Genomic DNA, 143,744 nt, shown 5'->3' with positions numbered 1-143,744 from the left:
TGTGATGGCGGGCACGAATTATAGGCTGGGCTGTTGGCCCCCCCACACTTCCGCACAGGTTCCAAGGAGAGAGCTCTCAGTGGGTTGTTGCCCATATCCTGGTTGCGGCTGTGTACTGGTCTCGGGTGGCGTGTCCCGCTTAAACGCGGGGGAAAAGTGGTTTGAGTGATGGTGTCCAGAGTAAGGTGCTTTAAGTTGCTGACAGTTGTCTGCTGGTTCTTCTTAGGGTGAGATAGAATGCAGGGTATAACTGGTGTTAATTTGGTGAAGGCTACAGAGTTAGGGGTTGTGTTACCAGTTTTGGTGGTTTAGGAGCTGGTTTCTAGTTACTCTTCCCAGATGGTGAGAGAGAAAGAAGCTAGAGTGATACATTTCAGTCTGACCTCAAGAGTTGGATAAATGCCTTCACAGCAAACTCCTGCAATGTGCTGATGGCTGAAGGCAACTCCCTGAACTGTCAGTGTAAATGTGTCCACGCTCTCAGAATATGCAGGGAAAATGGCTGTCAGCTTTGTAATGCTATAAATAAGTGACAAAACCTGGAACAAATCAATTTAAATTAACTCCTTGTATAAAATTAGGATGTATCAGAATAGAAATACATTGGCGCTGTTCATAGTGGTGGCAGATCCTAGTGAGAGCTGGCAAAATATTAAACTACCACAGGCTTCTCATTTAAACAGAAAGCTTGTGGATGAATAGATAGTATGCCATCTATGCTATTTTATCTCAAAATCCCTTCTTTATAAGTCACTCAATAAAACCTTCCAAGTGTTGTTTTCCTCAAATTGTAAAATTAAACTTTCAGTCATATATAAATGTAACAGAAAAAAAAATCTACTATTGATTAAAATAATTTGATGTTAATAATATCTGATCTAGGTGATACTGTCCTTTATGTTCATTTCCAAGTATGATCTCTGTACAAAGAATGGGGCATTGAAAGGCAAATTGTGGCCTTCTGTACAATAGAAAGATGCTAGTGATGTCTAAAAACTATTCATGTTCAGTGAAAATGTTGTGAAGAGCAAGTTGTGCAATGCAATTAACTAAAACATATAGGAAGTTGCTGCTGTGAGTGTCTTGATTTAGATGTAATGCACAGCAATTAAACATGGCTTTCTGTATTTGCTAAGAAAGTGATACTGTAAGAAGGGGCCATTCATTATTAACATTTTTATTTATGAAGTTGATGGTGCGTATTCTGATTGCCAATAAGTCTAAACATGCAGGGCAAGCAGAGGATTGGAAATAAAAATTATGCCTTGCTGTAACTGGAGTTCCAGGGCCAGTGACCTTGTGGGCCTCCAAACCCAGGTGCATGATGTCCTGCTTAACTTAGTTGGGCAGTGAGATGGCTAAACCAGATTTGAACACAGGTGTATGCACACATAACCCTCTGAACTATAACAACTGAGCGTTGTATTAAGAGCACAAAACTTTCCTAATAATGCCTTTCCAAAATCAGTAGAAGCACAGGAAATACATTTAAGTCAAAGACACTGGTGTTAAATTGTTTTATTTAATGTTAGAGGGAAGCTGTGTCCAAAACTGCTGTATGTAGTGTCACCTACAAACTAGTGGATTTCAAAACTTTTTATTTACTGGTGCAAATAAGTGGAATTAAGATGATAGCGAATTGGATCTTTTTAAAAAAAAAAAAAGTAGTTGTGATTTCTAAGTTACATCAAGTTATCTAAAAAGCATAAGCAGAGGGATTTTTTTTTTTCTCATTTATGTTAATGCTGGTTAAAAGAGCAGAAGTTGATTTAGAAACCTGTAAGCTGGAGGGTGTCTTCCACTAAGTTTGTTTTGCTTTTGTGAAATCTTCAGTATTTTGTTTTCTCACACAGTACTTCTAGCCTGCCAAATCAGTCTCCAAAACATTATGGAATTACATCACCAATTAGCTTGGCTTATCCTAAGAACATTGATTTAATTCAAACTCAGAGGCTGATTGAAGCAATGAAGCCATTTGATGTGTTTGAAGATGATAAAGAACTCAATCACAGGTATAACAAGACTGTAAAACTACTTAACTTCTGGGTTTTTTTCTTTTTTTTAAGGCAAACGTAACATGAATTTTCTTTCTAGGTTCATTGTTCTTGGCAAACTGAACAATTTGGTCAAAGAATGGATTGCTGAACTTGGTGAAAGCAAAGTGAGGATTTTTTTTAATACATTTTTTTAAATATGTTCTTATCGCAACAGCTGAAGCCTTTTTATTATTTATTTATTAAAGGCCATACTACCAGGATTTGTGCTTAAGTTCAACTTTTAACTTTTTTCTTCTGGAGTAGAGTTGTAGTAGCTGTCATTGAAACAAAGTATAAAACCTTCAGGTTAAGGTCTTTGTGGCACTTAGAGCAGCTTTGCAAATGTATTATCAGTTGACTTCAACAGTTGTCAAAGCTGAAACAACATGTTGTGGAGTGAGATAGATGGTAAAGGGACACTAGTCTTGCCCCAACTAGCCTACAGTACTCGGTCTTGTTTGAAATTATTACGCTATTCTAGTCTTTTTTATAGTTCTTAAACTGTGCTAATTTATGTGTGTCTGCTGCAGGGAAGGCTAATAATAGGCCTTAATTTGTGTAAACTAATGAGAAGACTGCTATGTTACTCATCCTGGTTTTGAGCTGCAAAGAACAACAGTGTCAGTCTATTAAATTCAGTACAGGAGTGAGAAGACATTGTTCATGGAGACTGTTGTAGTCTTCCTATGTAACTTGTATCCCAGTTAAACTTGCACATAGGTCAATGTGTATCTTTTATTCTCAGCTAAACTTGTGTGCTTCTGCCCACAGAACCTTCCCCCCTCAGTGCTAGAAAATGTTGGTGGAAAGATCTTTACATTTGGATCTTATAGACTTGGAGTACACACAAAAGGTAGGACTTTTGTTGTTTGATTTTGGTTAGAAGGGACCTGAAGATCATCTAGTTCTAGCTACTCTGTGGAGGACACACCTTCTACTAGACCAATGTTTGAAAGTGACTTCCAACAATAACAGAAGAAATGAAATCTCTTTGCAGGTGCAGACATAGATACTCTTTGTGTTGCCCCCAGGCACATTGAAAGATCAGATTTTTTTCAGTCTTTCTTTGACAAACTTAAACATCAGGAAGAAATAAAGAATCTAAGGGTGAGTAAGCTCTCTTCTTGTTCAACTTCTGCAATAAGAATATTCCTGTTAAAGGCTCATATTGGTAGCAAACATCTTATGAGCAAAAGTCAACAAGAAATTGTTGAGCACCTAAAATACTATTTTATTCACCATGAAAATGCTGAATCACTTTCACTTAGTTTCCCCAATGACTGTACATCATATAAGAATCTTTGTGAAACACTTCTCCCCTATCCATGATTTGGAAATGAGTCAGCTGTATCAGAAAGTAAGGTTGTCCCTGGAAATCTTGCCTTAATCCTAGATGTAGCAAGAGGCTAGGAAATAAGGTAATTGTATTCAGGAAGAAGGGGCCACCTGGAAACAAAGGAAGTTGAATGTGATATGAAAAGGCTTCTGCTGGTACCTTCACCATGGTGTTCTTCTGGGTGTACTGTAGGACCTCTAATTCATTCTCCTCTGGTCATGTTCCTTTCTGGGTCCTCTGAGTCTTGGCAGAAGGAATGCACTGTCAGCTTGACATACAATTAATAGGAGCTGTGCTGTAAACATATGAAACTGCTTTTTAAAATCACGCCCAGAAACTTATATTGTGTACCCTGCTTGCATATATAACTGAACTCCTAAGAAGTGTGTATCTTAGCCTGGTTCTTCCTATTTCCTAATTTATTTTTTTGTTCAGAAGCCACTTCGTCTTTATACTGAGCAATGTAGCACTGTAAATCCTGTGTTTTATTGTTGCTTAGGAAAAGTATTTAAGTAGCAGAGAAATATTTTCTCACACAGTTATCCTTTCCTTTACAGGCTGTTGAGGATGCATATGTGCCGGTTGTCAAGTTTGAGTTTGATGGCATTGAGGTAAGCATTTCATTCTTTTTATTAGGAGACTTTTTTTTTTCCCTTTTTTTTGAAATAGGATAACTTTTCCAGGGACCTGTGGCTGTGCTATTTTTGACCACAACACATCCCAGGAGAAGACATTTCAGTAGAATCAGGGAAACAAGCCACTAGGAAGCCTGGCAGACATGGTGGAATATCAGGGGCACCTCTTTCTAAGCCTGTGCTGTAGACCAGAGTAGCCTGCTTGAATAGCATCTCACTAAGGGTAGTGCAGAGTGAGAGTAGAGGCAGTGTATCCATGATCCTGTATGGATCACATGAGTATACTCAATGTTTTATTGCAAATCAGAAATGAAGTTGAGGGTTGTTTAACTTGGAGAAAAGAAAGCTCAAGGGGAGACCTTTATCGATCTCTACAATTACCTAAAAGGAGGTTGGTAGCAAGGTGGGGATTGGTCTGTCCTCCCAGGTAACAAGCAACAAGAAGAAATGGCCTCATGTTCTGCCAGGGGAGGCTTAGGTTGGATATGAGGAAGTTTTTTTTTTTCCCCAAAAGGGTTGTTAAGTCCTGTAACAGGATGCTTAGAGCAGTGGAATGCTTGACACTGAAAGGATGTAAAATGTTTCTGCTGCTGAGGGGCACGGTTTAGTGGTGACATAACAGTGTTAAAGGTTGGAGTTGGTGATCTTAAAAAGGTCTAATCCAACCAAAGCTGCTCTGTGAGGCAGTTTGGAAAATGAAAAGTAAATGGACTCATTTGACTCCCTAGATTTGTAGGAATCCTTCTATCTTGAATACATCTTATACAGTACATGAAGACCTGCATGCTGTAGCATCTAAGCAAGTTACAGCTTGGTATCACTATCATGAAGACACTCAATGACCTTGTGTGGCCTTTATCTGGTACAGACATTCACAGAATAATTTTCTTCCCTCAGACTGTATTAAAATCCTTAGAATCCAAAAGGCTTACTGCATAAATGCTCTCTCCTTTGCTGAAATATAGTTGAGGTGACTGAACTTAGGCCCTCATTCATTGATTAACGTTAAGCTCCCTTTTAATAGAAATTCTAAGTTTAATCTTTTAAACTTTAACTCCCTCCTTTCTAGTTCTAAAAGAAATGGGTGATGCAATGAAGCTTTTATAAATAAAATATGGAATTTCTAGCAATTTTCCGAAGTTTTCTGCAAATATATCTCTTGGGAGATGTACCTATAGGCACATAATTCTATATATGAAGTTAACCATACATTTTTAGACTTGGATAACTGTCCCCGACTAGCCTGCTGTTTGCAAACTGTGCAGCATTTGAACTCATGGTTTACCTTTTTCTCCTCTTAAGATCGACCTGGTGTTTGCACGGTTATCGATGCCAACTGTTTCTGACAATCTGGATCTTCAAGATGACTCATGCCTGAGTAGCCTGGATATCAGATGCATACGAAGCTTAAATGGTAAGCATATTTACACACCTTTAAAAAGTAAGCGTTACTTAAATTGGTGTAGGATGCACATTACACAACCCAAGTTTGCATACAAGATGCAGAAATACATCTCCTGTATGTTTCACATCTGGGGAGGTGGTGAGTGATCTTAAATTTAGATATTTCAAGGAGTTGTGTGTTTAGGTAGACCAATATGTATGTTTTTTCAATCAGTTTACCACATAAACTATTTCCTAAGTAGGTAGAACACTTGATAAACAATGTGTGATAGTTTGTTTTAAAAAAAAAAAAAAAAATCTGACACCTGAAGCCTTACTTCCTCACTGTTTAACACTGACTGGTTTAATAGCTCCTGGCTGTCAAAGGAAACCTGTTAACTGTAGTATAAACTGTGAAAAAGCTGTTGAGGGCACCAGTTACCTGGAGGGATAATTACTAATGTTATATGTAAGATATAATTTTTAAGGTAATACGAAGCAAGTAATCTGAATTTATTTTCATAAACTTGGATGATAAACTGTAAGCTCTTGATCCAGTATAGCATAGAACTGACTTGTGCCTGTTAATAGGAACTTCAGTACTTCATTTTTTTTCTTACAGGCTGCCGTGTTACTGATGAAATTTTAAATCTTGTGCCAAATAAAGAGAACTTCCGGCTCACGCTCCGTGCAATTAAACTCTGGGCAAAAAGTGAGTGATGTCTAATGTAATCTTTAAACAGCACCTCATGCTAAAAAAATAAAGACCATTAGAAGTACTTCAGCTTTTGAAGGCTGTTTAGATGACAAACTAAAAACTGGGATGTTTGTGTTGTGATTCAAGGTCTGTCCATGTGGTCAAATCTCTGGTTTTTAATAGGGGTAGAACGGGGACAAGAGGGGAATCTGACTAGAAATGATAAAAAGACAAGTATAAAAGCTTGATACATAAGGAGTAAGAAAACACTGTTTGTGGATGTGGATTGAGCAAGTGCTAGGAGAATGGCAGAACTTTTTTCCTAAAGGAAGCTGACGTGAAGCTCTAACAGTGTAGGCTGTTTTGGGAAGTAGTGTGGTAATGATTTTTCTCATCACTGTAAAAACCAACATTTTGGGTTTCACTGCACTGTGAAAATAAATGACTTTGAGGCTGAAGCATACTAAGCGTTCTATAGATTGTGCAGTCAATGCTGTCAATCTGAAGGAACATAATTGGAATTTGAAATACTACAGACTAACTATAATGTGTCCGTTGCAGGACGTGGCATTTATTCCAACATTCTGGGATTTCTTGGTGGTGTTTCCTGGGCAATGCTTGTGGCCAGAACATGTCAGCTCTACCCCAATGCTTCAGCTTCAACTCTTATCAATAAGTTCTTCTTGATTTTTTCAAAATGGTAAGATCTATTTTTTGACTATTTTAATTTGCATACAGAAGTAACTTTCAGAGGTAGCTCTTTATATTTACACCACCAACATTCAATCCTTCCCTGAATTACATAGCAGTTTTGAATGTACAATTAATTACTGACCTCTCCTCTGTAGGGAGTGGCCAAATCCTGTCTTGCTCAAACAACCAGAAGACAACAACCTTAATTTGCCAGTGTGGGACCCTAGGGTATGTAGACATTGAATTCAGAAGCCTTAAACTTTCTTGTAATCTGAACTGATGCTAAGCAAAATTGTTTTAACATCACAGGTGAATCTATCAGATAGATACCATGTAATGCCTATCATCACACCTGCCTATCCACAGCAGAACTCCTCTTACAATGTATCTACATCAACACGAGCGGTAATGGTAGAGGAGTTTAAACATGGTAAAGTTCTTTCCATGCTTATTAATCAACTAAAAAGTATAATTCTTTCTCTATGCAACTGCATTACCTGCATTGGTTATATTCTGCAACATGTTCCACCCTTTTGGGTAGAACAGGTCTCTAGGAAGTATGCTTATTGCAGTTAATAAGGTGCCACTGAACTGGTGTAATAGACCTGCATTGTGTCGAGGGAATTCCTGCTTTTGTCTGTCAGTTAACGCCCATAATCTTTATCTTGTAAAGTTTATATCATGCTCTGCTAGTCTCAAAAACAAAATAGTAATAGGGTTTTCAACATTAATTCTAGGACTTGCAGTCACCAATGAAATTCTTCAAGGAAAATCCGGGTGGTCCAAGCTATTTGAACCACTGAACTTCTTTCAAAAGTACAAGTACGTATGAAATTTGTTGTCTGGACTTGAAGTGATTTACCTACAGCTTAGAGTAGAGAGTTTTAACTTGTCATCTAAATAGAAAATGTCACTAGAATCTGTTTTTCACAAACAAGGCAGTCATATGAATTTTGGTAAGGATAAGTATAGGGAAGATAAAACTGTATATGTTATGACACCTTATTTTTATTAGAAATATCAACTGATAATTAGAATGCATCATAATGGAATTCTAAAAGATGTAATCAGATTTCCTTCAGCTATTACTGTGATGAATACCATCTCTGAATATCATCTGTCTTGTCTGGATGTCGTTTTAAGGCAGTTTTGGTTTCTCTTGAAGGAATGTATTGTCCTGAACTACTATATTAATTTTCATTTTCTTCTAGGCACTACATTGTGCTGACTGCTAGTGCCTCCACTAAAAAACATCACTTGGAGTGGTAAGTCATGGTTGAAATGTGGGTTCAATGCATAATTGAAACTCAAATTGTTGCACTTTCTTTTTGTTAACTTTATTAATGAATGAAGTATTAAACTGTGCAACTAGGCAGGGAATATGGTATCAAGTTAAGCAGATGGTTCATCAGCCAAATTAAAAGCTTTCTTGTGAAGGGAAATTAACATAAATCTTGCTGTTTAAGAAGTTAACCTACAGATCTGAGTAATAAGAAGAAACAAAGAGGGCTAGCGTGCATGTGCCTAAGGGTCAGATGCTCCACATCCAAGAGAAGCAAATGCTAGGAGTCAACGAAAACTAGTTACCAAGCACTGCTCAATTAGGAAAATGTTCCTTGTTGCAGAGACTGAAGCAAACAGGAATTGCTCGATGTAACCAGATATGTAATGGACACTGGAGAACTAGATGTTTTACTGATTTAGAGCAGTGGTCCAAATGTTTTTGATCATTCACTCAGCTCAGCAAAAATTTTTAAACACATACTTGAAATAGATATCTTGTTATTTAAACATAACTACTGTGTCATGGACACTGTTAAAAACAAGTAAATATCTCTTGTTCTTATTAGGATTGGCCTGGTTGAATCAAAAATTCGTGTGCTGGTTGCCAATTTAGAAAGGAATGAATTTATCACCATTGCACATGTGAAGCCACAGGCTTTCCCTGGCAAGCAAGAAATCCATAAACAGTGAGTTTCATTACTTCTCTAAAATAGTTTGGCAAAATTAGTGTTGTTTGTTTATATTTGTTCACTACGGGCAAAGTTCTGAGCATGTCAGATCTTTTTAGAGAAGGGAGAACTTGGCATACTTCTCTCTGAAGAACTTAAGAATGGGCTGACTCTATTCTTTAACTGCTGTGTACAACTAAACCATTTGTTTTAGTCCTTTCTTGAGAAGTAAGTATCAGTATCCAAATAACTGGCATCTGTGCCTAAATGATTTGTGAACCTTTCTTTTTAGGAATGAATGTGTGTCAATGTGGTTCCTTGGAATAGTATTTAAGAAAGTGGAAAACGCAGAAAGGGTTAACATTGATTTAACATCCGTTATACAGTCATTCACAGATACAGGTAAGCAGCTTATATTTTGCTCTAGTCTTGTGGAGTTTCTTTTTGTGTTGTAGTGGAAGTTACTTTGCAAAGTGACTTGTACTCTCTTCTGGTATTAGGTATTTCTATAGAAAGCAACGTATAAATTAGCTTTAAAAATGTATTATTTTGATAAGTCCATCTTGAAACAAAAGTACATACTACTGTCATATAGCGTATGTGAAATAACAGTTCTGCAGATCATAGTAAAAACACTCCCAAGGGAAATGGATTTTATGTAGGGAAGCCAGGAAATGTCCATTTATTTGGTATAGTAGCAGCACTTGTCAAATACAGTTTTTAGTTGCTGAACTTTGAAAGTGGCAATTAGCTGTATCAGGCTCTAAAAAGAGTTATTAGTGCCTGTTGACAGTATTTTTCCAAAGTAACAGTTTGTGTATGACATGATCTCAGAACTTTGAAAGTCAGTGACTTGTCATGTTGCAATTACATGCAGTCTTGTGTCTAAACCTTCATGATCATCTTCTGTTATTACTTTTGATAGATATAGGAATCAAGTAGTAGTGCAAATGTTGTTAGATGATTCTAGAATAAAGAGGTTTTTGGGGTGAGTAGTCAATTGAAAATACAGATCTTTTCCATGAGCTGTTTACTACTTCTGAAGTTGATTGCTCTTGTGCCTTTCAGCAGTGGATGTGTTTTGTCAGGTTCATGCCTAGGTATCAGAAGTGAGTTACATGATTAGCAAACCACAGCTGTGACTGAGCACATAAATGCATATTTGAACTTACAGCTCTTATGTATCTGGTCTGTACTAGATGTGAACTGGGCATCTTAAGTCACATTCATCCTCTTGAGGCTGTATGTGGAGTGCTTGAGTAGCATTTCACACTCAATTAGGCTAGAAACGTCTTGCTTTTTGTTTGGACTGGACACAAAGGCTTGCTGTTTCTGAAGAAACTATATGTAGCTCTGACAAGCACTTAATGCAAACGTCCCCACTAAACTACAACATTACATTTCCTCTTAGTTTATAGGCAAGCCAACAACCTCAACATGTTAAAGGAAGACATGAAGATTGAGGCAGCTCATGTGAAGAGAAAGCATCTCCACTATCTTTTGCCTGCAGAAACCTTACAGAAAAGAAAGAAGGTATAATAAAAATTTTACTCCTATGGCAATTTTTTTTCTTCAATAATTTCTTGAACACTTTGTTATTTTTGTTTCAGCAAAGCATGCCAGATACTAGTCAAAATGTTAGTGGGCATTACTGCAAAAGAACGTCTTCAGATAAAAGCCATTTGGACAGTTCTAGAGGCATGGACTCCAGAACATCAAATAATTCCTCTCCATTAAATAAGATACCTAAACTGGACAACTCTACAGCAGAGATGGAAAGGTTAGCGCTCTAACTGCTAAGAAGTTGCTGCTTTTAAGTGACTTGCAATGCGACTGCAATCTAGAATTTCTTTTTTGAATCTGTGTATCATAAGCATGTGGAAGAGCTCTAATCGCTTCAGCAACAAAGCTGGTGTCTCCTTTGGGCATACAGGGAGAGATGGGTTAAAGAAATCCTTGAAAAGCATAATTTAGTGTTCATGAACATATAGGAATGAAGAATTATATAGTGAAGTCCAAATAACTTCTCTAGTATATCTTAAGTTAGTGTGTAAATTGAAGATGGAGTGTTTTATGTGTAGATAACTGTTCTTCCTAACAAAAAGCATGGCTAATGCCAGGCAGTACTCCATTCCAGTGGAGTGCTAATCTTGATCACAGAAACACTAGAACTGGTGCTGACTTAGTGGAGCTGTATGTCGACTCAAGCAGTTAAAGCGTCTGTCACTTCCTAGGATTTCTGTCCATCAGCTACTACAGCATGAGAGGAATATATAATCTAGAGAGTAATAGCTCAATACTACCAAATGTGTAATGCCTGCTGTGTTCAGACCCCTTGGTCCTGTAGGAATAGAATGAAGAAAATGTTTTAAAATGTGAAAAAATCATATGCACATATGGATAAAGCACATGCATTCATTATAAGCAGCATAGAATGCTGGATATACTAAGCTGGAAAACAGTACCAGAACATAGAGGCTACCTAAAAAAAATGCTCAAGTTTAAATTTGTGGTCTGAAGTTAAACAAAATTAAGATCTCATGCTAGATTGCTTGTGAGTGTGTTTAGTAGAACTGTGACAATGAGCTAAGATGATAGATGTCTTGCATGAACTTTCTGGAAATGAAATGTAGAATGTTACAAACAGTCTAACTCAAGCATCTAATGTTTACAGAAGTGCTCTATATCAGAGATCCAACAGTGCTAACCACAGAGAGAAGATGCCTCCTATTGCTATGCCATCAGTGTCTATGGGACTGTCCTTTCCTGCTACTGATACAAGTACGTATTGAAGCAGTGGGTGGAATACAGCCTTCAATTTCATGGATGATCTCTAAAAGCTCCATGTCTCCTACAGAAATGGAGGCTACAGTTGCAGTACGAACATTGGGACCTCCAGTTGTGTTTGCCATTCCAGGGCATAATGTAGCTTCTCAATTCAGAGCGCATTCTGTCCAAGGACAGCATGAATTAAGTGGGACTTCAAGTACAGACCCTAGGAAGTCTGCACCTAAACGACCTTATTCACCAACCTCTGAAGGATGTTATTTACCGACATTGGAAGAATGCCCCAAAAAAACAGTAGACAGAGAAAAGGTAAGGAAGGGCAGCTAGGCCCATGAGGGTTTGAAGTAGTATTGATTATGGATTAATTATTTACAGAACATTGCACTGAATCACAGAATGCTAGGGAAGGACCTTGAAAAATCATCTAGTCCAATCTCACTGATGTAGAATGAATGAACTAACTGAGAAGAAACATACATAAACAACCCAAATGGATTCAGGAATCTAAATTTCATCATGATGGTATTTTTGCTAGGATGTAGTTATGAGAAATTGTCTTGAATATAGTGTATAGCTGGTTTTTGTGGGTTTGATTCCCCACCCCCCCCCCCCCCCAAAATAGTGACTGTTTCTGATCTGGTGGCAGTAAAACACTGCAGTACTTGCCTACTACTGCACTGAGTAATTGCTGAGTGAACTGACTCATTTGGAAGTAGTTTCTAAAAAAAAATTCAGAAAAAAATGTCTCAAAATGAAGAGAATATGAATCTTATAACTGTAAAAGTATGACTTCATCTTGTTCCAGCAGATAATTTTTGAATGCCTATTTGATAGTTCTGCTGCTTTAAAATCAGCAGCCTGTTTAGTAGGTCATCCACTGCAGAAATGACAGTGTGGAGCTGCTTGTGAAATTTTGGTTTTGTGAAAGCTTTAGAATAATGCTGATTTGAGGCAGAGGCCAAGAACAGCTAGAAAAAAACTCAATTTTGATGCCTGTAAAGAGTCAACTTACAGAGGTGTTAAAATATTTCAAGTAAAAATATCAAGGTTTGGGTAGTAAGACTGAGAAGCTTGAGATTCCTATGTGGAAATCATAGACTTCTCTAAATGTTGTGTTAAGAACGGCCACTAATATGTGTAATGTGTTGACTGGAAGCTGTACTCAAATATTTGGTAGTTTTAGTAGAGCACTTATCCTGTGTATTCTGTTCTAGTTAACTGGACAGGATTCAGCATTTGGAGTTGGTGGACGTCCAGAAGATGTTGGGTGCACATCTACAGAAAATGTAATTTTGACATGCTTTTCCTTGCTGGACTAGTTGAAAAGCTGAATGGATTGTTCTAGTGCCTAGGCTACCTCACAAACACTCAACACATTTGTTGACATAAATGGCTAAGAGCATATTTTTGTTTATTTCAGTTGTCATTTCCTAAATACTACACCTGTACAACCTTTCTGTTAAATGTTACTCTAAGGTGATTTGATAGTACCTAGCTTTTTGCCATGCTTGAAATTGGATTTTATCTTTGTTTTCATCCACTTGATTCATTTCTGTGAACTAAACTACTATAAAGACTAAAGCATTTGGCCTTTCAAAGGGAGGATAGAGTTTTATATTGAGTGCAACTTCCTACTGAAGCAAACTCTTGAGGGCACATCCTCAAATCAAGATGTGATCTTGTTAGAGTGAAGGCTGAAATACCTGAAGTGCTGTATGTGTACATAAAGGGCTTCTAAAAAGGCAACAAGTTGGAGGTTGTTCAGTGCTTACATGTTCCTAAGTATCCTAACTGCCAGACCTGGCTGTCTCAAGTTGTGATTTTGAAAATGCTGCCTAATAAATCCCTCCTGGCTTTTTTAGGATGTCTGTGGAGAAACCTTTATGCAGATTCCAGTTATCGACTCATCAAGATCACAGGTATTATTTATTGGGACTTTATTCATAGGTAAAGCCAAGGCTAGATTTTTTTATGTACAAAATCTTACATGCCATTAATCCTTGGACGCTTGTATCTAAGTAGTTGCTAAGCTTTTGCCTATCATGCAACTCTTTTGTGTCACGTAAACTGTTCTGAAATGGAGGATTAGAAGACTAAGTTATCTGGACAGTATTGATGTTCTTGTTTTCCCAAACCATAGATCTAAGCACAATGTTAGCTTTCTCTATTAGGCTGTTGAGCAGCTTGGGAACTAATCTCTTTACCCCTTGGGAATATAATTATCTCAACTGATACTGGGAAACAAGTGTGCAGTGGAGAAAATGCTCTTCCTCTGTAAACTGGTGAGAACTGAAGTGATGTGGTAAAAAAATCGTCCTCTAACTATTTGGACTTGGGCCATATTGTTTAGTACATAATGTTGTTAATATTCAGTTAGGAAAGGGTTTATCTACTGCTACTTCTGAATTAATTAATATAAAACTTCCTTTTTTCCCCTGTGGCATCTTTTTGTGTGTTTTAGAGGCTCTCCAGTAAAGAACTCCCAGATTCATCATCTCCTGTTCCAACAAATAGTATTCGTATTATTAAAAGATCCATCAAACTTACCCTTAATGGGTAACCAGTATCTCTTCTGGGTAAAGGTGATGAAAACTGCATGTTTAGTGATCCATATTATCAGTGTGTACTGTAGTTACTAACAAACTGTGGGAGGTTAGTGTTGCCCTACTGCAACTGGCCAGTTAAAATCATGTTTTATTGTGTTGTTAGATGCTTGCTTGTTTTTGACCTACTCTTGTAACAGTTATCTTTGTTAGTCTTAAAAGCCTTATCTGTCACTAGCTAAAACAGCTTCTCTAAAAGCCACAAAAAAAGCATCTGTCCTGTGACTTGAATTTCTGTAAACAGGGTTAACTAGTCACTGCAACCACATACTGGTTTCAAGTGAACGTGCTTGTATTGATTTGTTTTCCTTGCTCATGTACATATATTGTTCTTTAATTTTCCATTTGGCACATACACTCTGGTGCATTTGACACTGGGGCACAGCCTCCTCAGCTGGTAGCTTTCCACTGCCTATCACAGCCATGTACCACACAAGTTCTGCCTCCCATGGAGGCCTGTAAATAATTAAAATATTGAAGAAAATGCAGCAGAAGATTCTACCAAGGTATGGAGATGATGCCATGCTATCTGGTTTTTGTCCTTAAGACTGATCCACCATGAAAACTGAGGGATTTGGTGCTGTTATCATTGGGTACTAAACTAAATTCAGAACATGTAGGTGAAGATGTATTTAAACATTGCAGCAGCTGGGTCTATTGGGATGATACTACCCGCATGCAAGCTGCAGCTATGAAAGCAACAGGCATGCAGAAAGTGGTTCCAGAGAAACCCTGAAAGCTGTTCTAAATGGTTACAGGAAAATTTGTAGTATTCTTAAGTCCAGGTCTATAAACTGATAACCCTGCTTACCCAGTTACGTGCATTAAGATTTTTTTTTTTGAGGGGTGGGAACAAATTCCCATTGTATGAAACAAATATTGTTACCTCTCTATTGTAATTTCTTTACAATTTGGTGGGTTTGTAAATGAAATTGTATGTTTTTTTCCAGAGTATTTTTGTATGTACCAAAAAAGACTATCTTCCAAAGAGAAATCTTCACTTTTTTTTTTAATGCAAATGGGATCTGCTTAAAATACCAAACAACTAATCAATTGTAAGTCAAGGGGCCAGTGTTATACACACAAAAAGTGTTCTACAAAATGGTACTGTCATGCTAGAGTAAATCTGAAGAGACTGGGAGTACTTCTTGCTTGCTTCTAGAATTTCCAGGTTTTGAATTAATACCATCTGAATAGCGTAGTTTGCGAACTGCATTGATAGCTGAACTCCAAGTGTGCACAACAGATACCCCTGAATCCTTTTAAAATTAATTGCTTGGCTTAAACAGCAGTTCTGAGTTCTGATTGCTTTAAGCGTCCACCTAAACCTTAGTGATAAGACCAACAGAATATAAAGGAGTAAGAAGAGCCATGTATATTGGAAGGTCTCCATACTCTTGCATTCTACCTTCTCCTAGTACTCCACACTTGTGGAGAAAGCATGACTCTACTTATCACAATATACTTATTTTTTTTTCCTTATCACCTCTGGTTTCCACCTTGCTTCAAGTGCAGTTTATCTCTTAGAAAATTTATCGTAGTGGGTTTGAGAGGTCCTATTCTTCCCCCTCCCCTCCAAAAAACCCAAAACTTATACTGGAAGGCTTAGGTTTAGTCACAGGTTAAAATAAAGAAACGGTACCCATGTTACTTAAGTGGCTTTTAGTAGAACTACACCTTGAGTTTATGAAGTTGTTACCTTGGTTTTGTGACCTGTGTTAAAACCGTGGTATTTAAATATTGTCAAGTCAGTGCACTAGTTACAGTAGCTATACAACTTCAGCACCTGTGTAAATAAAAATACATTGTGGATTTGAAGGAATTAAAAGTGAAGTAGGTAATAAGAAAAACAGTGAAGCAAACACAAAATGTTTTGTAGCACTCTAGAGCCCTATAATATTACCATGCTTTAAACAAATTCTTCCACTTCAGTGTTTCAGCACATGTGTTTATGCAACTAGTCTCTAACCTGGCTAATGGACATTGAAGTATATATATCTTTACACAGACTGATTTTTCTTCTAATGCACTTTTTAGTGATCTTCTAATTGCTTTTGTTTTGTTTTGGTTTTTTTTTTTTTCCTTCCCTCACTCTCAGGGCTTTAAGAAGTGGTGTAGGAAGAAATTTAGATTAATAGTTTCTTGGACTTGATCCAGCATAGGTGAGATTATACACTTTATCTTAATATACCTGCCTCAATGCTTGGCCCAATGCTAAGTGACATCAATGTTCTGGGGTTTCCCTGGATGTTACAGAAGTTCGATATTACCCTGGGACTAGTCAAATTAGACATCAATTTTTAACTGCAACAATTCAATCTTTTCCTTTTTTTTCCTAGAGCAGGTCAAGTTCCTCATGAATAAAGACTCAGTGGCAGAGGCTTTCTTCCTGCAAACTTTGCTCTTTTCTTATCTGCTTGCTTTGCTGATGGCTGTATGTGTGGCTTGGAGATCCAGATGAAATGGGTGAGGGATGCATGATACATCTGCAGAAAGGGGAGCAGCTCTGTGTTGAAATTCTGTGGTCAGTAACTTTGTGCAAGACATTCCATTGCAGGAATTAACATCTCTTAGCTTTGCTTATTAGATACAAGCAAAGAAACCCTTAATGTGCAATAGCAGAAGTGGAGATGATTTTAATGGATATGCTTGTGAAGAACTAAGCAAGCAATAGAATATTTGGGTTTTGCCTTAACCAGTAAAAGGCAAATTGAAATTAGAAGCAAGGGCTTAACTTATTGCTGCCTTTATGTAATACTTGATGACATAAGCTGTTTGGCCTAAAACCCAAGCAAAAACTCCTAGATGAGTTTTTGCAGTTACCTCATTGTGCTTCTTATAAAGAGCCCTGTTTTCTGTATTACTCCAGTAAATGAGAAACTGTGGTTGTAGTGTGCTTGCATACCTCTGTGCAGCTGAAAGGGTCTGGAGGTGCTCTGTGCCTTGTCGCCTGAGGAAACAAATGGCTGTAAGGGATGCCTTGGTCTGAGTTAGTAACCTGCTCCTGTGAGAAGAGATATCTTCTCACCCAGGACCATGCCGGTCGAATGCAGCCTTGTTCTTCCATCCACCCCCTGCAGCGTAGCCGTGGGGGCTGTGTGCCGTTTTCCCACTAGGGAGAGCTGTTAGGATGCCGCGGAGCCTGGCCAAGGCTGCTTCCCACGCTGGGGCTGGTTTCCTGCTGTAGGGCCGTGGTGGGGGTGGGCTGGGGGCTGAGAGCTCCGTGTGCTGTGACGGTGCTGGCATGCGACTGCTCCATTGCAGTGCTTGGAGGGCGGGCAATGGGAAATACTATCTGTCACCCCTGACCCACTAGCCTGGAGGTGTTGTGGGGACCAGTCACAGCCCCCTGCTTCCTGGCAAGCTCTGCTGGTGCTCTGCCTTTCCTCCAATCTTGCTGGGCCAGGCTGGACTATGCAGAGTACAGTAGTGTGTTGATCAGCCCAGAGCTGAGAAAAAGGGGAGTGGTGGGCTGGTGAGCACTCCTTGCTGCTTCCATGACTGGGGGGATGGAACGCCTCTGCTATAAGGACAGGCTGAGAGAGTTGGGGTTGCTTAGCTTGGGAAAGAGAAAGTTCTGGGAAGACCTTATTACAGTCTTTCAGTGCATTGGTCCTATAAGAAAATGGGGACAACTCTTTAGCAGAGCTTGTTGCAACAGGACAGGGGACAAGGGTTTTAAACTAAAAGAGGGCGGATTTAGATTACATATAAGGAAGAAATGTTTTACATTGGCACTGGTGAAACACTGACAGATCATGTCCAGAGAGGTGGTAGAAGCCCCATCCCTGGAAACATTCCAGGTCAGGTTGGATGGGGCTCTGAGCAAACTGATCTAGTTGAAGATGTCCCTTCTCAATGCAGAGAGATTGGACTAGAAGACCTTTAGAGGTCCTTTTCCCTCCAAACCATTGTGTGATTCTGAGGTCACAAGCTCTGAGCATGGCCTAAGGGCTCAGGGCTCCAGACTGTTGGACCTTATGTATTTTTTCTGGGGGCATCTTAACAGATGTTGGCTTCCTCTGTATTTGAGCAGAGTAGCACTTTATACTGGGATTGTCACCTCATCCATACAGGAGTCCTGAAACCAGCAAAGAAATAATTCACCTGGTATCGGTTTTATTGTGTGGCAGTTTGGCAATCAGATGCCTGCTGCAGGGACCCATCCAACTCACTCCCTGCATTGTGCAGTGGAGAAGCTGATGATGTTGCCTACCAAGCAAGTGTGGCCAGCATGTGTAAACTCCAACTTTTCAGAGATTCAGCACATCCCCTGATATGTGTGTTTTCCAAAGGAATACTGGAAGGGCTGGCTGACATAACAGAAGACTGTGCTGCCATCCAGTGAGAGCTGGACAGGCTGGACAGCTGGGCAGGGAGAAACTTAATTAAATAGAACAAGGGCAAGTGCAGAGTGTTGCATCTGGGAAAGAACAACCCAATGTACCAGTACAGGCTGGGGACTGACCTGTTGGAGAACAGTGAAGGGGAAAGGGACCTGGGGCTCCTGGTGGACAGAAAGACAACCATGAGCTGACAATATGTCCTTTTGGCCAAGAAGGCCAATGGCATCCTGGGGAGTATTAGAAGGGGTGTGCTTGGTAGGGCAAGAGAGGTTCCTTTTCTGTTCTGCCCTGGTGAGGCTGCATCTGGAATATTGTGTCCAGTTCTGGGACCCTCAGTTCTAGAAGGACAGGGAACTTCTTGAAAGAGTCTAGCGTAGAGCCACAATGATGACTGAGTAGAACATCTCCCTTATGAGGAAAGGCTCAGGGAGCTGGGTCTCTTTAGCTCAGAGAAGAGGAGACTGAGGAGAGACCTCATTAATGTTTATAAATATGTAAAGGGCAAGTGTTAGGAGGATGTAACCAGGCTCTTCTCAGTGATGTCTGAGGCTAGGGTAAGGGGTGCAAGCTGGAGCATAGGATGTTCCGTGTGAACGTAAGGAAAAACTTTTTCAATGCGAAGGTCACATAACACTGGAGCAGACTGCCCAGAGAGGAGGTGGAGTCGTCTTCTCTGGAGACATTCAAAACCTGGCTGGATGCGTTCCTGTGTGACCTACTCTAGGTGATCCTGCTCTGGCAGGAGGGTTGGGCTAGACAATCTCTCAAGGTCTCCTCCAACCCCTAACATTCTGTGCTTCTGTGTGATCCCATGATACCAACATAGCTGCTGTACTTAATTTCACATCCCTATTTCTGAATATGAAGAATTTCTTAATAACAAAATTTTTAGAATTCTTTGAATATTATTAAAGCAGTATGTTTCCCCATGATTATTCTTAGAAATGATTGAGTCATTTGTGTTTTGTTTTTCCTAAAAATCAGATGGCAATGTAGTATATGTAATCATCCTCCAAAAAAAAATATTTTGGCGAATTTGGAGTAACTACAACTGTGGCCTTAAAATAGGAAGTGTTGACTAACCATAGCCTGCGAAGTAATATGACAAAAATAAAATACAGCACTGACTTCCTACAGCTTTAGCTAAAGCTAGAAAATGCCAGATTTTTTTGTCCATGCAGTTTTAATTCTGCTCCATTTTTCTTGTCTGGTCACTTGGCAAGAGCAGAAGGGTCTCATAAACCCTATATTAGAGTGCATCCACGCAAAAAGCGAAGCAAAATCTTTGTGAGTCACTTGACGTTAGAATCACTTACTTGGCCATAGGCTTTCAGAATTGCTTTGGTATCTTTGATGTAATTTTTATTAGATTGTTTTTCCCTGCATTCCTTTGGTACTAAATTTGCATTTTTTTAAGTACAACTTTTACTACTTGAGCAAAAAGGCATAAACTTGTCACTGTGAGCAATACAACAGATTTCTAATAACTGAGCAGAAGAAGTAGCTATTTTAAGTTATATGTTTTCTGCAGGCGTTAATCCATCAGGAACTGGAAAGTTAGTCCTGCTTCTGAATTGAGCCCATGTATTTCTTGCAAGACTTGTAGCTGGTCACTACATTCACTCTGGTTTTGTCTAGCTGGTGTAGTGTATGTTAGTTTTCCCAGCTCATTTTGAGTGCTTATTTGCAGGTCTTTACCCATACTGTACCTTTTCTGCTCTGTAGGATAACAGCTCTTGGTAGAGTCTATAAAGCAGCAGAGTATAGGTTTTACTCAACACAGTTACAAAAAAAAAATATCCAATCTGCCAAATCATAAACAACACCTATTAAATCACTGAGTTACACCAGGTGCTAAGTTGTACAAGTACAGAGATGTTTACTGGAACTCAGGGTAAATGTTGGGCCTGTAAGATTGTAAACCTGCTTACTAAATTATCTTCCTGTTACAGAAATAAGTAATCAACAGTGTTAATTTTTCTCTTCCTTTATTAACATGTTGTGACTTCAAGTGAGGAAAACTCACTAAAGGTAATTATCTCAATTTTCTTCAGACTGTGCTTATTTAAAGTTGTTTTCAGTTCACCTTTCATCTGAGATGGAATAGCTGGAAGCCCAACTAGGGAGCTCAAATAGAGGTTTTTATGTTCAGACTCAAAAGCTGTGTGTGTTCAGCCTTAAAGGTCATCCCTGATTTTAGTGGCTGTGATGTCAGTGGGGAAACTCTGCTGCACTTTTGTTTGTCCTTATGTGAAGGTCAAATAAAAGCAAAGTGACTACTTAGAAAAACTTAAGGCTTCAGCATAGAAACTAACCACAGCTTCTTAGTGACTCTTGAGCAAGATTTCATTATTTCATCAGCTTCTGCTTGTATGTGAACTTGGGTTTCTTCTTGGCTACTGTTCCTTTAGCTTAGATTGCTTTTGTTTTCAGCTACTTAAGGAGAGCTTTGGTTAAGACCCATGGGTTGGTTTTGTATTTAAATAATGGATGACACTAACACCAGTGTTTAATATGACTTCTTACCTGAAATTGTTGGATAGAAAATGAACCAGGGTGTCCACCAAAAGTTTCTTATTAGGATCTGGGGCATTTTTTCAAGACTTTCTCTGACACCACATCAAATACTTTTTTAATGCTTAAGAATTCTTTGCAATATTTTTAAATGTTTGCTTTACAGATGATAAATCTAAGCCCTAGAGTTTAACAATTTATGAAGAGTCAGATGGAAATTTTGTTCCTATTACCAGAAACCAAATTCCTGGACTGTGGTGTTTGACCCTTTGGTGTCATTGTGTTCATGCGTGCAATAGGAGCCCACAGTGCATAAATGTTACTGAATCCAGCTAAATTCTGTTGTAACTGTCTCTGCATCCAGCTAAAGACTGTTATAATTGTCTCTGGACTACAGCTAAAGACTGTTATAATTGTCTCTGGACTACAAATGATGCCAACTGCTTATTTTTAAGCCACTGCATAAGTGATAGCCCACTACTCTTTCCTGTTGTTTTGTTGTTTTTTTTAAAAATAAGTTTGCAAATTAAACAATTTTCAGGTCTTGATTACCTCTAGAAGAAAAAATTAATCACAGATTTGCTTCTTGCTTATTTTTTTGGTTCTCCATAAGAAAAAAAAAAAAGTCTTGATGAGAACTTTAGCACAATGTGTAATGCCATAGAACTGTTAGATCCCAGTTAACACCCTGGTAAATGCTGAAGGAAAGTTCTTCTATCTTACTAATTGTGGGGGTGAGTGAGGCAATTAGGGGTAGGCGGGGAGGAGTGACACATTTTCTAAGGAGTTGGCATTAGTTTCTACAGAAAATGAATGGATAATAAGTGTGAGTTCTTAAAAAGGAAAAAGGCAAAATACTAGAGTTCTAAATGTCAAAAATGTAGTCTTCATTGAGGCTCTTGGTCTCTAGAGAGTCTGCTAGAGATGCCTTTTTCTGCTGCCGAACAGTTGTTGCAGCATCTAACTGGACTTTGCGTGAAAGATTAATGTAGGTGAACTCTTAATCAATGGAGTAAATCCTTGCAGAAGTGTCATTCTAGCTGTTAGGAAAAATTCAATGTCCCATGATACCTCTTTAGCATAGGAGGCTCCATGCTTAAGATCATGTGTTAAAGCCATAAAGGCCTTGGGTATCACAAAATACTGTTGAACTGCATGAACTGGAGGGGTTCTGTTGCTTGGTGAAACTTGAATCCCTAAGATGTGTTACAGACTGCAGGACAAAGCAGCATACGACATGGGTTTGCTTCCAACTCACAGCTGTGTTTTACCATATTTTAGTCCCAAACTTATCCCCATTTAGATCCACTGCTAGAAACTACTCTTGCCTTCAGTAGAAGCCAAATTGTTTTATTTAGTGAAGAGTTGTAGGTATTGAGTCAAATCAATTGAATTATGAATATTACATATGTGAACTGGTATCTCTGAATGAATGACAGTTTACAGCAAGTTGCTGGGAGCCATCTCCCTTACGATACTTAAATGAATGTTGTGTTTGCAGGGCTGAGTGTTTAATATCACCCAGCCAAAATTCTAGTCAACCCAAGTGGAAGCTTTGCCAAAAGAAAGATGCCTGATTAGGTTTGTGACAGTTCATTGCTATGAATATTAAAATTTGGGCCATTCAATAAGATGAACTTACTCCTGTAATCAAAGATTGTGCTTCTTCACTGCACTGAACAATGAGCCTCCAGGGCCTAAGGGCTATTGCTTAATGAGTTGCTTAAAGCCCCTCAAAAGTGAAAGAGGACCTCAGTTGAGGGAAGGTGATGTACCCCTTCTCTCTGGCTTCAGGAGTGTGAATCTTCCTAGATTTCTTGAATAAAGCTGTTGATCAGTCTTTGCTGCTTGAGCATCTCCCTCTCTACTCAACCCTAGTTAGGCCACATCTGGGATATTGTGTACAGTTCTAGGCTCCCCAGTTCAAGAGACAGGGAACTACTGAAGAGAGTTCAACAGAATGCGCTAAGGATGATTAAGGACCTGGAGCATCTCTCTTACAAGGAAAGACTGAAAGACCTGGGGCTGCTGAGTCTGGAAAAGGCAAGGCTGAGAGGGGAACTTATGAATGTCTACAAATATCTCAAGGCTGGCTGTCAGGAGGATGGAGTCAGTCTCTTTTCAGTGATACCCAGTGATAGGACGAGGGGCATTGGATGTGAAGTCAATCACAGGAAATTCCATCTCAACATGAGAAAGATTTTTTTTTTTTTTTTTTTACTGTGAGGGTGATGGAGCACTGGAACAGCCTGCCCAGAGAGGTTGTGGAGTCTCCTTCTCTAGAGATCTTCAAAACCTGTCTGGCTCCTGTGTAACCTGCCCTAAGTGGCCCTGCTTTGCAAAGGGGTTGGACTCAATCTCTGGAGGTCCCTTCCAACCCCTAGCATTCTATGATTCAATGTTATGTGCAAAGATGGAGACACTTGTAATGGGCACAATAGAATTATGGCTCCTTTCCGTGTTACAGAGCCAGAACAGGAATTTATGAAGGTACCAAACTCCTGTTTGCAAGGCACTGCTATGCACACTGCATTAGAAAACTCTGGGCTGGAAGACAGGCAGATTTTTTTTGGCAAAACTTGAAAGAATTGCAGATTAGATTCCGTATTAAGGGGAGGATATTACAGAGGGGAGAGAACTGGGCAGGACTGATAATAACGGCCGTAGTCACTCTAAGGGGAAGGATAAAATTAAGTTCAGTTGTTAAGCAGGAGCTAATTTTCTGTTTATATTTTAATAAACAATATTCTGTTTGGGGTTTTTATCATTTGAGAATGTTCATCCCCAGCATTCTTTAGTCCTCTTCTTTCCTGGATTGAGACTTCTGCTTCATCAGTTGTGGTGAATCAACTGTCTGTATACAGGTAAGGAGCCAAACACTGTTAAACGGAGCAAAAACAACACTACGTTTATTTACCCCTGGTTTTTGTTATTTCAAATTAATTACAGAGATGTTTATGAGGCAGGGTTGTTGACCACACAAATATGGGTTGTTCATAATACATATAGTCTGGGAGAAACTAATTGCTATGCTAATTATAATTTATTCTGTGGTTCTATTCAGCTATATATTTAATTTTATTTTTCTGTTCTTCTTCTAGGGGCACTAGTAAATATTCTTCGAAGCAGGGATAGTAATGATGAGACAGTAATTGAGTAAATTATCCAGGTGGTCTAATTTCTGTTGTTTTTGCTTTCTGCATTTCTAGTGTCCTCTGGCATCAGAACAGAAGTATATGCTAGTCCTGGGCTACGTGAATAAAAGGTTCTGTCTACATTACAATTGGAAACATCAGGTGACATGTTTTCAGCTTGACCAGTTACAGCAAGTGCTGTTTTGTAAATGAGGTTTTAACTGTGTTGCAAGTGTGAAGTCCTGAACTGACCAAGTTCTGTAGTAACTGGGTCACCTGCCACAGATGTTTTTTTTGTGTGTGCATGTGATGTAGATCACAGGAATGTTTGCAAAAGCAAAAGTGCTACAACTGCATAGTACCATTTTTTTCTGTTGACACTGAAGCTTAAAGATGCATATTCAGGAGGCAAAAACACAGTACTATGTGTAACTAAGATATATAAAATGATTATAAATTATAATTTTTAAAAAACAGTCACAAAATGACTGTTACAATGTTGAAGAAACATTGTAATTCTTTCAGGTTTACTTCTTATTGATAGGCTTTTTGTACCCTGAGAGGTGCCTACTGTTGAACAGAGAGGGGAGTAGTAGTAGCATTAACAGCTCAGAGACACCAAAAATAAATCTGTGTACCACTGCATGAATCGCTGTGAAACAGTAGAACAATTCCTGTCCTGTAGAGCAAAGGATGTGATGAAGTAAAGAGTTGTTATGAATTAGAGAGGCTCTATAACCACATGTAGTTATTATCACGCGTAGTTGCTTCATCATGTAAGAGATCAGTCTGGCCATGAGGTTGCCATGCAGCCAAGGTGCTGTAGTCTTAGACCACCCTCTTTTGCTGGGAAGGCAGGACGATAAACCCCCCAAAATTGCCCTAAAGCACTAGTAGTCTAAAAATACAGTAATAGGACAGGTGAAGGTGGTGAAATAGGGTAGCACCAGCAATTAAAAAAAACCCAACACCTGTCATCAAGCTGATAACTGTCTGTAAAGAAAGCTGGAATTAATACTCTTCTTGCAGCAAAGCCTTCCTCCTGGGTCTTCATTTGAAGACTTGCAGCAGTAAAAGTATCCAGAAGTGAATCAGGTCTTAGTTCCAATTTCTGTCTTCAGACTGTTTATAGGCGAGTGTGGACCATAATGAATATTAAGTACGCATAGTACGTAGTTAGAGTTTATGGAAGTCTCTCTGCTGTTGCCATGTTTGAGTATACCAGAATTAGCCAGCTACAAAATTCAGTTCTTACTGGAATATGCAGCATCCATGCTATTTGGAACAGGGTTGGTGGCTCACTTTTATTGAACTATGAGTCTCTAGTATCTTAACAACTTTGAATTCTTATTAAATCTGAATTGATTCACTCATTGTGTTTTGATTTTACAGGGTAAGAGAAGGTAACAAACTGAAACAGCTGTTTTTGTTTTTGTTTTTTTTTTAAGTAACAAACTTCTTTAAGTAGATCTAAAGATTTGGCTGCTTTGATTTCTTTTTAAAGTGAATGAGTACATATATTTACAGAAATGCTTTGTAGGAACTTTTGGTCTCAGTTAATTTTCTGTTATGCAGATCGTTATTTGTGCAGGTTTCTTTATGAGGGAAACTCCTGGAGAAAGCACAACTATCCTTGGCTGCTTTTCTTGGACATAAGAGCTTAAGAGAGCTCATGCTATCTGCTTTATGCATGAAAATCTTTACCCTCTTGCACCGGAAGAAGCATGAAACCACACAAGTATGGCAAACAGGTAGAAGCAGATGCTGTGAGATTTACTGGGAAGGCAACACCTCACGTGCCCTTTGAGGAAATTGTTGCAGTGACCACGAGAGGGCATTTTGAGACACCGCAAACCCAACCTTATTGCTCATAATCACTGGGGGAGAGGCATCAAGGCCCTAAAGGGCAAGCTGTTGTGACAGCCAGGAGTAAGGCCAGTGCAGCAATAATCAGTCCCTTTGTTCCAAATCTGACCCCTTCTTAGTTCCTACACTTCTGATATTGGAGCTTATCTTCTAAATGATGGGGCTGGTGCAATGGAAAACTTGAGCGAGCATCAGCCTTTGTGAAACAGATGATTCATCAGATTGATTTTCAACACTGCTGACTTGGCTTGCACTCCAGGGTCTCCCTGGAGACTAATCAGAAATGGAGCTAGGATACAGGTTGCTTTATTATGTATAATTTATCTTTTCTATGTCCGCATGTTAAGGAACCTTTTCATTAAGCAGTTCTTTTTTGTCTTTATAGTCAACTTACGTATGACATTGCCCTTCTAGCTAACTCTAGGCCTGGTTCTAATCAATCCTTGCCCCTGGCTCATTTCTGTCAACTCTTTCTGGGGTTAGACCTTTTCCTTCCTTTAGTTCCTGAATTTATTTGCCAGAATAACCTTGTGGTGGCAATTCTCCCTTCTTGCCTGTTTTTTGTTGTTTTTTTTTTTTTTTTTTTCAACAGACTGTGTCTGGATCTTTTTCCTGCTGCATGGGGCAAAGAATCTCTTCAGTTCTTTTTTCTCAATGCATATTGTGCACCAAATGTCTCAAAGAATTATTATTCTTCCACCTTACTGTTTCTTTTAATGAAAAATAAAAATAAGATTGATACATATATTCTTCACTTAGAGGAAAGTATTTTGTCCAGGCACCTGAAAATGTTTTGAGCCTCATGGTGATCGACATGTTGTCTGTACCTAAAGCACAATATTTCAGACTGAAAACCTGGAGGATGTTTTGGATTTTATTTATTTTCAGCAATATTAAGGTTTATAGCGTGGAATTGGCATGCCAATTAAGGAGTATTTATCAAATGTATTGTTATGTAACAGGGATTACAAAAAGGATGTTGAATTTCCCACAAGCGCTCTAAAAGCAAAATTCACAAGTCATGCAGCAACTGCCAAATGACCAAGGCTATGAAATAAGCAAAACCCATCTCTGTTCTGTAAGAGAAAGTAAGCAGTTTCAACCTTGTAATTAAGAAAGCTCAGATTCATAATTGTAGCCTTACTAGAATGTTGATCTCTTTAGTAAATCTAAATACTTTTGTTGCAGCTTACTAGTAAATTGGATGTATATGCCACACAGTTTGAACTGCATCATGGAGATAACTATCAAAGTGAGGTAAGGCAGGGGTGCTGATTGTGTCTTGTAATTCTTGACAGTAAGACTTAGCACAGTGAGGTGGCACTGTGACACACAGCCCCAGGCAGTTTATACAAAGGACTAATGCAGGTCCAGATAAGATGAGTAGCTGGCCAGTTAACAAATCATAGATATGCTTTGCATATGTAGGAGGACTTTATGCCTAAACTGGTCCCAGTAGGTGTTCTGTATTTATGTTCAGTGGTGTCACTTTCTGTGATTCCTGGGTGTAATCCTTTAACTGTACTAGTCAGAACTACCTGAGTCACTGGGGTAGAGATTTAAAAAGAAAGTGTAAGTCTTCAAATTAAAAAGAGTTATATCTGATAGAGCTGTTCTGAAACAATACTGCCTTTTCATTTCTTTATTATCGGCTGTAGATATGGTCTTCTGAGACTCTTGAAACTCAAGGTGATGTTAAGCAGCCTGAACTCCTTGCAAGCCCTGAGGAAAAATGGAAGCCTCGTAATAAAAACCTGCATGAGTGGTTGTTATCCTCTGCTGGTGGATCCAATGCATAATGGCTGCATGGTATGTGCTGGGGGTTTGGGGAGCAGAAGAATTAATAAGAGCATATGTTGCCTGGTTGTTGTGGGTTTTGTTTTTCTTTTTTTTTTTTTCTTAAGTATGTATTTTTCATGTTACAACTGAAGTACTCTAATAACTTGCTGTTGCCAAAGGGATGATTTTAATCCTTCCTTCTCCATCCTGGCTCTGGTGTTTTTTTTGGTTTTTCTTTTCTTTTTTTGGAGGGGGTGTTGTTTTTGTGTGTTTGTTTTGTGGCAACTAGAACATTTCTGTTCCTTCCCTTTGTATAAGTAATAGCGATCTAGCTTGTAGAGATTTATAGGTTGGACTTGATGATCTCTGAGGTCTTTTCCAACCTGGATGATTCTGTGATTTTGAAAATCAGCAGAAAAAGGTTGGTTTCTGCTGATTTAGCACCTTATGCTTATAGCCCAATCTCTTCCTTAAGTCCTCTCACTACAGCACTACTGCATCAGATTAATCTTGATTGTGGCATAAGTTTGCAGTTTGTCCATTTCAGAGGTCACTAGATTGGCTTTACTGTAATATGAGGCTTTTGTGGAGCACAGTGGAAAAAGAAAACACTCCTCAATTTCTTTTTCTTTGCCTGCCAAAAAACATGAAAGATTTTTCTTTAATAAAATGATGCAGTAACTCCTAAACTCTGTTTGTAGCACTGGGAAGAGAAGAAAGGAATAGGAACCACTTGAAAGGGCTGGGACAGAAGGTGCCTGAGAACTTCTGCCCTGAAAACTAACTCTGGGAAGGAAGGACTGTAAATTGGAAATTCCAGAGAGATTTATCAGTTTCTCAAGCTAAAAAAGACAATGTTATGCTACAGTTCCATGAAGCTAGCACTCTATCAGGAAGCTGGCACCTCTGCCCAAATCTGTCTTCCAGAAACTTGTTCTAGCCTTGGTGCCACTACATTCCTTGCTGCTGGCATAGCTGTTCCTGTGATTGTACATGGAACTGGCTCAGCAAAACCTGAGCCAGCAGGAAACCAATCCTTTTGCTTCCCCCAGTTTACTTCTAAGCAAGCTCCCATATGGCCAAAGGAGTGCTTGCAGCACCATAAGAGTGAGTTGCCTGAAGGTAAAGAAAGAGGGGAGACTGCCACATTCTGATACTACCACCATCTAAAGTATTAAAGGACCTCTCATTTTATTGTGCTGGGTGCTTTCATGTGAGTGGTTTATCTCCTGAAGCAGCTGCATCTTGAGTGAGTAACGTGGAAGTATGTGAGTAGGAAGTGTCTTTTCTGGTTTCTATTGGGGAAATTAAGGCTCAGAGAATTAAACAACTTGCTTAAGAGAGGCTGACTTGCCAAGAATTAAATTCCAGTCTCCTGAATCATAGCCTTGTGCCTTATCCACAAGACCAGCCTTTCTGTATTAGCATTTCCTTTCCCTCCACCCTGTTTTGAGAGGCAGCATGGTAGCATTGTTCTGTGTCAAGCAGGAACATTTCCAGCAGAATGGCTTGAACAACTTCGGAGTTTATCATTAATCTGGAAGCTGTGACTTGGAACAACTTCTGCATTAGAACCTTCCTCAGGACCAATAACCACAAAAGCTTTAACCATCCAAAGGCCTGACAGTGCAAATAAGAGGCCTTCGAGATTAAAAAACATACTTCAAATAGCAACAGGTTTCTTAAAGCATAGATGATTGGTAATTACTGATCAGGGGAGTGTGTGAGGCTGGAGATAGTGGACAGGAAAACAGGACTTAACTTTATTCTGTAAGGAGAGAAGTAAATTATTTTTTTTTATTCCTAGTACAAAATACCTTATTAGGAGAGCCATACTCTGAGTACCTTAGTGCCTGCTTGGCTGCTTAACCAGGCCAGTGACAAGCGGCTCATCTTTGATCTAAGTCAGATAGCCAGGAACAGGAAATAAAGACTTACGTTTGCTTGTGCTGCTTTTGTATCACAGCAGGCTTCAGCAAGCTTCACTGGGCAATGCCTGCATGAAATACCATTAAAGAGCCATCATCCTCAGCTTGACAAATAGCTATGTCAAACACTCAGTCCTTTGGTGGTGGTGTTTTTTTTAACCTCTACCCTTTACTCCTGTTGCTTGCCCCATGACATGAACTGCCAGAACAGGATGCTTCATTTCTTACAGCAATCTAGGTGCTAACTGGCTAGTATAGCAGCCAGTGAAGAGCAGGAGGGAGGACTTGTCTTTGGACTTGATAAGTGGAGAAAAATGGGATCTTAAAACACTTGCTTTAACTGGAAGACAGGAAGTGAAGTACTGGATCAAACTGGTCTTAGGAATTCTGGTATATTGCCTCTGGCTATAGCCAGTCAGCTGACAAAAATAATAGGGATGCACCTGGCTTTCATTATGCAATGATACAGGAGGGGAATTCCGTCCTGCTTTTTGCAAAGATCTGCACAGGCCCAAAGTTATGACATGTTCTTACACTTCATGTCAGCTGCTGACCAGGTTTCCATAGTTTGCAGTGCTATATGCTAATTCTCTACTTCACTCTCGTGGGATAATCCTTGTGCCATAGATTGAGATACAGGGTAGTCACAAGAATAGAGGGATTTATCTGTCTGCTTGCATGATTTTGAGTAAGGCTTCTTTAATTTTCTTAGGTTTTTGCCTTTTACTTGAGAAGGCTTCTGTAGAACTTTTGCCTAGTTTAGGAACATGAACATATTCTTAAACAGCCATGCTGGGTTTAGACTAAAAGATCGCTTTGTCCTTCTGTTGTGCTTTTCCTTGAGGATTGGCTCATGGCTATCGCTGAAGAGAGAAAAACTGTGTCTCCACTCACATTGTCCTTCATCCAGCAATTTTATTCAAGAACTTTCTGAGCCAGATCTTGTCTCTATGTATTCAGATGATAGATCAGTGTATAGATCTTAGGCAGCTGGTTTTCCTCTTATTTCCTTTTTATTATAGATTGTTCTCACTTTATGGAAGGGGTAGGGATATAGTTAAAGTTTTTTGAGATGCTGGAAGTTCAACCCACTGATCTTTTTCTTAAAAACACTATCAAGCAGCAGTTTGTACTATAGACACTGATGTGTATGTGAGATACTGCCTCCACTTCTAACACATAGTCTTAAGAATTATCTTTGTGTAGCCTGTTTCTGCAAGTCTTAAGAGTTAGAGTTCAAAAGAGGTGGGGGAAAATAGAGAATGTTTATTGATGTTTTAGTCATAACATTGTATTTGTATTGCCTGGCATATTTCCCTTAATTTCACATCATGTACCCTCACAATAACATTTGCCTTCTGAAGGACTGAGTAGGCACTTCTGCTTTGGGCCACAGAGTTCCCCAGGTGCCTTGGTCTGTGTCTATTCAGGAGCATTACAGGCTATAGAAGTAGGTGGGAACCAGGGATATAAACTGTTTTTAGGGAAGTAGCTACGTTCATTATTCCTGAAAGACCACAATTTGGTGCCTGCAGATAAAAAAGGAAAAGTGTTTATTTACTTCATATGCCTATACTAACAGCTTGTTTTATCTCCTATGCTATTCCAATTTCAGATAGCTGAGGGAAGTAGCACCTCTTTCCCTTCTAAAATCTTATCTAGATCACCTCTATTACATGCAGGGATGCCCTCAAATTTGGAACATTTCTCCAGCTGTTCTAACTTGTGAATGAAGGCTGTCCAAAACTGTTGTGCCACAGATGAATTTTAAAAAGCTTCTCATAATATTAGATGTTCATGAGCAAAATGGGTTTGGATATGGAGAGAAATCCAGGTTGCGTTGTTTTCCTTTTTACTTTTACATCATTGTTCATAGGCAATCCAAGAAATCCCTGAAGACCTAAAATTCTGGTTCTAATTTCTCACAGTTTAGGGCACTGCTGGTTTGAACCTTTCTTGGGTGTTTTTCATTTGTTTGTGGGAAGAAAAATGACCAATCATGCTCTTCGGTAAAGAAACTAACCCACAATCATAGAATTATTTCAGCATAATATCTACATGTAATAATGTAGCTCTCATTTCCTTTAATCTTCTAAAGGTAATGTCACAGACACTTTGATTATGCTGTGTGTCCCCTAAGATTCTTCTGCCCTGATTTCAGTTATAAATTTGACAGGGCTGTAACAATCTTACCATATGACACACTGTGAATCTTAGGAAAGTTTTGCTTGTGAGGTGGAGAAAGATAATTTCAATTTACAGGAAACACAATGATAGTTGGGCAAAATTGAGGTTATAACAAAAAATCCTGTGAAGTTGAGGTGGACCACAGAGCCCGAGGACAAGAATTGGCAGTGTCTTCTGCTTAACTGAGTTAAGCATATGGACTTGCAGATTATAGAACAGCATCTTCTGCTGTGGTTTGTTTCTGTACATCCCAACAACCTTTGCTTTGAAAAAGGATAGTGAGAAAGAATAGTTAAAATAATACCAGTTATGCATGTTGATTGAATGTTCTTTGAGGGTTTTCTTTGTCTTATTTCCTTTTCAAATATACTTATTCATTTAACTGCATTTACACATGACAATATGTTTCATTCCTAAAGAGTTAAGGAAAAAAAAAAATCCCGTTGCTAACCAAATGCAGCTTCATACCCCAGCTAGGTGTGCACTTAGAGTTCCTTTGTGTTGCTTTCTTTCCAGGTGATTTTAGTCCCCCTAGATTTGCTTGTTACTGACCCCTCCACCTGATCCACATTTTTGAGCTGTACAGTTGCTCCCATGGTGGTCATCTCCTTCATCAAGTGATCTAGCTATGTGAGGGCCAAGTTGTGAGATGTATTTCAGATACGGACCTAGATGGTCTTTAAAGGCCCTTTCAGACCAAAACCAGTTTGGATGTGAAATGCTCTGAAGGTCAGGTAGGGTTTAGGTTGACCTTGATGACTTGATTTACTTGTTGCTGAATAGTTTCTCCTTACCTCAAATATCAGTCTATCCCTACTATACTTAGTTTTCTGTTATTGTAGGCTGTGTAACCACCAGGCTGCATGTAACTGAGAAAAACATGAGTAGCAAGAAAGCGTGGTCTCTTCCAAAGAGCGAAAGTGATGTAAGGATGCCTCACAGGCAGGTGCTGAAAAAGGGTGAAGGTTATAGAAGAAACATGCTCTAAACACCTCTGCTGTGTTCTGAAATTAGAGGATTCTAGCAAAAGGAATTTTAGCTTTTTCACTTCTGGCTACCACAAGGAAATGGAGCTGGGAAGGATGCAGACCATTCAGGGAAGAAAACCTGCTACCAAGACTATCAACCACGGAACAAAAAAGTACTTCTCATCAGTTCAGCATTCTTTTTAGCCTTTTCTGGAAAGAAACAGAAAACAAGGATTCAATTGAGACAGGAAGTAGAGGATCTATCAGAATTTAGGTGAGTTTGTTCCTGGAAATATTGAAAAACAGAATACCTTACGAAGACTTCTGTCTGGACACTGAAAATAGAGTTGACAGCTCTGAAGCTGGTGAAAGGTAGTCCTCAGAGCAGGATGATCAGCTGTACAGAATTCACAAAGGCAATGGGAGAACAGAACTCATAACTCGCAATGAGATGTATTTCCTTGCCCATAGAGGGATGAGAGTGAGCTCTTAAAAAAGATAAACCTTCAAGATAACATTGCACAGTAAGTAAATTCACAAAAATAAGAATTATAAAATGTAACAAATTAAAGGGCTATAATTAATTGTTCAGATTGTCAGCCACCCATGAATTACATTTCTTCACAGTGGGGCAGGGGCCGGGGTAGCTTCTCTCTGCAAGGGAATGGTGTCCTCTGCTGTTTCATTCGCTGTCCCTGGAGTAGGGGAGGGGGCCTTAGATTTTCTTAATGACAACAAACGCATACAGACCAGAGTAAGTGCATTGAGACATTGTATCATGACAAAAGTAATTGCTTAAACTGCAAAATAAAGACCTGGATTACCAAAATATGCTCCTTCCTTAAACTTCAGAAGTAAGATTTATGTTTAGCACCTTATGGCAAAATTGATGCATGCCAGATCCTGACTGCAGTTTAATGTTTTCCTCTCCTACCCTTCCATAAATTACTTAAGATTTTATTAGATGTTCAGGTCTTTCAAAAGACACTGATGTAAGGTCTATAGAAACCTGGGCTGATTTTCTTGTGTTAGCAGTGGGGAGATGAAAGATCGATTACTTAGAAGGATGAAGGACCATCCTTCCCTCCAGGACAGGCTGGATAAACTGCATGGGTGTTTTCAGTCCCCTGCTACTGCAGCATGCACTTACAAATACATGCACATTGTATAGCCTAAAACATTTCATTTCATTTGAGCCCACTTAGCTCAATTCAAGGCAATTCCAGTATCTGTATGAGGTGGCCTTACAGCACACCAAAATAAGATGACATATTTGAGTAAAAGGCCTACTGTTTTTATTTGCAGGATTTTGTCTCACTCTAAGGTGCTTAACACTGACACTGTTCCTTGGCTTGCTGGGCTCTTAGGTCTGGCATACCTGGCATTTCCATGGACCTGACTACTTGGAATAGGATTTCACAACTGGAAACAGTAAATGAAATTCGTGTCAGAATCGAAATCATGTACTGCTCCTTTTAGCAACACAGAAGGTGAAAGCCCGCGGAAACAGCTACTTTTTTTGCCTTTGTCGCATTAGTATCAGCCTTTTCCTCGGAGCTCTCCTAAATGCCCCGGCACCTCAAGCGACGACTTCTCCAAAGCACGCCGCCGTTACACTTTCTGAAATTTAATAGCCGGCTATATCTTATTTGGAGAGCAACCCCCGGGCCTCCCCTGACCCGCACCGGGGAGGAGGAGTGAAACAGTCGGTGCCGGGCGGGGCGGGGCGGGGGCGGGAAGCGGAGCTGGGGCAGGGGGCGGTGGCAACGGCTACGCTCTCGTCAGCCGGTCTGACCGCCCGCCTGTCGGGAAATTCCCTCTGAAAAGGGCGGAGGGAAGGAGGGGAGTCGGGCCCAGCCGTCTGTCCGAGGGGGCATTCGTCTGTCTGTCCGGCCGTCCCTTCGGACGTGTGCGGGCCTGGACGCGGCGGCAGCGGGGCTGTGGAGCTGTCAGCATGGCCGGTGAGTGGCAGGACGGGCCTGATGGTGGTGGGGTTTGGGTGAGGTACAGGGGAGCTGCCACTGTTGCGCCGGTGCCAGCTGCCGGTATCGCTGTGGTACGAGCGGCAGAGAGCTGAGCCCCCCCCTCCCCCTCCGCCCTTCCTCCCTGCTTCGGGCGGTTTCGTTATTTTAACTGCGTTGCTGAAGGAGGGTGTTGCTGGTTTAGGGGAAATGAGAAGTGTCGGCTGGCTCTTGCTTTTAGGCTGTGAGGGGTGGTTTGCTTTTCCTTTTCCACCGTTTCTTCATTGCTTGGAGTTCGTAGGCAGAGATGGGTGAGTAACAGTACTGTTACCCATCACCCCAGCATCTGTTTTTGATATTAAATCCGCGTCCCTGTAGCTTGTTAAAGCCGGCTTATAGAAAAAGTTCATAATACTTTTGTTCAGAATGCTGTGTTCAGTTTGGGCTCCTCACTACAAGGAGTTGCAACAAGATCTTATAGTGCTCTTATGCTTTGGAATGGATCTTTTAAATCTTAAAATTGTTTCATTAAAATACCTAAGCATTAAATAGAAGCACATGAGTCTGGTATCTAAGCAGTGATAGGCTAAAGACACTGATCCTCAGCAGAGTCCTGTTCACATAAGAACTTACCTTCAAAAATGCAAATTAATAACAAATAGAGACAGTATAAATGCAAAGTAATGTAGATAAGGGATCATGCTTTGAGTCGTTACAATAAAAAGCACAATTAAGTTTCTTTAGGCTAAATTAAACTGATATTGTCATCCTTTCAGAAGATGTCTCTCTGGGACCTTTCTTAGGGTTTAACCCCCCCCCCCCCCAAAACCGAGGACTTGGCAGTGTTAATTAGAATGGCATTTCTAGGGAAAGATGCTTTTCAGCCTTAAAACTTGGAGGGAGTGGGGGTTGTTCTGACTGGTTAACAAGGTATGAGTTTTCATTCCTGCTAATTATATAGGTCTGCCAGTTATCAACAGAGAAAACACAACTGGATTTGTATGGAGGTGTCTTTTAAATGTTAAGTTGTATTTTAGGGTGACAAAACTGAAGCAGGTAATAGCACTTTGGGGTGTTTGGTGGTGTAGGGTCTTTTCTGGTGTGGGTGGGTTTTTTTGTGTGTGTGTGTGTTAATATATTTTCATTGTAATTAGGAACTAGATAAGGAATTTTTTCAGTAGGGGAAGTTCATAACTTCCTGGTACCAGTTAGATTTTGTAGTTGTTTTTTTCTTTCGGTTGCTGTTTGTAACATAACATGATAGGGCAGAGGAAGTTCATGAGCAGTTTTGTCTTTCTGTTAGAATCCATATGGTTTATGGAGTCCTAGCTAGATTACTGTTTTCTAAAATAAGATTGACTTTAAGCTTTTTGTTATTTTAGATTGAGTAAGAACGGGCTATAACAAATCTTTCACCATTATCTCTTTTTGCCCGAGGTGTTGCAGACTGTCTTAAGCATATAGGTGGTCAGCTCTTGCTTCTCAGAAATGGCTATTGTTGTGGAGGACCTAGGGTCGTCAATGACATGTGCAGAGCAGTGACATCAAAGTTGAAGGGCGACACTTCCCCAGTCTGTCTCATTGCAGTCACCTCGGTTCACAGGATTTCTCATCGGTACTTTCACATCTTCCACAAAGACCCACAGCTACTTTGCTTTCACATGCAGATGTTGCTGGAGAGTGTTCACTAGTTGTGCTAGAAAATAACAAATTGTGTAGTCCCTCCCGAGCATGCTTTCTTCGAGCAAAGGAACAAGCCAAAATGTCCTAACCCTTGATCCTGTTGTCACTTTGCTTGATGATAGCATGTTATGCTTCCTCCTTAATGGCTCAGGCTGTGCTAAACTTTAAACCAGCCCAGGTTTCTCATCATGGAGAGGTCCAACGGAACTATTTAGTTTTTGAGATTGTCCTGTTGTTCTTTTTTGTATTGCTCAAAACAGACGAGAATAAAGCAATTGTCAGTTGTTGAAAGAATACGAGCTGGCTGATCTTCTGGAGCTGTTACAGTTTTTACCTGTTTTCCTTGCATGTGTAATTGGGACGTTTGATTTCCTGTGTTCTCTTTTAAATTATTTGTTTGATTTTAAATTATTTGGTTCTCTTTTGAATTACTTATTAAGTTATTCAGGATATGGAGGGAATTTTATAACAAAAAGAACAAGAGGCAGGTTTTAATATGGAGCATCATGTTTCTATTGCTAGCATGTGTATAGGCAATTATAATTAATTACAAAATGCAAATTAAATTCTCAGCAGTTAGATGAAGGATTGGCTAGATTCTTGCGTTTCTTCCACGTCAAATGTTTTTCCAAGCAGTTGCGGACAGGTGGGTAATGTGAGTGGCTGTGTATTTCCTTTCCAGAATTGGTGAGCAAGGGGTTGTTTTTTGACATAGCTGGTATTTGTTTGACAAACACAACAAGACCTGAAGAGAATAGGTCTTTAGCAACGGTGTGGAAACTAACAGACCTGTCTGTATGAGAGTAGATTGTGAAATAGTTAAGCCTTGCTACTTCACAAGCACTATTGCTGATTTACACAAAGAGGCAACACTGATGGGCAGACCTCCACGTAATTGCAGAGTGCTGGTAGTACCTTTAGGTCCCACAAACGTTTCTGTGTTTCTTCTCCACACAAAACGTGATGATACTGATAATCACAGTAGAGATGATAACATGATTCTTAAATGGAGTGAGAGAGAATCAAGAGAAAATGAAATTTAATGTTAAATCTCTAGAGGCCACCGCATCATTGAGCTTTACTTTCCCACAGACACACCTGCTGGTAAGCAGTAGGTTTGCCCTCAGTGACATTTGCTTCAACCACAGCCCTGTAAAGATCACTGAGCCCAGAGTTTTAAAATAAAAGTGCTCTAATGGGTGAGAAAAAAGCCCTCTTACGCAAGCATTAGTAGAGCATGAGAGAAAGTTACAGTTAAAGCAGATATTGTGTTCTTGTAGTAGTTTTGAACAGCAAGGCTCTAGCTAGTTTTGACAACTAAGTGGGACAGCTAAGTTTGTGGGTGAACTGTGCCTCTGGTTAACATGTGCACCTCCAAAGTAAGATGATTACTAGGCACTTTGCTGCAATTTTGTCATTATAACTTCTAAAATAGATTTTTAATTTAGTCAATGGATACATGTCTCTATTTGTGGTACACTGTGTTACATAGGAATGGAAAGGTGAGATTGTGTTCTTTCCTGAACTGTATGGTGGAAATGGGAGGCTGGCTGATAGGCAGCAGCCACTCCTTACTGCTGGCAGGAGTCCTCTGGTCTGCTGGACTGTGCTGATAAATACAATAGTGTGAGTAAATTTAAGTGTGAAAGTTAAGTAGCCATATGGTGGTGTGTGAGCTTGGTTTTATGAGAAGCTCAGACTTATGCTCTCTCTGAAACCAGCTTTACAGCATTTCTAGGATTTTTGTTATCAATGCCTGTCACCCTTTCCCCTTTGCTGGACTTATTTTCCAAAAAGAAAAAATATGTAAAGCATATCTAAGAGGATAAAGTCTGAGAAGAAAAGGGAACATTCTTGTATGTGACCGAAGCTAGAGTGGTAGCTGATACGTATTTAATGTGACAGCTCATTATTTAATTTCAGAAAATTATTTAAATTCTGTTTGATGGATGGTGATTGGTTTAGATTCAGAAAGGAATATAGAGACTCCTAAACCATAATTCTAGAATGTTTGGCACCAAACATAGCCTGGAGTTGAAATGCACTGTGCCTTTTTAGAAGGCATTCAGGTTTTAAGAAGGCGTATGTTGAAGACAGTTTCAGTAGAATAGCTGCTTTTGCACACTGCTGTTCCACAGCTGTCTCTGTGTGTTACAGTTGAAATGTGCATTCAGGTCAGACCAAGGTGGCATCTCAGGCATCTCAGAGATATAGTTCTTTCCGTTCCTTCTATACTCCTCTTAATTACTTATCTTTTAGGTTGTAATGTTTTCCTACTTTGAGTATGAGCTACTGCAACACTGGAAATGTCTTGCAATCAGCAAATCTCAGGTGTAAAACTCGAGCTCTGTGCTGGCAGGTACACCTAAATCATTGTATGTGCAACAAAATAAAAGTTTTTATTACAAAGATAAGATTTCAATCCAATATTTTTCCAAAAATCATATGTAGTGGATTCAGGTTGTACACGCCTTGGGCAAAAGGAAGTAGGGGATCTTTTACCCTTTTAGCACTTTCAGTGTATTTAATAACTATTTTGCTTATTATGTTATGGTACAAGCACTTTTTTCAGTGCTGTGCCACAGGATATTGGCTGTCATGTTTGTTTATGATGCTCAACCTTGCTTGAGTAGGCTGCTATTATATGAAGATGACAGAGAGCTCAGTAGACATTTCCATAAGCTACGTTCTTCTGATCGTGCAGCACCATGATGATTCAACTTCTGCAATATTTACTTAGCTTCTTGTTTGTTTTTCACATGCCATCCCACTGTTGTCATTGTTTGATTGACTCTCCTGTTTGAAGTTCTCGGTGAGATATATTAAATATTTTGTTACTACCTGGCAATAAAACATCACTTGGAAAGTACTTACACTTTTGCTAAGTTAATGTTCTTCTAATCCCCCTATGTAGGAGTTTTGCTGTCTCTTATGCTTCTCTGTCACTAGTGTTTCCTGAAAACTTCTTTTTGACAAGTGCCAGATAGCTTTTACTGAGGTTTCCTATCCTGAGAAAATGGTGCAACTAGAAGCTGGCCCTGTGGGAGGTGGGCAATTCAAGATGTAGACTTCAATACCAGCAATCATGTATTTTCTGAGCCTACAGTGATGATATTTAACCTAGCAGGAGTTTTGGTTTGTTGTTGTTTTTTTTTTTCCACATAATTTGCATAGTTTCTGCTTTGCTATAATAGGCTCTAAATCAGTCAGTTCTGAGGAAGCATCTTCACTTTCAGAGGGCATCTAAGAGAACAGAGTACTTCACACTACCTGTACTTGGAGAGGACAACCATTCCTAAAAGTGTACTATGGTTAAAAATAGTAAATATTCTTGTGAAATAATGATTTGTTTTCTGTTGTGTAAAATCTTTCAGCAGACCCATTTTCTAATAACTAAAAGAAGCTAAGTTCTAGGTGAGATGGAGGGGAGAGTGTTCTTTACTATTTACTTAGATGGCATTGATACCTGAGGCTTTATTTAGATCTGTTCTCTCCCCTTACACCCCACCTTCGATGTGTGCATGTACATAAATATCACATTGTTTGAGGAGGCAGACCAGGTGGAAAGATGGTAATGTCAATCAAAGAATCTAGGTTTTCAATTCTTGCATCTTCTGCTGCTTTTTCAGCTCTGCTGTGTACTAACATTGAAAATGTTTTGTTTCAAAGGTGGCCCTGAGCCCTACATTGAAATTTTTGAACAACCCAGGCAAAGAGGCATGCGTTTCAGATACAAATGTGAGGGAAGGTCAGCAGGCAGCATTCCAGGAGAACACAGTACTGAAAACAATAAGACGTTCCCTTCCATACAGGTAAATACTGCTTTTATCCTTGTATCATCATTAGCATTGTGCTGTAGCTATGCGTTGGACTTGGTGTGGTAAATAAAGTACTTTTCGTTTCATCTTCTGTTATTCTTTCCTTGACATGCAAATGTCATTGCAACAGAGTGGAAAAAAAGAGTTCTTTGCTCCGAGTCATTAAAGATTTTGTTTCAAATTTATAAGAGGAGATGGTGTAGAGGTAGTTAATAAACTGCTGGTAGAGAGGGAGTTCAGTGAAGTTACTAATTGTCTGGGAATCATACATGACTAGCATTTTCTGTATGCATATTGTTCTGGTTTCTCAGTTATGTGCCTTGGGTTTATTTTTAGTGTTTGGACTGCAATATGAATTTTGGGAGAGCTTATGTGCAAAATTTGAAAAGGCATTGAAAAGCTGCTGGGTGCAGCATGAAAGAGGGTGCTTTGTACAAGTGACTTGAAGCCAGTGATTACGTGATTAAGCTCTACAAAAGAAACTACCGTGAAGTATGTGAAATCAGAAGGGGATACAGAATTTAACGTGAGCTGAGAAAGGGGAATTATGTGGTCAGAGCACCTGCAATGAAGATGAGCTGGGTGGTTGCATTATGGATAGCTTGGGAAATCCAGAATGAAGGTATTCAAAGTAGCCCTAGCAGCTGTGATCCAAGCAGGAACAAAGTTACAGACAGAGGTGGAAATGGAAGCACTTTGGCAGTAGCCTTGATAGGTGGGACGAAGGAATGTGTTAGAGGCCTTAGATGGGTAGGGTAAGAGAGAAGACTTTCTGGTCTCCTCTTGGAAGTTTAAGTTGCTAGTGTTTATCATCTTTCAGTTCAGAGAAAAATCTATCATTGATGAAATTACAAGAGAAAGCTCAAGTATAAATGAGAAGTTGAGAGTGATGACCATCCTCAAGTACGTTACAGTCCCCAGGAACAGAAGCTGTGTATCTGTGATTGCAGTGCATGCAATTATGGAAAAAAAAAAGCGAAGCTGAAAATGGAGTCATTGGAATCACAGCAGAAAAAGAAAAGATACCGAGGACATGAAATCTGAATATTATGAAACGTTTTAGGCTGAGGCATAAAAGTTCTTGAAGAGGGAGAGTTTGAGAAAGCTAGGTGTTGGCATTCGTGTTTTGAGCAGCAGAGCAAGTCCACACTACATAAAGCAGCTGCAGGGGCTCATGTAGCCCTGAAGCCAAAATTACTAAGGGAAGAAGCAATCAAAAAGGTCCTCCCCTTGACTATCGCTGTGCCAGGTTTGATTTAAGGAATGCAGGAAATAGAGATCTTGCCAGGCTTTTTTCAGCACTCTGCAGCTGAGCAAGGAACTACGCAGGCTTCTGGCAAGAGTAAATATTTTCACAGACTCTCAGCCTAAGGCTGTGTCAAGGCACAAGTTGAATGGGCAGTATGAACCCTTGATTCCTCTTGGATTGATGGGACATGGTAGCTGACCATGGAATCCTGGCAAAGCTTGTACTTTAAAGGTGACTGTTGATGATAGCTGATTGTTACCCATGGCAGGTGATTTCTAGGTGAATTCCTGTCTCCCTGGAGCCTGTAGGAGGCTTTAGTGCTGATTAGCTGCTAGGGGAGTCCCCTTTAAAGATGGAAACATCAATGAGAATGAGAACAGAGGCCAGGAGGAGATTAAATTTTTTGGTTCAGAACATCAAGGAGGAACTGGAGAATCAGAAGTGGCTAGATGAGGCTTCAGGTTCAAGCAACTGGGTGTGAAACAAGAGGGGAATGATGTAATAGTTGAAGAAGGTGAAGGAGTGGTGGAAGTTTTATTTTAAGGGTGAAAAGTAACAGCAACTTGTATAAAGGCCAAGGAAGGAGCCATGTTGGCGACAGGAAGCTAACGAATGGAAACTAGAAGAGTACAGGTCAGGTTTGAGGTGTCAGCTGAAAAGGATCTATCAGGGATCCTTGGAGTCTCAGGAAGAGGGGAAAAAAGGGCTGTAAGAAGAGAGGAACAGTTAGTTATAGGGCAGGAGAAGTGGAGGCGGAGAGCTTGCCACTGCACAAATGTGTGCCTGAGCAAATCTTCTCTTTGCTTTCAAGTTCTTATGCTTCAAATAATTTAGGCCAATTTTTTATTTTTTTTTTTTGCGTTTGCCCACACAATCCTTGGTGACTTCACTGGTAGCCACGAGCATCAAGGAAGACTTTTATCCACCTCAGAAATACATTCTGAGTTTGCTGACTGCTGTGAAGGCTCTAGTAGGAGCTTGAGAATTCCATGTCCTCCTTCACGAATATGATTGAATTTTTCATCTGATAATTAAAAAGATAATTCATAGGTGATTATGCCATCCTGTATCTGTTAAGATCCTCTTTCACCACTTAGTCTTGCATGCACAGGTGATATTCTTGTCCCTGAGGCTTTAGGAATTTTTTTCCCAAGATCTTTGGTAGAGTAATTAAAGAGAGTGGAATGGATTGAATGCTGAATACTGGCACTAGCAGAATTTTATTATGCCAGAGAAACAACTTCTTTGGCAAAACTAGCAGCTGCAATATGTTGGGTTACTTTCGGAAAGAGAAGAGGTAGTCGTTTTGAAAACAATTACTGCTTTTCAAATATTTTGCTAAAGAATTTGGGGGGTTTAGTGTAAAATGAACTGAAATGGCATAAACACAATTGTTCTATGATCTTGGTCTCTACGAAGCAATAATGCCGTTTTCATAGCTGTAGTGTTACTTCCATAGATTTTATAGGATAAAATATATTTTCTATTGCAGGTGGGTACCGTACTAGCCCTGATATCTAAAAATCTAGAAAATATCTCACATTTTTTGTAGATTCTGAACTATTTTGGAAAAATCAAAATAAGAACCACACTGGTAACAAAGAATGAACCCTACAAGCCTCACCCTCATGATCTGGTTGGAAAAGACTGCAGAGATGGCTACTACGAAGCAGAGTTTGGGCCAGAACGCCGAGTCCTGTCGTGAGTAATGGTGTTGCTTGGGAGTTTGATTAATTATGCAAGTGATTTGCTAGTCTTATGTTTTAGAGCTCTGACTAGTGATTAAAAGAGCAAATAATAGGCTGCCTTTACTGAAGTTTACTAAATCATCTCAGAGAAACAGCAGCTTCTCCTTGAAGTATTTCCTTCTGTTTCAATGCTTCCCACACTCATCTTTGGTCCTATTCTTTTCCTGTTACCCTTTTTTCTTTTGTTAATTCTCCCAATGTTTGTTTCCTTTTTGTTTCTTCCACTTGTTTTTTTCAACTGTTTTCAGTAACACTTTTGAGTGTATCTCTCTCCTATATATGCAAATGCTGAGTAATAGCATGGGTAAAAACATCATTTGAATTAATATTTCATGGTGATTTAAGGAAGTTCGCCTTTCCAATGGGAATCATATGTGGACCTTCTGGAGACTGGTGGAGAAAGTTCATACTGGCCAAATATCACATCATTTAGAAGATAATAGTTGTGGCACATGTAGAGATACGTTAGTAACTGTCACTGTTGTTTCTTTGGGTTTAAGGATTTTATTAAATAAATACACAGATTCTGCTTAGCTGCAGCTCTGTAGAGCAAACATCCGAGGAAGGATCTATCTGTGGAAAACAGAGGCTGTAAATGAGGTGTGTTTCTCAGTGCTCTTCAGAGGAATATTAACAATATCTAAAATACATCTGTATTTGATGGCATTTCCTGTAGGTTTACCAAGTCTTATGTGATGAGGTAAAATCAGAGTATTGCCAGAGAGAGGAATTTAGAATTGACAAACTATTTGTGTGTGGGTCACCGTTTGTGATGTAGTAAATTTGGAAATAGTCTGTTGCTTTGAGGTTAAACATAACTGAGCCAGGAAGAAAATAAGCTAAATACTTCAGTGTACAAGTAGCTCTTACGCACTGCTCTCAGGCTGATCTGATTCTATTAATGTTAGTGAAACTACTTCATGTTTATGTGGAGAACACTGTTTAAGGGAAGAATGGAAGACACAGTCTGTTTGAAGATGATGATTGCCTGGTGGTAAAATAAACAGTTTGTAATAGTGGAGATCTTCAATATGTAGCCCTAGCTGTAGGGATTGTCAGTGTACTGCAGTGGATTCAGATGGCATGCCGCATGTTGACTGTACTCTCTTTTGCTGTTGCAATGCTAACAATTTTATTAGTGTATTGGTTTTAGCTCTGCTTACAAGCTGTCCTAATTGGCGAATGGTGGAAAAGAATTAGTGAATGTAATTCCCGTAACTTTCCCCCCCAGTGTCATACCATTCTTGAAAGGGAGGGCTGTCCCTTTGGGCACTTATCTTCCCATCTTGCTTCTTGTAACCTCATCCTCACTGACTTTCCTGCAAACAGAATTCGCCTTCACCTTGTCTAAAAGGCAGTTGCAAATACATTCAACTGTTAAGGAACTTTGTGCTTTTCTCTGACCATTCATTCACCAGCTTCTCCTTGGTCTTCTCAAATTTGGCTTCCTCACCCAGGGTCAAAAGATGTCTGCTGCTCTAGCCCATCCCACTTCCTACTCTCAGCTCTGTGCCTTTGGATCAGAAGCAAAAAAAACTTGATTGCTTAACACCATTTCTGGTTCATGTTTCATTCACCAGGTGCAGGAAGACACTGATTGTTTTTCCTCTTGGCATTTTATTGCACAAGATTAAGTGTGTAAGCACAAGGCAGGCCTGTAGTGAGGCCATTTCAGGATGCAATGACAAAACCATTGGGATGTTCTGCAAATATTTATTTGCATATTTTTATTTCATCTCATAATATTATATGTGTGCACCAAATCCTGTCTCCCTTTCACTTGAAGTACTTGTGATTGTTTGTTGCATCCATCAGTTCTTCTGTCTTGTTAGGTTGTAAGCCTCTCAGTTTCTTACAAAATAGTAAGTGGACAACTTTCACTCTACTGATAATAAGAAACTGTAAGCTTCAGTTGAGCTTGACATTGGAGATCCTGATGGGAGGAGGCTTAAAACATTCTCTTTGAAATGTTTCCAGATGAAAGAACAGTATGGTCCATAATTGGATCAGGGTGTTTAAAGTAGTCTTCCTTTTTGTGGCTGGTGACTCAGTCTTCACATTCTTTTCTTCGAGTCCACATTAGAGAAAAGCCTTATATAATACTAGTGAGCCAGGAGATGGCTTCTCTTGGTGGTGTTTCTGGCTCTTTACTCTTGCTGAGCATCCCAAGTGGAGCAAAAGTTCAGTTTATTAAGTAGGACTTTTGTTCTGCAGGTGTAGAATTACTGATTCCAGATTTGGGGCTGGTCAGCCTTCTGCTTGTTTAAAGTTTCACGTAGTTCCATTTGAACAAAGTGAGGTTTTTTTCTGCCTGATCTTTGTACTGCTGCCTAAACTTGATCAGTGCCCTCCCTGGCCAAAACATTAAGGTGAAAGTGTAAATGTTGGAGCTTGTGGGACTACCTATGTGCTTATATTTTTACTTCCTCATTCGAAGTCTCTATACATGGATGATATCATAGTTTTTAAAATGTCTTGCTTGGTTTTTTCTCTCTTCCTACTTCTCCCTCTTTCTTCTCGTTACTTTGCTTGCTTCACAGTGTCACAGTATATCAGAGGTTGGAAGGGAACTCAGGTACAACCTCCCTGCCAGAGCAGGATCACTTAGGGTAGTCTGCACAGGAATGCATCCAGGTGGGTTTTAAAAGTCTCCAGAGAAGGAGACTCCACAACCCCCCTGGGCAGCCTGTTCCAGTGCTCTGTCACCCTCACTGTAAAGAAGTTTCTCCTTGTTTTGAGGTGAAGTCTTCTATGTTCAAGTTTGAACCCATTGTTCCTTGTCTTATCACTGTGAACCACCGAAAAGAGCCTGGCCCCTCCACTTGACACCCACCCCTCAAATATTTATAGACATTGATGAGATCCCCTCTCAGTCTTCTCTTCTCCAGACTAAACAGCCCCAGGGCTCTCAGTCTCTCTTCATAGGGGAGATGCTCAAGTCCCCTGATCATCCTCGTGGCTCTCCGTTGGATTCTCTCCAGCAGTTCTCTGTCTCTCTTGAACTGGGGAGCCCAAAACTGGACACAGTATTCCAGAGTAGAGAGGCAGAAGAACTTAACTAGGCCTGCTGGACAAACCTTTCTTGATGCATCCCAGGATCTCATTGGCTCTCTTGGCCACAAGAGCTGTCAGCTAGTGTCAATGTGAAATCCCTTGGCCTTCCTGAGATTGCTAACAGTTTCTCCTCTCATTTGTGCCTCTGTTCAGTGGTAGTTAAATACACACTTTCACTGTGATGGCATGTTTGTAAGAAAATATTTATATTCTGATAATTACGGCCTAGTTTCTCTCCATGAGAGGCTTTGGTCATAGTGGTTGAGAGTAATGACTGTCAGTCTTTGCATATCTGGGTGGAAATTTATTCAACGCTGGTTCCACACATGTACCTGCTTGATAACTTGTGGTGGAGAGCCTGGAACTGGTAGGTGCCAATTTGGGGATATAATATGGAGCTAGGCCTGTTAATGGACTTCGTGTTCAGTCTGTGGAATACAGTGGGTATTCTGGGGGAAAAAAAAAAGTAGTATGTGCTGTGACTGAGCCCTAAATCAAGTGCTACCCCCAAGAGAAGAAACAGGATTGCTTATCAAGGTACAGTACAAACATGGAATGTCAGTAGCCACAATAAGAAGCAAAAATATTTTAGTGAATTATGAGATTCTGCTGCATTTTATTTTCTTCCATGTCACCATATCAAGTTCAAGTTCAAAAAGAAGCTTATGCATTCCTCTAGTGAATAAAGGGTCTGAAAGCAGAGCTTGATTGCAGAAGAATTATGAACCTCTGCGCGGAGTGTATTTGGCACAGACAAAGGAGTTTAAGGAAATTAAACGTAACATCGTGCTGGGGTAGTCTTGTTCAGAGCAGGGAAATGTGCAACTATTCTTGAGAGTGTTGGCAGGGCAGAGAGTATCTTTTAAGTGCATTAATGATTTTTAAGTATAGCCAAAGTAAAGAACTTTTGTTGGGCTTCAAAAGAAGGGAAATTGCTTGTGCTTCTGGAGAAAAATGCCTGCTGGCACAGCCTATTTTCTGAGCTTATTGTACATCATGAAACACGGTTTTTTGTTTTTTTTTTATTTTTACTTCCTGCTTTTCATCCATTCATCTTTGATGATGTCATGGTATTTCCATGTGGGAAAGAGTCAGCTTGCCTGGGACTCCCCCCACCTTCTGCATCAGGGTGACCTACACTATTATGCAAATGAGGAAGAGCATAGCTCTTCAGAACTTTTCTATAACTATGTGAGATTTAAAAACCTGTGTTGACTTGTTTCAAACCCCCTTTAAAATAGTATTTAAAATTTAATTTCCTTGATTGATGCAGGAGAGCACATCCTAAACTACTGCAAATCAGCAAGTTTATTGATAACAAAAAAAATGAATGTAATTGAAATCAACTTTGAATCACTGCAGGTTTATTTCAGAGTAATTTGTAATATGGAAATATGTTCTTAATAAAGCTATAAATCCTTTAGAATTTTACATCTGTTTCTGCTCTTATTTTTGAAAACCAGCATCCCTGCTTTTCAGATCTTTTACACCCTTCTCTAAATAAGCTTAATAAGCTTTTTTCTTAATTTTTTACACTGTATGTTACCACACTAGTCAACAGCAAATAATTTATTTTTATATTCTACACTGAATATTAGTTGCTGAAATCCTGCCACATATGCTTTAGTTTTCAGAATTTGGGCATTCAGTGTGTGAAGAAGAAAGACCTGAAGGAATCGATTTCTTTACGAATCTCGAAGAAGATTAACCCCTTCAATGGTGAGTATAGCTTGGCTGGTTCACTCTACAAGATGGTGCTTTTGTGGTGGGGCTTTTTTGAGAAATGTTCTTTCTCTTCTGTGTCCCTCCTACTGTTTCCTCGCTGTTATCACATGATAAATCTGTTTGGATAGTTGCCCCTTTTCCTTTTTTTTTTTTTTTTTTTTTCCCCCACTTAATCTCCAGAAGCAATATATGAGTTGCTGCTTGGGCAGAAGCAATGGGATAGCAGTAGAACCTTCCCTGGAGACTTCTACAATTATTTCAGGAATCAGATTTTCCCAGTTTTGGCAGCTATGAAAGGACTTGAATTAGTATAACTCTGCAACAACATAAACCAATATAAATCTAGTTTGCCATCATCCCATCCCTTCTTTCGTTGTGACACTGGTGTTTGTGACCCCTCATCCAGACCGTTCAGGGAGCTGATGGACTCCTTGAATCTCTCTTTTACTTGATTTTTGCATCATGGGAGCTGGTACAGGCACTCAAAAGTCCACAGCAGTGTTGGTCTCGAGTGATTCCAAGCCAAGGTGTGCTGCTACAGAGTCACACCTATAAGGGTCTACATGAGAGCTGTAGTTTTATATGACAGCTGATCCGTGGGCTCCTCTCAAAAGGAGTCATCCTGCTCTTCCCTCTATCCCTGGTCAAACACTCGTACTTTCCTCACACCAGACAGAGCATAGCTGCTCAGGGAATGGACTCAGCAAGGTGCTCCAATGGAAAACCACCTTGAAAAAAAAACCACCCCAAATCCAAAGAGTGGTGTTCCCTCAGATCAGCTTGCTAAACTAATTCATCTCACAGCTACTTAACCGTGAAGTTCAATGCACAGAGGGGATGGGGCGAACACAGCAAATTGGGACCAACACTTTCAGGCATAATTGGGGGAAATTAAATGAAAAGCTTAAATACCCCCAAACTGTTAGTTAAGCATTATGAACAAAGTCGTGTATTTGCTTAAGTGTGGCAAGAATTGGAGATTTTTCCAAATACTTTTGTTTTTTTTTAATACCTAGAGTAGTCTTCCTAAATTCAGGTAAGACACTGTGTAGAAAGTTGAGAGATGGATTTCTGACTTAAAAATAGATGTCCCTGAACTGGGACAAAAAGAAGCATGTTGAGCTTACCTCAGAAAAAGAAATGGTTTAGGTAGCTTTCCTAAGATTAGAACAGGTTTTTGAAATAAGGGTAATGGTCCTAATGGTTTGTCTAACCAATTATCCTGGTTCTGATAATATATGCACCCAATAGAATCAGTTTTTACATGTGTTTAGTCCATCAGCACAATTTAAACAGTTTAAGTGTTTTACTTATGTTACCTTGGCTCAGCCATCTCTATCATGATTTCTGTTGATCCCTCTTGGCTTTGTTTTACTCCATAAATAAAAAAGAGTTGGCATTTTCTCTTGATGTCATGCTGAAAAGGACATGATAAAATCCCTTTCTGTATGTGTATTTCACCGAAGAAACTTGAGCAGCCAAACAATTAGCTCTGTTCCTAGTACTGCCAAGTGTAGCAGTGAAGACATGTTTAACTCATCATGTGAAAGTAGATTTTTACAGCACTTGGTACCAACAGGGCAGATCCTGGACTTCTTTCTACCATTCCAGCAGCAGAGAAGACCACAGCCCTGCCCTGGCAGCAAGGAAGAACCTCACTTGGCTGACACACAGAGCAGCACCCTGCTCTGGGCAGGGGTTGTGCTGAGAGGGGGCCCATGGCAATCCCCAGCCTGTGTAATTGCCTTTTGGCACCTGTTAACGTGTCAGCGCAAAGCAGGGCTGCCCGACAATGGCCCCCAGCCACTCCAGGGCAGTCCCACGCTAAGTAGAGCCCAGAAAGACGTAGGACCAAGGCCTAATAAAACAGGATGAGTGACAGAAATATTTTTGTATGTGTACTCAGTTGGTCAAAACAGTTTAATTAGCAGCAGTCACCATAACGTTTGCTGCTTGCTAATACTGAAAGCTTTATGTATGGATTTAGTTTGTTTTTCAAGGTCAGAAAAGTATCACTGTGTTCTCTAGGACTGCACAGGCTGTATTATGTCTATCCTGTGTTGTGCTTTATGTGTCTTCAGAAACGCAACTGACTTGTATTTAGAGGCATTTCAGAGTTAGGTGCATCTTCTAAGCAGGTCACAAGTTTCTTGGATAAATGAGCATGGAAGAAATATCATAGAGCTGAAAACTAGCCTTCAGGATGTTTGTGTGTTGGTTGTTTTTTCTCTTTTTTTTCCTCCACCTTCTTCTGAAAGTCAAAACAGTCTTTGTCTTGAGTCTCCTTTCGGGGAAGAGGTTCAATAATTACCGTATTAGCAGATGCAAAATGCTTCTAGCCTGCCAGCATAGATATGTATTATTTCTCCTGTCAGTAAAGGGATGAAGTAATAGCAAGTCGTAAGCCAACAAAGTTGCTTCTGAATTTCCTTGTGTAAAGGTAAAGGAGCCAGTATCTTCCAGGGAGGCTCTGGTGCCACAGAAAATGGGGATGACAAAGGGAGAGTAAGCCCTAATACGTATTCTCTGGTGTTGTCACCCCTCTTCCATGCCTTCCAGCATACAGTGAAGATGCATAATGAGTAAGGGTTACAATCAGAAATAGCAGGAAGTTTCTTGACCAAGACTTATGGGATTTTAAGATCACTTTCTCCAGCACTCTTGCCTATACTGTTGAAGCAACTGATGTCTGTCTCGGAACTCCTGAATGATTAGAAGTCAGTGTTTGCAAATCATGCCGTGTGCTTTGTGGGAGCTGTCTGCATCTGAGTCATTCTGCAAGTGTACCTGAAAAACTGTTTCACAATTAATTCCTCTCTCTTAGCTGGCAGCATTTATCCCTTGATAAGTTCAGTGGAGGCTGTACAAACTGTGTTCACTAGGCCGCCAGCTGCGTGTTCACTAGGGCCGCCAGCTGCGTGTTCGCTAGGCGCGCCAGCTGCGTGTTCACTAGGGCACCAGCTGCGTGTTCGCTAGGGCCGCCAGCTGCGTGTGCGCTAGGGCCGCCAGCTGCGTGTGCGCTAGGGCCGCCAGCTGCGTGTGCGCTAGGCGCGCCAGCTGCGTGTGCGCTAGGCGCGCCAGCTGCGTGTTCACTAGGGCACCAGCTGCGTGTGCGCTAGGCCCGCCAGCTGCGTGTGCGCTAGGGCCGCCAGCTGCGTGTGCGCTAGGGCCGCCAGCTGCGTGTGCGCTAGGGCCGCCAGCTGCGTGTGCGCTAGGCGCGCCAGCTGCGTGTGCGCTAGGGCCGCCAGCTGCGTGTGCGCTAGGGCCGCCAGCTGCGTGTGCGCTAGGGCCGCCAGCTGCGTGTTCACTAGGGCGCAAGTTGGATGACTTGCACTTGGGTTGCTCCTCTCACATTTGCCATGTTTGAGAGAGAATTGCAGTTTCCACAGCATCACTAGATGTGTTCATGATCCATTGTCTTCACAAAGAACATCCCGTATACTTTTTTCCTTTAACAATTCTAGAAATTTGTTTTGTCTCTCATCCCTGGGCACACCAGGGAAATGGTGTTCAGTGGAGCCCTGCGTGTAACTAGGACTCCTTGGTGTGATGATATAAATAGCAGAGCGCTGAATGATCAGAGTTACTCCTCCAGTGGAGCTGGTCCATGTCTGCTTTCTAGGGTGTTTGTTTTCTTTTAGTAGCTGTTGAGTTGTGCTATATCCTTGTCTTCCCATGTACTGTCTGATGTACAGCCAACTCAAATTAAAAGAAGAGCCAGTCTTCAGTTAAGAGCTTTTGTGGGTGGGTGTGACTTGACATAGAGACAACAATTGAGTTAATAACAACTCAGGTTAATTATTGATGAGGAAGAGCCCTAAGTGTGTTCTTTAAATTTAGGGGGAAAGTCTATTTAGCACAGTAGACAGAGGACTGGCCTTTTTCTAGCCAAACAAATGACAGCATGAAAACCCTGGACTTGTCTTAAACCCAGACATATTTCAGGCAGTTGATCAAGAGAGTATGAATAGGTTTTCCCTGGAGTTTGACACATGCTTGAGGTTCATGTTCTTTGGTAATTGCTTCTGCTGCTAAGCATTTAATTCATTTTCAGGCTCTCCCCTCTACCCCACAACTACTTCAGCTCCATTTGCCTCCACAGTCTTTCCTTTGCTATTTCCCTTTTCCACCCACGAGCAGCTGACCCTGCATTGGCTTTGTGCTCGTCACAGTCTCCACAACACCCTGAGCACCCCTCCACGCTGCGCCTGGGTTCGTCCCCACGCCTGTCACCCTCACTTCCTGCCCACGCACCCCCTCACCCTCTCTTCAGCTTCCCTCACTGGCCCGGCATGGCTGTGCTTATGGGACACCTCCCCTCTGCCCCTCTCTTCCCCCCCCCAACCCTGCTGACTCAGTTTGCCAGGATCCACCCTATTCCAGCCCACTTGCTGCTGGGGAGTCCCTGGTTTATTGTAGGAGGGGATTATTTGGCCACAGATTACGTGAGGGTAAAAAAAAAAAAAAAAAAAAAGAACCAAAAGAAGAATGAAGTGGTTTGAAAATGGAAAGCTCCCTAATGACTGCCTCAGCTGTGACAAGAGACTTTAAACTTCTGTCCTTATGTTAAAACAAACATGTAACTCCCCTGACTGAATTCTCAAGGTGAAAATCTCGGTAAGTGAGAGTTGTCAGCTTTTAAAGAGGCACAGAGGAAATGAATTTGAGGAAAGCTAGATGTCATGTTCCTAACATGACTTTAGCTTTTACCTTTGGAAAGCCCTTTGTTCTTTTGATCCTCATGCAAATGCTTCTTGCTGTTTATGCTGAAATGTGTTTATAAACCTAAAAGACCGTCCATTTTGTTTAAAAAGAAAAATTGCCAAGTAGAGAGACAAAAATTGCTGACTTTTTTTTGTGTTATCAACAGAAATGTCTGAAAAATGTGTCAGAAATGTACTGAGGCTGATGGATATATTTGCTTAAATCTGTTCCAATTTTACCTTTTTCAGATTGTACTTTCACCAGGGAAGGAACACAGCTTGAGTAAATGTTGTCTAGACAAAACCGAGACTGAGTTTCAAAATTTTAATTTTTATTCCCAGTTCTTCCCTTGGCTTGGTATGAGGCCAGGCCATTCCCTTTCCCTGCCTTCCTTCCTTCTGTAAAGCAGGGAAATGTAACCACAGTAGTTTGGGCATTTATTGACTGTAATTTATCTGAGTTTTACAGTCATTTGCACAACCCCCTTTTTGCTTTTTAAAAATTGTGTTGTTGAGGCATGTTCTGCTTATAGGTACATGCAAAGGCTTCTTTTTTCTGCAGAATTGATTGAAACTTACTTCTTAGTGGATCACAGAGGTATAAACCAGGCATGGGTATATCAAGAGAAGAAACATAGAGCTGCCATGTTCCTTCCATCCCCTTGTTCACAGCTTCCATCTCTCAGCACATGCTAGTAGATGGGATTTATGTGTCTGGACATGTAGCCAAGCAGCCTAGTCCATCATCTAGTATTGTGTGTGCACTTGCTGAAGAGAGCACAGTATTCTGCTTTTGACAGCAAGGGACAAATAGCACACCAGGAAATCTACTCTTTCCTTTGTAGTTCACTTAGAAAGAGCAAATGTAGCACTAAACAAGCTGGTGTGCAGAGCTCAGCTAATAAGAGACATCAGTAAAATACTTGGGCCGTTCAGTGTGTGCTGTGTTACACGTTTGCTGTAGCCCTTCCTAAGGCTAGCTGCCATAGAACTATACAGCCACGACTGTGGCTGCAACATGGACATAGGCTGAGGGGAGCAGATCAAACCTGAAATGCACCTCCCAGGCACTGAAAGCTGTGACTTGCTCCCCGTTTTTCTGACTCATTGAGCCTGGCATAAACCAACACCAGCACTAGAGCAGCTTCCCTCTGCCTCCACCATTTCCCTTGTGTGAGGGCTAGCAGTTGTGGAACCTGCTGGCTGAAAAAACTTTTCCTCTTCTGGCAAGTTAGTTTTGAGCCAGACCAGTTCCTTGATCCGGTTCACCACATGAGAGCTAGGCCCAGCATAAGAGTGGCACTGGAAAAGAAGGTTGGGCAGAGCTTGCCCTTGCTTAGAGTGAGTTAAACTGATCAGTAGGTATCAGGGGTGCTCCAGGAGCAAAACTTGAGGCAAACCACCTCTGTGTCATCACTTAAATGAAACTGAGCTCCCAGCATATCCCTAAATTAAAAATAATAATCTGCGTAAGTGAGAAGGCAGAACACAGCTCATCACGATGATTAATAATGCGCGTTCCTGAGCGGTCTCCTTGGTGAAATGATTTTGTTGGCTGGAGGTCATTCTCTTGGTTAGAGATCTAGTGTAGCTCATGCCCCCACAGCCCCTTGTGGAGCAGGGAAGGTCACAAGATACTCCTTTGTAGGGTGAACTGGTGTTCTCAGAGTAGCCCTCTCTGAATGTGTCACACCACATTATTTGCTCTGGAAGTTTCCGTGCAGGTTAAGTTTAGATGCTAAAGTACCTCCAACTCCACCCACTCCAGAAGTTTCTGACGTCATTAGTCTAGAAGTTGGGTGGAAGGCTGTATGTGAGGCATCTGCTGTTTAATCAGGTATCACATCAGTCAAAAACCCAAATGCTTCATCATTTCTTTCCTATGCTCAAATAAGCTTTCACTTTCCCTGTAGCGTCATGTTTTGAGTAAACATCAGGGCCTTTAATCTCCCAGTAACTTAATCAGATGAATGGTATTTTATTGGCCTTTCCCAATGCTGAAAACTGTTAAAATAGTAAAAGCCACTGGAAATGAATAAACAAGAACAAACCGGAGGCCTGATATTGTTAGCCTCTTAATTTCTGTGCCTGAACTTGAAATTACATGTTGGTGGGTTGGACCCAGAAAATCCAATTTTGTATTACAGAGGGAAATCAGGAAGTTTTCACATTCCATAGAAATCCAGTGGGGCATCTCTGGACTTCAGGAACATAAAGCTCTGAGACAGGGACTACCCAAACCTAGTGCCTGTTTTTAGCCAGCTCAGGTTGGAAGGAGTTCATGGTTTAGCTTGCGTGGGGGTGTTTTTCTGCCCACACCAGGACTGCATCAGTCTCTTCCTGTGTTAGTGGGTAATGGTTTAGAGACTTAGTGGAGAATGGATTAAAGACTTAGTGGATAATGGATTAAAGAATTACTTTAAAGGTAATTATTTTTTTTAATTGGGTAATCAGTATTTCTTTCAGAAGAGTTGTCCACAGATTTATAAAGAAATTATTTGCTAGCTGTAGCCCCTTTCAGGTTGAACAGTTTATACTCCCTGGCTTTGACTGTAACTCCAGATACTGATTTTGAAGTCCTATTGCCAAAATCTTAGCGAGTGGGGCTAGCTTTCTTTTGCTGATATGCTGGTGGCATTTTTCGTTGTGGGTTTTTGTTTGGTTCGTTGCATTGTTTTGCTGGGTTTTGTTTGTTTTTTTGGCATCATGCTCTATATTTATCTTAGAAGTTTAATTATTTTAAGTATTGTTTTAATTTCTTTGTGTTTGAGCAGCAGTCAGAGGAGGAAGTAGAGCTCTTGCCAAAACCAGAGTACTTCTCCCTTTTATTCATGTCACATGTTTGGGTCTTTTTTACCCTCTTTGCTCCCAGCACACCATGTTGTGTGGCGTTTTTACGTCATGTGTGTAATGTCACTGGTTTCACTAGAGTTGTTTGTGTGGAGCTGGCACAGGTTGATGAAGTGGCTACTCTTCTTATCCAGTCCCTTCTGCTCCCCAAGTCTTCTGAGGCGTTTCTGGACTTTAGTAACATCAGGTTTGTCAGGTTTAACACTGTTGTTCTTCTGTGCAGAAGTCAGTGAAATAACAGTGACTGACACGACCATCCTCTGTAAGGTCGTGCTCCAGCCATTAGTCAGTGTGTTTGTCTGCCTCGTTTCTGTTTGTGTTTAATATTCTCAAGGTGCAATCCAGGTCCAAGTTAGTGGCTACTCTAAAATGCACTTCAGAGGGAGCAGAATTAGATGTTTGTTAAAAATAACAACATTTTAATTTGTTTGGATGATTTAGGTGGAATGAAATATGTTTTGAAACAGATGGAAGATGTGTGCTTCTTTATGCAAGCATGGAATCTAGCCTCTCTGTATTTTTTTAAGCATTTCATCACAAGATGAAGTGTTGCAGCTGTCTTGTTCTCCATTTGTGCTGTTAAGTTCTTCTCTTCTGGTTAAAAATAGCCTGAGAAGACTCAGTCTTGACTGAGAAGTTCCTCTTTCAAACTACAGATTTTTTTAAAAACTGTATTAAATCATCTGTAAGAAAATGCAAATTAGGAGCAGCATTTTTTTTTTTTTGCTGCAGTACAATGAGCTGCGTACAGCAGCTCTGTTCCTTGATGTTATTGGCACACCACGCCTTTCCTGTATCAAGTGGCTAAACTGGTTTATTGGGAATTTGTGGAAGTTCATAGTATAGGAAATATTGTCATTTGAACAATAGCATTACTGATTTCCTTCATATCTAATGTATTTTTGCGCTTACAGAGTTTTCTTAAGCTTAAGTGCTATTATTTTTCTGAAGAAGAGGCTGCTACACCTGTGGAAAACATGACACAGGACTGGTACTGCTTTACATGAGAGAGAGAGAGAGACAGACAGACTTGACTGCACAACCCCAAAGTCCTTAGTTTTGATTCAGAATCCAAAACCAGATCCAGATTTCATGCTTGGCTTCTATCTACAGGGAGCTGACTTAGACAAAAGTGCTCAATTTGATTTTTAAGAGGTTTGAAATTTGGCTACCACTTGGGCTCCAGATGATCGCTGGTGGCTAACAGAACACAGGAAGGTAAACTTTGATGCTGGAGTGTCTTTGGGAGCTAATTGCTTGCTGGCCATATCACAGCTGGGATTAAAATCACCTGAGCTGCTGGGAGCAAAGCACCACACTCCAGAAGCTCCCTTTTGTGAGGTGCAGTCTAGAGAAGGTGCTCCCTTTTGCAAGGTGTAGTCTAGATTTATTCTCTAAATCAGGGTGGATCTAGAGGCAGTTGGGCTGTGGCATCTGCCAAAGTCGAGTTAGGCACAGGCAATTCTCTGATCCAAACCTGTTTTTCACTGTGCCAGTGATTCACCACCCTTACTGTAAAAAAAATTCTGTCTTCCCTCTAGTTTAAATCTCCTCTTTTAATTTTAAAACATCATTACTTGTCTTGTGCAACCAGCCTTGCTAAAATGCATGTCCCCATCTTTCTTACAGGCCCTTGAAAAGCTGTAATAAGGTCTTCCCAGAGCCTTCTCTTTTCCAGGCTGAACAACCCCAACTCTCTCATCCTGTCCTCATAGCAGAGGTGTTCCAGCCCCCTAATAATTTTTGAGACTTCCTTGGGACCCGCTCCAACCAGTTAATGTCCTTCTTGTGATGAGGGCCCCAGAGCTGGACACAGTACTCCAGGTGAGGTCTCACCAGAGCAGAGTATAGTGGCAGAATTACCTCTCTCCACCTGCTGGCCACACTTCTTTTGATGCAGCCCAGGATGTGATTTGATTTCTGGGCTGTGGCGCACATTGTTTTTTGCCCACCTGCCCTCAGGCCCTTCCCTGTAGAGCTGCTCTCCATCCCATCATCCCCAGCCCATGTTGCTACTGAATGAACTTTGCCCTGCCTAGCTGGTAACAGTCAACCACCAACCTGCAATGCGCGTGCTGGCTCTGCGTGCTCCGCTGGGCCCTACCATGTGTAGTTACTGCTCAGTTTTTTTACTTGCTGGTGTATTTATCTTGAAATATGGGGCTTGTAAAAGGGAAAGGTGACTTGATTTCTTTTCACAGTGGAGTCCTGGAGAAACTGAGATATTCAGAGCACAAGAAAGACTAAAGCTACCAGTGGAAAGTATTCTGAACTCAGTGCATTTATTATTTCACACTAGCAGAAGGTGAAAGGAAGAAATCATTCAAGTGGGCATTGTGGAATCCCACTCATGGCAGGGTGGAGACTGACCCAGTGATAAATGTTAAAGGTCAGAGCATTGCAATCTAATCAGTGCAGTGTGATCCCCAGACTTCTTATCGTGGGCATATTTAATCTTTTATTCTTGCAAGAGGCCTTTGAAAGGGCGGGGGAAGGAGTGAACTTGAGAGGTTTATGATCTGTCAACTTGGCACATGTTAACTTTGGGTAATTGTGAGGAGAATCTGACTATACTGAACTGCTGCTTGGAACTGTTCTAGAAAAGAGAGCCACTTTATTCTAATTATCAGTACTTCTGCTTAAATGAAATTAAATCAGTTTCTTGTTTTGCTAGCATCAAATGTCAACACAGTAGTTTAATTTCAGACCTTGAAGGAAAGCATGGAATTCAGAGAGGGGTGATTTTTTTTCCCAGCATTTTCCTTTAAGCCAGGTGTACATGAAGTGTTCAGTAACGATATCCCACGTCCTATGTCTTGAAATTGAAGTGAAAGAGTGAACAAAACTGAAATGCTGAGCTTGGGTCATGCATTACTGTGTTTTACACTGGGAGGAATATAAGGAAACAGATCCTTTCTAGCAAGGCTTTGCTTGTGCTTGTTGCGTTATGAATTCATACCCTAATGACACCACTAATCCCAATTCTTACAGGTAAAGGAGTGATGCAGGTATTGATGAGAGTGGGGAGGTGGTTTGTGTTGTTTCAGCTTCATTCTTGCCCCAAGAACTGCCTTCTGAGTATTTTGCTGTCTCCGTTTCTAGAGGAGAATAATGATATCATGGAGCTGAAGTCTCCCACTATTGCAGAAAATGTTCAGCTAAGTCTTAGGATTTCTTCATACTGAAATAGTAATTTTTAAAATATAATCATGCACAAACAAGAGAAACATCTAGGGAATGGCTTGTAAAGTGTATCTGTATGAAACTGGTTTGGCAGACAAGGTGAGGAATTCAGATGCAAGAAACAGATGGAGATCATGGATAGTTTGGCTTTGTTAGATGAAGAGAAAGCATTAAAAGCTTCCGTACTGTTTACTGCACACAAGGAATTTATTTATGCAGCCCTGGTAAAGCTAGCAGGAGCTATGGGCACATTTTGTCTGCTTTGGCAACACCATGTCTTTTTACCAGTGGGGATTCATCTCCAGACTGTTAAAGAATTACTGCTGGGTTTGATGAGTAATCCTCAGTCTTGTCTATCCTTCTGCTGTTCAGTGCCTGAAGAACAGCTGCACAACATCGATGAGTATGATCTCAATGTCGTCCGCCTCTGCTTCCAAGCATTTCTCCCTGACGAACACGGCAACTACACGTTAGCTCTTCCTCCTTTGATTTCCAACCCCATCTATGACAACAGTAAGTGCCAACTTGTTTGTTTCTTTGTTTCTTTTTGTTTCTCTGTTTTGCTTGGGATGAAAAATGCCAGGCCATTTTCTGAGGTCTGTGCCAGGCTTCTGGGTCCCTTGTGTGACTTGGGACTGATAGAAGCATGTCTAACATACGGCAGATCAGTGAGCACATAGTCAAAAGAGATTCCAGGGTGAAGTGTTAGCCAACCAGCATAAGAATTGTCTGTCAGATCCATAGACTTGCACACAGGTGCTTTCTCAGCCTTTGTTTGTGCATTGAAGTCGTGATTTCAAGGAAAGGCTATCAGTTAAAATAAACAGCAATGAGATGGATGGCTGCCCTAAGACTGATCTAAGGATGTCCTCTGAGTCCTCTTGGTACCCATGAGGAGTCTTGCCTTTGTCTTGTGAGCGCTCTGCAACATGACTTGAGAGAGAGATTTATCCCAGTGGGAAACAGTTACATATCCCTTTCCTACCCTAGTTGGGTGTTGTTTTCAGTGTATAGGTAGGTAACAAGGGAATGTTTGATCATGCTTTGGAGGGTGCAGAAATAGGTGAAACACCCCTCCTTGGCACTATATTCCACATTCCATATGGCTTTGGTAGGTCATTGCAGTTGAGGATTTCAGCCCTTGATGTGTGCGGGACTTCTCTCCTGGAGAACAGCAGAAGAGCTTTTAACAATTAGAAACTTTTTGGCAGTGTTTCTTTTGTGCAGTGCAAGTATTTCCATGCTAAATACTTAAGTCTGTTACTGTAGCAGAAACTACAGAATAAAATGAGGCCTGCATTTAAAAAGTCGATGTCAGGATTGTGTTGATGTGGGCATAACCAATATGAAAAGGTTGCATATGAACTCAAGGTGGTTTTGGTATTTTTAGTCTCTTCTAGAAGCTGGGTCTTTGTGCATTGTGTTATTGAAAACCCTTTTGGTGCTCGAGTAATTAGGATTGAGATGAAATTGATTACAAGATTTGCAGCTATGCCTCAGATGTCATTTAGAAATATGCCAATTCATGATTACTTGTCTGTGTTGATTGACGTCACTCTTTGCTAAGCTGCTGAAATGACAGATAGCTGTGGGACGGGGGGGAAGCTTGTGTTTCTAGTGTGGGTGTATATGGGCAGCTTCTGATACACTATAGGTATCTAAAATCCTCCATGTAACATAGCAGCAATATAAATAAAACAGTGAACAACTACAACTCATAAAAATGATGCCATTCTGATCTGGAGCAGCAGTTTCAGATCTGATTTTCTTTTTAAAACATGAGCCTTTTTACACCTCTGCTAGACAAAACTGGGGAAGGTCAGGTTATAACGTTAGGTAACAATCACACGTACAGTGGGCCTGAAAATCTTATGTTGTTACATTTTGAACTTTTGCAGATCTCTTCAGATCAGGAGCAAAAAAAGTATTCAGAGCTTTTCTGAAAATCAGTTTGCACATTTTAAATCGCCTTCACCTGCTAGTAAAGATACAAAAGAACAACACAAGCATTATACAGAGACAATCACGTTATCAGAGGCTGTTAGTGTATAAAATTTGGTATTACAGGCAGCTTCTGTTTTCAGTTGCTTATAACTGGTTTTGGACCAAAATTTCCCAAGTTGCCTCTCTTGCCATGATGAAAGCTCTTGGGAAAAGTAAGCTGAAGCAGCTCACCATTTCTGAGGAATGAGATTTGGGAGAACAAGTCATCCTGCCCATGTTGAAACTGACGTGATTTTTGGTGAGAAACTAGTTTTTCTAGGGATTTGTTACCAGGGATGGCTTTTGGGGCGCAAGGAATGCGAATTGGGCAGATTGCCCAAGGCAAGGGTGTGCACAGGGGAAGAGAGATGAGAAGCAACATGGTTGGACAGAGGACACAGGGAATGTCTTCCGCTGAGGCTGCTGCTGAGCTCAGCATTCCTGCCTGGCATCAGGACTGATGGCAGAGAGTGCATCCATGTCTACTGGCATTTGGACTTCTTTCCTTTATTTTCCCTTTTAAATTTAAACAAAGCAACAAATTCCATCCTTGGAGACCTTCCCAAAAACCTGTTGAAAGGACACTGAGTGCTATTCAAGCATAGAGAAGAGAAACAAAGGTAAAATAAGGCTTCTCCTTGCAAGTCTTAATTTACCCTTCCTGTGAAAAACGTACAATGACAGTGTTAAGTCATATGATCCTGTGCTGTTCCTGGGTTTGTTTTGTTTCCCCTCCCTTCAAAGTTTCTCATACATTCAGCAAATGAAGTGGCATGCATCATGTAGTAAATGAGGCTGCAGCATCCACTTCTAATAGTAATAGATACAGATATTAGTGATGTAACTGGGGTCTAGCCTGAGGTTACCACTCTAAGCAGAGTTGATGGTGTGCTCCAATGTACCTGTACAGTACTGTGAATGATTGGGCAGAAATTGACTCAAGCTGAGAGTCCAAAGCCTGTGGTCATGGAGCCTAGAGTTGCTATGGCAGTAGGAAGGTTGGTTTCTGGATCACAAAGCAGCACCAGCCAGATACTCCCAAGTGTTTTTAATACACATGGAGTCAATGTCTTGATGTAACAAGACAAGAATATTGTGGCACAGAATAGTTTTATTCTGTTGATTGGAGGAGTGGAAAAGGGTGCAGGGAGCTATGAATATGGTCAGACAGTAGCAGGAAAAGGAGCTTCAGTTACTCTGTATGCTAAATGAATATGGGGTCCTAAAATCAGTATGTGCTCATGTCCTTACAAGTATCAAGAAAGCATAGGCACAAGGGCTGAACTTGAAATTCTAGAGAGTTCTTCCATTTTGGCTTTTGTTTGTCCTGTGTTACCTCTGAATCACTATACTGTGACACTAGTGCCCTTTTAATAAATTGGAACATGGCTCACAAAGCTCCAAGGGGGCTGTTCTTTCTTGCAGTAGTCTCTTGTCCATGTTTACCCTGCAGGAAAGCAGCTGAGCAGACTGGGACCAGACACTGTAAGGCAGTGCTGGTCTCCATCCTGCATGAGTGCCCTGTACCCATCAGATTGTTTGGGTGTAGTGTGCAAACTTCCAGAGGTGGTTAATTTGTTGTGACACAGAATGCTACCACAGACTGTGCACAGGGCGCTTCTCCATCTGCAACTATCATGAGGTTTTTGCGTGTACAGACAGATTCTGGACGTTGAATTTTGAGCATTTTTGGGTGAAACTTGCTACTCTTGAGTAGAGGCATGAAAGTCAGGGCTCCTAAACCTAGAGAGGGTAACAGAAGAGAGGTTTGATGGACAAGTGTGTCTGATATAGAGGGAGGGAAATATTCTTGACTTGCCTGGCTTTTTACAGAGCATTGACTGTAACTGGTAGTCAGTCCCTCAAAGAACTGCTTTGAATTGCAGCTCAAAGAGCAGCAGTGCCAAGCACAATCATGACATTTGGGAAAATATTTTGAGACCATTCTAGGATAGGGTGTGAGTGGCACAGCTGTGCTGGTATCTTGTTTGGAGATGAATGGATGAGAGGTGTAGGATCATGGAATATGAGGCACCGCTTCTATATTTTCTATATGGAGGAACTTGTTTTGTATGGATTTTGAAGTGTCACATTTCTCCAACTGTTGCCTTCCCTTCATGTGTCTCAACTCCCAGCACCTCATCTTCAAGAGCTGACAAAGTTAGAGTAATTCTCTACCATCAAATGTGTGTTTGTTTCCAGGAGCTCCCAACACCGCAGAATTGAGAATTTGTCGTGTGAACAAGAACTGTGGAAGCGTAAAAGGAGGTGACGAGATATTTCTACTGTGTGACAAAGTTCAGAAAGGTAATCTTGATCTGTTTTTTTCTTCCCTGGTTGACACCACCACTTTCTAGCAGGGGAACTGAAGCCCTTCACCACACTCCTGTGCAAGGAGTTTGGTTTTATAGCTGGGCAGAATAGCTTTCAGCTTCAAGGGCTCTCAGCACTCCTGGAAGACACTCAGTGCTCCTGAGTTAGGCTCCTTTCTTTGTTCCCTTTCTCCCTTTTATTCTGCTGCAAGTTTTCAGTCCTTTAGCTTAACAAGCATCTTCCCTTTCTAATGTCTTAGATGACATAGAAGTCAGATTTGTCTTGGACAACTGGGAGGCCAAAGGTTCCTTCTCACAAGCTGATGTTCACCGTCAAGTTGCAATTGTGTTCAGAACACCGCCGTTTCTCAAAGATATCACCGAGCCTGTCACGGTGAAGATGCAGCTGCGAAGACCTTCAGACCAGGAAGTCAGTGAGCCTATGGATTTCAGATACCTACCAGATGAAAAGGGTATGGTTCTAATTAGCTGAGTTTATGACAAGCTATTTTCAGTGCAGAACCCATGCTGGGAATAAACAGTAGTTTCATTAGTAAAAATCCTACAACACTGCTTCTACAAAGTAGAGTTTTGGTTTTTAGAAGTAACAATAGTACGTTTGTTCCCTCTTTCAATGAAGATACCCAGAGTCATGGTTGATAACACTGTCTTGCTTTGTTAGTGCTGAAATACTTTTCTTTAAATTCTGTGTACTGCCACTGGTATAAGTTTTAAGAAGTTTCTTTACTAATTATAGCCAATAGAAACTAACACTTTTCCCTTCTGCTCTGTTTTTTCTGTAGATCCATATGGCAACAAAGCAAAAAGACAAAGATCAACACTGGCTTGGCAAAAGCTCATACAGGACTGTGGTAAAGAAAATACTTTAATTTTTTTCTTGTTGGAGTGAACTTAGACAAAGATGCAGTTATTTTATGTAAAAGCATACACTCAGTGTAGACTCATCCTTCCTTCCATCGCAGGATCAAATGTGACCGAGAAGCCCAAAGTGACTTCGTTCCCCACTATCACTTCTGAACGGAAGCTGATTAAGAAAGGTACGTTTCTGCTTGTAATCCAGTTGTGGTTTGAAACAGTGTCCAGTTGCTTTGGGGAAGGGATGGAGCTTTTTAAGGGGGACACTGAAGTTTGCAAGTAGCACCAGCCTCTTACTATCCCTCCTCCAGATTCTTCCCAAAGCCTCAGTGATGCTGCAGCTTCCCCTTAGCACAAAAGGGGATCACACCTTATCTTTAAACATTGCAAGTTTTTGGCCTTAATTTAGATACTACTTACTTTTCTGTGTTCACTTGCCCAGCACTTCAGACATACACTCAGTCTTTGGCCTTCCCTATTCTTTGCTTAAATGGTAATATTCTGTTGAGGGTTTCTTCCTTTAAGTTATTGGTACTTTTGACTATATGAACTAAACCCATCAGTTCTTTACTTAAAAGTACCTTCAGCATTTGCCATAGTGGGATGAGGTCGATAAGCTGGCTTGCCTTTGTCCAGAAGTCTGTGGTCTACCCTGGAGAGCAATTCAACAAGTACGGAAGTGCAAACGCACATCTGATCTTACTAAAATGGCATGGGTTTTGCTTTGCTTTTTACCATTTGTAATCTTAGAAAAGACAAAAAATCATATTAAAATACAGTCCTCTCTTTCCATAGAACCAAACCTGTGTCCATCCACACTGATGATGCCAGGGCTAGGAACCCTGGACAGCCCCAGTCAGATGTACTCTGTGGGCAGCCAGCTCGCGCATCCGCCTGTGCCAGTGGGGCCAGGGAAGCAGGACACGCTCTCCTCGTGCCAGCAGCTCTACAGCAACTCTTCTTCAGCCGGCAGCCTGCTCAACGCACACCCACAGCACAGCCTGCTGCCTCAAGGCTCACTCCCAGCTTACCAGGAGAACCCTCTGAACTGGCCTGATGAGAAGGATTTGGGTTTCGACTGGAATTTAGGTGGCATAAGTGGGATGGGAGTGGGGCTGTCAACTCCAGACCTGCAGAGCATTTCTAGTAACAGCATCACGCACCAGGCCCATCTCACCAGCACTTCCACAGCCAGCACCGTGAGCATGGAGACTGATGACATGAACTGCACTAGTATGTACTTAGAAAAGTATAACCCAGTGTTAAACACAAGCAATCACAGGCAGCAGCTTCATCAGGCACCTCCAGCTTGCCCATCTGTAGCAGCCCCAGGCAGTGCACCTTTTAATTCACACTCTAACTTAGATGATCCATCAGTTTATGGCTTTTTAGACCAAGTGTTAAACCAATCAAGACCATTCACCAACCCAATCCCAAACCATCAGAATAACATTGTAGATATCCAGTATTATGACACTGTTGGTGTCTCCACTGAAGAGCTCTATCAGTCTTTACAACTTGAAACCATGTTGCAAAGCAATAACCATTGAGCCAGCAGTGTTGGGATGGAAGTGGGTATGTAAGGCTTTTCTGATGGCTAGCTGTCTGAAGAGGAGTCACTTACCCCTCTGCAGTCCCTGCTTTCTCTTTCAGAATGTTACTATGCAAGTTTCATGCTATAACTTTAAGGTTACGTGTTACAGCCCATAAAGAGGTGGGAGTAGGGCTTGGGGTTCTCTACCTTAAAAGTACTTTGTATACATATTTTTACACTGTTGGAACTGTTAACACTTCAATCTTCCTTACCTTTGGGGACTCAAAAGCTGGTATCTTCAGAAGGGTTTAAATAGTTTGAAAAAAATAACTATTTTTGCTATGGAAATCAGATTTGAATTTTAGTAGGACAGAAGTTAGGAAGAAAACCTGCACATGGGCACTCTAGTTCAGAGTCACCTAATGGTGTTAAAGTTTTACTCCACTTACTTGAAAGATTTAGGTTACTTACCCTCTTCCGTATAAAATCTTCCTCTCCTAAAACAAGATCGCACATTGATTTTCCACATTTTCACCACACTCCGTTTGCTTTTGAAAGCAAATTTACTCTAAAACTTTTTTAATGACTATGTCATTGTTAGATGTATTTTAAAAGACCGGAAGGTTTGATTTTTAGAATAGTCCAGCTCTGTTGTAAATGAATCACTGCACGAAAGTACGAACAGAAAGTGAGGACTTCTCTGCACTTCATCCAAAGTGCAGTTTTAAATGACAAACCCCTGTTGCTTTAGGAATGGAGCACCCTGTTATTTCTCTGGAATTTTTTTTGTGTGTGTGTGTAGCTGTGATGTGTATGTTAATTTTTAAGTCAGAAATACACTGAGCCAAAGCATCTACCTACTTTTTCCTCAGGTATCCCAGCAGTTTCCTGCTATGCAAGTGACTGCTTAGAAGGCTCAGAATCCTAACCCTCACAAGAAAGCTTTGGGGCCAAGCCCAGAGGTAGTCTTAGTGCAGCCTCGTCTTGATGCACTCTATTAACAACTTAAGGCCATTTCAGTCAGTACTAATTAAAAACACTTCTCTGTGCTCTGTATCAGAAACCAGAACTTCCTCCCTTCCAGTTGATTCCCAGTCTTCATTCATAGCCTGAGTTGCAAGTTGTTAGGGACAGCATGTACAAATGTAACTGGCTAGGTAAGACATTCTACTCTGCATTATAGGGCTTTGCTATTTTATCATCATTATTTTTTTTAAGAAGCAACACAGCAAGATCTAGATGAGTTATTTCTTAAGTTGTACAGCTGTTTTATATGACAGATAAGGCTTAAGAATCCATTTGTTAGTTTGGCAGCATAAAGAAGCAATTAAAAAAAAAACCAACAAAACACAGCCCCAAATCAAAAAGTCACTTGAGCTATGTAGTTGCCTGCACAAGGCAGAGAGGAGCTCCAGAATACTGTGGTTTACAGGAAAGCAATGACTCCCAACTACAATCATTCAAAGCAATGACACTGCTGCTGTAACGCATTACACCAGTTACCCAGTTCTGACAGAATATGCTTTCCCCAACTCCAAGTGCATAAGTCAGTGAAATGACTCTCCCCCTTTTACAGCAGTTTTTCCCTCACTTCTGCAGTCTTAAGTAATAGACCAAAGAAATACAAGGAAAGTTTAAAATGTGTTGTTTATTCAGTTCTTTTTTTTCTCTGAAGTTCTCAGTTTTAAGTATATTAAATGTAAACAATTTACTTCATAGAAAGCTCTTTATAGTACAATTTGTTTTTACTGTATAATGAAATATTTTCAAAGTTCTGTTTTCCTTTGTAAACGAGTTGGTTTGGTAATTAAAAAAATGGTTATACGAAGTACTCAGCTCCTGAAACCTTGGATCAATGACATCCCTCACCACTGGAAATCCAGAGATATGGGAGAAGGTAGGTTATGGCTTGCTTATCCTGGGGCCATTTAGAGCGTGTTCTGCTCATGGTGACTGTTGGCCACTGCAAAACCTGAAGTGCTGTGTGCAGTAAGGGTTCATCTGGGCTCAGCCATTCTTTGTGGCAGAGCAGTTGAGATTTTACTCAGAAGGGTAGAGAGGACAGGGGGTTTCATGCTCACCTGGAGCTGTGCTACAGAGATAGCTTTCTCCAGGTTCAGCTAAGCTGATGTAAAAATAATAAATAAATGGGAGACATTATAGGTGACCAACTATTTGGAGAAGTACAATGGCTTTATTTTGCATTCTTCAGGGCAAAGAATTATGATGCTAAGGAGCACTAGACCTTGTTTTTTAATGTTTTTTCACATGCTAGAAAATCTCACACATGCCTAATGAACTAGATGAAATCATCTTCTAATGAAACATTTGATTTGAGTACTGACATGTAGGTGTTGTAGCTTAATAAGGTGAAGGCCAAAGTGCAATATTAACTGCTGCAATATTCACTGCAGATTATGACGGTTCCAAGTGTTTATCTTGTATTGGAAAGTGCAGACTTTAAACAAAGATCAAAAAAAAAACCCAGATGACATCTCTCATTTTTCACATGATCACTGAATAGTAAGCAAAAAGCTGCAGGATATTTGCATCACCCACTTCTCCCCCCCACTTTTGGATACTTAGCATTTATAAAACTAAGCAAACTGGGAATTTTTGGTGGACCTCTTTATACTGAATGGAGAAGAGATTAGCCTCAGCACATTTTTTTAGCAGATGCTTTAGCACACAGTCATCTTTATCTGTGCTTTGATTCCTTACATTATCCCCACTGTCACCCTCTTAATGTACAACATAGTGCAGAAAGAGCTGTAGGTCTCGGCACTGTGGCAGGAGCAGGAAGCCCTTCCTGCTGCTGCCTTCTTAACCCTATTTTCCCCTTGGAACAGTTCTTCTCATGTATGTCATGGCCATAGTGCAGTTGTTTGCGATTTTTTTTTCCCCTGCAGTTTATGGAATCTATAAATCGTATTTTAGCTCACAGTGAGCTGTAAGAAATCAGAGACTGAAATGATCTTTTATTTTCTAAATTCAGTTTCTTAACTTTTCCATCATTCGTTACACTTCCTTTCTGGGTACAGATTCTTATCAGAGACAACTACTCCTGGAATCTGTTGCTCATAACAATATTATTTTTTTGTTTTTACTCTTTAAGCTGTCTGAATCATGTTCCTATTATTTTTGTGTTAGAAAACGAGGAGCTTCTGAATCACTGCCATATTTATGCTACAGTAGAATAGGAAACAAATGAGAGACAAGCTTTGACAGCCCATCACCGGTAGAGTGTATAATACTTAGACTTAGTTTTTCAACACTGGGTTTTAGGAGCTCCTTGAAAAATGTATTTATTATGCCTGTTTGAGCATTCAGCTGAAGTTAAAATGCAGTTGTTCTATTATGTGTGGCCCTGGTATCACTGAATTGAAGGAAAGACATCCCAGTAATGTAAACACCCTGTTCTCACACTGGTTTGTCTTAGCAAATGCCACCCTCTTCACTTCTGAAATATTAATTAATGAAGAACCCTTAAATTCCAAACCTTAATTTCTTGTTGATCATTTAACTTCCTTCTGTACTTCAGGTAAGCAGGAGCCTCTTCCTAATGGTGTAACATGGTAAGAGGCATAAAAGTGTCTTTCTCTACAGCTGCAAGGGGTGTTTTGTATGAAATGTTTAAAATCACATGAGAAAAGAAAAAACCTCAGGTCTTCCCTATTCTAGGCAAGTTCCTTGGCTTCACACGAGGCTAGGTATTAGGAGAAAAAAGTATTATGGTACTAAACCGAAAACTTTTTTCTCTCTGTATTAGTACTCAGTACCAACGTTTTTCACTACATTTTATGTTTGCCTCCACTTTGAGGTTCTGGGTTTTCCTATTTCTCCTTAGATTTCCACTGTGCACCACTGCCAGGACTTCCAAATCTTGTTATATATGGTGACTCAACTGGGGAAATCCTGCATCTGGAGAGAACTGTAACAAGGCCAGAGAGCAGCTGTGAGGCCTCGAGTACCACAAAAGCTGTTTCTAGGAAGCATCACTGATGTTTTTAAATGATAAAAACTTCAGTTTAAGTGCAGAGTTTTCCTCTGAACACTTGTTCCCTTTGAAAAGTACTTTGTCCTGGAAATGGATTTGCCTGTCTCTACAACTGACACTGACCAAAAGGCAGTCAGTAGAGAGTGAAGTGCTGCTTCCTTTCAGACAGTTTCCCAGGCTTCTGGGATTTCCTGCATGAACAGTGGTCAGAAAAAGTTAGGACTGAGTTTCAGGTAACTCAGTGCTACCTCCATCCAGACAGGAAAGCTACAGCATCCAACGTAAAAAGAGTTGTTTTTTGGTTTTTTGTTTTTGTTTTTTTAAGTGTCTTGAGGGTTATTTTTAATTAAAACATTTTAAACTGCTGCAGAAAGTGTACCTGATGTACTTGCTCACTACACCCCTTGTATGTTATAGCCATTCTCGTTTTCCTAACTGCTTTTTAAAAACTTATTATCAACAACCTAGGTTACCAAAAATCTTTTTATGGACATAAGAAATTAAAATAAGGCTAGAGAATGAACATGACCTGTTCCAGAGCATTTGAGGTTGATTCCAAGTTAACGGTATCCTTTGGCAGATCCACATGATCCAAATGTTCGATGGAAATACTTTGCACCCAAGTTGTGTTACTGTACAACGTTCAGTAACCAGCTGCTGCCAGGAGAGCTGCTTTTACCTTGTCCTGACTTGAAAAGTTAATTATCCAAGGTTGGAGGCCAGTCAACATCAACAGACTAGAAGAGGAGGGGGATGGAAAACAAAGTCGAAATCAGCAGAGTTTTTACTTGATGTATATAAAAAGATTTAGTATCAGAACTCTGTCATCTATAGGCTAATTGTGCAAAGAAACAGAGTAAATAAAGGACATTAGGATAAGTGACAGGGCACAAGACAAGCAGAAGATAACAGCATGAAACAGCCATCTCCTTCTTGAGGCTCAATCTGTGTGGAATCAGCCACCTACATGCTAAGCTTTCTTCATAAAGCAGAATCAGAACTCACTGTACTACTCTTTCCCAGCATCATTTCATGTTGGGCTGCATTTACAGAGTGTCCAAAATTGATAATTAAAACCATGATTCATTTCCATCTCCTACACATCCTACAGCTATGTTGTTATGTAAAAACAATCAACCTCTGAGCAACCCCATCAGGTTGAAGGTGTCCATGCTCACTGCAGGGGTGTTGGACAAGATGACCCTTCCAACCTAATCTATTCTGTGATTTTATGACTAATGACAGAGAGTGCTGGGCAGTGCAGGCAAGGATTGAGCACAAAACTCATTTGTCCCAAAATGTGTCTTCTAAGCAAGGAAAACTAGACTAACAGAATGAGTTGTCACACGTTATGTGCAAGCCATTCTGACTGTTAGTCCAAAGGCACAGAACATGCCCTGACCCTTTATTAGAAACAAATGCTTTAATTACTACATGTTGCATGATTAGCAAGGTATCTAATTATTTTCAAGTCCCTAGACATTTTTTACAGTCATGTCCAACAACTGTAGTGACACCTATGCATAAGAGAGCAATGTTTATAAGCCTGAGCCCCAAGTCAGGTGTTCCTGTTTTCAGAGGTGACCTAAGTGCCCTTAGCAACTACTCTTTCTGTATTATTACAAAAGATACACAAAAAACTACAAGGCCTTTCTGCAAAACATAACCTACGGGCAGCTTTCCAGAAATATGTAAGAACAAACATGCTGATCACTGGCTACTTGAAATGAAACCCCATGTTTTAACTCAACTTACCAAACCACTAGGTTAAATATTAAATCCCTAACGCTACATACATTCTTTTAACCAAAACAAGTCAACAGATATAATTTCTTGATGGGTTTGAACCAACATTGGAAGAGGAAGTAAAATCCCTCCTGGTTTATATCTGACCCTGTTTTGAAAAGGAATTATGCCACTATTTTTGCAGTAACATCAGTCTATTAACTGTGGTAAGGAATGCTGCTTCAGTTAGAGCCATTCTGCTGAAACCACCTCAAAAACGCAGCTACATTACCAGTTTCCGGGAAAGATCAACAGCAAACAACTTACTTCTACGTCCAACTCCAGTATGTCAGCAGTTCTGTTCAGAAGAGAGCCAATATTGGGCTTTGTTCTTCCAAAGTCTCCATGCACAAACTCTTTAATATAGCTAGAAATACTGGCTAAGAAAAGGTGTATTTTACCTCCAGGAAACCAAAAGGAAAGAAAAAGAATATGGTGAGAAACACTAAAAGCCAAAATAGTGTCTTTTTCTACTACTAAGCCAATTTGCAGTGGGGTCCTGTTAAGCCCACAGCCATCTTTAAACAATTTTCAGTTCCACTTCTGACTAATGCCCAAATCTGCACTGCTGACCTGTAATATCTGATTTTTTCCAAAGTCAGTGACAACTTTACAAGACAATGTCAAGTGTTAAATAGCAGCAATGTACAGTCTGCATTGCAGTGCAGGAAACACTGCAGAGTTTATCGAGAAAGGTGAAATGCTTTCAGTTAACTTAGAAAAAGCAGCTTCGGTGTATCTTGAACCAGCACATTTTTACAGCTAGCACATACTTTAATTTTTGAATGAAAGCCTGAACATGGAAGTCTGACAAAAGCAAACATGCAGCAATTAAATACCCTAGCCATTAAAACAGGAAACCTCCCATTACCCGAACTGCTCTGGTCAGCTGGCTGTTGCGCAAATGTGTTGTGTAACAGCACCTAAGGATACGTCCCTGCCTGAGTCTTCAGATGCAGGCGAAAATGATGCTCGTCTATGTACTCAGATTTCATGGTGTGAATGATCCGACATCTTACAGCTAGTGGCCTTCTGTGAAGAACCCGGAGAGGTGTCTTCTGGTCAAGTTTTAATTCCTTTTACAAGGAGTGACAAAATAAATGAGGAAGGAAATATGCAACATACTGCACAAGAGTCATATGGTAGGAGTCAGATTTATCGTTAACCAGTCACATCTTTTTAATACTGTATTATGGTAGCTGAGATATACTCTGATTTTTCCCATGTTTAGCAAAAGAAAAAAAAAGGGACAGTCATCTCAAACGCTAAACACAACAAGGCCTCATATGAACACAAACTAATGGAATCACAAATACAGAGGAATAACCTTGAAATCTCTGAAGTCCTTTGCTGGAATGACTCCAGGATTTAGAAGCTCATGGAGAGCCTCAGGGCAATCAAAAAGAGACAAAAAATTCAACCCACAAAATGCACTGTCTAAACTACAGCCAACCCCCTAGAAAGAAAAAAAAAACCCCACAAACAAAATTAAATTAGATCTCCTAACAGTTTTTAAAGAAGTTCATTCCCCACCCCCTTTCCCAAATGAGATTCAGCAGTTTGAAAGGCGTCTTCTCAGGAAGTGGGTAGCATGCTAAAAAAACCCCTTCACATCAGTTGTCTCCCTGAACTGCAGTGGCTCAAGTCCCTGCTTTGAGAATGACTTCATGGCCAAGGCCCCTAGGAAATTGTGCAATGCAACAAACACTGAACGTTCTTCTCCATCAGCAGTATGTTCAGCGTTTGAGTAAGGTTCTTGTTAAGGCAATGTGCTTGTTAAACAGAGCCCTCTTGGCCATTTACTTTTGCCATTTTTTTGAGCACTCTGCTATTTTCTTTGCCATTCTTTATGTTGAGGCCTCTTTGCATTATTTTCCATAGACATTTCAAACTCCCAGTTGTGGTGGCTGTGTAAGAATGGCTTTGGAACTTGTGCAACAGAAGATCACCTCTGCTCCTTTCACTTAATCAAAACACTATCTAGAGTAAAGAAAGGAGTGTAGGCACCAGATTTCCTCCTCCTCTTGCATTCACTACTTTTTATTATTTGGTCTATTGGAAGGTCAGTGTTATACAATGGTTTGTTGCCTTGGCTAGCAGCCAGCCAGCTATATTGCTAGGATGACAACAGTGAAGTAAGGAAGGGTGAGTCAGGTACAAAGGTCCCTATAGCAAAAGATGAAAAAACTGATGAAAAAACAACCACAGAAAGAGACATGTCTGTAGGTACATGTACATAACTCTCCCCTAAGGCAACAGGACAGGTACTATATAAATCAGCAAACAGGGCTACAGATACCTTAATATCATCTAAAAATGCAATATCTTCTTTCTGTATTGCTTTGTCTATCCATATTAAAGCACTATAGGTCTTCGTCTTTTCCTCCTCACCTTCCTTCATACGACCAATGGCCTCTCTAAACAAAAGAAATTAATTACTCACATAACATAAGCATAATTATATAAGGCTGTGAGCAAGAAGGCTTGCAGGACTCCCAGAGCATCACTTTGAAATTCTTGCCAGTGATGATAAATACTGACCTGGTGACAAGCTGTAAATCTCGAACCTGTATTTTGTCTGAAGAGTTATTAATTGTCTGTGATATTTAGAAAAGAATCAGTTAGCGAAACTGCTCACTTAGAGAAGAAACACATGCTTTATGAGTGCCATGAGGTGCAAAAGATTTACCTGCTGAAGTCCCTTCATTTCCTCTGACGTGAAATGTATTCTACGAGGATTCACAAGCTCAATTGCAAAGGGCCTTCCTGGCAACATGCACAGGCATAAAACATAAAAACATGTTGCTCTGAATTAACATTTGAATTTATGCAGTAAGGTTGGAAGGTGTGAAGTCTGTCTGCTGTTATGCAAACAGGGAGATGACTTGCAGGTTTAGGGATGTAGTATCAGATGGAAGGAAAGAAACAAGGGACCTTTTTTGGCTACTAAACCCCAGTATCAGCAATAAGTGCAAATTACAACTTCCCAGAAGACATCTTGTACAAGTCTGTGCTAATTAAAAAATAAAATAAGAAAAAAAGTTAATTAGCTTATTTTCTGTCACCTACAGCAATGCCCAGGTGCAAGATGATGTTAAATCCCGCTCCCTCAGCTAAACATCTGTTGCAATAGCTGCACTTTTGTGCTCAGGGCCAGGGATGATCCCCAGTATAAATAATGCCAAGAACTACACTACAAATCACATGGCAACTGAAACACATCATTTTTAATTTTCATTTTTTCTTTCCCTTCCTCCTTTGGCCATAGTAGCTTCAGCAATTTAGAAAGCAGCTGACGTTTATATAGGACCTACATTCAAAAATAAAATAAGGCTTTCACACTCACCAGTGACAGTGAGGCAAAGCAGAAGGATCCAAAAGAAAACAAGGTAGGAATCAAGTCTGCCCTAAATGGCTTAAAAACAGGACATGAATATTCACGTTAGCAGCCAAGGCCACTGAGAAAAAGCTCCTCTTCAGTAAAACTGTTCGGTCTTTGGGAATAAATGCAGAAATACCACTGAAATGCTTCAGAGAGAAAATTTCTAGCATGCCTTGTTACATACTTTTGCACTTTGTATTCAGCAAGATCTGTTAGGGTAGCTTTGGTCAACCATTTTGTTTCTGTGTTTCACAAGTGATGTTCCAAGTCTTACCATTGCCTAGTGTTCTTACATCCACATCTTCTCTTCCAGAGGAAGAAAAATTAAAGCCTGTAAGAGATTTGAACAAGGCAGGTGACATTTTATTTCACATTTTTAATAATCTCTCACAGCTTTTAGAAGGTGAAATATTTTCTTTCTAAACTTGTTTGCAAATCTATTGCAAAGAGCCTGCGCTGTGTTTGAACAAATCTGAGATAGAGACTGTTCGTTGCATCAGATTCACAAGTATTGCGATGAGCACTCTCAGCTCCTTGGCCTGAACGAGACTGCTACAACTCTGAAAATGTCTGAAAAATAAAGCAACAGCATCCTAAATAAATCCCACTTACTAAATTAATTGCTTATTTATATCCAGATAATTCAGACTTATGAACAGAATCAAAATTCTTCCAAAACACAACTTTTAGTCTTAAATATACCCAAGTTTCTAAAGATATTAAAGAAGTTTCTGCTAGTCACATCTGACCAAAAAAGAAAGAAAATTCAAGTCCAAACTTAAAAGTAACCTCTGTGTATTTTTTTTCTTCTCAGCTTTCAAGCCACAAAAATATACTGTTGGTTATTTAGTTTCCTCCACACCCTTTCCATCTTCAAGCTTTGCCTGAAGGAGGAATGGGGGAACAAAGCCTATATTAGATGTAACTGAGCAGCTCTGTTCCAAAGGGTCTCTGAAAAACTGATGATTTCAACATTTCTTGTACCATGTGGAACATACAGAATGCATAAAGATTTCCTCAGTTTTTATTCTCTCTCATTTCTCTGGTCACACTACCAGAATTTTCTTAGTTGGGAAAGCTCCAGACCCTTAATCATTTTAACAACCCTTTGCTGGACTCACTTTGTTATGTCCATGTCTTTCTTGTACTAGGGAGCCCACAACTGGATCCTGTACTCCAGATGTGTCTCCCCAGTGCTGAGGAAAAGACAAGGATCACCTCCCTTGACCTACTGGCAATGGTATTATTATTCTTTTATCTCATAGCACTACTGCACATATACTTCTGGTAGCCACCTGTGGTAATTCTGCAGGCTGAAATCAGGCGTGACTTAGCACGTCACCTAAACAAACAGTTTGAGGATTTCCCCGGTGTTCAGACTAACACTGGGAGGAGGGAGGAGAGGAGGGGAAAGTAGTTGCTTTTTCCAAACTAATATTTAATGCAATTTTTCCTTGGGTGTTCTATGTCTCCAGTTGCACATCTAGTAGATGACAAATGATGGGCAGTGATTATTTCATCTGGATAGTCCCTGGATAAGCGTTTAGCTTGTGGAACTTTATGCACTGAAGAAAATAAATTAATCAAGGTAAGAAACATGAAGGGGTCAAAGGCTAAGCAGATATGTAATGCTGATGGCAAAACCTTCTTGTAACAGGTCCCTTTACAAATTACCAACTGTTGAGAAGTATGGCTTGGCAAAAACACCACCACATACAACCATCACTAGATCAACTGAGGAGATATTTTAGTAGGCTAAAAGACACTGCATAAAACAAAGTAGTCTTCTAATTACTCACAGATCATAGCTAAACAAAGTTTACAAGCTTTATCCCTAGGAGACGGGTAAAAGAATAACACGATTTTCCATTAGACTTTTGTATTCAGTGAGTAGTTAGTAATAGAAAATATTCTATTAATGATGACAAACATATGGTACATGAGCTCCTGGATGCTTACTATCTGCTTTGAATTCTGCCATTATATGTTCTGAAATCAGTTCTTCCACTGAAGAGTCCAGCTTCCGCTCCCCATCAATAATCCAGGGAGTCTGAGGTAAATTCCTTGAATATTTGTTGTATCTTCCTGTAAAAAACAAGTTGTCTGGCATCACGCTAAAGCAATGGACAAAAGCTCCAGTATTACACAGCACACCACATTTAACTTTCATAGGAGCCTTGTGAAAATAAATTTACAGTCTTAAACTTGTATTATGGCAAGAACGTTACAGCAGAAGTATGAAACACATGGTGCAGCACCTATGAGTTTCAGTATCCAAGATGGCCAGCTTAATGCTAGACTTGGAGAGCCTACTGCTGCAGTCAAACTCTCAGGTATAACCATAGAAACAAAACTGTATATAGCATGACACAAATGGGAATAAACCCCAGAGGTTCAAGTGCCTACTCTGAGTCAACTGAATTCTGAATGGAAAAAGCTGTGGGTTTTTGGTAATCAGAGCATGGTCTTGAACGAGCTTCCCATACACCAAACTAGTGCTATACAATGCATAGGTGTCCCAAGGAAAGTAGCTCCTATGCTCTCCTCTATCAAGTAGTTCATGTTTCAATCTAAGTTCTGTGCTTATCTGAACATTTAACTCAATAAATCCAAACTAGAATCAATACAAAAACACAAAATACAAACAAGGAAACCCATAAGAGCAAAATATCTTAATAATAAAGTAGTGTGAACTTCAAAAACCTTGAGAAGTTGCCATGTAAAGAGATTGCCATCGTCTGATTCCAGTCATGGACTCATGTATTTATGTCTCCTGTGACATGAGGACTGCTATAACCAATGAGTCTGACACAGATGACCATGATTATCTTTCTTATTGACAGGTTTTATAAGATGTGAAAATATGCACAAAACAAGGAACTCTTTCATAAAGGACAGTGAATAACCTCCTTACACAAACACGTTTCAGTCTAAAACCTTGCCTATAGAAAAGAAAAAAGGAGTTCAAAGGAGCCATGCATATTATACCATGCCTCTGTCACCTCAATATTTTCCTATTTCTAACAATGTTTCCTCCTTGCATTTTGATCTGCAGAAAAACCTACACAAATAAACGGGGAAACTTAGTAATACTGTTTCACTGGGGCAAATACTGAAAGTACGATGACTAATCACTCAGCAATCAGGTTCACACTGCTAAATTCTCTTCCCATAAAACTGAGAAAGGAAAATAATATTTTTTTTTCCTTTCAACTTCCCATTCTAATAATTGTGGCTTTTAATCTGAACAAAAGTGGGTTAAAAAAAAACAGACAGTGTTTTTTTGGTTTGACAGCTTCTCTTGAACCTTTAAAAAAATAATTGGGGTGGTGGGAAGGGGGGAGTGATCACTTAACACCAAAAATAATGTCAGGAGGGCAATACCAACTCTGAAACTGTGCTTGCAAATTAGGATCCCATCTCATTTAATAATAGCAAAGTAACTGCACTGTGCTCTAGACAATTCAAAAAATTCAGGACAACATTCTGCCTGTTTATTTGTTGAAGTTATTTTGGTTGGAGCAACCTATAAACTAGAAATTGCAAAATCAGTGTTAAACCTAACCCTCTGTGTCTCTCCAGACAGATGAATTCTGATAAAACCATCCAACAAAGCAACCTAAAATAAACCAGTGTGTTTAGAAAAGGCTAAAAGACACTGGATAGCTTGGATTCATGAAAATGTACATCTAGCTGAATAATTGGTAATTAAAAATAATTACTATATTGCTATAAAACAGGTATGTGTAGAACATCATGCCATGAGAACATTCACTTTTGCCTTTTTTTCTATTAATGTTGTGTTGTCCTTTATTCAGAATTTGTACTGTGTTTTTTATGCTGGATTTAAATTGTAGGGTTTGAAAAAAATAATCCATTTCCATGTATTTAAATAAGTGGTTGTTTACACACAGGACTGGGGGAATAATAGATAATCTTGCAGGCAGATGATACAAGAGTGTGTGTCTCAACTCAGGGACACCAAGGTGTTGCTGCATTACCTGTCTCAGCCAATTATTTCAGATGCTATCCTGGTTTGGAGGGAGGAACTGGAAAGAGCTAAGCTTTCAAGAAATTAACCTTTATTAATCCTATTAGGACTGGCAGTTTGGGATGGAATAATAAGCAGATAAATCCAGATGGTGAAAACCTCTGAATCCAAATCAAAACCCAAGCACTGCTGGGAGCTTAAGTGCCTTTCTCAAAACACCTGTTTATTGTGAGGGGACACATTACAACTGCAAAATTTGCAGGGATAAAGGTTTTCCGAAGGAGAGAGCACGCTTTTTGATTACAGGGCACAATTCTTCGTTTCATAAACTGCTTCTGGGTAAGCCCCCTTAGTGAACAGGGGCACAAAGGACATTGGTTTGTATCTTCACATCGCCCTGTGCTACCTCTAGAAGAGAGAACTACTCCACCTCTCAAAACAAAAGAAAAACAATGGCAAGGATAGAATAGATTTGTTTCTTTGCTCCTTAAGACTTAATTACGGGAACCAACAAATTTCAAGAATTTACTGGGTGTCTTGGCAGTATTATAAAAGTAATGTTTAAGACAACACAGCAGCAAATAAACGGATCACTTTACCAGCCACAAAAATTGCACCATTATTGCACTGAATTTCCAGCGCATCACAGAGGTTCTTTGGTGAATTTGGGGGACATGGAAAATGCCTGTATAAAAAAATAATTAAACATTACTAGTAATACCAAGACATGATGGAGAATTGCAATAGCAATAATGGCATGAAAGATGATGTGTATGTCCATTACACAAAACACAGCTAGAGTTTATGTTCACATTAAAAGTTGGAACACCAAGAAATGGATAAACATCAAGCAAATCACATTGCAAATACTTTTGTGAATCTATCATCCAACATTACCCAAGTCTAACACTCCAATTAACATTGTGTATGGCAAGCAGTACAATGCTATAGCAATCCTGAAACTAAATTTGGCATGAAAATTACCTTTAAGATCTATCACTAAATCTATGCTTGGAAGTGAACTACAAAGAAAGTTTCTCCATGTCCTCTCAGTGCCTGTGATTTTCACCACATTATAGCCCTTCTTGTTTTCTTATAACTCAATTCCTACCCTTTTGGAAAGTCCTACCCTTTGGACAACGTCTTTCTTGTAAAGAGAAGCTTAGAAACTCTTAAGGTTCAAAATACAGAAGGAGGTTCCAGGATTTCTAAATCTCTTCTGGGGTTTTCGGGATGTACATAAAGATTTTTGAATGTAAATGACTGCAACATATCAACAAACTGTTTTCACTTCTAACCATCCTAAATCCCATGGCATTCCAGAAATCTGCACTGAGGTACTGCCAAAAGCACAGAGCAGAACTGCAGCTCTCTGACCCTCAGTTTCTTCTCTGTGCTGCTCCTGAGATAATAAACTCACGGAGCACTTTGAATAATGGGAAAAACACCAGCATTTGTGTTATGTCTAGTTTTCCATCTTCCATGCCTTAACTCAAACAATTTGAGATTACTCCTTAATTAAAAGAATGGTATTCTATTACCAGAAGAATAGAAAACACAACACTAACCAGTAAACTAGCAGGATGTAAACAAAAGTGCTTTTATAGATATCTTACCACTACTCATCCACCTAATAGTTTTCTCCTCATCCTAATTCTGTACAAAAACACAAAGCTAAGAACTAGTTTCAGTATATACTTACTTGAGAAAATCTTCTTCTTTTATCTTCTCTAGGGCCTTTAAAACTGCCATTCTGGTGAAAACAGACTGCACAGTAAAACAAAAAAAAGTCAAGAACTACATGAAGGTAAGAAAGACTAGACCTAAGGAAGACAAAAAAATCCAAACCCTAAAATATACACACTGTACTTCTCACAAAATAGATTTTTTTCACTTGTGTTTTCTAATACCTACAAGCAACTCTGTATCAGCAAGAACTCACTGTGATCTTAACCCTAATTTTAACAGGGCAACAAGAGCAATAGGTAATTTTGCCAAAATCTATTCAAGCAACTTTACTCACAACATGAAAGCAATGCAACATAGCTTTGCAACAACATAGCATAGCAACAACAGTTTTTTACACCACCACCCTCCAAGCATACCCTGGTGCTGCTGTTGATAACTCAAGCAAAGCTAAGGCAGAAAACAGAGAATTTAGCTTCCTACCACAGGAGAAACCAGCACTGTAACAGATGAGGTAGAATCCTACTTTAGGAAGGCTGAGGACAGTACACAGTTTCTAAATGAACCTTCTAATCATAGCATGGTCAGCTATAAGATCAAATCATATTGCCCAGGGTTTTATCCAGTAAGGTCTTGAAATCCTCTGAGGATGAAGCCTGTACACCCTCTCTGCATAGCCTGCTCCACTATCCAATGGTCCTCATGGTAAAAAGTTTTTTGTTGTATCTACTCCAAACCTCTCACTTCAGCTTATTTCCACTATCTCTCCTCCTTGCACTCTGCACTGTGAGGAACAGCTTGGCTCCCTGTTCTCAATAATTTCTCTCTTGGTACTAAGGGGAGATTCAGCTAGGTCCTCCGAAAAACCTTCTCTTCTCCAAGCTAAAGAAGTCCAGGTTCCTCAGCCCCTCCTCCTAAAGCATGTTCTCCAACCCCCCTGTCTGTCTTGATGGCCAACTGCTGAATTTCCAATTTAATGCTGTCTTTTTTGAAAATTGGATTTGGGAATTGGAAAAAAAAACTGGAAAATATTGGGTCACTGTTTGGGACAACTGAGGTCTTTGCAAGTTCCTGGATGCCTCCAGGGAAGCTGCTCTTTCTCCTTTCTAAACATAAATTAGACACAGTAGCATTTCCCTTCCTAATAGAACAGATGAGCTGGAAAATCCTTACACTAGCAGTAAGTTTAAACAACCATCTACAACAGACAACACAGAAATTTTTACTTGGAAATCAGTTTTTATATTGCTTCTCTGATTAACACAGCCCCTGAAGCTTCAAGCACAGATTCTTTGTAAGGATGAACCTCTAGAGGTATTATTTTTTCCTTTAGGTTCCTCTGCATCTTGTTGCCTGTGTGGTTTTAACAGACAGGCCCTGTTAGTTTAGATCCTTATGTGAGATTTTTCACCTTTCTAAAGGAAAGCAATGCAGCAAGTAGTGAGTTATAACAATACAACCCTCCTAAAAAAGACTTGCATTTATTGGCCAGGTGGAGTAGAGTAGGCAGGATTCTGGGGTCAGACTCCCTCTACCAAATGTTGGTAGACTCTTCACCAGAAAAAATAAAAGGCCTTGCACAGGCTTCTGACAGAAGTTACTTTTCTCCTTCTGATCACACCAACTATTATACTTGTATTGGTTTTTCTCCGTCTTTCCATTCTTACATGTCCTCTTTTCCATCAATGACTGTGTGTGGGCTCAGGGTCTGCAACAACTGAGAAGGTCCTTCCTCCTCTCCTTTAGAGGCAGACATGATTAAACCACCCTGCATGTATTGTGTCTTTCATTCAGATCAGAGGACATGAAAACTGCAGTGTGATCATTTCTCTTTCGGCTGCGGAATCTCATCTTCACGATGTGACTTTATCTGAAATGTTTTATCTACAGAGAGCTTGAGGATCATCTGTTATGCTACTTTTAATGCATGACAATCAAATTCCCAGATCTTAAGGAAGCTATTTCCAGAGAACAGTTTTAAAATTATAGCCTTTAGACAGTCTGGAAAATGACCTAAAGAAAAGCACCAAGCTCTTCATTTTCCTAAGCACAGAAATGTAAAATGAATAAAGAAGACAAGCTTTACTTTCAGACAACCAAAAACTAGAGAGACTATTGTTGAAGGAAAGCCAGACATTAAACAGTGACTGAATACCTGGGTAAGTTCTTCATTGTAGATACTGCTGTGAGATTCCGAATGTTAGAAAAGAAATACAACAATGATGAGATCCTACCTGTTTGTTCTTTGCTGGTTTAAAACAGTCTGGACAGGCTGTGGCTCTAAATACAGAAATGAAAATTAGCTGCTGCTCTTTCAGAAGAAGAAATAAACAGATTGATTAAGTACAACATGTACATGGTCTTTGTATCAGTGTATCCAGTATCTCACTTCCACAGCTTAGCAGAGAATAGATTTTAAAATTAATGTTTTCCTAAACCTCAAATGACAGAAGGCGTATATTGCCCAATCTAGAAAGAAATCATGGACAAAGCTGTGTAAGCCTCTTTTCCTCTGATCAAGACAAATGTGTCTCAGCTTTGAGATGAGATGAAAAAGTGAACAAGAAATATAGCTTTTTGGTTCTTTCCAATCAGGTCATGATTAACGTTTAAGTTCAGTGCAAGGTTTGCTAACATTTGACATCTGTGCTTGCTGCTCTTAGACAATGTACATGACAAACTAGAGACTCAAACTGCTGCTTCTGGATAGGAAAATTCAATTTACTACAGAAAAAGTAACTTCAGGTGTTCAATACCATTTTTGCTTTGCCTCTTCAAAAGAAAATTATTGGTTGTTTAACAAAAGTGAAAGTCAAGTCAGTGAAACACTTTTTATGAGTACTATGGAGGAAGTTGTTGTTCCTATTAGTGGATTACTATGTATGCAGTTAGAGATGATATCTAGCCTACAATACAATTTACCATTTCTTGCTGGTGCCTTCCAAAACCTCTGTAACTACTTTAGACTACAAAGAAGCAGATCTATAAAAGCAACTTGCCTGGCCAGTTTGTGACACAAAGCATTGCAAATTCCCTCTTCCAGAATTTCAGTATCACCTTACCTTTAAACATAAATCTCCAAATACAAACCAACAAAAGCTGAATCAATCTTCCACGTCAAACCAAGGGTCATTTTAGCATACCTACTTATGCAGAATTGTGTAAGAATGGCTTGAGAGATGAGAAATGGCAGATGCCATACTTGGAAATCCCAGCCAAAAGAGCACCTGGGGCTCTTCACCAGGCTGAGACAATGTTCTACTTGGCTTCCACAAAAAACATGACTTCCATTACTCAAGCTTTAAGATCTGCCAAATTTACCACATTTACACTGAAACAAAACCATTGCCTCAGAATATGCCCAGAGCCAGCCATTCATATATGCAGAATGCCTTGACACCTGAGAAACTACTATGTCATTAAATCAGGTAATTAGGTAATATGCTGTTACTTCAGAAAAATGTCTAAAACCTTAATTGCTGTGTAAGTTTGATACAAAGAGAAGGCAAACAAAGGGATATTGTCAGGTCACATGGAATAAACCTGAGTAGTTGGAATGTGGAATGGAACATCTTTACAACTTTCACTTCTACAACTACTCCTCTTGGAGGGCTAACATTGGCACCACAAAAAGGATGGAAGGATGAGCTGAAAATAAGAGTTGTGAGGTTTCAGCGAAACGAAGAGCACTACCAAAACAAAAACTGATCAAGTAAAATTAAACAGGTAAGAACAAAAGGATGCAGGATCCAGAAACACTTAACAAGATTATTAGTACTATTATTTAGAATTATAGCTTGGCCCTACCACTTTTTCCCCCTTTCACCCAGTCTTAAAGAAGCTGGAAAGGAAAGATGTTCTGCAAACAGTGGTAATCTGTTCTTCCTAATACCTGGTCTGCCACCAAGCATACATTCCCTCATCCCCCACCCTAAGACATATGCAACGATATAGCTGTCGAAAGCCTAGGTGGCAAACTGGGCATTCAAACAAAGATCATAAATTGCCAGAAAGGGTAAAATCAGGGAAATATATAAAGGTTGGAAAGGAAATCTCTAGTCTCAAGAAATGAATTCACTGTGTAACAAAAAAGCCTACGCCAAACCTCCTTCTGTGCTAAAATTTATCTTGCAGTAGGAACACAAGTGATGAAACTGAGAGAAACTCAAGTTTTCCAGGAAGCATCAGCAAACAGGAAGAGTGAACCTAATTATTCAGCTAGATTTTGAGAAATCACATTAAATGGCAGCTAAATTCACAGAAATATTTTGCTTCTTTGTGTTTAGCCGACACTCAACTGGGCCAGGCTAAAAACTGCATAGCAGCCAGGAAATTTCTGTTTGTTTTAATAAACCAGTGAAGTTGAATTAACTCACTTAAAAGCCTTCCCTCCCACTCATGTCTCCTGTAAGAGCAGGAAAGCCTAGGCATAACCTCAAAAGATTCTTCCACCTGCAATTACATGGCTTGAATTTATTCTTTAAAAATGATATGGCTATATTCAAGAGGGTAGTGAGTTTAAAAGGGCAGAAATGGAACTTCTCTGAATGTTTTCCTTCCAGCTCAAATCAGAATTTTGGATGATTTTGTTTACTGGCTTTAATGCATAGAATCAACCAGAGATGGTGTAACTTTAAACTCTGCAGCTCTATCTGAATATGAAGAAGTTTAGACGCAGGCTCCATTCTAGTTAATAAACACTGCATATTCTCATCTGTAGCAAATTCAAACCAACAATGTTACATAGTATTTAGATAAAGATCTTCTGTTATTTACATAAAAACTTACAGGAAATGGCACTCCCCGTCTGTTTCTGGATGAGCAAAGACCACACTAACTTCAAACAAACTCTAAATTTAAAAAAGACATAAAAAAGAACAAGGTGGTAATAGTTTCTAAAACAAATAGGGAGGATATTTTCATGCACCCTTATTGTAATATTAAGAAAACAGTAAAGACACAGAAGAGGAAGTAACCCATTTATTCTACAACATCATCTAAAGGCAGTAAAACATTTGCCATAACAGCATTTGCATTTCTGAAGTAACCAAAGATTATCTGAGAGTGCTTCAAAAACCTGAGTGACCTACACATCATAAATACTGGCCCCATTCTGCACAGGGGGAACTGAGTCAGAGACACTGTATGCTCAAAGCCTATTAGGGTCACTAAACTTCACAAACCTTCTGGGAGAGCAGTGCATAGCATGGAATCAAGATAAAAACCCTTTAGTAGTCACCACTGTAAAATTTTGTTAGGGACTTCATTTGCAATGACTGGATGGCCTTGGGGCAAAGAAAACCAACATGTCCTAGTGGATTGACAGCTAGACCAGAAACTCTAGTGTAATCTCAATTCTACCCCCAATTCCCTCCTTGGCCTTGGGCAAACAACACTCATTACTTCTGTTATTCAGATACCAGAATACCTCAAGAGGGCTATTGAAAAGATTGGCTAATATTCAAGTGCCTTGTAGATTAAAAGAACCAGACAAGTAACTTTTATGATACAACGTCTGGAGTGGCTCAGTGCCAAGTGTTGTAGAGCTTTGCTAACTTGGTATGTAAGTTTGTTTCTTCAGTATGTAAGTTTGTTCATCTTCAGTGTAACTGAGTGTTTGTTTCTTCACTAAAGAAAAAAAAAAGGATGCTTTCAATTAGCACTCCTGGAAAAAGACAATCTGTAATTATTACAGAAGCCGACAAATCCACATAAAAACTAAGTGAGTCCAGTCCTGGGGTCAGTCCTGAGGGTGATGACAAGTAAAAACTGCAGACTGCCTTGTCCTCAGTCTAAGTTTTAGCCATGTTTACAGAAATTTTACAGTCAAGATGATGGTGTTTCTGAATTTATTTGTCAACATCTCAATGTCACCTTCAGTCAATGAATTTCAGAAACATTTTAAAGAATGATTGTCAGAATTTGAAAGCTGGAAACAGGGTATGAAAAAACATTTCAATTGCCTACTTACAGGTATTGCAGGTTCCAACATAGCTATCTCTAGCATTCATCAAAGTGAAAAAGGACAAGCCTTTCCAATTTCAGTGTGTTTCAGTAATATATTTTAATCCCTAGAATTTAACATGCTAATGACGTCAAGGATATATCTCACAGAACAGTAACAGTGTTGGCAGCAACAGGAGAGCAAAGCAGGAAACCGTTCCTCACCCTCTGAAAAACAGAGATCCTCAAAAATCTCAAAACTGAAAATAGCCCATTGATTAAAGGAGGGATGGCAGCCCAAAAACAAAAGCTTTAGCAGAAGGCTACAACGGTTGCAGAAGATGCAAAGATCTATGTGTAGAAACATGAAGATTGGACCACTCAGTTTGAAATTTGGGAAATCTTTGGTTAAAAGAACTTCCCCCTCTCCGGTGATTATCACAGCAATTCTTATCTGCTAATAAGGGGGGTAAAGTATTGTTATTTTTCCCTTCATATGCATAACTGTATAAATATATACACACAAACAAACAAACACATATAAAAAGAGGGAGGAAAAGTAGAAAAAAGAGTATTTTCTTATTTATACAGCACCTTTCCATCAGCAGGAACACCCAACTCTTCTGACAACTGGGGATGAATAATCCACTTAAAAGCTTCTTTCAGCTGAACAATATCATCCTTTGACAAGGAAAGGCCCAGATTTCTGAATCACAAAGAAATAATAACTTGCACAGAAGTCTGACAAATACAGATACATGACATACAATATTTCTAGTGACTCAAGTCACTAGTGTCCAGTGACTAGTGTCAGGTAAACAAGCACTGCACGAATAAAAAAAGGACAGAAGTTCTAAGCATATAGACCATGGCATGAAAGAATGAAAGGCTGTTCCAAGACCTCATATTATGACACTGAATCTTTATATTAAATTAACAAAGTGTTAAAGAAACATTAGGTCTTAGGTCAGACCAGGCTTCGAAGTAAGATGCTTCCTAATAAACACCTGAGAGTCTGGCAGAGAGTATCTGAAGGTGTAGCTACTTTAGCTACTACAGACAGCTCAAGCACAGGTAGGACTATGTTTCCTCCTCCCTGCCTTTGGCTATGCATTTCTGCCAGCATTTGTATGCTGGCACTACACAGCTACTTGCTAAGCAGCCTCCTAGTATCCACCCTAAGTAGTACCTTGTTTTGCCCTGATTCTATTTGCCAGTGTTTCTTTCACTAACACTTAAACAGATTTTTTCCTCGGTAAAAGAACATGCACTGAGGGAACTCATGCCATAACTGTGGTAGATCAAAAGTTGGAAAAAGGCTTTCCAGAGTCTGCCTGGAGCAGAGCAGAGAGATGCATAAAAACTATTTGTTAAAAAAAAAAAATTCTTAGACTTCTTTTTATTGTTAAGAAGACAATCCAGTCCATTAAAAGAGGGCATGAACTCCAGTGGGCACAAATTCCTAATAGGAAAAGCAAGCCCAGGTGACAGCTTCAGCTGATCTTGCTGGGACAGGTACAAGATCAGGCCTCAACTCTTGTGTCTTTGCCTGCAGAAGAATTTAGAAGGTATGGATGTTTGTAAGGATGCCAACATACAATTTTGTATCACTCTTCTGAAACTTAGAGAGCAAAGCACATGTCCTCTTCAAATGGCACCAATGGTAGGCTCTGTGGGCAATATTTGCCCTACAGGGCCTCATCTTCTTTCCAGCAATTTAATGAAATAATTGCTTTTAAATTAGTCTCAACAGAAGAAGTGATTCACCATAATTTAGACTAGCTTTCTATGAATATCCTGAAATGGTACTTTCAGCCAAGATGGCTTCCACCAAAGACTAGTTCAGTATCCTCAGCTAACTTTGAGACAAGTGGATTTCTTTCCTCTTGCCAACAAAGTCAGAATGGCTCTAATATGTTCTTATTTGGCCAGGAGTGGAAATGTCCTGCAGCAGACAAAGAACCAAGAGTTTAAAATTATTTCAGGACACAGAGGTATGAAAAAAAGAAGAGACAAAACTAACTTGTACCCACTGCACTAATATCCTTCTCTCTATTGACTTTCCACCATTATTTGACCAACAATTTTCAGTCACTATTAATCTAAGTTAAATTCAGTCACTATTAATGCAAGTTAAATTCAGTCACTATTAATGCAAGATACAGCATAAAACAGCATTCCATTATGTTGTCCATGTACAAGAAGATTCTGGCTCACAGATGGCATCATGGCACTTCTCAGGAACATTAAGTTAAGGCAGAGCTACACTGCTGGACAGATAGCCTGCACTCGAAGTTGAAATGCCACATCCTGGCTATAATCACATTATGAGTCAAAAGAGATAAGAAACCCCATTTAAGGTCAAACTAGGTTAAAAAAAAAATTACAAAACCAAACACGAAAAACAGCTGCCATCTTGTCCTTCATAAGCCTCAAGTAAACTGGACAAGGCTAAAAACTCAACTTCTTGCCTGTTCAATATTTATATAGACAAATGATGTCTGTATGAAAGAATTCTTGTCAGACAGACAGCAAAAGCTATGGACAATGAAAAACCCCTAACAAATAAAATGAAAACACATCTCAATTTTAATTTCTTCATGCTTAGATTTTAGAAGGCATGAAGCAAGTTAAAAACTTGGCCAAGGACATAGGAAGTGAGTCTACACATTCCACAACTGTTATCAGAAATACCTTCATATGAAGTCAACTGTCTTGATCTCAAAAATATAGCATTAATTGCTTGGTTAAAATTTTCTCTTAACATACATGTCTCATCAGGTTCACAGCATGATGTGGTTTCTCATCATGCTTCATTCTACTATGCTGAGATGCAGTTATAGTATCTCTCTTTTTTTTTTTTCATCTGGAGAACTCTTCAATAGAAGTGGTATGAAGGTTGCCAAAACAAAAATTACTCACCCCATTTCCTGTTTTACCAGCAGCCAAGCAGCATGCTATAGGTCACCAGCCATGTCCAGGAAGAAAACAGAGAGAGAGAGAGAGAGAGGTAAACAACAACAACAAACAATTTGAAGTACTCTTAGCAAAAGGAATAAGGTTCTAAAAACCTCAGGACAAGAAGGATTTTAATTTAGCTTTTGCTGTAGAAGTGGAAAAGTAGAATTGTTTGTTTTTATTTGTAAGACATCACTTTGTAATTCACCTCAAATCCTATCTGGCCTTAAGATAAAACAGATCAGCCTGCATTAAACACACTTTGAAAATTGTTATTAACACTATAACTGGAAAAAGACCTTGATGGCATAAGTCAAGTGCAACTAGCAGTTATCCACCATACAGAGAAGTGAAAAACAAAGTGTCTAAAGACATAGTCTATGAAAACTGATTTGACATCAAAATTTTAAAAAGCCCAAAACCAAAAGAAACAAATTCAGTTATCATTCCTTACAGAAATGGGAAATGAAAAGACATAATTATGTTGAAAGAATGATTGCCCATTTTCAAGGAAATAATTCTAATTAAGAGGTCTGAAAACATGTATTAAAGAAGCAGAGCCAGCATCATGTGATCATTTCATTGGTATGAGAGGGAACCACATCATAGATCTCTTTTACATACTGATAGAGGAATGTGAATCAGAAAAAACATTCTCCTTTCTTTGGTCCATCTAAAAGAATGAGAGAATCCTAAAAGTGCTAGAAATATTAGTGGTAAAGAGAAATGGCAGAGAGAAGACACAAACTTTGTCAGATACACAGTACACAAAACTGCATGCTACTGAATAAAATAAATACAGTTGTATTCATGGAATCCTGTATACTCAAATTCACTGTGATTCATTATCCTACATATGTAGGCAGTATGAGTAAGATTGCTTCGCAAAACACCATGAAGTATATTGTAATCCTGTTTGCACAATGATCTAGATGAAATCATAAATAAAAATAGTTTCCAATAGAAATTCCTTGAACATAATTCTGAACTGGAGAATATGACAACCATAGGACTGAGTCTAGATTTGCATTTGATGAATGTCACATACCTTGATTTAAAGCAAATACCTGGTACTCAGTCAGGTGGCCAATCTCACTCCTTTCCCCTGTTATATGGGGGTACAGTTACAAAACAGAGAAAACTTCTGCATCTAAGTAGCTATGCTAAAATGACACCGCATGCCAAATTTCAGCTCCTCTCTCTTGAATTCAAAATTGAAAGATAATTGAAGAAATTCCTTTCTCCCTCTTCAGTTTAGAGCAAACAACAGACAACGGTTATGTGAGCACAGAAACCCAAAGATCCCAAATTCCAAATCACATTCAAGCCAGCCAAATTTCTCAACTCCTATGTCTTCATTCCCCTGCTCTATATGAAGCAAGAGATCAGATCCTTCTACTTCATAATTACTTTATGTTTGTGAAGTGGTTTGGAAATGAAAAATGCTCATTACAGAGCTCAAGCCTGCAGGGCAATGCTTAACAGCAAATATATTTCTGAGATACACTAGCTCAGGCACCATATTGATTACAAGATGCAGGATATTATTCTAATGCTATCTGAGGGATCACAGTGGCAACAGCTGAAATACCATGTGCAAACCCAGCCACAGCATTTCTTCACTGCATTAGAGAAGAGCTTCAAGATGGGGAATTCCTTGATGAGGTATACAGTCCTACAGGGAGTAATGACTACAGATGCTATTTGCATCAACGTCCTTGTAGTTAGTACCAGGATGATGGATCACAACTGAGACTCTAAACATAGCTAACAGTCACCCTTTTGAAGGGCATGACTCACTTCATATTCTAATACAGTTGTCTGACATAAACTTGGGACTCTTGTATTTATGATTTATTTTAATCAAATACCCTACTTGTGGAAAGAGGTGATAGCTTCTTTGAATTAGAGATACAAATACTATGAAAATGTAAATTTTATGTCCCACTCTTCTTCAGCTCCTATTGGACATTTTAGACTTGGCAAGATGACAACTGTCATAATTATATTAGTTGAAGGTAATATTAAAAGGCAGTTTCTGATTTTTTTGTTAAAAAAAGCCAGAGAAAAATCTGTGTGTCATACAAAAGGTCTGTGGGACGGAGGCTGTCTTTGGGATATCCTTTTATGATAAAATAACATATGTTCTTGAACAGTGCAATTCAAAGAATTAAAAACAGAATTTACCTGACGACCTCTTTTCAACACAAAGCATTTTGAGATGTTTATTTTAACATATTATATTAATTGATGCTTTAATGTAACAGTAAAATAGGACCAGTTTTTACCAATTATTTTTTGAAATGGTAAATGGGTGGGTGGTAAATAAAGACCCATGATTCTAAGGAGGTTCCTTCTCCACCATCACCCTTTCTCATCCCTTCAGTTAGCGCAGAGCTACACAAACAGCTGGTTTAGCATCTGACAAGTCTGAAGGGATTGAATAGAAGAGAAAGCAAGAACTTCCTAATGCAGACTTACTCCTAGACAGACAAAAACTGTTTCCAAAGAGAACAGAGCTGGTTTTGCATCTTCCTATTCCCTCATCTTACTCCCTCTATTCATTTCCAGAGCAACACCACAACTTTTATTCCCTTGGTTCTACCAAGCACTGTAGCATTGTTTGTTTGCTTGAACATAAGGACAAGACACCTTTAATGAAACAGATGGACAGGTTAAAAATTACGTCTCATCCCTTTTATCAAACTAATAATTTATTGCACTTAGAAGATGTAGTTATTATAAAGACGTAAATCTGGGTTTCTGCCAAATCCATTTGCCAAGTCAGTTTTCCCAGTTCACTGAGTCTCAGTATATTGTCATCATTTTAATCAGCAAGAGGAACTCTCTGAACCAAACATTTTTTTGGCTTCCTTTTACAGGCAAGACTGCCTCAAAACCAGAAACACTTGCCCTGCTTCTTCAGATCAGCGTGAGCTAGAACTGCAATGCAATACCACCCTCTACCGAGGCATTCTGGCAAAGACCCACGAGGAGAGTGAGGAAGAATAGCAACATCACATTTTTCTTTCCTCACCTCCATCCTTAAATTAGATATGCTACGGAAAAAAAAACCCGAACACAACAAACAAAAAAAACCAGTTATTTCTGAACTAGATAAACTATAGCTGTCAAGCTAAAGATACATAATGAAAATGTGTTAAGAGCCTGATAACATGGGAATTGCAGTTGGGACTCTTAGCCAAAAGATTCTGTGCATCACTTTGGTATTTGCTCATTGAGAGCAAAATGAATAGAGTAAGTGATATCTCAGTAACGACTAGCAAAGACAGACTGGAAATGCAGAAGACTTATCTGTAGTACCTTAAAAATAAGAAGGCTCTTCTTTTCTTAAGCAGTTCAACTTACACTGAGCATAAACTTGGATTAAGTTTGACCTACATTTGGAGTTTCACAGAGCATCATGGACGCACACATTGTGCATCCATAAACTCACTAAGCCTGAAAGAGATTTTTTAACACATCTCATTTTTTGGATGACAATAAATTCAAATGGGAATAAGGGCAGTTCACCCAGACAGAAAGCATAAAGCCTTTTTTCTGGTATTATGTTACCAGCCACAGTGGCAACTGAAGCAAACACACCGACTATGCTTAAATTCAGACTGCAAGCAAAAAAATGTTACATTCAAGAAGACTGAGAATTAGAATATATGTTAGCACAACACAGCTATTACACTGGCATTCTGCCCAAGATGCCAGAACTAAGGGTACAAATCAATACAAAAAGTGTCGTAGATTATTTAACAACCAAATTGTGTGGGGTGAGAAAGGACCTCACCACGGGTTTATATATAAATCCCAGACACTTCTTTCTGCCATGTTTGCTTGATGCTTCTACTACCTCTTACCACAGCCGGTATCTATTGTAAAGGTCTACATGTTGCCCTTTAGAATAGTATTTTTGCTTTACTTTATATCAGAAGGCAGGGGAACATCATAAAACATTTTATAACTAAGCAAAAAATGTCACTTTATTAATCAAGTTATATTATGCTTAGTATTCTCCCTCAATTTAAAAAAAATAGTTACCAGGGTTATACACTGCTCTGTATTATCACTGTCCTCTAATGTAACTAAATGGCTGAAATGTAAACAATTTTAGTTTGATTAAAATTGCCATCAGGATCATTGGTTTCAGAAATCTAGACTGTATAAATGGTAGTTTTACAAATCCAGACTTTCGACCCAAGACAGGTGACTATTAAAATGTCCATTTTCACATCCCTTAAAATGCTGAACAGTTAAGGACTTTCTTCAAATTACTTAATTTGTATTCTGCACCACCAATTATCATTTATTTCAGGAAAGGCACCAGCTGTGCAGTTCCTTCTCCACGAAGATTCACAAAGCAGTGTTGGCATCTGTACCAAAGGGAAAAATACACCAAGGGTTTAAAGAAACTCCTGTTAGATTTTCAGATGCAAAGTAACTCCTGGACTAACTGAAAACTGAAGCAACTCAGACACTTTATTAATTAAAATAATACTCACCAACAAGGAAGGGGAGAGCAGACTTTGCTTCTAGCATGTGGCTTTTGGTTTTGGGGTTTTTTTTAAGCAATAGCAATTAAAAATCAAATCACCTCCAGCTTGTACATTCCTTAGCTACTTTCTTTAATACACATTTAAGTTATGAAGAAGTTATCTGTAAAAACTTACCTCCCTAACAGACAGCTGTGGTGGTAGTGACACAGAAAACACAAAACTAGTGAACTGGTAGTTGGCGGAATGAACCTTTTGGCACACCTGTAAGAGAAGGACTTCATTATTAAACCACAGGAATGGAACCGAGTTGATAATCTTTTAGGATTTAGGTGCCGAACATACAAACCAGAGTAATCTCTTACAACCTATTGAAACATAAGCTTTTTTGTTCTGTTGAAAGAAGTTCCTAACAAACTGTATCCTTACTGCTATGAAATAAGCAAAATCGATATTTTAAGGCTAAGAGCAATTGCATATAGAAATTTCAATATGACAAATCACACCACAGTGACCAAAGTCTAGACCAACTGACTCAGAATTTCTTTTTTCATGGCCATGATACAATTCTATGATAATAAAAATGCTTAAGATCCTGGGATAAGACAGGGGCAAACAGGTATCCACAGTATAATTCATAATCACTTTTCATCATGAAAAAAATAATGTTTGTCACTGGAAATCAAGTAAGAACCCAAACACACATCAAACATTTTAAAGCAGGCAAGTGAAAGCTGATGGCTAGATGTCCCTACTGCATGTAAGCTTAAACACACATGAAGTGGTCCAAAACATCAGTGATTTAAGTGAATGTTAAACATGAATGCTGAACTTTCAAAGTGAAATCAGTATCTCAGATAGGGAAATCTCCTTATAAAATAATCAGGTTTTGTGATGTCTTAACAAATGCTGTCAGATGCTCCACTGCTACTCAAGAAAGCAACTCTGAAATAAGTTTTATAAGTGGATTCTGTAAAAAGATATATACTCTGCCAATGGAAACAAAAAAAAGAAACATCATGCACTGCAAAAAAACTATATTCTATGCTTTCTGTTTAGTTCCATTTCTAGATATATCCATAGTATTAAACCAATTTCTTCTCTACTAAAACTCTACTAACCATCTCAAACGCAGGCATGGTTTATCTATCCGCTATTTCTGTTTGTCACATAAGCCATTTTATTGCTCTGAGATGATGTTTGCAACGCTTATTATGGCCACATTCTCTCAAATTCTCCATTATCTACATTCTCTTGTATGACCAAAACATTTTCATCCTCTGTGGCTTTCTAAATAGTAGTACTCATGCTATATTAGGAACATGTAGTTAAGCTGAAGAGCACAGCACTGATGCCTCCCAGATTTCCCTTCATGTAAGAAAAGTGAAGAGAGGTCACCATTTACTGTGAGGTTTTCCTTGTAAGCTAAACAGCTGAACTTCAGGTTATCTTCAAAAATCATGTCAGAATGTTTCTTAGGAAAATATGCTCCTAGACGTCATTCCATTGCATCTGCAGTGGTTACATTACGACATTATAGGCAAAATACAGTCACACCAACAAATTTTATTTCCCAGGTGCACAAGAGATGCACACATTGTTGACAAGCAGTTCATAGCTGAATGGCGCCATCTACATTTCAAATATTCAAAATAGGTAAGTGTTTCAGTTTGGTTTCCACTATTTTTTTCCTCAGCTGTTTAACTGCATCAAGTTCTTAATCACCAGCTCTATACTGTAGGCCCTAACATACACAAGCTCCAGAAAAAGTACACAGAAAGACTAAGAACAGGTATTTACCCTTTTAACAAAGTCAGTCTCACAGAACTCCTGGAGAATTCCCAAGCACACATTGCAAACCTTCACAGCTGAGTTCTCCACTGCAGTATTCGCATCATTAACCAAAGGAATCTGCTGGAGACCTCCATTGTGGTTTGGATCATCAGGTCCTTCCGTGTGTTCAAGTCTGATTCTCTTACAAGGTGGATCGACTACATCAAAACAAACTCTATCTTCTTTCTCTCGGTTATTTCTCAGAAATTCTTCTAAATCTTTCATCAAATCCTAATATAAACAGAGTAATCATATTGTTGTTGGTTTTGACTCTTTTCTCCAATGTTGTAACAAGTGCTTACAAACACAGTTCTAAAACGCAGGGACCATTCCAGTTCAGCCTTATTGGATGGCAATTAACAGCTTGGAATTTATACCAAAAGACACAAGACAAAAGCTCCAATCTGTATTTCTCTCAGTGTGTTAGCCAGAGAAATTGAATTCTGCTGAACAGACTTTTTATCAACCAAGAGTGAACACAGTTTATAGACCTGATTTGTAGAAATGCATTTATCTTTGCCCCATCACTATCAAATGAAAACAGATGTTTATTGCCTTTTTGCCATTTAGATTATGATAGAATTTAATACCTCCAACTCCATTAGCCCAGATGACTAGGAAGAGAATTGGCTAGCAAAAGAAAATGAGAGCAGATTCAGGTGAGGGTAAAATTAAATACACAGAGGAAGAACTTCATATTCAGAGAGAAGCCTACCAAAATTAAAGGAGAAGTGAGGAGGGAGAAGAATTACCTGCACACTTCTGAATTTTAGGAAGGATGAGAGAAAGAGGCAAGATATAGTTCAGAAAGAAAGAAATATTTATGAAAAGGTCTTCAGTAACAAAGACAGCAGTTATGGTGTTGTTACAAATCAAAGGAAAATTAGGTAGAGATGCAAAAGAATAAAAAATGGCATCTAGAATGAACACTCTTCAAGTGATTGACAGAAAATGGGAAAGGATAAGGAAGAAAAAAGTTAAAAAATAATTATGGAGAGTCTAAACTCGGACAAAGCTAAAACAATCAGGACAGACATGAAAAGTTGCAAGTGTAAAGACAAGAGATTAGGTCACATAAATGGAGATGTTTACTTGGCCTACATGATGAAAGAGGTCTCAAAGAACCAATAAGGAGGAGGCACAAAGAGCCAAAAGCAAGTTGAGGATTATCAAACACAAGTCAAAGGCAAGAATGATTGCATGCAGCTAAGACTAATGTGAAGAATGATGAATTTCAGCACTAAGGTCTGCTAAAAAGGATGCGCAGTAACACAGTGTTTGACCAACTGAAAAGGAACCTTAATCAGTGCTCAGCAATTCTTCAGTTAAATTGCTTTGCCAATTCTACTGAAAGAAGGATGCATGAGGCAAAAAAGTTTGGAGCACAGATGCTTCCCCCCCTGCATCAGCTGCATTAAACGAAAAAGAACAGAGCGAAGTGTCATAGCTGCTCTGCTTCAAAAGTGCTAGAGCCATGCTCTGCAGAAGCTAACATGCCCTAAGTTCTGGTATTTCCAGGAATACATAGCAACTTTCACAGTCAAGCATAACATTTAACCCACAACAATTGTTACATTCTATAATTCTGGTAATTTCTCAGATCTACACAGTGTAGCAGCAGCCACTTTTCATAACTCTTGCTGCAAAGCACTCTCCCCTCAGGCCAAGAGCACAAGACTATAACCAACCACCTTCTCCTCCAAAGTAGCCCAAAGAACACTGCATTCCTACGTTCACACATTCTAATTAGGAATGTGAAGAACAACCTTGTATGGATGCCTATAAAGTGTCTGTGATCCCACGTGGCAGAACCTCAAAATACACCGTGGGCAAGTGCCAGTGCTCAGTAACAGCTGAACAATTGGTCTGTCCTTTTCTGTTAGTGAACACATGCTGGACAATTCTAAAATTAAAAAAGAAAAGAAAAAAGTTTAGAATAAACACCATTCAGCAACTGAAAAATAAAAGGACTCACTTAACTGCATCATATTTAGAATCACTGCGGGGTTTTTTGCCCTGAAGTGAAAGTTTAGGATACGTATTTGTCTTAAAGGTACAACAGAACTGAAAGACCAACCCAAATACACCACTGACTTGGGGAAAAGTTTCCATGCTTCCTAGAAAAAACTGAAGTCAAGAGTTCTGACAAAGCTATGCTGATCTTTTGACCAGTCTCGTCACCCAGAGGAGGGATAAACAGCTGTCACAGGAAAACACGTGTGTGCAGGGTATATACCTCTGCCTTCAGTTATTTCTAGTTTGGGGGATTCATCTCATCTACTGTAGTTTGTCTGTTGGTAACAAATCTTTCCTCTAATCTTCTGGTGTCTCTGAAATGCTTTTGCCTCCACATCCTTTCGCAGGGAATTCCACACCATCCTACCGATGGATGTACCACCAGATTTTGTTTTGTACATGGCTCCTATAAGCAATATTTGATATCCTCCTAGTTTTTGCATTGCAAGAGATGGCGTAGAGGCAGGATATATCAACATTTTCATGCCAGCCACAATGTCTCATCTCTCATGTCTCTTCCTAGTCAGGAGTACCTTGCATAGAAATATCTCAGCCATGGAAAACTTTCACAAGATGGATGGGAAAAGTTTTAATTCAATTATTTTTGTTTCTGATGGATTCAGATTCTTTACAGTAAGCTGCAAAAACCGCCTACACAGAGAACTTCAAACCTGCTTTTAAAAATAAAAAAAAATCCCAAACATACTGTTACATAGGTAACTGCTAGCTCGACTCAGCTTTACGAAAGTTAAAATATTGCCACAATACTGCTTAATCGTCTGAACCAAGAGATTTAAGAAGAAAAAGCCCACTGAGAAGCTTCTGATGAAACCCAGGGGCGGACTGAACACCGCCGCCGAACACCAGCAGCAGGGCCGGGACGCCTGGCAGCCACCGGTCCCCATGGAAGCTGCTTCCCCAGCCGACACCCGGGACCTCACACGTCTCCCATGACCGCAGCCCCCGCGACACAAGAGGAGCGTCGCGACAGCCCAGCCCTGAGCGGCCCAGCAGCGCAAGGGGAAGCCCATCACCACCGCTCCCAGCCCGACGCCTCAGATCTCCGGAGGCGACAAGAGAGCCCACAACTCCCGTCCCCACACGAGCGCGCGCCCCGAGCCTTAGAACCGTTACAGAACCGGGGTCGGGGGGTATCGGCACAAAACGGCATCAGGCCGCCCTCCCTTAGGAAGGCCGGAGGAGACGCAAACGGGCTCCAAGATGCCGCCGCCACCCTGCCCAGTGCGCTCCTCGGGGAGCCACGATCACCTCACAGCAGCTCCACGCGGGGCCTCGCCCCCCTCTCCTGGGTGCGCCACCGGAGCCGGCACAGACTTGTGCAGAGGCCAGGCAGAGTGTATCGCTGGGACACCGTGGCACGAAGCCCTCTCTGACCAACGGCTGGTGAATAGCTCGGCGCTCTCGCGGTTGTGTCTGCCGGTAGGCGGGCGAGCGGAGGAGCGCGGCGCGGCGGGCCGGGCCGGGGCGGGTCGGGGGCAGAGCGGGGCTCTCAGCGCGGCGGACATGGCGTCGCAGCCGCCGCCTCCTAAACCCTGGGAGAACCGGCGGCTGGCGGGTACTGTGGCGCCGGCTTTCCAGTGAGTGCGTGTGCCGACCTTCGGGTCTCTGCCTGTGGTTTTTGGGTGTTCGCCTCCATCAGAGCGGCAGCGCCCTCCCTGCCCGGGCCTCCCGCCTTGGCCTTCGCCCCGTGAGACGCGCTCAAAGGTCGGGCCCAACTGAGCAGTGCCTCGGCAAGCTGGTGGCTGAGCAGAGCTTGAGGGGGTTTGAGTTAACTGCTGAGGTGTTTTACGGTCATTCGGAAATGACGGTTGTGTACCAGGCAGGAAAGCGTCATTGTTAGATACCCCTTCTCAGTGGGGAAAGGGAGTGGGACGCTGCTGCAAAGCACTGGTTTCAAACCGTATTTGTGCCTTTAGAAAGCTGGGTGTTTACTGCGAAGGTAAAGCTGTACCTGTTGCCACGAGTGGACAGAGTATGGATGTCCGTTCTTGGGGATTATATGGTGTGCATATATATATATATATATTTTTATTATTATATTATATATGCGTAAGTGTATGCATGCCTCTATAGGAGTGGAGAAGCTGCGTGTCATCCCCAGGATCTGGAAAAGATGCGTCTGTATGTTTTTGTCTTTTTGACACCCAGCAATTTCAGTCTTTCCAGAAAATCCAACCTGCGCACAAAGAAGGATGTTGTATGGAATGTGTTTGCAAAATCCATCCCTTTTATCAGAAATCAAGGAAAACTTGGTGGTTGAAGATTGGTCTTGTTTTTCGTTTGTGCTAGTGATTGCAATTAGAGTGATCTGAAACTGGGCAAAAGGTTAGGCCAAGACTAAAACATTAGACAGAAACTTTGCCACTTTCACTGCAAGCTGAAGCTTGCTGAGCAAGAAATTTCATGTTAATTTTTCTTGGTGGGGTCATCTAACTTATTTTGAACTGCTTCAAGCAGCTTTAAAAGTGGGGACTTTTGGGGAGGAGACTGTGGTGTGACTTAGTAAGTTACAGTACCTCTGTTTTTTTTGTGATACCAACTTATTTTTGCTTCTGTTTTTAACTGCTGAGAGAGTGAAAGTCTACAACGGACAAAACAAACAGTGTAGAGATACAAATATTATTCTTTGCTGTGGAAACCTGTTAGATTTGCTGAGAGGAAGTTGTTACCTACCTTATGTAGAAATAGCTTAGCAAGCATGCTTCACACAGAGAGCAATGCAGAAAACAGCAGCTCCCTAGCAATTCAAACCTGATGTTTTTAATTGTTTTTTTCCTGTGAATTTAATGGACCACAGAAGTGGGAAGTCATGGGATGAAGTCGTAAACACAGGAAATGGTCAAAACATTTGACTTTTAGGATGATAATGTGTGATTAGGTTTTTAATAAAACAACTTCGGTAGAATTTAAATCCCAGTCTAGCTCTTGCTGTCTTATTATGAAGGGCACAGATAAAATTACTTAAATTTACAGGCATACAAAGAAAAGTTTATTAAATAAAAAACAAATAATTGACTCAATACCTTTCTTCCAACAGTTAACAGTAATAGATTCAATCCCTTAACATGCTACACAAAAGTAATTTGATAGTTCAGGTGTAAGAAGGGGAAGTTGGGGGATCCAAAAGCCTTTCATGTGTTGTATAATTCCTTGGATTCTCAATAAGATCACATTGCACTTTTCTCTGAGGGTGGATTCAAAGGAGATTGGAAACTTTCTTCCTGCTGTATCACTGGCTTACTGTATAAGAGCTGAGAACAAGTGTTGGAAATAAAGCTTTCAGATTGAAAAGTTCATAAATATTCTTGGCAGTGCGTATTAGAGGCTTCTGTGTGAGAGAGATGACCTAGGTGTTATGGCATCAGGTTTGATGGATTGAGATTTAACATTTCACACTTTCTTAGTCAATACAGTAAGTACACAACATGTATGCTTCAAATATGCTGCAGTTCCACATTTACACCAAATATCTCATTATGTTGTTTGTTTGTTTTACCCCTGAGAGACCTGTACTTCCTGATGAGAATTTTTACTTCCCACAAATGTTGTGTAGAGTACAGAGTGTTTTGCTACCAGGTTCCCTATCCTAGCACTGCTGAAATGCGCCATCGTATTTATATAGTTAGCTAAGAGCTCTGGGGAAGTGAGGATACAGACTTGCTTTGACTACTGATCTTGCTTGTCTCAATTTATTTAGGTCTGCTGACTTGGGTGATAACCTGCTGACCAGGCCTGGACAACCCACAGCTGCACGAATACCTCCACCTATTTTGCCAAGACCATCCCAGCAAACAGGAAGCAGTAGTCTGAGCACTTTCAGGCCAGCATATACTAGTTCTTTTACTCCAGGCTATGGTTCATATGGAACCTCTTTTTACGGAAGCTATAGTCCTTACAGTTACGGATATGGTGGTTTGGGTTATAACCGCTTCCGTGCAGATGATATTCCTCCCAGCAGGTTTGTTCAGCAGGCTGAAGAGAGCAGCAGAGGTGCATTCCAGTCCATTGAAAGTATTGTGCATGCCTTTGCCTCTGTCAGCATGATGATGGATGCTACCTTTTCAGCTGTGTACAACAGTTTCAGAGCTGTGTTGGATGTAGCCAATCACTTCTCCCGCCTCAAAGTACACTTCACAAAGGTGTTTTCAGCTTTTGCTTTAGTGAGAACTATAAGATATCTCTACCAACGTTTACAACGATTACTAGGTCTGCGGAAGAGCTCTGAGAATGAGGATTTGTGGGCTGAAAGTGAAGGGACAGTAGCTCGTGTTGGCCTTGATGACAAGGCTAACTCAGCAAAATCTTGGCCCATTTTCCTGTTCTTTGCTGTTATCATGGGAGGTCCCTATTTGATTTGGAAGCTGCTTTCTACGTACAGCGATGAAGAGACAGGTAAAGATCTGCAGCACAAGAGAAGTGAGGAATATGTTCCGTTTGTTATCATATGTATAGCAATTAGTCTCATACTACAGTAATGTGTAAGTTAACAGATACTAGGGTGCAATACTGAATTTTAGGCATGTGATGCAAGTAACAGCCTGTTTAAATAACTCGTTGTTGAGTTAATACGCAGTTTCATAGTAAGCTTAGTGTGATTCCAAAATCACAATTCCTATCTATTAGATGTAGCATTTGGTACAGAGGGGAAAGTATTGTCTGGATGTACTCAGCAAATCCTGCTTTGTTTATTACTCCTCTGTTAAAATTAAGTGATTTCTTAGTTTTCCTTTAAAAAAGAACAACCACCAAACTTTATATTGAAAACAAATAAACTTTTGATTTCTTTTTGGAAACAGTATCCAGTAACTGGGCGAGTGGAGAAGATGATCATGTAGTCGGAAGAGCAGAATATGATTTCAATGCTCTCTCAGAAGAAGAAATTTCTTTCCGTGCTGGTGACATGCTAAAATTAGCACCCAAAGGTACACTTCTAGTTTTGTATTTATATTCTCTTCACATGTGAAGTAAATCATATTATTAAAACCTGAAAGTGAAAGCAAAAAAATACCACCTTAATTGACTAAACTCCTCATCCACACTGATTTTTTTTTTCTCTTACTTCTTTCACTGTATTAAAACTTATGGAGTAGTTTTGTTCAATTTCCTTAAGGTATGACAGCCTAAAGGTACTCAGGGTGTAATTTGTGGTTACCCTTATGGTTACTGTTTCATCTCATGTGCTGCACAACTGCGAAGATCCCTGAGCATTTCCAATATAGTGGTGTCATCAATTTCAGAACAACCTGCACTTCACCTTACTCCTTAGCTTACCTCTTCAATGCAAACCCTAGTCACATCTCTCTCTCATGAAGTAATTTGTATTTGTGTTTAATCACAGAGTTACGTTCTCTGCATGATGAGCTCTTGTGTTATCTACTGCAGCATATTTTGAATTGTTTTGTAATTTGATGCATTTGCGTTTTCTTCTTCAGAGCAACAACCCAAAATCCGTGGTTGGCTTTTGGCTAGTTACGATGGCCAAACAACAGGACTTGTGCCAGCTAATTACATTAAAATCCTGGGCAGAAGAAGAGGTAGGAGAACAGCAGACCTGGAAAGGATAACAGAGCAACGACCAGCCTTTTCCAGCACATCTGTTAGAGGACCCACTGCTACTGTGACTTTAGAGGAGCAGGAAGCTGCTTTTAATTCTGCTTTTGCTGAAAGTAGTAAAGTTCCTGTTGCAGCTGACTCCACTGTGGTTAGTGGAGAAAAGCAGGAACTCTAATGCACTTCCATCAAAACTGTGATTTATTGATAATTTTTTTTAAAATCTAGGATTTCTTGAAAATCTCTTTGTAGTGGAACACTGATAGATCTGTACCAATTATTGTTGCTACTTAATGGTGAAGGGATGGATAAATGATTGCTCAAATTTGTAGTATTTATTTTTCACTCATCTAAGGCTGTACATTAGTGATTTCATCCAATCAACTGGTAGCAACTTAATTCTTGAGACGAGAGAATTGAGACATTTATAACAAAGCAAACAACAAAAAAATAAAGTAGGCACTATTGTTGTTGAGGTAAGCTGTTTGTGAAATCTGGGAATAATACCCAGTGTTCACTGAAATGTCATTTTGACAAGAGGCCTCTTCAATACATGTGCAAAGGGTAAGATGCCCTCCAAAAGCAGATGATGAAGTAATAGTAACAGTGCATTGTTTCCCCCTGAAAGGAGGGAAAATTGCAAGAGATTTAGGTGACACAATAGAATGATTAGAAGTTGGAAATTTCTTGTTTTTCGTAAGAAGCAGGGCTGTTGTCATATAGATGTGAGCCATTAGGAAGAAAGGATTTGTGAGAAAGGGAGGAGAAGTAGAGTTCATAACAAAAGAGCGATGAGGCTTCAGCAGTAGTTCCAGCCAGTTCTCTTTTCTTTATTGAACATTAAAATAAAGGGTATCCTGCAGTCAGGCACTTTCCATAACATTTATGAGTTGTTACTCCCTTCTGACTTTGCATCAATCAATCCTAGTCATTTTGTATTGTAACCTCTTAACTGCCTGTTAATAATCTTATTAACTACCATCAGCATCTCAATTTATCTCTGTTCTTTATTGTTTTTACATGAATGTCAAAATAATCTATCCTGCCTTTTAGTGCAGTGGGAAAGCATTGGATTGGGGGCAAGTTTAATGTAATCCCAGTGGCAAATGTAATGTTTCGCACTTGTCTCAGCTGAGGTTGTGGAGTTATGCTGCCTTTTGGGTGGTTTTACATCAGCCCATAAAATTTTGAGGGCTTTGGTTTATCGAAAGCCATAAAAACATTAAAACTGTTCAAAGTATTTAGTATTTTCTTCATACTGGTGTTTGAAAATTCTGTATTGAAATACTGTTTTGGGGGGAGGGGGGAGGTTGGGGAGTACTTTGGGTTTTGGGTTTTTTTTTCTTTAATGGAGCAAAGATAATTAACGTTTTTTTCCTTGTAGTATATATGTACAATACGTTGAGCTTCTGAAGGTTAGAGTGATGGATAAAATAACTAAAGGTTATTTTGATCATTAAAATAGTTTTTATTCTTTTATTTTAAAGGTCCTCAGAAATATTAGTAAAAGGTAGAACACATGCCTTTGCTTAACTGATCCAGTAATTTCATTTTGTTTCTACAGAGATCTTCAACCATTGTCCTGTGTTAGCAAAGGTTACAGTATTTATACTTTAATTGCATTTGCTGGTCTTCAGTTCTTAAAATTCTGTTCAACACAACAAAACTCTGACAAGAAAAATAGAAGTGAGCACAGTTATATTCATGTGGCTGAAAAGATGCATATTAGTCTGGAACCTTGAATTTTAAGACAATCTCTAAATGTACAGTTGTACTTAGAGTGTATGCTCCAGAGGGAATTAATTAACTACTGTGAGATTTAATTAATGGACTGTCAGCCTCTCTTGTGTCAGTGGTAGATTTCAATCAGAGGAAGGGTCTTTAAAATAAGTTAATAAATAAACCCCTTTGGTAGAGTATCCATTCAAGTAAACTGCTCTGCTCTGGCTCAGAACAAGTTGTGATGACAATACTATGATGTTTGTTAGGAATCTTTAAATCTTACTAACTTTTAGAAGGATGAGTTTTATTTCACAATTTTGAAAACAATTCTTTTATTAGGAAGATAGGCTATTAATAATTTAACCAACTTGTCTTTAGAGTAGTTTGACTTAGTCTACCAATTGCTGTCATGACTACATCTGCTAAATCTTGACAAGAATTTTGAGCCATTCAATCTTGTGATTAATGGGGAAAATAGGCTCTGAAAAAATTAAATTATTTAACTCATAATTAATTGTACTGATCGCAGAAGGGTGTTAAAATGTCTTGGAGTAAAATAAATACCATGCTTTAAGATTTTTATTTGATTTTTTTAATGCACAATCTAGCATAAGGAACAAAGTGAGTTGCACAATTTTATTGTCTGTGTTTCTGCCTGTATGTCAGGCTACAGGAAAACAAACAACAAACACCTCAAAGAATGCAGATTGAAAAAGGGAGGCTAAGTGACAGGCTGCTCAAGACTTGCCCAACTTCAGATAGGTGACCAGACTAGAAAGAGCAGGTCTGGCTGCAGCAAGAGTGTGTAGAAGAAGAGATCAGAGAAGAGAGGCGGTTGAAATATTGCTAAACAGGCATTAGGCAACTGACTGATTTTTAAGGTCTCTACATACTAAGTTACCTTTATGTTACTCTTTGAAATTCTTTTGGGTTCTCCCCCTCTACTCTGCCCTGGTGAGGCCACATCTGGAGTACTGGGTCCAGTTCTAGGCTCCCCAGTTCCAGTGAGACGGGGAAGTATTGCAGAGTCCAGCAGTGGGCTACAATGCTGAGAGGAGTGGAGCATCTCTCTGATGCTCCACTCCTCTCAGCATCAGAGAGATGCTCCACTCCTCTCAGCATTGTAGCCCACTGCTGAGAGGAGTGGAGCATCTCTCTGATGAGGAAAGGCTGAGAGACCAGAGCTATTTAGCCTGGAGAAGACTGAGAGGGGATCTTACCAATGCTTATCAGTATCTAAAGGGTGGGGGTCAAGTGAATGGAGGCAGTCTGTTTCCAGTGGTGCCCAGTGATAGGACATGGGGAAATGGGCACAAACAATAGCACAGGGTATTCAACCTAACTACAGAAAGTCTTTCCTGTGAGGGTGCTGGAGCACTGGACTGGGATGCCCAGAGAGGATGTGGAGTCTCCTCCTCTGGAGACTTCCCAAACTCACCAGGATGTGATCTTGGGCAATGTGGTCTAGCTGACTCTGCTTTAGTAAGGGAGTTGGACTAGATGATATCCAGAGGTCCTTCCAACCCCTACCATGCGAGGATTCTGGCTTACATATCTATAGCAGACCCGGAAGTCTGTAACAGATCTATGACGTTTGTTTATATAAGGCTTTAGTTCAATCTAACTTTAATCTTATTGATACTGTTCATTATACCAACCACTTTATATTTGAATACAGTTTTAACTAATGGCAGAGGCCAGTTCTAACTGGTGCTTTAGGTGCTAGTAATACATGAACATACACATATTCAAAGCTTTGTTCAGATTTCTAAACAATAAATATAAAATAATTCTCTAGTAGAACTTAATAAAATTACCTGGTTCTTTTGCATAGATTTAAAAAACTCTTCTGTGGAACTAGACTGCATCTGAGCTAGTAAGATTGTTTTGACTGATTTGATGATAGTGAGATTTACTAATGAGGTAAATACAAAGAAATTATAGCTTCTTATAAATCTGATCTGTTTGCAATGAAAATTTTCCTGAAGAGATACAAACTCAGAAGCCACAAGAGTGATTTTCTTGACGCACTACTGTATATACGCTCTAGTCCATAATGGTAGTGGAACTGTACTTATTTTACAAAACATAGATAACATGAAAGCATATGGCTTAATTTGCTCCTTCCTGTTTGTTTATCCATGGAGGCATGACTGCATGTGGGGGGGATTGGCAAACATTTTTGACCTATGCAATTAGTAATTGCATGTGTCCACTTGTATCTTTGGATTGGTTCCTATGCAGATGGATTTGAAGCAGGTTTGGAATGATAAATTGCCTCCTGGATGCTGAGACCAAAACAAACCCAGCCTTTAAGCAGCTGGATAATCTGTTCTTGAAACAAACATACTTGTGTAACTGGTTTAACTAGTAACAGGCATGATACCAACGTGAGGCACTCCTGGGTGTACAGTTTTAATGCTACTTTAAGATACTAAAGTTCCCTAAGTTATGTAATACTTCCAAAACTGTAAGACTCAAGCAGATTATACTTCCTACTTATCCTGTCAGAGGGTATCTGTACTGTTGTTTTTTAGAAATAAAAAGGCTTCAAATGCCAAAAGCTAGTTCCTACTACCTCTGAGTTGCCCATAACTGGACAGATAGTCTCTAGACTGTCAAATGAGTAAAATTTGAGATACTGTTTTGGTTTTTTTTTTTATTCAGCTACTGATACCACTATTTTTTTCTTATTAAAAAAAATTAAAAGGAGAGACTGAATTTCTGCTTAACAGCACAAATTCTGTTTCATAGCAAACATCCTTTCATAGTGTCATAATATAATACAGCATTACTGCGGCATTAGCTTATTCTAAGGATTGCTCTGGAACAGTATAAAAGCTGGGATTTAGAAGTTATATTGTTGCTTTTATAGTTACAAGCGGATTGGATAGTCAGAGCTGCTGAAAGCCTGGGAAAAGCTGAAATTAAGGCACCTATCTTCAATCAGCATCTTTTTGTAGGTGTGATGCAGTCATTACTAGAGTGTTTTAAGACATGTTCTTAATTTTCTATGCTTGCAATTCTCATGTCTGATGTGTTATTTTGAAAAGTGGCAAGTATTCGATGTGCTAGGGCTGCTCACCTTTTCCCTTCACATTCCCGTTTTTGCATAGGGGGACATAAACTTGCATTTTAACTGAAAAAGTGGCGTCAGAGTTGTGCCTGTGGCATGAGGTACTGCTCAAAAGCCTGAGCTGGGCTGGCTGTAGGTGCAGCCAGCAGAGCTTGGCTTGCCGTCGCTCTGAGCTAGGGAGAATGAACGTGAGGAGTGAGACCACTAGAGGGAACCCTGTCTGTCGGGACCGAAGCGTGGGCGGAGGCCGGGCTGCGTCACCGGTTCGTGACGACGCGGGGGCGCAGTCTGGTGTCACGGCTGCGTCACGCAGAGGCGGGGAGAGTTCGACCTACTACCCCCGCGTTGCTAGGCTACTGGACGCCGGGCGAGAGGCGGCAGGGGGCGCTGCTGCCGCCGCTGCACTGCGACAAGGCGGGGCCGCCGGGGAACCACCGCAACACTGTCCGCGCGCCCGCATTCCCGCCTCGTGGCCATCCCATTGGCTCTCCCCGGAGGGAGGGGGCGGGGCCCCGCACTCGCCTCGCGCCGATTGGCCGTTGTCGCCCCCCTCAGGGCACTTACCGCCCGTGCAGTCTCCCTCACCCAGAGGGTGGGGCTGGGCGGTGCCGGCGTGTCAGAGTATTCGTCTCCCGCGCTTAGGGTACGGCAGGTGGGGACGGTGGCGGCCTGTGGGTCCTGCTGGGCTGAGGAGCTACGGCGTGGCACTGCCGAGGCCCTCTCAGCGGGAGCAGCCGTGCCGGGCGGGGCTAAGCCTGGGCGCTCCTCCGCCGGTCACCCGGCGCGCCGCTCGTTCCCTCAGGGTAGCGGCGCTACCGTCCCGCCGCCTGCCCCAGCGGCCCTTGCCTTCGAGGAGGAACCGCCACCGTTGCCCGTCCTTCCGAACCTTTGCCTGGGAACCAGCCAGGTAACCCCCGCCTTGCCCGGAGGAAGCTGAGAAAGCCTACTACCGTCACGAAGCGCCGGCGCTGGCGCTTTCCAGCCCCTCTGACCGACGAGGGGTGCCCGGCAGCGGCGGGTGCTGCTCCGGCGAGCGGAGTGAGGTAGCTGGCAGAGGTCCCCGCTGCTGAGGGCGGATCCCGCCAGGGCATTATTGCATGGGGAGTCTGCGTACGTTTGAAGGATCTTGCCCCGAAACCTAAGATGAGGGTTTTTTTTTTGTTGTTTTTGTTTTTTTGTTTGTTTGTTTTTTGTTTTGTTTTAATGATTTTATTTTATTTAAATGCATTTATTTTATTTTGCCTAGTATGTGGGTGAACTGCAATCAAAGTTGATGTTATTTCTTTCCTTACCTCATTCTGCACCATCCCACCATCTTTACCTTCCTGTAGGTTATGCATATGCAAGGGGACAGTAATCTTCGTTTTTAGATTGATTCTTTACTTTAAATAAATAAATCAATCAGTATTAAGGTGGTACCTTTCTGTAATTTAAACAAATTACTGTATAATGAAGTAAGCGTTTAAATCATATCAATTTTATGAAATATTAAAGTGTTAGGGATTCTTTGTACCACAATTTAGAATTCTAATTATTAATAAGAACGTTTATTGTCACCTATCTATATTATGCATATTAAATGACTTGGTCAGAAGTAAATAACTCTGAAACTTTTTCCTGCAGTTTCCATAGCTGAGGAAAGGATTAACTTGAGCTTTATGTGCAGTAACAAGCAGGAGAGAATCTGTAGACGTTTCCTTCTCTCTTAACAGTATAATTTAAGTATAGGCTTTATGTTACTCTTCTTACAGAGTACAGTGTTCTTGCGAGACAGAATCTTGTGTGTCTTTGACTATACTCTTGGCAGGATTTCCTAAAGGATAGAAAGTAAGATGTTAAAGATCTTGTATAGAGCCACAAAGAGAAGTCCTGTCTTTTTCCAGAATAGAAATAAAAAGGCTTAACTTCTGTACGCTTGTAATTAAGCGTGCTCCTTCATTGTCTTTGCAGCGAGAAGCTTACATTAAACTGTGTTTTTGCGTACAGAATCAGCAAAATAAATATATTTGAGAGCAAAGATTTCTTTCTCTCTGAATATGTCATTATGTTTTAGGGTACCTCTCATCCCTTCACGGTCCATAGTGCTGATGTGTACGTGAACTTGTTGGCAGCAAAGTACTAATTTTTTTTCCTCTAAAGTATAGGCTCTAACTAGTGCAATATAACTTTTTTGTTCTTTGATTACGTAGTATAATCATACCATGGAACTAGTTCTTAAGATGGTCATTTATGTAATATTGTCATTGCTGGTAATTTTACTTTCTTGAAGTGTATTTTATGGTGTAAGGCCAGAAGATTCCAATGCTCCATTTGATTCATGCAAATGGGTTTTTTTAAACCACCTGCTGTGTCTGTGTACAAGGTAGCGCAAGAAGTCAGCTTCATATTTTATAATCACTCAGGTTTGCTACTGGTGCTGATCTATTCTGGCTCAGTTATTTCTTTTCAGAACAGTAGATATGGTGGATATTCAGTGGCTTAAATATAATTCATACTGACATCTGTCTGGGCACTGACAGTGAGAGGTCTCCACTAGAATTACTGCAGTGACATAGTATATGATCAGGGCTAAGGACTGACTGTAGGCACTGATCTGCTTTTACCTCCTAGTCACATCTGTCTTAGTAGGAAAGTTTGGACTCTTATTGTCTGTGAGAGACCATTGTCCCTTAAAACCGGATCTTTGGCACGCTTTGTGGTGGGTTTCACATTTAGATAGAATTGCTAAAATGGTATGACATTTTCTATAGGACTTGTCTTTTGTTTGTAATTCTTGTGATACGTGAAACCTAGGGTAAACCTTGGGTTCAGGGCTTTTTTCTTTCTGATAGTTTCAGCTGCTCTGTTGTGAGAGTGAAAGCTTACTGTTACTTGCTATTGCGATTTCTGTTTCTATAAACAGAAAAAGTGCCGGAATAGCTTCTAGCATCAGTGCTATTTTGTATATTTTTAAAGTATATTTTATTTTAGAGAATGATGTAAAAGAAACATCTAGGTATAGTATACTTCTAGTAACAATTGATCAGCTAAATTTGTTACCACCTGAGTGTGTTTTCTCTGACATTCTCTGTAATCCTTTCTTTATAAGTCAAAATTCTGTGTGATTCTTAAGTTCAGTTATGTGATCTATTTAAGGTACTTCAGAAATGTGAATCCTTACCAAGCTCTTTGGCCATGCATTATTTGAATATGAAATCCTTGATTCATGCCAGCAGTTTTCTTCCAGCATAAGCTAAAACAGTACTTTGAAGGTTTACTGTGTTTCCTGGTGCTATACCTAAAATTCCTTTGGAAAAAAGGGAAAAAAGTCTAAATATAACACTTTTGTCAAATTAGGAGAGCTGCATTTTTAAGGCATTCACTGCTGACCTTATATGCTTTGTTCTAGTGTTCAACTTAAAAGCTGAGGGTTTTTGGAAGCTGGTAAATTCCAGCTTATCAGGAGTTAAGTGCCTTAGGATAATTTGAATGTCAGGTCTTCAGGATGAGAGCTGAATGACATCCAGACTTTTCCTGGCTCCAAGATATTGTTGATGGCCCTTAAGTTGGTGCCCTAGGTTAGCTTCTACGAAGTGGAAGTCAGGTGTGCAAAACAAATAGATAAAGAGGAAATCTAAATTGAGTAGAAGAAAGTTTGAGGGAGTAGATAAGTGTATTTGCATTTAAGTAAATTTAAATTGAAATGTCCCTCTATGGTTCAGTTTATTCTGAGATTGTGTGAGGCTTTTTGTTTTGTTTTGTTTTTTTATTGGAGGGCACAGTAGTGTGAATCCCTCCTGGAAAGAGACAACTCAAAGGAATGATGGGTAGTGCCTACTGCTGTTGAGTTGGTTTTAGTGTGGTTTGCACATCTGCTTCTCCCCCTAGGGTTTTGAGGATGCAGGTGTGAATGCATACATTTTGCTAAATAAATCATTAGTACTTAGCTGTAATGCTGCGGTAGACATATCCCACAGTGATTTACAGAGAGCTGCAGTTAAGGTAGCTCAAGTTTTAGCAAACTATGCAGTGAGACTTATTAATAACATTTTCTCTTCTAGGCTTAAGTAGCCAAAGATGAGTCACGGACTTTCAGAAAACAATAACTTTCCGTACGACAACAATCAAATGGTTTTGGATATGATCCTGTGTTCCTTAGTTGGTGTTCCTCAGCCTATCAACTGGGACAGTGTGGCAAGGCTAGTTCCAGGATATACATCCAAAGAGGTGATTTTACTAATAAAAGTATTTTTGTACTTTAAGCAGTATTTTATGAACAAGAAAATGTCTTTGGGGGAAGGAGGGACATTGAAGTTAAGGGATTTTTTTTTTCTGAAGTAATTTATACTTAATCAAAAATGTTAAATGAGTAGTAGATTAAAAATATATTTTTGTTTCTACAAAACCTGAGGACTGCAATTAAGAAATACCTTCTGCGCTTTGTTTCATTAGAACTGATACAGAATAGGCTCAAAAATTACTGGAAAGTACAAATTTAAGAAGAGAACTTTAAAAAATGCTAACGTATTTCAAATTACATAGTTAAGGTTTTGATTGGTAGGACAGCAGTACCCACTAGCCTCATGTAGGTTGTAGTACACTTACTAGCAAACACAATAACTTTCTATGGTTGTTACAGTTCCAAGGAAGTACGAGTGACAGATCTCCATTAGGTAGTTAAGAGTGCAGTTATGTTTATTTGGTCCTACAAGATGGGGATTTTGATGATAATAGAGTTGGAAGAACCTAGTATCTTTATATAATGAATCTTTCTGGATTGCTGAATTTCCTGGTGAAATGATTGAGTTTTTTAATAACTTCAATTTTTTCATTTCTGAGGGAAAACAAGCTAAGAGAGGAAAATGCCTCTAGCCCTTGTGATTCAGCAAAGCTGGAGAAAACAAGCCAGCAGTCTCACATGTACAGCTTTGCTGTTAGGCATCACTGTAACCTTGTATTTGGAACATAGAAGTGAATGATGGGGAGTAGAAGCTTCTGTTAAATGTTACATCCTTTCAAGTACTTGGCAAGGTTCTTGGGGCAGGGGGGTCTCTAGTGTTTACCTTTCAATTTGCAAGCAGTACAGTGCACATTAAACAATTACTAACATATCTGTGAGCTCTCATTAATTAAGATAAAATGATTGCTTAGTACATGTCTGATTACTCTGATTTAAAAGAACAAAGTGTGTCTCGTATGCAGAGTACCTCTTTAAGGCAGTAAAGTAAATGTCTGTCTCTGCTTTTCTGTATGTTGTAAATAGACTGATACAGTTACAAATTTGAGCTGCTATGTTAATATCAGAAGGATGTCGCTGTGTGCAGTTCTCCCAAAGGGGCAGGTGGCATGCATCAATGTCAGCTAGCTCAGTCCAAAAGAAGAAATAAAACCCTCTGCTTGAATGGAGCCTGACAAGCTGTGTCACAGTAGGATCACTTGCATAATTAAACAGACTTACTTGTATGTGTAAATTACCTGTGATTTGCTGAATCAAACATGTAATCATTACTGTATCAGTACAAATTTACAAAATGGAAAGACCTTCTGGTTTATCAAAACAAGAAATGGAAAGTTAATAGAATTGCAGTGGAAATCATCAGTCCCTTATGTCCAAATTAGAATGGAAGTCACAGAGTAAAAGAATGCTAATTATGAACTAATTACTAAAGCTACTTGTAACAATGTGTGACAATGTCTAGGGTAAAAGAATTAGTTACAAAATTACAATTTAAACTTTTCCCATAACTTTCTTTTTCTGAAGATTTGGCTTAAAATCACAGGGTTTAGGGAAATAACAATTGAAAGAGGTTCTAGCTTTTTTTCTGTTAAGAGTATTTAATTATGGTAAATCTTACTTATGCATGTACTTTTCTGATACCACTAACTAAATGGGAAGCATTACAAGTTTAATATCATTAATTATTCCCATACAGAAGATATGAAATACAATATCCATCTCAAATTATAGTTAAGCATGTACTGAAGGCTACTGCTTCATTGTCCTATCATTTAATCTTGTGACAGTGTGCAAAAAGGTTTGATGAACTAAAAAGCAGTGGAAGTTCACCTGTTGACAACCAATATAATCCCCTGATGGCCGCTGGTGTGAGTCCTGTGGAGACTTTAGCTACGTACATCAAATCCTCCTTGCTCGATACACAGAGAGAGTTTCAGGAGCCTGCTATAGGGCAGGATTCCATTACTATAACTGGTAGGTTTTTAGTCATTCTGAAATATGTTGGCTTTTGTTATAATTAGTATGTGCATGCTTTTCTGTCCTGAGTGGTAAGTCCACACAGGTATAGTAGTTGTCCAAGTAGTAGTTTAAGAATTGATATTTATTCAGATATTTTTAACATCTTGTCTTTTCAAAAGTCATAAATCCTTACTCTGAATCCTCTGTTTTGGAGCTTTGGTGGGAAGAGGAATTACTTTCCTGCTTTGTATTCCCCGTGCTGTACTGTTAAACCTACAGTCTCTTGCAGTCATATTAAGCTGTATTATTAAAATAATGAGAAAGTTTTGTGTAGTAAAGCTGCAGAGGCTGATCCCTTGAGGGCAGACCCTCATCTCCCTGCTGGAAGGCCTGTGGTTGCCATGCTGCTCAATGGCAAGCTAGTTGCATAGGAGTTGGAGCATAGCATAACTACTTTTTGATGCAAGACAGTCTGGCAATGGCATATAATATCAGTTGTCTCCCAGTAATAATTTGGCATAAGAGGACCAGTCCTAATAGTTGTGAGTCACAGCACAATTAAATATATTTCACATTTCCTTGAGTACTTCTCTTACAAGCAGTTGTAACTAACAGTATGATAGTTATTCTCTGGTTTTCATTGTAGGCTGAGATATTCTCAGTGTCTTGTAGGACCTGGCAAGTGTATTGCATGAGAAATTTCCTTCAGTAATGAGTAAACAACTTCTGTGTTAATTTTTAAGAGGTGCTTAAACAGTGTTCTCTGTTACAATGCCCTTCACAGTGCTGCAGCTTTCTAGTCACTGTTTTCTGTGTGGAAGAAAACCTTTTCTGGAGAAAGAATAGAATGCTTTTAATAAGTCTAGTCAAGAGATGTTTTAAAACTGTATATGAATTATCTAAATGAAAATGCTTCCAATTAGTGTTCAGTTGTGTACTGATGTGGAATAAATACTTCTTACACCTACAGGTGGCTACTTACAAGATTAGTAGCTTCCTAGGAGGCAGTTAAAAAGCTAACTCTGCTTATAGAACTCTTTAGACAATTACTGCATGTTTTCTCTTTAACAATGTAATGCATGTAATGAGTGTTAATGCAGTTGAGTACCCTAATGTTTCCTATGACCAGATCCTAGCCCAAGATTTTTGTTTGCCTTGCAACTTTGGTAAATAGTTTTTCCTTCTTTACATGTCATTTGTTGATATGAAATTAGGATCATTAATCTTTTTCTCACAGACTTGACTGAACTTACTGTCTTAATATTTGTGAGGTACTTGTGTATTTCAGAAATGGGGATATGAGAAAAGCCTACTTGTAAATGTTTTTCTTGTTTAATTACTTCCTAGCAGAATTGTTCACATCTAGTTATTGTTAGGATCAAGAATATGGGGCCTGCTTGGATCTGTAGGCATGAGTAACAGCAAGAAAAAGCAGTCAGACCGAATTAATTTTGGCTGGATTATAAAAGCTTATGTATTACTTGCTAATTATAAGACAAACTGCTGTTCAGTCCCTGTGAATGCTTGTTACGGCAGTAGACAAGGGCATAACTACTGTCTTCTGACCAGTAAGGAGCTTCCAGATCATTTTTGCTATTAGTCTATCTTTCGCTATTTAGCCAAAAGATGAGAGGTCTGTCTTAGTTCTCTTCAGAAGGGTACAGCCTATTACAGGACATGAGAAGGGAGAAGATGCTTCTGGAACTCTTCTAGAAATCTGAGAGTAAGGAGTAATCATGGAAAATCGCACCTTACGGGTTTTCATCACTGGAAAACAGATATATGCCCTTCCGTTAATTAAAAAAGATGATAATCTTTCTGATTTACAGGGAACATTACTGAAGTTTCAGATTGCAGTAATCAATTTATCAGTCAGAAAAGGTATTCAATGTCTGAATGTTGGTGTCATTTTAACCCTAGAATCAGAACTTTCTGGATTTGGTGACCAGAACTCCTGGACTTCACTGGATTTTTTTTTTTTTGTCCAGCTTCCACTGTTTAAAGTGCGTTTGTGAAGATAACCTCTTTGAACTAAAGTGCAGCTGACCTTTATTCCTGGAGTAAGCTGCATGATGTAGCTCTAGAATGAGATACATTTCATAGTCTGCTTTCTTTGAGGACTGTTTCATATAAACTGCTGCTTTAAGCTATGCTGAAGTTTGAGAAACTCAGCAAAAACACATCTTAAGAAACTTCTGTGCTTCTGTTTGGAAGCAATGCATTTCCAAAGCTAACAGATTAAGAAGTGGAATTGGTTTCAAGTTCTTATGTCCTGGCAGCAAAGCTTCCTGAAAACAGAGGTTTTGATGGGAAAGAGTCTCAAGACCCACATCCTACAAAACACACAAGGAGAACTAAAGGAACAGATTGCGTCCCACAAGGAAATGCTGAAGATCTGCATGAATCTTATTGCTCTATATTGAGACAGGACCAATACAGGTCTGCAGCCAAGTGTCAAGGCAACCCAGCAATACTGCTTGTCTGAGTTGCCAATGCATGGCATTCAGAGCAAGAATTTGGATTATCAAATAGCCCTTATGGCATCTTCAGTTGTGTTTCCAAGATGCTAAAGAGCAAAAGGTCAGACTTTCTTTTGTTCTAATGCAGCCTTTTCTCCTTACATTTAAGGAAGGCCCAGCACAACCTCCACAAGGAATTGTCCTTCAGAGTCTGAAAAGGGTCCTGTACATAAAGGTGAAGAAAGCACTGATGAAAGTCAGGGGTAAGAAAATCTTTGTGTGTTTTGTTTAGGAGATTATAGAACTGACAGAAAGCTGTCTAAATTGCTCGTACTTTTCTACTGTCAGAAAGAAAACTGCTGGGAACATCCTAATAAATGCTGTAAGGAATTTTTATACCTTACATTGATGCAGAAATACTAGGGGTGGGTTTGAGAATTTCTTATGAGAAACAGGGATATAAAACTGTCCATAGTGTTCCTCTGAGTGATTCATCACTGCTGTGGTGAGAATGGGAAACATAACCTGTTTTTAAACAGAAATGAAACAAGATTGATGATCAATATCATTTTAATGAAAAAAAAAATGTTCTGTGAACATAGATTTGTCTTATGTAAAAGCGAGGGGGGGGAGGAATAAATAAGTGCATATGAATGATTTTACTATGAATTCAAAGAGCCATGCACATTGCTTTTTCATACTATCACATCCCTGTTTTCTAAGTACATGTAATGCGGGTGTTTGGAACTAGTGGGGTAACTGTCTTTCTGTAGAGACAGCATTTACTGATTCTTGCTTTGACCTTTTCTTAAGAAATAGACATTTTAATATAAAATCAAACTACTTTAAATGCCACATGAATATTGCTATTGTATGCTGTTATTGTCCTTGATGTCTCAGTAATTTAGGCGTATCTATCTGCCTGGTTTTTAAAGACAATGGAAAAGGGGAAACAAGTTCTCTATGTAGTTCAGGTATTATCCCATGGTTACTGAAGCTAGAAATCTTTCTTCAATCCCTCAACAATTAAGATGCACTGATTTTTCTGTCAGAGGATACGCATCTCTGTTCTTCATCTTACAATGTTATCTTAAAATAGTTTCTATCAAGAGTTTTGTATTAATGGTTAAAAACCACATTTTTTTTCTCCTTCTGTTAATAAAAACCTGTTAGTGCCATCAGTGTTGCACTGTGTGATCCAGATTTTGAGATAAACTCTTTGATGATTGTTTTTTGTTTTCTAATCTATTTATGGTCCTAATTTGCTTTTTGGCTTGTTTGCTTTTTGAGGCCAAATATGGTGATCCACGTCTGTGATGAAGCAAAAAACCTCAAAGAAGATTTTGTGTGTCCTCGAGACCTTTTGGTTTCAGAAATGAAATACTTTGCTGAATATCTGTCAGTGGATGCGCAGCGCTGGGAAGAGGTGGACATCTCAGTGCATTGTGATGTTCACATCTTTGACTGGTTGATGAGATATGTTAAAAGGAATACTAAAGATTCTGAAGCTAATGAAATGCCCATTTTAGGTAAAAGAAAATCTTAAGATAATTTGCTGTATGTTCATTTTGTTCTCTGTTAGTGGAAGATTAACGTTTCTGATTTAGTTCAGCCCCAACTGCTTTGTTTGTAACTGTTGCACTGAAGCATATAATTTGTTAGAAAAATGTTGCAAGAGAGATCTTCTGGTCAGGATAGCAGCAGATGTCTCCCATGTGTCAACACTGATAGTTTTGAGGAAACGTTGTGGTAGCTGGTGCAATTGAAAAGGGCTAATATATTTTGGGATTTGGTGTTTTGAATTAAGATTCTTCAGCTCTCTTCTGAACAAGAGCAGAGCAGTAGTTTTAAAATACTGATGATTATGGGGGTTTGATTTGATTCTCCTCTGCTACCCATCAGTGCAATTGAAGTGTTTTCTAAAATTTTAGTGCAATCTGGTACAATGGTAGAACTTACGCCTTTATGAACTTGAGGCAAGATTTTTATTTTTTGAGTCTTCACTGCCATCTTTAGAAATATAAACAAACCAAGAGAATAACTTGCAATGCAAAGTTTATGTTAAGCAAAATCTCAGCGGGGTATGATGGCTGTGGATAACAGTTAATCTTGTGTAATTGTTTAGTCTCTGTATCCCTACGAAACTATTGTTTTTCAGTGTTTATCAATTCCAGATTGTTATAATTCTACTCTGGCCACCTAAATGATGAAGTTTTGTTTCTTAAGATGGAAAATGTTCTATGTATAAGAAAGACAATGCAATGAATGGTTGATTACTAAAATTGTACTTAAAACAGCTACTTGTGTGAAAAAAAATAATTTTCTCATGTTGTCTTTTAGAACCATCAAATGTCATATCAATTCTTATTTCTTCTGAGTTTTTGAAGATGGATTCATTAGTAAGTATTAAGAAAGAAAGATAATCTGCCATAAGGGCACAGTTAATTACCAGATGTCTAACAGCAATGTTTATTATGCTTTGACTGTTACAAAAACAGATGATACAGTGAGGAGGTTTTGAGATTTTTGCCACCTTTCCTATGCAATAGGGTAATCTCGTATTTGCAAATCTCAATGCAAGAAAACTTACTCTACATCATTTTTAAATGTGATAGTGGGATCTTGAATTTGCCTTCTGATTGCTGGAGGCGTATCAGTATCTGACTTCTGATAGGTTTTATCAAAAAGTGCTATGAAGTCAATGAATACCTTCTGTTTTATATCCTTTTTATATGAATGACACTTCTGCAACTTAAGATCTGGTTCCTCAGCTCTGTATAAGGAATATCTACTGACCTGTTTGTTAAAATATTTGTCAAAAGTTCTGTCATGGGGGTGACCCACAATTCAATACACTACTATGTATAATGTGTATTGTGGTTCTGTTTTCACTAGCAGTTGGAACGTACCACTTGTTGAAACATTTGTGGAGTTGTTTTATGGTCTTTAGAAAGCTTTTGGAGGAGGCCAAACTAACTCGGAGCCATGTTAATTCAGAATCTCCTTTACACAAATCTGAGACTTGTTTTATTTCTAAGCTGAACTGAAATAGTTTTCCAAAACATTATGGTTTTAAAAAAATAAAGATCTTGAAGCAAATAGTACACCTCTTAGAGATACTTCTATTTAGAATTCCTTAACATTTTTAATGTTTCTGTTTTTCCTAGGTAGAAAAATGTATTCATTATTGTCACAAAAATATGAACGCTATTGTAGCCACACCATGTAACATGAATTGTATTAATGCTAATCTTGTTACACATATTGCTGATCTCTTCACACACAATGAAGTAGAAGAGTTGAAGGACAAGAGAGACAAATTTAAGAGGTAATTGTAATACACTACTGAAGTGCTGTGAGGCTTTCTGTTTGTTTTTCAGAACAGCTAAGATATTGTGAGTGTTGAAGTGCTAGATCCACAATTTGTATTCTCATATAATGCATCTTTAACACATAATATCATGAAGTTCCTTCAGAATTTTATAATAAAATATGAGCAAAAGGGAAGATACTTTTATAGGAAACGACCAAAAGAAAAGGCCATAGTAGGAGTGTGGCATGGACAAACTATTCATGAAGCCTCACATGGGAGCCAGGATTAGAGTAAGGAACCTTTTCTGGGATAACGTGCTCCTAAAATTCATAGAGAATGGTTTGGCTCCAATGTCCTGTGAATTCTGAAGTTTAGATGTAGAATTTAGGGTGGCTGTAAGGGTGAATAGTTATGATGGAATACTATTTTATATGTAAGCTCTCCAACTTAGAGCCAGTTATTGGAGGGCAGACTGACAGACAAGCAAGGTGCAAGTGCAAGTAAGAGAGGATTTTAATCAATATAGATGAAGGCATTATAACTTTTAGAATTAAAGATAAGTGTAATTTCACAGAAGGATTCATTAAAGAAAGGCCTTATAGTTAAGGTAAGGCCAGCAACATAATAAAGGAAAAAAAAAAATTATGGTATCTCTTTCCTCATATCTGTGTAAAATTAAGAGACGACCCATTCAGGAACCAGCTGTCAAAAAAAGATTAAAGAAAAATTGTATTAAAAGTTAGATTCAAAGAGAAATATGGACACTTTGCTTATCAGAATATAATTGTTAGTCTCACTATACATAAAAGAATTTCCAGTTTTTTTCTAATGTTTGAGCTGTGTTGCTGTTATTAATAGTAAACTTTTCTGCAAGAAGATTGAGAGGCTGTTTGATCCAGAGTATGTAAACCCAGATTCTCAAGGAAATGCAGCGACATTATACAGGTATGGTCTCTTTAAATAAGTACTTCAGCTGCTGGGACTGTCCCTGTGTATTGATCCTTACTCAAGTACTTCCTTCATTTCTTTCTTTCTTCTTTTTATATTCTAGATGTTGTTTGTGTAAAAAGCTGCTAACTAAAGAAACTGAGAGAAGAATTCCATGTGTACCAGGAAAAATCAACATAGATCAACACGGCAATATTGTCTATATTCATATAAGGTAGTGGGGATAGATACATACATATATATATATATATATATATATAAAAAAATGTTATTTAACTGCATGAATTTTGGGGTGATTTTTACAAAATACTTCATGTTTAGGCATGATTAGATACTTGCATTATAAAATGAAGTCACAGAGTTACGAAGAGCAGTATGAAGCATCTCAACTTCTTATTCAGCAGTGGTGCTGCTGAATGGAAATGGAAAAGCTACAGCCACAATTACTGGGAGAGTTATTTTGGGTGGTACTGCCTTAAATAGAAGATACTCAGCTAATTCTTTTAATCAGGGGGTTTTAAGATATGTAGTTGATGCCAAACTAAATTAAAGGCTGTGTATTACAAGGCTTGTAACTGAATAGATAGATCCACCTCTACCAGCAAAGAAATGTGAGAGTATTTCCTAGGCTGACTTTATACTGACAAATCAAATACTTAGCATGCTTAAAGACTACTATAAATAAACTTTGCCAGCTGTTTTTCTGTTCTCAAGTCATTTGTCAGAGGAGTCTCCAGGACCTGTTCCATATGCATGCCTGATGCATTTGGCAAAGACATTTAACTCAGTTCTGTCTGATCCATGATTCTGTTTGATCCATGTTTGTGAACAGCTGGATTCTCTTCTTAATGAAGATCAATCTGTGATCAGCTGCAGTTTGCACCCTCCCCACATGCCCCCTTCAATGAAGATGAGGGGGAAATTTAATACGGTAGACCTTTCTCATCAGATTTGTTTTGTTCAGAACACAGTTCAATATTAGTTCCCAAGGCATCACGTCTAGTGATACCTCCCACCAGAAATCTAAAGTGTCAATAAAACTCGTATTCAGTCGAAATAGAAGCAAATCTTGTGACCCTGACCTAACCTATTAGGATCATTGGTGATTAGCCATGTAAAACTCATTAATTGTATTACTTCACTTAAGATGATTGTATGTAGCGGCTATGCAATTCCTAATGTATAAATGTGGAGGGTTTTAAAGTTACTCAAAGGATTATTTAGGTTCTAATTATTTGCCTTGTTGTACTTGCGATTGCTTTTGTACACAGAACCTATTTACTGTTCCTTAGGTGAAGTGATGCTGGCCACTAATGAATTTGGGCTTATAAGCTAATACAAGCCTATCTTTAATGATTTAAAAATAGGTTTATATTTATGGTCCTCTAGTGGTGCCTAGAACTAAATTCCAGTAGGAAGTACTACTGTCTCAGTCTGTGTTAGTTGTGTGTGTATATAATAAAAACCAGTTCGGGCTGGTTAACTGTGGTCCAGGGCTTAAAATCGTGGGCAAAACATTATCTGCTCTTTCTGAAGAAAACATGCACCAGTGTAAGTTGCATATTCTTTTTTGAATTCTGAAGAAGCATGTGTTGTTTTATCACTAGGAAGGAACAAAGTCTGTATTTTTAAGATGAGAATTCTCAGGTACACATACTCATCAAAAAATAATTGCCATTGTGTCACAGATATATAGAAACATGGTATGTTTGCTTTAACAATAAAGCAAGCAGAATGGCAGTACTTCAATTCTCTTGTGCAACATTACTTCAAAAACAGAAAACTGCAATGTAACTGAACTTGTTTGCGTGTGCATATTTTGACATTTTTCTACTCTGTCTTGGTTTTCATCTTGTTTTGTAATTCTGATTTCTAAAAGGCTTTATGTTTATCTTAGTTTATGCAGTATATAGAGCTTGAGATGAATCAAGCTGTAATTCTTCATGATTAAAAAGTGTAGGATGTTATGAAAGAATATAGGCTTCTCTGTCTGGTCTGAATTTAATAATGCCTGTTCCGTGTTTTATCCTTCCTGTTCTAAACTCTTCTGTAGGCTTTTTACCAGTGGAATGTTTGGTGTTCTGCTCCTTCTGATGGTACGGTCAAGATGGAGTTATGACTCTATGCAACCTGACCTTTTGCTTTTTCAGAGACAAAACCTGGGAAGTCCACGAGTACTTAATTGGCCTTCATGAGGAACTGAAATCTTGGCGGGATGTTTATTGGCGTCTTTGGGGGACTGTCAATTGGTTGACCTGCTCCAGATGTAACCAAGTTAGTATACTTTCACTTGTTTGTCTTTAGATAGCTTGTTGTGGATGACAAGATAGGGAAATATTTGGCAATAAAGCTTGGTATACATTTTTTATAGTCCAAAATGCTGCCTTCCATAGGTCATCTCACCTCTTATTGTCTCTCTTTTTATTCTAATGTAGTCTTTCCTGTGTACTGAATTCTCCCATTGCCAGTACCACTCGCAGCCAGTTCTTTATCCAGGTGTAGCAAGTGCTCTGGGCTCAGCTGGGACAGGAGTGTATCCCTGTTGTAACCACAAAGTACTTCGATTTGATCCTACAACCCTCCCAAAGGTACTTCAATACTAGCTCACTTTTAAAAGAGCTGAAGGCATGGGGGATAGGAGGGTAGGGTAGGGGATGTGTAACAGTGTGTTATGATAATAGGCCTTGTCCAAAATAAGTATTGTAAATTGTTTCAGTGTCCCAAGGCAGACTTGGGCCTTGAGACACAACACTTGAAAAGCTGAACTTCTGTCACTGTATCTACTGCAATCAGTTCTTCCAGTAAATCAGGTATTTGATCTCTTGTGTATATTTCAGGGCTGTCAAGTGAGGGATCACATGGTAGATGTACCCTCAAGCAATGAAGATGGGGATGTTTTGCAGTCTCAAACTACTAAAACATTGAATGATCTGCTTCATCATAGAGATATTATTGTTGTTCCTTTCACTAAGGATGAGAATAGGTAAGAACATTGTATTGTTGCTGAAATAATTTATCCTTCAACACTTAACACGTGTACACATTACATTTGATTTCCTTACCATTTAAAAGGAGACATAGGATTTTTAAAGGTAACTTAGTTTTGATTGATTAGTTGGAAATTGGGAAGAGAAGAACAAATACTTTTTCCTTTTACATTTCAAGCAGGCATTAATTCATCCTCCATTTGCTTTCACTCCTATTGTCTTCTCTCTTGGTATGCGATGAGTAAAGAGAGACTGATTCTAAAGTTATGAAATAAAAAATATTTTAATTTCACATCTTTCTCTTTAAGTGATTCTGGTATTGGGCTCTGTGATGAAAAAGGCATCGAATGTGATGTGGTTGTAGAACCAAATACACTGTGGGGTCCCAAAACTGGAGAAATCAATGCTGTGAGTGATAATGTTTTTCCCCTTTTTTCTGACAATGAGGATTCTCACAAGGATGCTTTCAATAATTCATTAGACAACTTTTAATAAAAAACATAAGTTGTTGGAGGAAGAATTGCATTGCTAAGCATTGCAGGATGATAGCATAGGCACAAAATATCTTGTTGGTGAAAAGACAAAAATGTTCCCATGTCTGCTGGAAATTTTTCTGTATATCAGAAGTAAATCCCCATGTCCGTGCTTTCCATCCCATTTTTAAACTGTTGATATTTAAGAATCCAGTCTTACTTTGAAGTTTGTTGTTGCAGATACTTAAATAATTGTTGCCTTTTTTTTGTCTGTTGATGTATCTGAATATGCCCACATGACCTCTGCAAGTCCATAAATGAAGAACAGTAACTTAGGTTGTGTTTTGGGCTATTTTTGTTCTCCCCATCTGTCTTGTTTGGGTTTTGGGGTTGTGTTCTTTGTGGGGGTGGGAAGAGTGGGGGTGTGTTAGTTTTGTTTGTGTAGTTTCTTTTTTTCCTAAGATGTGAAAGAATTTGATTCCCAGGACTATGATGCATATATGTTGGTCTGTGCGTGTCAGGTTGGGAAATCATTTCTAAGGCAAGTTTAAGGAGACTGTTTATAATCCGAACTCTGTCTTAAAGAGAGCTTTCATGCAGAGATATTTTGCACCCATTGTGGAACTTCTGGTAACTCAGCAGTCCTTACAGTACCACAATGCTGCTGATTCTGTGGGAATTTCAGACAGTGTCAGAAGCTCTCCTGTGATAAATCCAAGAGGCTATTAAATTTGGACTCTACCAGATTGTTATGGAGTTTAGGAGTTCCCTCTCCTAGACTGTGGTTTGTTGTTTTGTTTGGTTTTTTTTGTTGTTAAAACGAACCCTAAATATTTTAAGGGCTAAGATTAGGCATCTTAAAACACAGATCTGAATTCACTGCATTTAATGGGTTACTGGCTCACAACTTGTTCAAGGTTAGTGATTCCACTGAAGTACATAGTTAAAGATGGCAGTAGGCATTCTAGGACTTAGCAGTGTAGGTTGCTTTAGTATAGCATACCACTCCTATTTTTAGAATTACACTAATTTTTATATTGTTGTTACTTTAATTTGTGCCTTTTTCTCTCTCTCACTGACTGCAGTTTATTTCTCTGAAGAACTGGACTTTACAGCTGGTCAGTAAAATATTTTCTTCATAATCCTACATATTTGCTCTTCTGCCTTAGCAGAGAACTACCTTTGATTTTTGCCTTATTTTCTAATTAACTTGGCTGAAAACGTGTTTTCTTACATTTACTCCAATTTAGAGGTTGTACTATAGCAGCCCTTTTTACAGAAAACTAGAAAGAAGGGTGAAACACTACTTTGGCCTGAAGGAAAATTCTGAAATTCCTTTTAAAATGTCTTCAAATTATGACAAAAAATGGACCAGGAATGCATATGTCCGTTCTTAGTAGTTCGTTGGGCTAACAGACAGACATGTGTAAATCATCAAAATCAGAGTTTAAGTGTCTGTCTCTTTGATGGCTTGATTGAGATGCTTCGTGTTGTCTTCATGTTGCTGCTTCATTGCGAAAAGCTTTTATCAGTGTTGAGAGCCTTGCCAAGTCTTCTTCCAGTAGCATGTGATGTCACAAGATTTACTGCTTTTGTATGTAAATTCTAAAAAGCAGCACTTCACCCTTGTTGCTCTTGAGAATCTGTTCCTAGTGTTCTATACTAAGACTGTTCTTCTTGCAAAAACATGATTCCTAAACTTTTTGAATTAGTAGTCCATGTTAGGCTTCATAATTTCTCATGGATTACAAGGTACTTGCTATCTCTTACTTTAAAAGGAGGAGTGTGTGTGCACGTGTGTTCAAACAATGTAAACATCACATTCCTTAATATTTTCATTATTCTGTGCTGATCGGTTAGGAACTCTTCCTTGTGACCTTATCTGTTGCAATATTGGAGCCCACAGATTATGATGATGTACAAGATGGATGGAGAAAAAAAATAATTTGGGCATTAGGATGAGTTCATTAAAAAAGCCAGAGCAACTTGCAATACATTATTATCGCATGTATCCCCGGTGTACATAATCTGTAGTGCATTACACTATGCATACTATGTGGTATTTAATTACTGAGCAGCTCAGTAATTTCAGACAGTTTGCAAGATACAGCAAGCCTCAATAGAACCATTGGTAAACTTGTAGTTTCCTGTGTTTTATGATTATGTGGCTGGCTCAGACATTTGTTGCCATTTTATTAGTAATTAGAGAAATAATCTAGCCAGCAATACTCTGGGTCTTAAATGCTGAATCATACAGCAATGCAATCTTCTGTATTTCTTCTCATCCTCCAAGCAGGGCCAGTTTCAGGGTTAGATACATTTTCGAAGCTATTTGACTTCACTCAGGCTCACATCCAGCCAAATCTTGATTATCTACAAAGATTGTACAGCCTCTCTAAGCAACATCTTGCAATGTTTGGCCACTGGGAAGAAGCGTAAATAAAACCATTTATCAAAACATTTGAAGCAAAGGTTCAAAATTACTTTCTCAGCACTTGAGAATCACGTTCTCAGACCTAGCTGTGCAGACTGTTACATCACTATCGTATGGAGCTTCGTTTGAAGTCAGCTCCTTAAAGACAGATTTAATGTATTGTTTAACAGGAATCAAACCTCACATATAATCTGTGGCCTTCTCTTCCTGTTGTTTACCTTCTCCTCCTGTTGTTTAGAAACAGCAGTCATTGTTATCTGAAGAAGAGGAGTACACCACTGGCTCAGAGGTCACTGAGGATGAAGTAGGAGATGAAGAAGAAGTATGCAGGAAACCAGGTATAAGTCTCTACAGTTGTCCTCCCTTGGATTTAGACAGAGATTCAAGGCAGCAGAATTCTTCTGTAAACAAATTTTAAACATTAGGCACTCTCAGAATAAAAACTGTTACTTGAATTTTATTTCTAGCTTTTTGTTTAGAAACACTGCTCAGTTTCATCAAAAGTTACTGGAAAAATAAGGAAAGCTGCAACTGCTGATGTCTGAGACGTTCTCCGAGTTCATCAAGGGTGTATTTTTCAGGAAAGGCTATAGATAATTCTTGGAAGACAAGACAGTATCTAGATGACTATTTTTTGCATGTTTTTTTTGCATAACATTTTTCTGGTTACATATTGGAACAACTGGCAAATGAAGCTAGAATTGTCTGCATGGTCTAAGAATATTTTTGTTCTGTTTTTTTTTGTGTGTGTTTGTGGGTTTTTTTTTAAATGTAAGAAGGGGTTTAGGAGCACAGAAAGCCAAAGAACTGCCTCTCTTTTTTACCTTACTAATGAGAAATGTGAATTTCAAATTTGTTTGGTCTGGTATAACGCAGAGCACGTTATTTTGAAGTAGTTTACTTAAAGATGTCTCTTATACATGCCCTTTTAATTTTGCAACAGAAAAGTTGTGCTGTTAAATGTAACCACTCTGCGTTTTAAATATGTACTTGAGTTCCTGTATGCTTCTCAGAGAAAAGCATTTTGAGTAATTGTGCCTGCAATGCTAACAGAAGGAAAACAGCCTCTTATTTTGCTCTCTAAAGGAACAGAGTGAGGGAAAAATCCTTTGTAGCTATGTATTTGAGAAATTCCAAGTATTAGTGATGGTATAAGTAGATGTTGCTTCAATTAGCAGGGAGAAAGGAGAAATTAAAGAAATCCTACAAGCACCCAAAGAAAGTGGTTTCTTCACCTAGTGTTCAGAAAAAGGAGAAGCCATCTGATAAGGTAAAATCAGAGCTGTGTAGTCAGCTTCTCTAGGCTGAATGATGAGGAATTCTCTTAAATTTTGCACTTGATCTTGGAACAAGCCTTTTTTTCTTTCTTTCATAGTCAAGTTCCCGAGATGCATCTCCATTCATGTAAGTAATTCCAAAGCTCTTGAGAACATATTCTAGAATATCTTTTAGTAAACTGTTACTGATAACCATGCCATGCATCTTTCTTTTCTAACCAGTGTGAGTATGCAGCAGAACAAATGGGATGCCTCCAGATCACTAAGATTCAACCAAGATGCTCAAAGAGAAGATGGTCTGTTCTTGCATGAGTTTAGCTTTCATAAAATTAATATTGTGCAAGGAAAAGTATTCTTTCATATGAGAAATGGCTAATTTTCTTCAAATCTAGCTACTTAGAAACCTTTAGGTTGAATTAATTTCAGATATATCACTGGGGGTTTGGGTGGCTGTTTTTATAGTTCCTCTGCATTTGGAAAAGAACAGAGTTCAAGTAGGTTAATGGTAAGTAACCAGCTGTACCCAAGCCACACAGCAATCTCAGGCTCTTCCAAACAGTACAAAAATACTCATACAGCTAGGAACAACTTTTGAAAACGTTGGCTTAGGATTTCATTGGTATTTATTATCAATCTCATCTATTCTACAAGAGGAAAAAATGTTTGTGGTAGGAAAATGGAAAGAATATCCACCGTATAAACTACAGATTGTAGTCTTGCACCCATTGAAAAGTGGCAGCATTTGGCTTACTATGTTGGGAATTATTGGAAGAGAGTTCAAAGTTTGTGGGAGAAAGAAGAGAAATGCATTATAAGCATATGTTAGCATGGTTTGCATGTTTATTTGGAGCATCAACACATAACCTACAGAGATTATAGTTATGTCAGCTGTTGACTATAAGTATGTAAATTTTTTCCTGCATTCCTGTGCTATTTGTTGTCTGTACAGATAAACAGAGAAAAACATTTGATTCTGTCTTTTTCCCAGTCTGGGAAATACTCAGAATTGTGTTTGTTTGTTCTACCTGTTTTAATGTCTCCTGAGACGCTTGTGCATTTTTGCCATTTTGAAAACATCTGGCTCAAAATCATTCCCATAGATTTTAATCTCTGTGTCAAGCCTCAGGCTGATTCTGATATCTGCCAAGAACACTGCCAAAGCCATATTGTGTCAGGATCTAGGATCTTGGTTGCTCAAGAGCTTTATGTGAGCTGAAAAGAAAGGTACTTTTACAAATAGAGAATCATTAAAGTGTTCATCTAATTCTTCTCTCTTTGTACTCAGTAGCAAGTAAAATGTCTGTTCTAAATATTGTTTCTTATTTCTGACAGATCAGAGAAGAATGTCTGAAATTACAGGGCACTTAATAAAAATGAGGCTGGGAGACCTTGATCGAATCAAGTCAAAAGACAGCAAAGAAGTAAGATTTGTGCAGTCACAATGTAGTGTTCACAGAATTGAAGTGAGCCTTGGTAACAAAAATATGTAGCACAAATTAAAATACGTTCTATCAAATACTTTAGCTAATAAACTGAATTTTATCAGTCTTCATGTTGTTCCAATCATGATCTTGGGGGGAAGGTAGTTTATGGTGTTTAAAAAGTGGTTATGGGCAACAGGATCAATTTAAAAGGTTGTAGTAATGAAACAAAGTATGCTATAGGTTTTCCTGAGTGTTAGTGATTTTTATGGAAAGTCACTGATTAAATTGTAATAATGTCAACACTTTTTTTTTTCTGCATTCCAGTATGCTGGAGGCATTTATTCTAGACTTGAAGCTCAGATAAAGGCCTCAGTGCAGGTCAGTGCACGACAAAACAGTGCTGAGAAGAATGCTAGGTAAGATGCTAAAATAAAAGAAGAAAGCAGAATGTGGATTTGGGGGATGGATGGTCTTTGTGTATGCCTTGTTTCATACAGTGTTTTACATTAGACATTCCTTTCAGCAGGTTAGCCATATATGATGTGAAAGCTGAATTTGTCAAATTAGCATTAAGAGAAGGAAACTTTTCTTCCCATGCTGGAAGAAATGCTTTACAGCTTCTGGAAGGCTGGATGCTGCCCCACTATAATGTAGATATCAGTCCCTTCTCCCAAGTAACAAGTGATAGGAGAGGAGGAAATGGCCTCAAGTTGTGCCAGAGGAGGTTTAGATTGGGCATTAGTAAGAATTTCTTCACTGAAAGGATTGTCAAGCCCTAGAACAGGCTGCTCTGGGAAGTGGTGGAGTCACCATTCCTAGAGGTGTGTAAAACACTTTTAGATGTGGTGCTAAAGGACGTGGTTTAGTGGTGACTTGACGGTGATGGCTTAATGGTTGTACTCAGACGATCTTAAAAGTCTTTTCCAACCTAAATGCTTCCATAATGTTCTGTGAAATTATGAGTAATTGGAAGAGTGTTAGCCTAGATTCTTTAGCCTATTCTTTGGCCTCCTTTCAAAACCCCACACCAGAAAAAAAAAAAAACACACCAAACCTACATACTGTCTTCTGTGGATAAACCAAAATATGAATGGCACATCATGTGCAGTAGTAGAGCCTAAAATGGGCCATAATTTGGACAACAGGTAAGCCCCTTGAGCCCAAGTTTATGATGGAGTTGCTGAACAGCATTGAAAGGACAGACTGGAAGCTTCAAATACATTGTCAGGAATTTCTCACAGCTCTTCTATCAAAACAAATGCATTTGACTTTCTGGTGAATTAATGGTTTCAGAAGACGATATTTGATGTCACAGTTCTATCAGCTGTGGGCCTTTGTAGGAATATTGAGTCCACCATTAGTAACTTTGCAGACAGCACCAAGTTGGGAGCAGGTGTTGATCTGTTAAAGGGTAGGAGGGCTCTGCAGAGGGAGCTTGACAGACTGGATGGATGGGCAGAGTCCAACATGATGACATTTAACAAGTCCAAGTGCCGGGTACTGTACTTTGGCCACAACAACCCCATGCAGAGCTACAGGCTGGGGTCGGAGTGGCTGGAGAGCAGCCAGACAGAAAGGGACCTGGGGGTGCTGGTTGACAGCAGCTGAACATGAGCCAGCAGTGCGCCCAGGTGGCCAAGAGAGCCAATGGCATCCTGGCCTGCATCAGGAATAGTATGGCCAGCAGGAGCAGGGAAGTCATTCTGCCCCTGTACTCAGCTCTGGTTAGGCCACACCTTGAGTACTGTGTTCAGTTCTGGGCTCCTCAATTTAAGAAAGATATTGAGGCACTTGAAAGTGTCCAGAGAAGGGCAACGAGGCTGGGGAGAGACCTCGAGCACAAACCCTCTGAGGAGAGGCGGAGGGAGCTGGGGTTGTTTAGCCTGGAGAAGAGGAAACTCAGGAGTGACCTTATTGCTCTCTACAACTACCTGAAAGGAGGTTGTAGATAGGTGGAGGTTGGTCTCTTCTCCCAGGCAACCAGCACCAGAACAAGAGGACGCAGTCTCAAGCTGTGCCAGAGGAAGTTTAGGCTCGAGGTGAGGAGAAAGTTCTTCACAGAGTGATCTGCCATTGGAATGTGCTGCCCAGGGAGGTGGTGGAGTCACTGTCATTGAAGGTGTTCAAAAAAGGATTGGATGTGGCACTTGAAGACGTGGTTTAGTTAGTCTTAAGGTGCTGGGTGATAGGTTGGACTTGATGATCTCTGAAGTCTTTTCCAGCCTCGTTGATTCTATGAATATATAGTTTGTTGGTACAGATATCTTGGCAGAAAGGCAACTTTCTCAATAATAGATTTTGAGATTTTTTTTTTCCTTCTCTCAAAAGGCAATTTAACATGAAAGTAATTTCAAAGAAATACTGTACTAGAGAGCTGACTGGACAGTAATTCAAAAATTCTAGCAATAATAGCCTATGTATGTGTCTTACGTTTTTATTCCAGGTCAAAATCCCGTTTTGCTCAAGGCCGTCCAACATAAGAACTCCTGAAAGAACTTTAGCCAGAATTCATTACTGCATCCTGAAACTGTACTGCACTCTGACATATGGAGAATGCACAACTCTGAAAGCTTTCCAGTGACTTATATATTACTTTAAGCCTTGTAAATTATTTTGTGTGATAAATTAATGCAAATCCAATAAGGTCTGTACTTATTTTAATTGTAAATATGCTATTTCTTAAATAGAATTGCTTTTTTAGGCTGTTGCATTAAGTTGCATAGAAAATATTGCATAAATCTACACAGTTAAATTATCAGACTAACTTTATTTATGGAGGAAGGCATAAGTATGCCTTTCAGTATGTTAGAGATACAGAAAAGGAAAAAGCAAGACTACTGAATTCTGAATACTGTCAGCAGCATTAATACAAGTTGCCTCGTGTGTTTATTTTGTGTAGTATTTGATGGTACATTTTTAGGTCAGTCCTGTGGGGATTTGCTTTTAAGGTCTATGACAAATACCTGTGACCTAGACTAGTTTAAGCAACATTTTAATGCAGCTCTGAGTCTTCCTTCTGTATATTGCACAACTCGCATTTGTATGAAGGTGGGTAGCAGGTAGAGGCTAGACCTCCAAAGATTGTATAAATGCCATGATGATGCAATGCTGCATCTTGCACATGAAATGCTTGCTTTACCTGTATGTGAAATTATAATACAGATACCTACTCTGTATCTGACTCCTCTTGCACAATACAGTGTTTTGTTCCCTTCTAGTATTCAGACCTTAGGATGCAAAAAAGTTCTCTCTTAACAATACCATGTCACAAAATTTTCAAGCAGATATGCTCTTAATTCTGCATCTTTGTGCATGTAGATCTTCTGGGTCTAGTTACTTTCTGAAACCTGCCTGAATAATACTGTTTAGAAGTCAGATGCACTTTCAAGTTCTGTATTTGGAGCAATAGCATACAAGTTTGTCTACATGTGAAATCCAGGGCTACCAAAATAAATTACTTGACTGGCAAATATGTTGCATATTAGCAAAGAATATGGCAATAATAATGGCTGGATTCAAGTAACCACATTCTGACTTTTCGAAACAGGTAGAAAGAGTGCTCAGGGAAAGCTTATTCCAGGCCATGGCTGAACAATAAATTGTGAGTTTAAAATTAAGTCAGCAAGATCCTGGGTGGGAGGGTGGGGTGGCATAAGAAGGGGGGGGGTTGTTGTTTAAATGCACTCTTCTCTTCATTCAGGCTTTTTTGTCTTGTTTCTCGAGGATTTTTCAGTAGGTGTTAGAAGACTAGGGTAGCAATACTTGAAAATACCCCTTTGAGGGTGAAGGCCTTTTATTGAAACAATTTAATGTTGTTTATTCTGTGTGTTGTCCAGTGCTGTAGCAAATTTAGACCCCAATGAAACCAACAGGCAAAACAATGTATTTTTGATGGCTTTGATTTTGGGCAGGAGTGCTTTACTCTGTACCAAATAAATTAATGCCTCAGACCTGTTTACAGGTAGTACTGTGAGTTTCAGATCTTAAAGTAAACATTGGAACACTGATAGTTCTTTGTTAAGGAAGAGGAAGGCCTTTCAATAATATCCACTGGGTACAAAAGTGCAGTAGATTAAGTGTTTTGCTACAATTTTATGATTTCTGATAGAGGATTGTTCCAAATTCCCACATTAACCTTTGCTATGAAAATTGCAGGCTGCATGTGTGTGTGTTTAGTTTTTACAGAATTGTGAACAGAAGGGAAAATTCCATTGTTGTTGTTCTGTGGGAAAGTGCCAGTTCTATGTGCCAGTATTCTTTTATTCAAAGCTATTTTTTGAGTTGATAATAATAACATACATCATGTGCAGTTTTATCTTTCTTTTTTCCTCCCTTGCCAACCACCTTGAATTTCTGTCATGTATTAATTTTGAGAATTTGTCTTGGTTCAATGGAAATAAATGTTGTTGACTTAAGAAGTGTACGAGTTGTTTGTAGATACTTGTAAGAAGTAAGTGTGTAAGTGTTGTTTGATGATCTCAATCACATGTGTATTTGATTAAATTGCAATGTCATGGTACAGGCTTCTTATCTGTTGAGAACAGGGTATTGCTGAACGCAGAGCTGCTACAAATCTCCCAGAACATTAAAAAATTATCTGCATTGTGTTTTGAAGCTAGATTAAAAGTTCATGAGTCAGCTGCCCTACCAAAGACCCAAGTGTGCAAAATGTCAAATTAGGCTTCGTTAAAAATATGTTTACCTTGGCTTTACTTTGCCACAGTGCTGATCATACCCTTTAAACTGTGTGTTAAATCTATGAATAGGATTAATTTCTGTGATGCTCTTTCTAGAAAATGCTATATGGATGTCCTGTAGCTGTGAAGTTGGTGTACTGGGAAGGCTACGCATGGTGTCACATATATGTTCAACTTGCTGCACTGTAGGGCTGTGTTTGGTTGATGTCCAGAAATCTTGGAGAAAGGGCCAGGATTTTAAACTCAGTAGTGGTTGGTGAAAATTGATCTGTATGAACTATACCACTGTGTTCTGAGGAGTTTTTTTCTTTATTTCATAATAATCAGGAAATAAAGACGACTGCACTCATGCATTCTGGTTAATGGTGTTCCATGTCACTTGAAACTAAAAACAGTTTCCACCACCCCACCCTTGCCAGGTTGTATTCCTGCCTATTTTATAGCTTGTTTGGTGTTACAAATTATCTTGCCTTAAATGTGCATGTCTTCATCCTCCTCTGAACCCTGATCTGGGCTTGATTGCATTATAGGACACAAGTGGCAATGGCTGAGACTCTTACAATGCTTTTCTATGGGCTTGGAGTACTGATCCTTGAGGAAACAACGGAACAGAAAAAAAGAATCCTGCACAGCAGCTTTGAACTAGAACAGTCCCAGCTGAACAGCTGTTGCAGCTTGCGAGCAGGTTACAGCAACGCACTATATCCTAGCACCGATTTTCATTCTATACCTGCCTATAGGTGACTTCTTTTGTTTCATTTTGCACTGAGTCTGTGTTCATTTTCTAAGCCTGTAGGAGTTTTATCCTCTGAGGTCTCTGCTCATCATTGGGCTTCCAGCTCTCTGCGATGCCTCTTGCTAACAGAGGGTCCATAAAGCATTGAAGCTGCTTTGCCTTCACTGTGATTTGGAATATCCAAAAGCAGATCCTTTCATGGATTAACATATAAATATTTCCAGTGGTCAAGAAGATTGATTGATAGAAGACCACTGTTTTGGTTCAAATGTGGCATGTCTAGCCTCTGGCCTGGCTATGATAGCACAAAGGCATGTGATGATTTTCAGTGAACAAGATCAGGAAAATTGTCTCTTCTCAGAAGGTATTTTGTGCACAGACCTGTATTCTGTATTTTGCCACATAAACTTGCTAAGGCCTGGCAATTGTGGTCATAGGGCAGGAAAGATAACTGTCTGAGGTTGGCTCTAGACTAAACACTGCTGAATCAAGGCTGAATGTTGCCCTTGTTCAAAGAGATGGTGCCCATGATTGAACTGCTTTTAATATTTATTTTTTGTAAATCACTTCTTGACTTGTGCCTACATTTCCATCTCAATTACTTAAGGCTAGGAAACCAAAATGATCTTCGTAGCTAGTACAGGCAATTTTCTTGTATTTTGCATTTTCATTCAAACTGTAGCAATTACTTTAGTATCCATGGTGACAAAATATGGTATTCCAAATATGAAAAGACCTTGATCAGGCAGCAGTTTCCTTACTGCATAATCAATTGCTCCTTTGAATGAAAGTATTTACCTCCAAATGCTTGAAACAAACTGCATGGTTAGTTGTGTCATTTGTAGTCTCTGAACAGTCTTTGCAAGCTTTTAGTGTCGTTTTCTTTTGAGGGAATTTCATTGAAAATAAAATGTCTTAACGGCTTGCTAAACCCATTTTGAATGCATACTATGTGTAAAATACTAGGCACACTTCTGAGGTTCTGCTTTTATTGCATTGAATAGTAACTACTGGTTTTGCAGCAGGAATTCTGTAATTATTTCTCATGAAACAGAGTTATGAGAAGATACTCTCCCATAGTTATGAAATCAAAAGGAGTAATGCTGATCCCTTTGCCTGTTGACACCCCATTTAGTTTTCTATGGAGTACATAGTTTCTCTCATGTTGGTCAGGACATCTTGCTAACTCATGCATTCTCATTTCTCTGTTGAATATTAAAATAAAACTAGATTTTGTTTGTGCAATGACACAGAGTGGTATTTCCTTGTTGTTTTTTATTGCCCAAAAGGGACTTTGAACTCACAGCTGAAAATTACACACGCTATATAATCTGTAGATTTCTCTCAGAGGCTTATTCCAGTCTTTTGCCTTGTCCTTACTGAAGCGTTTATCAAGATAGCAATGAACTTATTAATAGTAAATTAAATTGTTCTTTACAAGTATTGCATGTGAGAAACAACCATCTGTTCTTGCCTTCGGTAGGATATTTTTTTCTGCAGTGCTCATGGCATTTTCTAGATCTCTGGGTTTTGCTTTGATCACCTCGGTTACGTTCGTCTGTCTCGATGCACAAAGTAAGTGGTGTTGCTTTTATAAATGCTTGTGAGTCTGTCCCTGCTTTTGTTGAAATGGAACAAAATCAAACTTACTGAATTAATACAAATCACAATCTGAGAAGTTTGAAGTACATTGCCCTGTTGACTGATAAAATAACATCTAAGCAAACAATCTTTCTGGTGCCCATGAAAGTTGTCTATGGGCTTTAAGGGGCTCAGTGATTACAAGTTGGAAACCACTACTCTTGTATATACAGTGGGTTTTTACATGTTCTCTTTGATTTGGGGGGGAGTGGTGGTGGTGATATCTACAGCAGGTATTAAGTAACATATTTAGGGTGATGTTGAGTCTGAGGATGTGTAGTTTTGAAGCTGGGATCAGTTGAATTCCTTGTTGCTGTTATTCTGCTGATCTGTTTGGACTTGTTACCATTATTACATCTGTCATTCATTGTAGTTCTAAGGGCTTCCTTAGAATTTATCTTTTGTGTATTGAGGAGAAGGCCTCTAGAAAGTGGAAACTGAGTCATCCATTAGCTGAATCTGGGAGTAGAAACAGTGTCTGTGTGCTGAAACCTGAGGTCTTAAGATAATTTTGGTCCTTCAGCCTTCCTAGAGGATCTTCACAGCAGTGGAAATGCTCAAATGTCTGTCTTTTCTTTCATTGGAGGACTACCAGGAATGTCTTAGGGAAATATTGTCATAGTTATAAAAATAACAAGAACGTTTGTTAAATTAATGAATTTTCTTTATTCAACTACAATGTTAAATTCCAACCACTTCCAAGCTTCCATTTTTTGGATCTTTTTCAGCAGTCCAGAGCCCTGCTTTCTAAGGTAGGCTTTTGAATACTCTGAGATGAAGGCAGTGAATTAGACCCACAACTAGCAGCCTCTGTTTGTGGAAGTATTCTGTTATGCTTGTGTAGAAACATGTCCACCAAATTTACAAATGAGAACCTATAGGATGGTGCAACTAAGATGGTATCTACCTAGCCAGGCAGGCCACTGAGGTACAATAAAACATTTATGAAAGCCACTTCTCAGGAAAAAAAAATTATTTCAAAAGTACTAACTTCTATAAAAGTTTAAGGTAAATCAATCATTGTACCTTTACACTAAGCTCTAGTATTCTTGCTAATGTTTCCATGGTGAGTAGCTTTGTGGTTACAGTTTTCTTGAGAGTAGAACACGTTTACAAGGCCAGGGTACAAAAGTAGTTTCAATTATGATTTCCCCAACTGTTTCAGCAGGTAATCAACAATGAATCATTATTGCCAGACAATAAACCCCAAGTTTCAGACAGACCAGGGTGCAAAGGAAGGGTAATTCTGTAGCTAGGTATTTTCACATCTTTTTTGATAATTGCATTTTAAGTTGTGAAGTCCTTCATTGTAGAATTTTTTGGGGTCAGGATAGATTGAGTCCAAGACACCAGAGTTTACCTGCTGCCTGTAATGTTGTATTCTTTTAAATCCTGAAAATTTTATCACGGTACCACCATGATAAATATCTTTCAGCTTAATTTGAACTAGCATGTACATGTGGTTTTATATAGCATAAAAATGTTAACCTTGTATTATCTCTTGAAATAGTACCTCTGTGTTGTTTGTGCATGACTTTGCCTTTTGTTTTTAGAAACCACAAGTATAAATTGTGACACAGTACCCAGACCACTCACACTGCCAGGTTTTTTGGATGAATATACAGGTAAAATCATGATTCTATCCTAGAATTGTCTGATTTGCTCAGTAATGGTGTATTTTATAATGTATCTGTATCATTAATTGACTTACGATAATCTTCAGGGCTGGATGCCATCAACTCCAAAATTCCCCAACCCAAGGATCTTCCACCCCAAATATACAGAGCAGGCAAAGAGAAACAAGTACAGAAAATTTGTTTACAGTTCACTTTGTCCAGTCAGCCCACAAAAGCTGATGGCTTCCTTCCCTCCTGTATCAAAACAGGTTGGGTGATAGGTTGGACTAGATGATCTTGAAGGTCTTTTCCAACCTGGTTAATTCTGTGACAAGGAACCACTACCACCACAACCCTGCTGAGCTTTAGGAGCTCTGCACTGCTTCAGACTGAAGCATCTCTGAAAGACATTTTTTGTTTTATTGGGGCAGCAAAGAGAGCAGTTGGGGTGCAGAGGAACAAGCAAGCTTGAAGTACTGGGAAAGACTTGATGTATTTGCATTTTCTATTCTAGTTTTCTTTGTTAGTGTGGCACATGCTGTGTTATTCTGATGATTATTTAATGTGTGTAACCTGACAGAGCTAACATAAATTTATCCCCACATTTTCTATGCCTCCTTAGTTTGGCTGGTGAAATGTGTTTGCGCCTTGAAAACAAAATCCCACACTGAGAGAAGTACAGTGGCTGCAAGAGGGCACAATGCAGAAGAGCAGACTACTTTTTTTTTGTTTGTATTTACATTGCAAATGCAGTTCAGAAGATAACTCTATCCTTTCTTCCCACCATTGACCAGAGAGGTTATTGTTTGTTAGGTAAAAGGCAGGGCTGTTGGCCGCGACTATGCCATCTGTTAAAAGCAGCATCGCAGTTGAGACTTGACTTGTTTAATGGATATACAGCAATCTCACAAAGCAAAGCATTAGGTTGTGGCCAAAGCATTCCCTTCAGGATATGTCATAACCCTTAGGATCTCATGGAAGTATGGGCCTGGCCCATGCTGACTGCCCACAGGCAAATTTCACTGCTTTTGGCTTTTGCCAAGATACAGAAAACAGTTATGATAGAGCGGTGGGGTTTTCTACCATTGAAACATTACTTTTAAAGCTTTAAGGGCATAGCTGCTGTGTCTGACACTTGCATTGAGATAGAAAGGAAAAGAATTCTCTTCTGCCCACATTTCTCTCCATTTAATTTTTAAGCAGCTAGAAAAAAGTCTGTTATATGTGTAATTGTTAACATATCCGTAGTGAATAAGCAAGAGGGACAAACAGCTTCAGTTTTCCCCAGCACTTCCTTTTTCTTAAGCTCTCTCCACTGGACAGAATACTATTTCCTAGGCAGCTGCTTGACCCTTTTTGTCTGAACGTATTCAGCTCTGGCTGGAGGATTAGGCAGAGTATCAACAGGCAAAGACAGATCTTGTTTTCCTAGAATGTTTTCTTACAGCACTTTCAAAACAGCACACAATACTGTAATACTGCACAACACTCTGCTGCTGAGGCACAGCCCAGTTCTGAGATTACTGCTGTCTGATTGGACTTTCTCCTTACACAATGATAGTTCTAAAATATCTTTGGGCTAGTATCTTGACAACATTCCAGACACTCCTTGCTGTTGGAAGATGACAAGGTTCTCTTCCTTTAGGCAGTTAGAGACCAACACAAGTCTATACGTGGAGATGAGAGGTGGGACTGTTACAGAAAGTGTTTACTAATCTAAATTAGTACAAAACCATTGGGGTAAGAAAGAAACACAGCTAGCAATTTTCCTGAACATCATGAAAATATTTGGGATGTTCAGGAAAGATATCGGAAAGGGGATTGAATTATGGCTTTGCAATCATAGAATGGCTTAAGTTGGAAGGGACCTTAGAGATCATCTATTCCAATCTCATGCCATGGGCAGGGATGCCTCAAAATGGGACTTGGCTGCTCGAAGGCTCATTCAACCTGGCCTTGAACACCCCCCATGGAGGAGGCATGCACAATCTCCCTGGGCAACCTATTCAACCTATTCCAGAATCTCACCACCCTCATACTAAAGAACTTCCTAAGATCCAATCTAAACCTACTCTCTCTCTCTCAGCTTAAAATCATTACCTCTTGTCCTAGTGCTGAACACCCTTAAGAAAAGTCCCTCTCTAGGCTTTCTGTAGGATCCCTTCAGGTATTGGAAAATTTCCAATCCAGATAATGTGTTCCATGAGAAGATAAGTGTTATTGTCCAGGGCAGTGGTAGTCACCATCCTTGGGGGGACTTAGGGGCATGGTTTGGTATTGATGCTTCAGTGCTGGGTTGATGGTCAGACTTGATGATCTTTGAGGTCTCTTCTAACTAGATATATTCTGTGACTCTGATTTTATAAACACTAAAACCTTGACAATACGAGTAAGGTAACTTCAATCTCTCTAACAAGATTGGCAGTACCACCATACTGGATGGTTGGAAAGGATACATTTCAGACACAGATTTGGGTTTTAGCCAAGCATGCAATACACTTACTATTGAAGTGATAATGAGTCAAATATGAATCATGATAGTTGCAAATAACAAGCTTTAATATTTTCAAAACAGTAGTTCCTAAATGCAGGGCTGTAGAAAATCACATTCAAATTGATGCAAAGTTTGCATTGGTTTGTGTTTCAGTGTACTGTACCTATAGGAAAAGGTTAGAGAAGAGGTTGTATGCTTGCCATCCTGTACCAAAATCACAGTTTAAACAACCGTGAGCCTGAACCCAGATGCACACTCAATTATCCCTGCTTGATGTAATCAGCTAAGAGATGTGAATGCCCTTGTCTTTGGAAAATACTGAAACTTGTCATGTGCAGCCCTGGCTAGCCTCTCGCTGATTTTGATTGCATTTCTTGACTTTGATGACACTTTGATTGCTTTTTCACACTAAATGTGAAAAAAAGTCTTGCACTGTAAATCTATTTCAAGAAAATGGTAGAAATTTAGATGTAAGTAACACCAAGGTTTTTAATTCTGGACATATTGTTAGAGTGTGAATGTATTGGAAAAAGTTGGTTTATGTAGTTGTAAAACATCAGTACGCTTGTGTATAGTACTTAAGGAGACTTTAAGAGATCTTATTGTTCAGCTGAAAATGGCATAATGCTACAAAATATAATCTAAGGTATCAAGTAATCTAGTTGTCAATACATATGAAATGAATCCATGTATTTCTTTCCCATAAGGCAATCTAATTTATTACATTTTCCCTTTTAGGTGATATAGAATGGATTACAAATATCCCACCTGATGCACATTTGAAATTAAAAGAGTATGTGTTCCCCGAGCACTTACCATATGTGGAGCTTATACATAGGCCTGGATATAGTAATGCAACAGTGCGGACTAACGTGTCACTGGATGTTGATGCTCTTCAGGTATTCTTTTCACTGCATGTAAAACCTAGATATAAAGCTTTTATTGACAGGTGAAAACAGTAGCTCTAAGACATAAATTTTAATTGTACTCTCATGGTACAGGTTGGTATTTCAAAAGTGACTCAGCAGAAAGAGCAGTATTAGACTTCAGTATCTACTTCTGTTTCCTGTAACTGTAAACTTATCTGACAGAGAGATGCGTTCCTAATCATGTGTTGTCACTTGTAATGGATGTTGTAAATACACTGTGATGATACGACGTGCTGCTTTTCTTAAAACTCTTCTCTCAGTAACATAAATAATTTCATCAAAGTGAGATTGATCAGTTTGGCAGTTAATCATATGAATAGATGAATATTTATACGAATGCTTTACTTCACATGAATTGATCTATTGGCTTCTGGTGGCTGATGCATGAAAGGATAGGTCCTTCTTCTGAGGCCATTCTTCCAGTGTCAAATGACCAGGAATCTATGAAGCAATAGTAATACATTTCCTGGCTAGTTCTGCAGAGTAAGTGGAGGTGCTTTTTTTTTTTTTTTTTTTTTTTTTTTTTTTAAGTATATGTACTATTTCAGAGTAGCACTGTACTTCACAAAAATCACTGTTACGATCAAGACTTCTAATCAACAAAAATGTATTTCCACCTTCTACTTTCACATTTCTTATGTGGCTATTTCCCAAATGGGTCAAAACACTTTTTATGCTTCTTATACCATATTCTTTGTCGATTTTCAATCAGAGAGAACAGTTAGGCACAGGGATGGTGGGATCTAGGCAGGTGGGTACCAGCAGTAGATGAAGGGCAGCCAAATAAACTTTACAATTAATAATTTGTCATCACTTTGCTATATATTATAAGCAGTGTGGTGTGGTACAACACACCTGAGGATTCAAGTGCCAGAAGTTTTTCCGGCCAGAAGACATTCTTTGACAATCTTATTAGGAGCTCATAAATTACATTATTTATTTACTTGTTCATTAATTTTTAGAATGACCAGCTCTTTTATGCTGTTGTTTGCCAAAGGATTGGAACGGTAAGGAAAAGACATGTTTTATCAACTACATTTTTTGTCTAAGTTTAATGTAAATTATTATTTTCTGATATACTATTCTATTTAAAGGCATGGCACAGGAGGTTAAGAGTACTTTGTAGAAGGTACATTTCTTTAAATGTGCCAATTGGTGTGAGTGATTTTGTTCACAGGAACTTTCTACTCCATTATTAGAAATGGTAGGCTGAGTCTTTCATATTAGCTTTCAGAACTGAAAGGGTGTATCTTTTAAGATCTCATTTTATATGCTGAAATGAAACATTAGCAGTATGCTCCTACCTCACTACTGTCATTGCTAACATATCTTTTGCTTCTATTCCAAAGATTAATGAGATAGAGAATATACGGATCTTGGCCTTAGAAGACATAAATGACAATTCTCCAGAATTTCTACAAACTAACTATAGTGCTTCAGTATCAGAGGTGGGTTATGGCAAATGTTAATACTTTTTTTTTCTTGTGATATTTTTGAAGTGCAACATATGAGGGTCTAATGTGGCCACACTGATACTAGTTCATCAGATGTACTCTTCTATGGGACTTTTCTACACCTTCCTGTGGGTGTGGAAAAGAATAACTGGGGTGCATATACAGCTAGAGGTATGGGGTAAAGAAGAAACATTCAAGTATCCAACCTCACATGGACGTCGGAAGTAATTTGCTAAGGAGGTGGCACAGCTAAGTGCAAAAACTTTTTACACTTCTTACCCATATTCTCTGTCAATTTTCTATCAGGGAGGAGAGTCAGATATAGGGATGGTGGGATCTAGGCAGGTGGGTACCAGCAGTAGATGAATGGCAGCCAAATAAACTTTGCATTTAATAATTTGTTGTGACTTTGCTATATATTATAAGCAATGCTAAGGAGGTGGCACAGCTTTCCTGACAGAAGTTGGTAAGAATACCAAAAAAGGCCTGTGACTGAGCATTTAATGATCTTTATTCCTCTAGGTATCTGCAATAAATTCCATGGTTGTAAAAGTGGAAGCTGTGGATAAAGATTATTCACCTTGGTTCAGCCTCATTACTTACAGTCTCCGGGTGAGTGTCCTATGTTTGTCAGAGACTATGAACACCAGTCTCCATTTCATACAAAATATAGCCTGGGACCTGATCCAAGTATGCTGT

The 143,744-nt window shown here is 39.4% G+C and overlaps 5 protein-coding genes across 5 annotated transcripts; 4 read left to right on the top strand and 1 right to left on the bottom strand.

The window, feature by feature from the left end:
• Positions 1 to 4: 4 nt before the first annotated feature.
• Positions 5 to 14,079, top strand: PAPOLG (poly(A) polymerase gamma). The gene is made up of 22 exons (XM_054383755.1): positions 5 to 159; positions 1,854 to 2,012; positions 2,095 to 2,161; positions 2,808 to 2,889; positions 3,034 to 3,143; positions 3,930 to 3,983; positions 5,310 to 5,421; positions 6,013 to 6,102; positions 6,649 to 6,787; positions 6,936 to 7,008; positions 7,090 to 7,210; positions 7,518 to 7,602; positions 7,992 to 8,045; positions 8,631 to 8,750; positions 9,025 to 9,134; positions 10,144 to 10,265; positions 10,343 to 10,512; positions 11,407 to 11,513; positions 11,590 to 11,828; positions 12,734 to 12,805; positions 13,382 to 13,438; positions 13,981 to 14,079. The coding sequence occupies exons 1-22, from the start codon at positions 5 to 7 to the stop codon at positions 14,077 to 14,079; spliced, it is 2,397 nt and encodes a 798-aa protein (XP_054239730.1).
• Positions 14,080 to 40,171: 26,092 nt separating this feature from the next.
• Positions 40,172 to 65,585, top strand: REL (REL proto-oncogene, NF-kB subunit). The gene is made up of 9 exons (XM_054383513.1): positions 40,172 to 40,300; positions 43,108 to 43,256; positions 47,985 to 48,076; positions 59,191 to 59,331; positions 63,004 to 63,108; positions 63,374 to 63,586; positions 63,917 to 63,985; positions 64,097 to 64,171; positions 64,785 to 65,585. Exons 1-9 carry the CDS (start codon positions 40,208 to 40,210, stop codon positions 65,537 to 65,539), a joined length of 1,692 nt encoding a protein of 563 aa, XP_054239488.1. The 5' UTR covers positions 40,172 to 40,207; the 3' UTR covers positions 65,540 to 65,585.
• Positions 65,586 to 70,218: 4,633 nt separating this feature from the next.
• On the bottom strand, positions 70,219 to 98,915 carry PUS10 (pseudouridine synthase 10). The gene is made up of 18 exons (XM_054383493.1): positions 98,889 to 98,915; positions 97,370 to 97,506; positions 95,571 to 95,834; positions 93,948 to 94,034; positions 89,230 to 89,264; positions 86,902 to 87,013; positions 85,153 to 85,214; positions 82,599 to 82,644; positions 80,381 to 80,445; positions 79,278 to 79,363; positions 76,647 to 76,772; positions 74,962 to 75,018; positions 73,995 to 74,071; positions 73,847 to 73,902; positions 73,605 to 73,722; positions 72,239 to 72,381; positions 71,573 to 71,672; positions 70,219 to 70,257 (listed from the first exon to the last, which is right to left on the bottom strand). Exons 2-18 carry the CDS (start codon positions 97,493 to 97,495, stop codon positions 70,219 to 70,221), a joined length of 1,599 nt encoding a protein of 532 aa, XP_054239468.1. The 5' UTR covers positions 97,496 to 97,506; positions 98,889 to 98,915.
• Positions 98,916 to 99,143: 228 nt separating this feature from the next.
• PEX13 (peroxisomal biogenesis factor 13) lies at positions 99,144 to 104,417 on the top strand. The gene is made up of 4 exons (XM_054383494.1): positions 99,144 to 99,217; positions 101,338 to 102,032; positions 102,437 to 102,562; positions 103,073 to 104,417. The coding sequence occupies exons 1-4, from the start codon at positions 99,144 to 99,146 to the stop codon at positions 103,366 to 103,368; spliced, it is 1,191 nt and encodes a 396-aa protein (XP_054239469.1). The 3' UTR covers positions 103,369 to 104,417.
• Positions 104,418 to 112,044: 7,627 nt separating this feature from the next.
• SANBR (SANT and BTB domain regulator of CSR) lies at positions 112,045 to 131,958 on the top strand. Its single transcript, XM_054383632.1, has 20 exons — positions 112,045 to 112,194; positions 113,992 to 114,178; positions 116,792 to 116,885; positions 117,913 to 118,151; positions 118,963 to 119,021; positions 119,790 to 119,950; positions 120,794 to 120,880; positions 120,987 to 121,097; positions 123,034 to 123,157; positions 123,319 to 123,471; positions 123,721 to 123,866; positions 124,179 to 124,278; positions 125,429 to 125,461; positions 127,016 to 127,115; positions 127,956 to 128,047; positions 128,153 to 128,181; positions 128,277 to 128,350; positions 129,387 to 129,475; positions 129,803 to 129,894; positions 131,922 to 131,958. Exons 1-20 carry the CDS (start codon positions 112,045 to 112,047, stop codon positions 131,956 to 131,958), a joined length of 2,157 nt encoding a protein of 718 aa, XP_054239607.1.
• The last annotated feature ends 11,786 nt before the right edge of the window (positions 131,959 to 143,744 follow it).

This window comes from Indicator indicator, chromosome 9, assembly GCF_027791375.1.
Source record: "Indicator indicator isolate 239-I01 chromosome 9, UM_Iind_1.1, whole genome shotgun sequence".
Taxonomy (NCBI): Eukaryota; Metazoa; Chordata; class Aves; order Piciformes; family Indicatoridae; genus Indicator; species Indicator indicator.
The sequence above is the reverse complement of the archived record's forward strand: the minus strand, read 5'-3'. Positions and strand labels throughout refer to the sequence as shown.

Bases quoted from the DNA above. Each gene is read 5' to 3' on its own strand.
- PUS10 (XM_054383493.1), bottom strand. From the start codon at position 97,495: ATGTGTTCACTAACAGAAAAGGACAGACCAATTGTTCAGCTGTTACTG. The intron at 79,364-80,380 runs GTAAGTATATAC...TTTTTTATACAG, and splicing joins AAAGAAGAAGATTTTCTCAA to GCATTTTCCATGTCCCCCAA. The intron at 74,072-74,961 runs GTAAGACTTGGA...GCATGTTGCCAG, and splicing joins TGTAAGAACACTAGGCAATG to GAAGGCCCTTTGCAATTGAG.
- PAPOLG (XM_054383755.1), top strand. From the start codon at position 5: ATGGCGGGCACGAATTATAGGCTGGGCTGTTGGCCCCCCCACACTTCC. The intron at 3,144-3,929 runs GTGAGTAAGCTC...TTTCCTTTACAG, and splicing joins AAGAAATAAAGAATCTAAGG to GCTGTTGAGGATGCATATGT. The intron at 6,103-6,648 runs GTGAGTGATGTC...TGTCCGTTGCAG, and splicing joins AATTAAACTCTGGGCAAAAA to GACGTGGCATTTATTCCAAC.
- SANBR (XM_054383632.1), top strand. From the start codon at position 112,045: ATGAGTCACGGACTTTCAGAAAACAATAACTTTCCGTACGACAACAAT. The intron at 112,195-113,991 runs GTGATTTTACTA...ATCTTGTGACAG, and splicing joins CAGGATATACATCCAAAGAG to TGTGCAAAAAGGTTTGATGA. The intron at 124,279-125,428 runs GTGAGTGATAAT...CACTGACTGCAG, and splicing joins AAACTGGAGAAATCAATGCT to TTTATTTCTCTGAAGAACTG.
- REL (XM_054383513.1), top strand. From the start codon at position 40,208: ATGCGTTTCAGATACAAATGTGAGGGAAGGTCAGCAGGCAGCATTCCA. The intron at 63,986-64,096 runs GTAAAGAAAATA...CTTCCATCGCAG, and splicing joins AAAGCTCATACAGGACTGTG to GATCAAATGTGACCGAGAAG. The intron at 64,172-64,784 runs GTACGTTTCTGC...CTCTTTCCATAG, and splicing joins ACGGAAGCTGATTAAGAAAG to AACCAAACCTGTGTCCATCC.
- PEX13 (XM_054383494.1), top strand. From the start codon at position 99,144: ATGGCGTCGCAGCCGCCGCCTCCTAAACCCTGGGAGAACCGGCGGCTG. The intron at 99,218-101,337 runs GTGAGTGCGTGT...CAATTTATTTAG, and splicing joins ACTGTGGCGCCGGCTTTCCA to GTCTGCTGACTTGGGTGATA. The intron at 102,033-102,436 runs GTAAAGATCTGC...TTTTGGAAACAG, and splicing joins GTACAGCGATGAAGAGACAG to TATCCAGTAACTGGGCGAGT.